The 107,218-nt window shown below is 25.2% G+C and overlaps 15 protein-coding genes across 15 annotated transcripts; 10 read left to right on the plus strand and 5 right to left on the minus strand.

Moving 5' to 3' along the window:
* Positions 1 to 3,442: 3,442 nt before the first annotated feature.
* Positions 3,443 to 3,646, minus strand: OCT59_000160 (uncharacterized protein; the record flags this gene model as incomplete). The annotated part of the gene is made up of 1 exon (XM_066138634.1): positions 3,443 to 3,646. One exon carries the CDS (start codon positions 3,644 to 3,646, stop codon positions 3,443 to 3,445), a length of 204 nt encoding a protein of 67 aa, XP_065988113.1.
* Positions 3,647 to 10,893: 7,247 nt separating this feature from the next.
* OCT59_000161 (uncharacterized protein) lies at positions 10,894 to 11,301 on the minus strand (the record flags this gene model as incomplete). Its single annotated transcript, XM_066138635.1, has 1 exon — positions 10,894 to 11,301. One exon carries the CDS (start codon positions 11,299 to 11,301, stop codon positions 10,894 to 10,896), a length of 408 nt encoding a protein of 135 aa, XP_065988114.1.
* Positions 11,302 to 13,380: 2,079 nt separating this feature from the next.
* On the plus strand, positions 13,381 to 15,044 carry OCT59_000162 (uncharacterized protein; the record flags this gene model as incomplete). Its single annotated transcript, XM_025332014.2, has 1 exon — positions 13,381 to 15,044. The coding sequence occupies exon 1, from the start codon at positions 13,401 to 13,403 to the stop codon at positions 15,042 to 15,044; it is 1,644 nt and encodes a 547-aa protein (XP_025178669.1). The 5' UTR covers positions 13,381 to 13,400.
* Positions 15,045 to 21,106: 6,062 nt separating this feature from the next.
* Positions 21,107 to 22,730, plus strand: OCT59_000163 (uncharacterized protein; the record flags this gene model as incomplete). The annotated part of the gene is made up of 5 exons (XM_066138636.1): positions 21,107 to 21,613; positions 21,687 to 21,867; positions 22,270 to 22,545; positions 22,607 to 22,651; positions 22,717 to 22,730. The coding sequence occupies 5 exons, from the start codon at positions 21,107 to 21,109 to the stop codon at positions 22,728 to 22,730; spliced, it is 1,023 nt and encodes a 340-aa protein (XP_065988115.1).
* Positions 22,731 to 27,042: 4,312 nt separating this feature from the next.
* Positions 27,043 to 27,958, plus strand: OCT59_000164 (uncharacterized protein; the record flags this gene model as incomplete). Its single annotated transcript, XM_025332013.2, has 8 exons — positions 27,043 to 27,115; positions 27,202 to 27,210; positions 27,288 to 27,332; positions 27,399 to 27,449; positions 27,515 to 27,568; positions 27,669 to 27,731; positions 27,802 to 27,864; positions 27,948 to 27,958. 8 exons carry the CDS (start codon positions 27,043 to 27,045, stop codon positions 27,956 to 27,958), a joined length of 369 nt encoding a protein of 122 aa, XP_025178667.2.
* Positions 27,959 to 30,940: 2,982 nt separating this feature from the next.
* On the minus strand, positions 30,941 to 32,544 carry OCT59_000165 (uncharacterized protein; the record flags this gene model as incomplete). The annotated part of the gene is made up of 2 exons (XM_025325941.1): positions 30,941 to 32,454; positions 32,538 to 32,544. 2 exons carry the CDS (start codon positions 32,542 to 32,544, stop codon positions 30,941 to 30,943), a joined length of 1,521 nt encoding a protein of 506 aa, XP_025178666.1.
* A 6,746-nt stretch (positions 32,545 to 39,290) lies between these two features.
* Positions 39,291 to 40,922, minus strand: OCT59_000166 (uncharacterized protein; the record flags this gene model as incomplete). The annotated part of the gene is made up of 1 exon (XM_025332012.2): positions 39,291 to 40,922. The coding sequence occupies one exon, from the start codon at positions 40,920 to 40,922 to the stop codon at positions 39,291 to 39,293; it is 1,632 nt and encodes a 543-aa protein (XP_025178665.1).
* A 3,574-nt stretch (positions 40,923 to 44,496) lies between these two features.
* Positions 44,497 to 45,143, plus strand: OCT59_000167 (uncharacterized protein; the record flags this gene model as incomplete). The annotated part of the gene is made up of 2 exons (XM_025329123.2): positions 44,497 to 44,578; positions 44,680 to 45,143. 2 exons carry the CDS (start codon positions 44,497 to 44,499, stop codon positions 45,141 to 45,143), a joined length of 546 nt encoding a protein of 181 aa, XP_025178664.2.
* A 6,025-nt stretch (positions 45,144 to 51,168) lies between these two features.
* Positions 51,169 to 52,806, minus strand: OCT59_000168 (uncharacterized protein; the record flags this gene model as incomplete). Its single annotated transcript, XM_025317228.2, has 3 exons — positions 51,169 to 51,559; positions 52,067 to 52,186; positions 52,466 to 52,806. 3 exons carry the CDS (start codon positions 52,804 to 52,806, stop codon positions 51,169 to 51,171), a joined length of 852 nt encoding a protein of 283 aa, XP_025178663.2.
* Positions 52,807 to 56,422: 3,616 nt separating this feature from the next.
* On the plus strand, positions 56,423 to 57,972 carry OCT59_000169 (uncharacterized protein; the record flags this gene model as incomplete). Its single annotated transcript, XM_066138638.1, has 2 exons — positions 56,423 to 56,733; positions 56,808 to 57,972. The coding sequence occupies 2 exons, from the start codon at positions 56,423 to 56,425 to the stop codon at positions 57,970 to 57,972; spliced, it is 1,476 nt and encodes a 491-aa protein (XP_065988116.1).
* Positions 57,973 to 75,046: 17,074 nt separating this feature from the next.
* On the plus strand, positions 75,047 to 78,323 carry OCT59_000170 (uncharacterized protein; the record flags this gene model as incomplete). The annotated part of the gene is made up of 8 exons (XM_025308596.2): positions 75,047 to 75,118; positions 75,193 to 75,358; positions 75,551 to 75,687; positions 75,759 to 76,235; positions 76,310 to 76,789; positions 76,858 to 77,017; positions 77,177 to 77,337; positions 77,451 to 78,323. The coding sequence occupies 8 exons, from the start codon at positions 75,047 to 75,049 to the stop codon at positions 78,321 to 78,323; spliced, it is 2,526 nt and encodes an 841-aa protein (XP_025178661.2).
* A 7,725-nt stretch (positions 78,324 to 86,048) lies between these two features.
* Positions 86,049 to 86,786, plus strand: OCT59_000171 (uncharacterized protein; the record flags this gene model as incomplete). Its single annotated transcript, XM_066138639.1, has 3 exons — positions 86,049 to 86,153; positions 86,223 to 86,355; positions 86,782 to 86,786. The coding sequence occupies 3 exons, from the start codon at positions 86,049 to 86,051 to the stop codon at positions 86,784 to 86,786; spliced, it is 243 nt and encodes an 80-aa protein (XP_065988117.1).
* A 408-nt stretch (positions 86,787 to 87,194) lies between these two features.
* On the plus strand, positions 87,195 to 87,816 carry OCT59_000172 (uncharacterized protein; the record flags this gene model as incomplete). The annotated part of the gene is made up of 3 exons (XM_066138640.1): positions 87,195 to 87,600; positions 87,668 to 87,694; positions 87,761 to 87,816. The coding sequence occupies 3 exons, from the start codon at positions 87,195 to 87,197 to the stop codon at positions 87,814 to 87,816; spliced, it is 489 nt and encodes a 162-aa protein (XP_065988118.1).
* A 4,445-nt stretch (positions 87,817 to 92,261) lies between these two features.
* On the plus strand, positions 92,262 to 93,591 carry OCT59_000173 (uncharacterized protein; the record flags this gene model as incomplete). Its single annotated transcript, XM_066138641.1, has 3 exons — positions 92,262 to 92,307; positions 92,584 to 92,994; positions 93,161 to 93,591. 3 exons carry the CDS (start codon positions 92,262 to 92,264, stop codon positions 93,589 to 93,591), a joined length of 888 nt encoding a protein of 295 aa, XP_065988119.1.
* A 5,154-nt stretch (positions 93,592 to 98,745) lies between these two features.
* OCT59_000174 (uncharacterized protein) lies at positions 98,746 to 100,836 on the plus strand (the record flags this gene model as incomplete). Its single annotated transcript, XM_066138642.1, has 1 exon — positions 98,746 to 100,836. The coding sequence occupies one exon, from the start codon at positions 98,746 to 98,748 to the stop codon at positions 100,834 to 100,836; it is 2,091 nt and encodes a 696-aa protein (XP_065988120.1).
* Between the last annotated feature and the right edge of the window lie 6,382 nt (positions 100,837 to 107,218).

Here is a 107,218-nt window from a genome sequence, read left to right on the forward strand (position 1 = left end):
AAATAATAATGAATTATGTGCAAGTGTTATACAGTATATGAAATATTATTATTAAATGTTGCAGTACTGTGAAATTTATGAATTCATAACAAAAACAATTTTGTATAAGTAGTTTATTGTTACATTGTTACAAAAAAATTTTTTTTTTAAAAATATATCTCACTAATTAATATGAAAAAAAAAATTCCCAGAAAATTAATTATAACGATCTATTGTTACAAAAAAGTAATAAATAAGTAATTATATAATTTATGTTAGTCTATTATTGAGCTTAATACAAAAAAATATTATTATTATTAATAATAAGAATCGGGAAAAAGGCAATTGCCGTGGCGCCACAACATCGATCTGATCATTGATCCAAACCTAAATGGTGAACGAATGTATTTGGGAAAAAAAATTTGGTTCGAAAGAAGAAAAGCCAAACCAAAAAAGGAAAAGGGAAAAAATTATCAGATTGGAAAAAAAGTCAACCGGAGAAATCAAAAAAATTTGAAAAAATGAAATGAAAAAAAAAATTTGTGGGGAAGAACAAAGAGAAAAATCGGGATGAAAAAAAAACCGAAAAGGATAAAGAAAAAAAAATTTTGGGGAAAAGAAAAAGGATAAAGAAAGAAATTGGTTTAAAAAAAAAATTTACTGAAAAAAATTCTTGAAAAAAAAGGACAATAATTTTGTCCAAAAAGACCGAAAAAAAATAAAAAAATCGGTTAAAAGAAAACAATAGAAGAATAATTTTTCAGTTTGGGAAAAAAAAATCAAACCTAAATGGGAAAAGAATGAGAAAAAACAAATTTTTCGGAAAACTAAATCGAAAGAAGAAAAGGAAAAAAAATGGACAAACTGAAATTGGATTAGATGATTGGAAATGCCATAAGGATCGAATAGTTTTTAACCATAAATAGATTAGGCGGAAGCATGTCACGATTGTCACAGGTATTTAATTATATGGCCAAGTTACAATTCAAATTATTTATGCGGAGACTAATCCAAACGTCAGACAATTTTTTTTAGTTATATAGATGTTATAACAATTAATATTTTTATTGGTATCAGGTATGTAATAAATTTGTATGTTTCGCAAGAATTAACGTTTTTTTATTTGTAAAAATTTAAATTTTTATATTAATAATACTTTTACAAATTTTAATAAATTATTATTAAGTGTCATTAGTTAATTAATTAAAAAAAAATAATAATAAATTTCGGTTTTTTTTGCTTTATAATAAATAAAAAATGTAATTTTTTATATAATGATATAATTTTTTTATTATTAATATGCTGATTAAAATTTAATAATTAATTTTTTTAAAATTTTTGTATTCATGAGGTCGGGAAATGTCGTGACTCGTGACTTTGAATTTTTGTGAAACGTCAGGTTTTGGGATTCTGATCGTCGGGATTTCGTAGTAAATCATGGTACGATGTGATTTTGATCTTTCACAAACTTTTCCAGCGTAATCATGAAAATTGGCCAGAATTATAACATTTTACTGGCATTAAGAAATTAATTATATGACAAATTATCGGCATTATAGAAAGTTGGTCATACTGTATGTCGGAATAAAAACTAGAAAAATGATCATTTATCGGAGTTTTATCCAAAAAATTTTTTATGGGTGTGTGATTCACACACCGTCCCCAGAATATACAGTATAATAAAAATAACAAAAAGTGTAGAATGTGGTGCAGCGTGATGAATAATATGAATAGCGTGATTTTATTAACGTGATTTTACTACTCAGTAATATTAAATTTATTTTAGTTTAAATTCTGGCGGGTATGATCTTATGTAGATAGTTTCGTAACATACCTGCTGTAAATCTAAAATTGTTTTGGCCAGATGATTTGACAAAATAAAATAAATTAAATCCTGTCAACATAATTGACTGAAATAATCAATTTTTTTTAAAGAATAAGGCATTATGGCCTGCAAATAATTGCACCGTAAAATTTTTAAGTGTACCTGATAAAAAAATACATAACAGCGCACTAAAATAACAAAACTATACCGTAACTAAATACAGAATAACCCGAAATGAAGTTTCTGTTTGAAATTCTATTATAGTATTTTTTTCCAATGATAACCTAATAATAACCGTATTTTAAATTACATACAACTTCAACCGTAGTGTATCGTAGAATCACTATTACGACATTAACTTTTTACCATTTTGCATAGTATTTATAGTATTTCCAAAAGGTGGCAGTAGTACAACCCAAGCATCACTTCGAATAATTATTAAACGATTCCTTTAGAATATATTTATTATTATTATATTATATTCGTTGAATATAACAAGCTTTGTCTACAAATACTAATATATCTAAATCGGAAATCGGAACCTTAAATTGTGATTTTGATCAGCTAACAATTTCCTATTATAATTATACGCGACGCGTAACAGTTGTAGACTCATGATCATACGATCAATATAATTATGAGTCATTTTTTATGGAAAAATTTTTATACTCCATAAATTTATAAAGTATAAAAACTATAAAAACCTTCTGCTTTTTGCTCTTTTCTCTCTCACCTTTTTCCACTCTTGTTGTCTAGGACCACGGCTCTCCGGACGCCTCTTGGACAGAATTTTGATATAGTATATATATATATAAGGTAAACTTACGAAATTCTGATTTTTTTTCTTGTTTTTTTTTTATTTAGCGAAACGTTTACTAACGTTTCGTCTTTCTCTTTTGTAAGTTCTGGGCGTTTCATTTTGTCATCTCTTCCCCTTCCTCTAGTCCATAGTCGATTTTCATAACTTTCCTTTTCATCGTCTGTCTAAGGAAATATTTAAGTAGACTTCTAGGTATTTTGTTGGGACCATATTAACTTTTTTTTTTTTGCAACGCATTTCTTTTAACATATATAATATTTAGAACTACTTAGAGATGCCAACCAAATAAATAAACCTCGTTCTCTCACAATAACTATAACAAAAATTGAACCTAACGCGAAGAAATCCAAAAAAAAAATTAAAATTAGCTCACAACCAACTCTAGCCTATGAAAAAACCGTATCCGGAGAAAGTGTGTGATCAAACCAGACAAATTACCAAATGGTCTACTCGCCCAGTTTTATTTCTCCTCTTTCCCCACGGCCTTCCCTACAAAAAGTAAATTAATAAGTTTGTGAATTCTAAACTAATCAAGAACCCCCTATGTTAAACACTAAGCTAAAAGCAGTTCGACGCAATGGCACGGTTGGCTTGGAAGGGGTCGTTAGTCCAAAATCCAGTCACTCATTTGACCTAGTCATCGCCGTACCCGCATAAAATTTGTTATCAGAAACTTTTTTACGTGAAATCACGTGACTTTGATTGTGAGATGCGACCCATTTATTGCGTCTCTCATCACATTAATTCTAGCCACTGCCACTAGCGCCTCCGGACTGTATGGGCTCTCTGTCTTAGGTTTCTTTTCTCCTACCTCTCTCTCATCGGTCATACGATTCTTGTCTTTGAGTCATTTTATGAAATCGCAACGTGGTGTATTCTTGCGAAATTTCTCCGCTTTTATGACCCATCCTCAAGAAGTTGTTATGTTTCATAGCCCAGTCTTTCATCTGATCCAGGCTTCCTAGACCTTGTTCTTTGCTCAACATGTACGAAGACTCTGTCCTAATTTGTTGCCATTCCATATCATTGGAAGTTATTGTAAAGATCTCTTCCAGTTCCGTCAGCTTTGCTTTACCTCTGCTATACCTTTGGATTTCTCACTGGGCGTTTGGTATCGATCTTTTTGGCTGCACGATAATCCATTATGACCTCTACAACTTCTTCTGGCACAATATTATCTTGTTTTAGAGGCTTTAACTACTCCCAGTTCTGCATCAACTGAATCTGAATCCAAGTCCGAATCCTCTTCTAATCTCCAATTGATAATCATATCTACTATCACAAAGGTGTAGTTTTTTTGTATTTCTTGACCGGCATATTTGCTAACTCCATGTACATTCTATCGGAAGGTGTCAGTGGCATAGAAATGTTTGCCGATTGGTCAGCTGGTGTTTGCGTATAAGCCATTTTCGTCTTCTCCCTCTCTACTTTCTTCGAAGCCCTACCGTTTTTGTATATCAGAACTTCCGCACCTTCTATATTAAATCCGCACTACCTTCTACTCACTAGGACCCCGAAATATATATATAGAGGTCAGAGGACACAAAAATTTTTTACTAATAGCTGTACGCAAGGGTTTTTAATAAGGTCAGTACGCAAATTTGACACTTAACCTCAAATAGTTAGAAAAAATAAGCAAACCAAGCTTATGACTTAATCATCATGTGATTTGCCGTTGTTTATTATAAATTTTAAATGTAAAACACTATCGTATTGTTTCAATTACATCTTTTCGACCAAAATAACTATAATAATACTGTTTTTCGTTTCCCAGTAGCTTCAATACATTTTCTTCAACTAACACACTAGTTGGTCCAATATGATAAATGATATTAGAAGCAAGATGATGAGCTAAAATATTGCACCCTTCGCTAGTTAAATCACTAAATACATGATGGATTGGAATATAAACATGTAAAGAAATATAAGATATATCATCTAAATTTGTTATTGCTTCTTCAGAATAGCAATGATTGCCATAAGCTTCGAAATAAACTGCAATAACTCTCCCTACACACATTTGATTACCATATATAACGAAAACATAATCTCCTTTAATTAACGGAAAATCCTTTGAGATATTCGCAGTTTCAATATTTGGAACTTTTGGAAATAATAAATTTATATTAGTACTTGACTGCAATTAAAAGATACATAACAAGAAATTATACTCACTTTGAATAAGAGATTGCTGTATCTTCTTTTTAGGTAAAGTTTGCTTTTTTTTTAATTTTGCCAATTCTTCAGCATGAAATTGAGCTAAGGTAATAGACATTTTTTTACGGGTTTCCTTCCATCGTTTTTCACGTTGAGTAACAAATCGTTGCTCTGGATTTTCATTTTTAGTAAAGTAAGCAACAAAATGACTAGCTTTATTCGGCTGTATAGTGGCAATGGCACTGGTTTTTGTAGAAACTGTTTTAAATTTTCGTTCAAGTGGCTTTGAAGTATATGCTTCATGTCTTTGCCGTTGTTGTAATAGAATTTCAAAATTTAAGTTATCTTCTATTTCATATTGAAATCCGGAGTTAACTATATTTGAGAAATTGTTTGATTAATAAAGAATAAATAATAAATTTTAAAGTATAATAAAATTATCACTTACTGCTGTCTCCATTATATAAAACAGAGAGATCTTTTTGAATTTGATCAATTATATTTAGTTGTGAAGACTCTTTTTGGAATAAATTTGATAAATCATCATCATTATTATCACATTCTTCTGTTGAAATACGCTTCATTTCATGAGATGCTTCTGTTAATGCTGTGGTTAGGTCAATTTCAGCGTTTTCAACTTGTTCTTTATCGTTTTCATCATGAAGTTTTCTGCATGACATGGAAACTTCTTTTTCATGAATATTGATTAAAACTTGTAAATTTGGTTCAAGAGCGATATCTGCAGGTTGAATCATTCCAAGAAATTCGGCAAGTTCACAAGCTAAGTAGCGTGAATGCTTTATTGTTTGTGAAATTTGTTCATCTGTTGGCCAAAGTCTCAATATTTCTAATGTTGATTCTTCTAAATTACCAGTATTATAGTCAAAATGATAACCTGTAATAAAATTAATAAAAATTTATTGTTAAAAAAAAAAATAAATAAATAAAAAAAAATTTGTAATTAAATAATATTACCTTGACGAACAGTTTTTTCTTGATTAAAAGATAATTTTTTTGATCTTAAAGCTCTGGAATACTGTGATATTTTAGGAAGTATTTGGATTAAATCTGCAAAATCAAAATCTGGATTTAATTGGCGCGCAATACCAAAAAAGTGTTCCACAGGCTCAGATCCATGAAACCAAGGTAAAAATGGTACTTGTTGATAATATTCACGATGAGCCTTAATTAACAAAATAAGTGATTCACAAAGAGAAATGAAAATAGCAAATGTTTGGTTTGCTAAAAAGTTTTGTCATATTGAAATAAATTCAGGATATTTTTGAGAAAGAGTTTCTATATGGATACGCCATAATTGAATGAAAAAATAACCAGTCATAACCATTCTAATTCGTTCAAGTGGTGCAATATTACGGTTTAGATAACTATCAATGATTTCTCCTTTTATAAATAAAAAATAAATGTTAAAATTAAAATTAATTTTTAAAATATTTATATAGTATACAATTAATATTACCAATTACAAAAATATAAATAGCAAATCCTTCCATTCCAATTTTAACTTTATAATCAGCTGTTAAACATTGTCGAAAATTTGAAGAACAAAAGGTTCGATAAGCAGCTGCATCATCTTGACGGTCCAGATTAATAACATCATTCTTATACATAATAGAATCATATTGATTAATAAGTTGTAAAAAATGATCAAATCGGGCTGAAGAGTTGCCAAATGTTAATAATCGTGCTCCTGACATTATGGCATTTCTTGCTGTCTTTTTTGCGTGTTTTGGATCCTGAATCCTTACTACAGGACCAACATTATTAAAAATTGGACAAGAAAAGTTAATATTAAATTGAGGTTCTTTAATTATTAACTTTTCATTTGTTTGAATGTTTAAAATTAACTGTTGTGCTTGAAATTCTGTTATTGCACCATCAGATCCTAAAGAGAGTATACAAAGACCAAGTTGTGGTGCAATTCCTAAAACTAATTGTTTATGTAATTGCGATATTGCATTTGCAGTCTCAGTTCCTTTATTCGGAATTAAAGCAATAACTACAGGAGGAAATGCCGGTAATGGTATCTGTTTTACAATAAAATATATAAATTAGAAAATTAATAATTAATAAATAATTTAAATTAAATTCTTACTTGTAAAATATATGCGCGAACATTCTTAGCCATTCCATTTTCTAGTTTAATTTTATTAATAATTCTTGGAATATCATTATATGTATTAATTTCTGCTTCTTTTTTTGAAAATACTGATCCAATAATACAACCAAGATTAGGAGAATACCGTAATCGTGACTTGAGTTTTGTATTATCGGTCATTGCTGAAACTGGACCATTATAATTTATTGAATCAACTAATCTTTTAAATCTTGCTACATTTTCATAACATAGTTCCGGATTCGTTAAATAATCTTCATTATTTCTTCTTAATTGTCTAATAAATTTAGTTAAAACAATTAGAAATCAAAATTTAAACAATTTATATTTAAAAATATTAAATTAACTAACCGAATTGATTGAAGTGAACGACCTTCTAAATTTTGTCTGAACAATTCTAAGGCCCTTGAACTTATTCCTCCCAAAATAGTTAAAAAATTGGTAAATTCTTCGCTATATTTTAAATTTCTTTTAGATTTGTTATTGATTTTTCGTTCAATTGCATTACCCATAACCTCACAAAGACCAGTAAATACTGGCATATCCTTAAAAGCACCTTTTATAGCTTTATTGGCAAGGATAATCCACGGATTCTCTTGTTGATTTTCCGATTCATTATTAAGTGTATTCCAAATGTCACGAAGGTCACAATTCTGAAGATATCGTTTTAAAGGATTGTCTTCCCAATAATATTTGGGCGTAAATTTGATATTATCAGGTAATGGTAAAGGTTGCACTATTCTATTGCGTAAAATTTTATTATACCGAATAAAAGAACACTCATGGCATATATTTCCCTCTTCAGCAACTCCAGTACAACTTTTTGCACGTATTGCATTACCTTATTTAAAGAAATAAATAGTTATTAATAAAGCAGAAATTAATATTGGAGATCACATATTTAGTGAACTACTTACATGATCGGTCGATTTTCCATATAGATTCTGCAAAAAGTGCACGGTTTAATAACCTTTTTTGTTTAGAATTCAATTTTTTTCTATTGAACTTATATGGAAACAGGTTAGGAAAAAGCTCACGTGCAACAATCTCAATACGACGACTACCACCAAACTGTGCAGGAGTCCGTTTAATGTAACTTGATATTTCTGTAGACCGAAGGCCAATACAAATTAATTTTCTTTTTTTAGCATTTTTGCTACTATTTTTATTATCTAATGTTTCATTAATATTAATAGCTAAATATTCATTTTGATCATCTTGATCATCTTGATTTTGATCATCTTCATTTTCTTCATCAATTCGCACTATATCATCGTCATCCATATTGTCATATATATCAGAATCATATTCCTCTTCCTCCTCAATTTGTTCATTTTGTTTTAACTTCGCTGGTTGAAACCAATTATATAATGTTCTTTGACCTTCATCCGCTTTGCAACCAGAACGACGAACATGACGGTCAAGATAGTCCTCTTCCCACTTTCGATTAAGTTTGATTTCTTTGCCACAAATACACACTACTTTTTTAGGATGTATAATACAAGCAACATATTTATGCTTTAAAAGCCTTTCGTAACTGTATTTCCAACTTGACATCTTTCGAAATAAGTAAAAAAAAAGAGATGTATCTATGATATATCTTGCATAACTATGCAGATCAATTAGTATATTTAAATCTACTTATCACGTGCGTATATATATAAATACGTGTATATCAAATTAGTATCAAAAATACGCAAATCAAACCCCTTACTTATAAAAAATTTATCAAAAATACGCAAACTGATAACATGACTTTGGCTAAAAAATCCATTGATTGTACGCAAATCAAAATCTAACCTCAAAAAAAGTTTATATGGTGACGACGCAACTTTGCACCCCACCTCTATATATATATTTCGGGGTCCTTACTCACTGCCGTCTCCATCATTTGTTGCTCAGTAAAATAACATATCACTTTTCAGTTTTCCGTTATTTTAATGATTTTGATGAAAGCAACATGGCCCATATTAACTTTATTTTCGTTGTTATACTTTAAATGTCTGGAAAGTAGTCTTTTGGGTATTTCAATGGAGCAGCATGATGCTATACGTGGGTGGGAGTATAGCGTGCTTACTTTGTAAGCCTGTGAGTACCAGCTTTTGCTGCAGTCTCATGGTAGGGCTGGTTGGGAATTTGGAGCGGTATAGTACTATGCGAGGGTTGGAGCATAGACGCTTACTTTTAGTAAGCTCGTGGGTACCAGCTTTTGCTGCAGTCCTGCGATAGGACCGAAGGTAAGTGCACTTTTTTGTTATTTTCAGCTTTTTATTTTTTTTTATGATTTTTTTTATTTCTTCATTATTTTTAGCTTTGGGCAAAATTTTTATTGGAGCAGCATGATGCTATACGTGGGTGGGAGTATAGCGTGCTTACTTTGTAAGCCTGTGAGTACCAGCTTTTGCTGCAGTCTCACAGTAGGGCTGGTTGGGAATTTGGAGCGGTATAGTACTATGCGAGGGTTGGAGCATAGACGCTTACTTTTAGTAAGCTCGTGGGTACCAGCTTTTGCTGCAGTCCTGCGATAGGACCGAAGGTAAGTGCACTTTTTTGTTATTTTTCAGTTTTTTTATTTTTTTTTATGATTTTTTTTATTTCTTCATTATTTTTAGCTTTGGGTAAAATTTTTATTGGAGCAGCATGATGCTATGCGTTGGGTGGGAGCATAGTGTGCTTACTTTGTAAGCCTGTGAGTACCAGCTTTTGCTGCAGTCTCACAGTAGGGCTGAATCAAAGGTTAGTGCACTTTTTATTATTTTTCAGTTTTTATTTTTATTTTTTGTTATTTTTTTATTTCTTCATTATTTTTAGCATTGGGTATTTTTATTGGAACAGCATAATGCTATGCGTTGGGTGGGAGCATAGTGTGCTTACTTTGTAAGCCTGTGAGTACCAGCTTTTGCTGCAGTCTCACAGTAGGGCTGCTGGACCAAAGGTAAGTGCACTTTTTGTTATTTTTTAGTTTTTTTTTTATTTTTTTTATGATTTTTTTATTTCTTCATTAATTTTAGCTTTGGGTATTTTTATTGGGGCAGCATGATGCTATGCGTTGGGTGGGAGCATAGTGTGCTTACTTTGTAAGCCTGTGAGTACCAGCTTTTGCTGTAGTCTCATAGTAGGGCTGGTTGGTTGTGGTACAGCATGGTGCTATGCGTAATTTTCATGGGAGGAGCATAGTGCGCTTCTTAGGAAGTCCCTTGTGGCAGGGCCGTAATACTAAAAAGCGCAAGATTTTTAAAGTGTTGGTCGCACCAATTTTTTGCTATGAGATAAAAAGTTATGAATATAAGTGTTAAAGAATTAAAATATATCCGAAAATAAAGATGTTATTAAGAAATTTATTATAAATCTTGATCTTGAAAGCAATAACATCTCAAAAAAAACATAAAAACAAATACTATTTAATTATTATGATAGAAATTACAGAAATTATTTTGATATACTGTACCATTTAAAATAATTTTCTTTATTAAATTATTATTTGCTATTTGTTATATAATATTGAAATATATGTAATATTGGAAATTTGCTTGTGTATATTATATTATTTTTATTTCATCCTACCATTCTTTTACATATTTACATGTTTTTTATCATTATTTTATTGTCAAATTTATGTATCAAAATTTTGATATGCCCACTATTGCTTTAATTTCTTTTTTTCTCTTTCTTTTTTTTTCTTGCAAATATGATTCTAAAAAGTAATTTACTGTAGACATTTGTGAATAAGTATTTTAAATAGTATTAAAATATCTTAGAAATCTTTTGCTTTAATTTCAAAAATTTCAAATAAAAGTATAAAAAAATATTTTTTTTTTCAAAATATCCAGCAAATTTGTATAAAGTTGTATATGGTTCACTAGTAATGGGAACCTGAAGGTTGAAACATTATAAACATATAAACACCTATGTTAACGTGATTCCTTCTTTGTATGTTTTATATTAATTGAAATTCACTTATAAGTTTAATGGCTACTTTTAAACCATCTCGCTGTATAACCTGTAAATTTCATTCATTGATGTGATGCCAGATATCCTCTTTGGGAATTCATGTTTAAAGAATTCATTCGATGAATATGTTTCCAAAAGATGATTTTTAATCTCTTGTGGATTGATAATTTTCACTTTTAAAACAAAGCGAACGAAAGTTGACAAGAAATTTAAGGCATCATCTTTATCGCCTTGGAAACTCATTTGATCTAACCTATACATGCGACAATTTTTATATATTTCAAAAGTGGAATGGGTTTTAAGAGCCTTTGAAAGTTCATTAAGTATATTTATTTCATTGGGGATATATATCGGAGAATCAATATTTAATTTACGTAATTTTAAAATATCTCTTTCTTGTCTAATATTATTAATTAAAGAACTTACTTTACCCATTCTTCAGACATGATGAACGATCCCATTATACCGTATCTTGTTAATCAACTACTTTAATTCGTGATCCTGAGTCAACTGCAAAAAAAATTCATATATGATTTATATCGATCGTTAGTAATTTTTCTGATACCCAATTTTCATTCCTTAAATAATGAACTCATTTAAGCACTAATATATTTTAATACATATTATTTATCCCGAGTTTCAAATAGTTTATTTTTTAAAACAGTTTTTCGCATAACTTTTAATTTTATTTTGACGCCACGCCAGATTCCTAAAGCTGACTCATGGGATCGCGAATTAACGCAAAATTCGCAGAAATTGTTAAAAGCAAATTTATACGTATTAATATGGATAACGATTCTATGGACTTCTTGCAAATTAGATTTAAAATTCTAAGATAAACGTCTTTATGATTGTAAACCAAAGAAGCCAATAATATTAAGAGATTCGCCTCAATGGTTTGCCAATTAAACAAAGAGCAATGAAAGGTACTTAGATCTATTATCATAGATGATATTTTTAATTTTTATTCATTAAAAGTTACTATATATAGTATTTATTTTTAACATTTTATTCATCAATACTTAATTCCAAAAGAAATTTATGATAAATAGTTAAATTAAGATGGTAGTATAATTCGGTACATAGTATGCTCTTATGCAATATTTTAATTTGTAGGATGAAAAAATGAAATTCATTAAACAAAAATATTAATTATCCTCTAAATTAAAGTATTTAAAACTTAGGATTAATTCAAGTGATTTAAATGTATTTAAAAATTCTATTAAAATGTTATTAATTAGTGATATATTAAATGCAAGAAGAATATAAAAAATATTTTATTTGTATAAAGAAATATATTATGAAAAGGGTTTATGTACTTAGCGAATTTAGATCTTTCTCTTGAAAGACGAAGAAGATTAATTTATGATAATAGTCATGATTTTGCAAATAATTTTAGATTTATTTATTAATAAAAATTCACTTTATAATTCTCATATTATATACGACAAACAGGGCGGGCATCTCTATATCATCATGAATTTTGATGATGTCACATTAGAAAAGGTGTCTATTTATTATATTAATGAAAACTTTTATATAAAAATTCTACAGATAACATTATTCCAAAAATCAAATATTATTGAGTTTACTGATATATATGGTGATTTAGAACTATTTATTAAATTTCGTATGCGGCAAAATTTTATTATTATTTTTAATTTTGTAGAAATTTAACGGCATTAAATTTAATAAATTTTGTAGCATAATTTATATATTAATTTGTGGCATTAATTTATTAAATTTTATGGTACAACCTTTTCATTATCAGAGATTTAATAAATTAAATATGAAATTAATAACCTGTATTATTGAACGGATTACTGTATTATTTTTACTACCCCTATAACAAAAGAATGTCCGCTGAAAATGTCCGGAAAATGAAAATGTCCAGAAAATTGCAATATTCCGGACATTTTAAGGACACCAGACCTGAGCCCTCCTAGACATTTCTGGACATTTTCCGGAATTCACAATGTCTCGGCGTCCGGAATATTGCAATTTTCCAGGCATTTTCCGGATACCTGAATATTTTCTGAACATTTTCTGAACATTTTCAACGACAATTTCTAGACATTCTTTTTTTATAGGAATAGATTGTATATAGTATAGGGAATATTTATACAAAGTTTCAAGTTTCGCCTACGCAGCCACGCGTATTCACCTTCGCCCATCAATTTTTTTCCGATGACTTCATATCATCACACAATGATGCAATTTAATTTATTTTGTTATAATAATAATATGTTTAAATATGATTTTATAATGATTTTCATAATATTTTTACTAATATTTTACCAAGTTATTTAAGAAATTCGTCATATGTTATATGTGATCGACAAATGATCTGCAAAGTATGTCTGAGAATAGATAACAAGAGATCGGCGTGCCGGAATTACTTGTGTTTATTATCAAAAAAAGGAACGATTCACATATTATTTTTATTTCTATTTGTAGTACAACATACGTTACGAAAAATTAATAAATTTTGTTCCCAATTGTGAAATGAAAGCCGCTTCTCTTTCTTCGCCAACATGGCATGCTCAAAAATATTTACAGGATATTTGCCCGAATTAACAAATGAAATTATACAAAATTTTAGAAAAGATTTTTCAACATTACATTCGTGTATTTTAGTTAATAGATTTTGGTGTCGTTTAGCGATTCCATTATTATGGGAAGATCCATTTTCAATTCCTTCCCAAAATTATCGTTGTATTGAAATTTATTTACATTTTTTAAATGAAGATAGCAAAGCAAAATTTAATGAATATGAAAATATTAAAATTTTAATACCTACAAATACATTATTTAATTATCCTAGTTTTACTAAATATTTAAGTTTAAATAGTATTTGTTCTTCTGTTGAAAAATGGGTTGCTACTTTAGTGAATGATAATCGTGAGAACCTAGAGAGATTAGTTTATAGGTCATTATTTGAAGTATTACTTGAAAATGAAGGAAACTTACACTCTTTTGAATTTGTAATGTCTAGGAATGGTAGTAGTATTTGTACACATTTTAATAATACTATGGAATTGATTTTACAACATCCAAATTTTATTTGCAATATTAAAAATTTGGCATTACATATTTTTCATGATATTTTCCTTCAAAATACCATAAATATCATTCCCTTTTTAAAATTTTTATATTCTAATTGTAATTCAATCTCATCAATTATTTTTCATTTTCGTATATATAATGTTGATAATTTTTCATTAATTGAAAAATGTTTATCACAATTAATTATTTCTCAACATAATCTCAAAATAATTTCATTTATTGCTTGTAGTACTATTTTATATAAACCATTTTTATCATTAAAAAATTCTAATTGTTCAGATACTTTAAATACAATTATATTTGATAGTATTGACTTTAGAAATGTAATTACAGTTTTACAAGAAGTATTTGATCAATTGAATGTTTTAGAATCAATTCATATTCTTTATTGTTATTCTTTAAATTCTGATTTTGTTCAACAAATTATTAAGGTTAATAAACCTTTTAAATTGAAATCTTTATTTATAGATGAAATATTACACATTGAATCATTACAACTTTTATTACAAAAATGTGGTGATTATTTAGAAAATTTTGAATATGGATATATGATCAAAAAGTATGAAGAATCAAGACGACAATTACTTAAATTAGTTATGAAATATTGTACAAAAATTATATATTTTACTTCAGATAAACCTGATGATATTAATATTTATTTATTAATTGAAAATATTGGACAAACTATCAATTATCTTACTATTCTAATGGATGCTAGCAATAAATATAATTCAATTGTATTACAAAATTTAGGACAAGTTCTTCCTTCTAAATTAGAATATTTATATTTGTCACTTTCATTTAGTAATGATTTTGAAACATTTTTAAAAAATTCTCAAAATACTTTTATTAAGAAATTATTAATTAGAAATATGTTAAAAGATGATAATAAAATTGTTTTATTTTATATTAAGGAATATATTATGAGGAAGAAAAGGGTTAAATATTTGGCTTTTTCAGAATTTGTTCCTGGTTACTCTTACACGGAAAAAGAATTGTTTTTCTTAAAAGATGAGGTAAATGAATTTAAATTATATAATATTATAGTACAAAAGCATCGAGATTTATATATTTCTCAACATGATATTGTTAATATTAATATAGAATATTAATAGAGGATAGCGTGTTATCAAACCTTTGCATGTATATTTTAAAAATTGAGGATATATTATAATTTATTAACGTTACAATGGTAATTTTTTCGATCTATTAAATTTTAATTGGACTATTATTTTTTTTTATTTATATTATAAATAATAAATACTTTAAATGAAAATATTTAATATTTAAAAAATTATAGAAGATATAATTTATTTTTAACTTGATGATAATTTAAATGTTATTCCGGGAAATTTGATAGACGTAAGGCTCATATTTGTCAATTATCAATTATCTATATAACTAAGCGATATTTAGTTTACATCCATATTAAATAATTGAATTGTGTAACATGAAACCCGTGATGTATCTGCGCCGTGTTAGGATATTTTGATTATCAAGGTCATGTGCACGTTCCGATAGCCGTTTTCTTTTTTTTTCCATTGATGGTTAACAGCCTTTTTTTATTTTTTATTTTCTCTTTTTCTAGTTTTTGAGAACTGGATTTACATTCTAGCTTTTAAAAACCGGGATTTTTCTTCTTTTAAAAAAAATTTTTTTTTAATTCTCTTAAGTTCTGTTTTAAAACCTGAATTTCTAAAAATTTTTTCTCTTACTGCCTGTTCTTTTGAGACTGGCTCTTTTTAATAATATTATTTTCTTTCACGGTTTTATAATTTTTTATTTTTTCTTTATTCCTTTTTGTTTTTTTTTGTTCTTTTCCCCTTCAGGTTTGGATCAGTGATCGTATTGACACTGCTAAGCCCTTTTTTCCCATTTTTATTTATAATGATTTTTTTTTCATTATTTTTTTTTTTACCGAAAATTATATTGCCTTTTCACCTTTTAGGTTTGGATCGGTGATCATATTAAAATAATTTGTTTGATTTTATTCAATTGGAATAAGTAAAATATCAGATATCTAGACAAATAAAAAAATCAAATAATTAATATAATTAATACTTATCTTAATATTGATCTTTTTGACACCATTAAGATATTTTACGTCTAGAAAAATCATAAATTTTATTTTCTATATTTATCAAATTTTGCCCGAATTTTTGAGCCGTTTTCTTAATTTTTCATATAAAAAGATCGGCAGAGGCTTGTCCAATTTTGGACGAAAATTTTTTCCGTTAATTTTTATACAGTATACGCGCGGAAAAAAATTTAAGTATGTAATATATATTTTGCGTTAAAAAAAAAATAATATATTAATTATATATATATTGAGTTTATTTGATTTAACATTGCATTACCAGTAATGTGACTAATATTTATTTTTAACCACAGAGAAACCAATAAGTATGTAGTTTTATAAAGTTAACCCAAAGATAAGATTTTCTGGTAATTTTTATCTTTAAGGGGAAAAAATTTTAGTCGATCATCCCATTTTGACCAGATTTTCGCCAAAATTTTCCCATTCCATTTTTAAAAATCACCACATGCACAGTTGCCGTGGATACAAAAAAAATTGCCTTTTTGGTAAAAAAGTCTCCAGTTAATCTTTATATTATTATGTACTTGTACATGTACATGAACATGAACATGAACATGAACATGTACAGTACATGTACATGTACAGAGAAAGTGAACATTCACTATGGAAACTTTTTGCGCTGAGTTTAACTGTGCTGCTCAAAAAGAATGTTAACTTGACAGATCATGAAATAGTATGTTGATCATTTTTTATTAAAATGTGAAAAAAAAAAAAAAATTTGACGTTTTTGTGATTGAAAAATCAAAAAAAAATTAATTTTTTTTAATCAAAACGTCAGACTTGACGTTTTTGTGATTGAAAAATCAAAAATAATTGATTTTTTTAATCAACTTGACGTTTCTGTGATTAAAAAATCAAAAAAAATGATTTTTTTAATCAAAAACGTCAGACTTGACGTTTTTGTGATTAAAAAATAAAAAAAATGATTTTTTTAATCAAAAATGTCAGACTTGACGTTTTTGTGATTAAAAAATAAAAAAAAATGATTTTTTTAATCAAAAACGTCAGACTTGACGTTTTTGTGATTAAAAAATCAAAAAAAAAATGATTTTTTTAATCAAAAACGTCAGACTTGACGTTTTTGTGATTAAAAAATCAAAAAAAATGATTTTTTTAATCAAAAACGTCAGACTTGACGCTTTTGTGATTAAAAAATCAAAAAAAATGATTTTTTTAATCAAAAACGTCAGACTTGACGTTTTTGTGATTAAAAAATCAAAAAAAATGATTTTTTTAATCAAAAACGTCAGACTTGACGTTTTTGTGATTAAAAAATCATTTTTTTTGATTTTTATTAGCTAAGAACGTCAGACTTGACGTTTTTGTTATTAAAAATCAAGAAAATTTGATTTTTATTAGCTAAGAACGTCAGACTTGACGTTTTTGTTATTAAAAATCAAGGAAATTTGATTTTTATTAGCTAAGAATGTCAGACTTGACGTTTTTGTGATTAAAAAATCATTTTTTTTGATTTTTATTAGCTAAGAACGTCAGACTTGACGTTTTTGTTATTAAAAATCAAGAAAATTTGATTTTTATTAGCTAAGAACGTCAGACTTGACGTTTTTGTTATTAAAAAATCATTTTTTTTGATTTTTATTAGCTAAGAACGTCAGACTTGACGTTTTTGTTATTAAAAATCAAGAAAATTTGATTTTTATTAGCTAAGAACGTCAGACTTGACGTTTTTGTTATTAAAAATCAAGGAAAAATGATTTTTATTAGCTAAAAACGTCAGACTTGACGTTTTTGTTATTAAAAATCAAGGAAAAATGATTTTTATTAGCTAAAAACGTCAGACTTGACGTTTTTGTTATTAAAAATCAAGGAAATTTGATTTTTATTAGCTAAGAATGTCAGACTTGACGTTTTTGTGATTAAAAAATCATTTTTTTTGATTTTTATTAGCTAAGAACGTCAGACTTGACGTTTTTGTTATTAAAAATCAAGAAAATTTGATTTTTATTAGCTAAGAACGTCAGACTTGACGTTTTTGTTATTAAAAAATCATTTTTTTTGATTTTTATTAGCTAAGAACGTCAGACTTGACGTTTTTGTTATTAAAAATCAAGAAAATTTGATTTTTATTAGCTAAGAACGTCAGACTTGACGTTTTTGTTATTAAAAATCAAGGAAAAATGATTTTTATTAGCTAAAAACGTCAGACTTGACGTTTTTGTTATTAAAAATCAAGGAAAAATGATTTTTATTAGCTAAAAACGTCAGACTTGACGTTTTTGTTATTAAAAATCAAGGAAATTTGATTTTTATTAGCTAAGAATGTCAGACTTGACGTTTTTGTGATTAAAAAATCATTTTTTTTGATTTTTATTAGCTAAGAACGTCAGACTTGACGTTTTTGTTATTAAAAATCAAGAAAATTTGATTTTTATTAGCTAAGAACGTCAGACTTGACGTTTTTGTTATTAAAAAATCATTTTTTTTGATTTTTATTAGCTAAGAACGTCAGACTTGACGTTTTTGTTATTAAAAATCAAGAAAATTTGATTTTTATTAGCTAAGAATGTCAGACTTGACGTTTTTGTTATTAAAAATCAAGGAAAAATGATTTTTATTAGCTAAAAACGTCAGACTTGACGTTTTTGTTATTAAAAATCAAGGAAAAATGATTTTTATTAGCTAAAAACGTCAGACTTGACGTTTTTGTTATTAAAAATCAAGGAAAAATGATTTTTATTAGCTAAAAACGTCATACTTGACGTTTTTGTTAGCTAAAAATCAAAAAAAAATAGTGTACTTTTGTAAAAGTATACTAATAAATTAATAAAAGATTTTTTTATAAACAATAGATAGTGTTTAGTGAGATTTATAAAAAAATTTAATTTTAATAATAGTTTGGTATAAAAAAATTTTCTAGGATTTTTTTTTTAATAATATAATGGTATAGTACAATAGATAGATATAATAAAATTTTCTGGGATTTATTTTAATAACAATAGGTATGATAACATTTTTGGTGATTTTTTTTTAACATTAAACAATAGATTGGTATCATAGTACAATAGATTTATTTAATAAGATTTTTGTGATTTTTTTAATAACAATAAATTGGTAATAACAATCATTAACTTATTAAGTTAATAATTGTTTTTTAGTAAAATTTTTTCCAGTAATACTAATACTACTAATAGGTAATAGATAACTTAATAAACTTTTATAAAATAGATTAAGATATATAAAAAAAATTTGAGATTTTTTTAAACAATAGATTGGTATAGTACAATGAATAGATATAAAAAAATTTTCTGAATTTTTTTTTTTAATAATAGATTGATATAAATATATTTTCTGAACCTTTTTTTTAACAATAGAGTCATTAGATGAATATAAAAAATTTTTTGATAACAACAGATTGGTATGTTATAACTTATAATGGATAGATATAAAGAATTTTCTAAGATTTTTTATTAATACAATAGATCAGTTTCTGGAATTTTTTATGGCAAATTAATTGGTATAGTACAAAAGATACTAGGTATAAAATTTCTTGGGATTTATTTTAACAACAATAGGTATGATAAAATTTTTGGTGACTTTTTTTTAATAACAATAGATTGGTAATAGACAATTATTACTGCGACTAGTAATTATTGAAAACCAATATGATTTGCCAATTCATTATCAGTTCAGTTTTTAATGTTTTTGCAACATTTTTTATTGTCTATTACCAATCTATTGTTATTAAAAAAAAACACAAAAAATTTTATTAAATCAATCCATTGTACTGTACCATCCATTATACTATGATACCAATCTATTATTGTTATTAAAAAAAAATAATCACCAAAAATTTAGCATACCTATTGTTATTAATATAAATCTCAGAAAATTTTATTATATCTATCTATTGTACTATACCATTAAAAAAATCTTGGAAAATTTTTTTATTAACCTTATTAAATGTAATCTATTGTTTTATTTATATTACTTATCAGTAATATTAGTGTTACTGTGAACTATAAAAAAAATCTTACTAAAAACAATTATTAACTTCAGTTAATAAGTTAATTGTTTATTACCAATATATTGTTATTAAAAAAAATCATAGAAAATTTTTTTATATCAAACTATTATTAAAAAAAAATCTCATTAAATTTTTTTATAAATCTCACTAACACAATCTATTGTTATAAAAAAATCTTTTATTAATTTATTAGTATACTTTCAAAAATAAACTCACTCACTATATCCAAAAGTACACTAGTTATTTAATAAAATAAAATCTGTTCTCCGTTTATTCATATAAAAAATCAAGAGAATTTAATCTTCGATATAAGATTTGAAAAAAATAAACCAATCATTAATAAAACGTTGGTTTATGTCTAAGAAATGTTAAAAACAGTCAGATTAAACAATAATTATTTAAGAATTTAGTAAAAAGAAAATTATTATAAATAAGCTAAATTAATTGCATATGAAAAACATTGTTAATGAGGTTGTATAGTACAACATCAATATATTTAAATATCCGAAATTTAACAAATTTAGCAAAAAGATCGAAAAAGGGAAAATTGCACCCATTTATCTCAAGTTACTTTGAAACAATTCCAATTTCCAAATTCTTCTCTTGACTAAATATTTAACTTCTAGAATGGATCGAATACTATGATAGATTTGAAATAATTTCTGGTTGAAAATGTTTCACATTATACTGTATGATTCCCATATAAATCATATTATAATAACATTTTTAGTTCTTTCGTTATAATTAATAATTTTGATTTTTGAGTTAAATTTTTGATGGTCGCAGAGTTTAAAAATTTATATATCGCGTAAAAGTTTAGCCTAGTAATTTTGCCGATAACTTTTTAACTTACTATACTTAGTTATTTTAACATTTAATCTTACCTATTATGGAGATTTAAATAAAATTGCCAGAATTGAATAAATTTAATTGCCGATCAGGAATGTTCTGTGTATTTTAACTAGTCTTTTTTTAAAATCAATTGCAACATAAAATAACGTTTCTCCTCATTATTTTTGTATTATTTTTTTTATGTAATTTTTACATACGAATTAATAACATATTTTTTATTTAATAAATTGTTTATTAAAATGGATGAAATTAAATTAAGCGATGATGTATTTGAACAAATAAAAGACTTCAGATATTGGTATTTGACTAAAGAACAAGAATCGTTAATTGATAAATTAATAACAGACGAAGAATTAAAGGAACGTTATAAAAAAAATGGTTTATGTAATAAGTGTAAACAACCTAATACTAATTATCCTTATTGTCAGCCATGTAATTCTAAAAGTTTTCAACAAAATTTCAAAAATTGGACAAGTGGAAATCATAGCGTTGATGAATTTATTCAAAAAGCACAGTTAGAAGCTAATGATGTGCATCAAATCTTAGAGTGGATTGAATATGATGAATTTGAAGGTGTTGAATATTTAGCAAAAGGGGGATTTGGAACTACTTTTAAAGCAGTTTGGGAATATGGTCCCATTAATTGGGATTTTGAAAAAAATCAATTGGTAAGAAGTGGTGAAACAGAAGTTGCTTTAAAATGTTTGTATAACTCACAAGACATCACAAAAGATTTTTTAAATGAAGTAAGATATTTTCTTATAATCTTTATTAACTTTTTAATATAAATGTTAAGCTAACTACAATTTTTCTTTTAAGGTTGAATCAAATATTTTAGTATGTGATTCTGATTCTGTAGTTCGTTGTTTTGGTATTACCAAAGATCCAAAAACAAATAATTTTATGATGGTGATGGATTTAAAAGTTGGTAGTTTAAGACAACATTTAAATAAGAATTTCATTTCACTGAGTTGGAGTCAAAAGATGACGAGTTTATTAGGTATTGCAAATGGCCTTCTTGATATTCATAATAAAGGATTAATTCATCATGATTTTCATTCTGGAAATATATTAAGCGATTTTGATGCAACTACTTATATTACTGATTTGGGATTATGTCAACCGGCAAATGTCGAATTCTCTCAAAATAGTAATAAAAAAATATATGGTGTATTACCTTATGTAGCTCCAGAAGTTTTAAAAGGAAAAGAATATACTCAAAAAAGTGATATTTATGGATTTGGAATCATTGCATATGAAATTTGTACAGGTTTCCCTCCTTATTATGATATAGCTCATGATGAATTCTTAGCAATGAAAATTTGTGAGGGGTTAAGACCAAAGTGTAATTACAAAATTCCTCAAATAATTTTTGATATTATTAATCAATGTTGGGATGCAGACCCTTTAAAACGACCTAGTGCAATTGAATTACGAGAGTTAACAAGGGAATTTTTTTATGATACTATTGAAACTTCTGAGATTTTTAAACAAATTAGAGAAGCAGATATAATTAATGAAAAGTTATCTTTTTCATCACCTTTAATATCTACTGGTACTACATTATATATGACACATCCTCAAGCAGTTTACACAAGTAGACTTTTAGATTTTAAAAATCTTCCAGTACCAAAAAATGCTAATTATAATGATGATTTACTTGGAATAGAATATTCAGGTAAGCATAGGTAGTTTTTATAGTAAGATAGTTTTATAATGCTAACAACTAATATCTTTAGATTCCTTAAGAATGGATTTTACTGAACTTGATATTAATTCTAAACGTAATTAATTTTACATGTGATTTTTTGATCTTATATTTTTTTAATTAACCTATTTTTTATTATAGATGAAAGAAATTAAACACACTTAAATGAAAACATTTAGTATCACATTAAAAATCATAATAGATATAATTTATTTTTATTTTATTTTGAACTTTAATGTTTTTTCTGGGACATTTGATGGAAATATAGTATTATATTTATCAATTATTTATTTGAAGATTGATATTGTAATGAAGTTAACAATAATTTTTTTATTAATAAATTTATCACATTATATTATCTAAAATTGATAGTAAATAAATCACTAAGTATTAGTTATTTACTAATCTAGTAGTATATAAATGGGTTATCATCCGAAGGATGATGGCCCATTTATATACTAAACTAGATCAGTAAATAACTTTTTTATCATCCTAGATATACTAATTGGTCCGCCAGTTTATAACTGGCGGAAAAAATCCTAAATACCAATTAGTAGCCAGGTGATAATATTACAGTTATATACTGTAAGTAATGAGTATTATGTCGGTTATCAGTCAGTCAGGCGGTTAGTCAAACCAGTCGGTCAAATAGTCAGTCAGAAGTTTTTGACTGACCAATATCAGTCGCGGTTTATGGCTGGTTATAACTGGTTATAACTAATTTCTGCCATATTCATTTTAATTTTACAAATTTTACAAATTTAAAAATTGTAAATACTGAATCGTTAAAGGCCAGTCGTTATACAAGTCATTTCAACGCATCCATTTAGTTGGCAACGGTCGTAGCTTTACAGTCCCCGAAATGTTTGGCTCAATATTCTTTTTTTTTTTATTTATTTTAGCCACTATGAACTTTACCTTACGGAAATTCGTTAGTAGATTTTTTTCTAGAACGAAAAGTAATATTTATATTTTATATGAGATAAAATGAAAAAAAAAAAATTTTTTTTTCATATGGTCCCGCAAAACAGCTACTTAAAAAGATCTGATAAACATCGGAACGTTACGCAAATACGTAAAAGAGATGTCATTTTATATTATATTAAAAAATTCCCACTTTTTTAAATTCTTGCAAATTTCTATACTAACAATTCTGTTCTTGGCTATCACTATGCTAGCTATTTCCATACCCTTCTACAAGCTTCTACAAGCACGAAATAAACTATACAATATTTCCACCAATTTAAATCACTCCCACTTACATAAATTACATCGATTTCAGCAAAGAATTTCTCATAGGTTAAGTAATTTCACAGCGTAAATTTGGGAGATTAGTGATGGGATAAAAAAATAAGCAATATTTCCAATTCTATACTTTAATCTTTATAATATTCCAGTCCGCCTCATACTGTATCCTTTGTGTTCAAGAAATTTTTTTTTTCGTAAGTACAATTTTGCGCCAAACATTAAAGAATTTGGCACGTGCCATCACGGGAATTTATTTGTGATACTGCGTAGTGGTCAGATTTTCTTGGCGAAACAAGAGTAATATGTCCGTTTCATTTTAGAACATCTATAAAGGCGGGAAATTTGATTAATATTGTGATGACATGTTTCAAGAGGCTAGACGAATAATAAACAAACCTACCTTATTATTACTTTGTGAAAGGTACGAGTTCATTTAATTGTAATATCGATGATGCAAATAATGGTATGTTTGAATTTTATTAGAATTTTTGTTTGATTTTTCGCATGATTCTTGCTTATATTCGCACAAGATTGACTAACCGGAGTGGCGGAGTGGCACTTTTCATATGATTCGTAGCAAAAATAGAAATTAATTTTATCAGCAAATCCTAACAAATTAGTTATATAATTAATATAATTATAAAAATGAAGAGACAAATGAAAATTTAAAAAATATGATAAAAATTTCGTAAAGAAATAAGATTTTAATACTGAATGATTGAATTAATTTGATTTAATAATGTATTAGATGCAATATTATTATGCCTATAATGAGTAATTTGGAAGTTATCTAGATTAAAAATTGGAATAATTTTTTTTTTAAGTTTGTGAATCATCAGGATATTCTTCAGAATTTTATATAAATGGCGGTTATAATTGTCTCACCGTTTAATACTTACTATTAGGAATTACTATTGACTGATATCCCTTTTCGCCCTACTTTCCTTTTTTTTTTGCAATAAAAGTGAATATAAAGTGATAAACAAAAAGTCCTCATAAAATAGATACTGTCATCTATCATATCATTGTATTCAAAAAGGGATATATCTTATCATCTCCGTAATACTTTGATTTTAAATTTATAAACTCATTATACAATAAATTAACTTTGAATAGTATTTTATTGTGCTATATTTATATCGAAATATTATGCGACTAAAATTTAATCATTAAAATTGAATTTTGATTACTATTTTTTGAAACTTTAAATTTCGACTCATTAAACATAATAACTAAAAGTAAAATTTAAGCACAATTAAATATAAGTAATATTAATTTTATTAAAATTATTAATTTAGTTAACTTAAGAGAGAAAAAAAGACAATTGATGATATTAGTTTAAAAAAATTGATCGACATGTGATTTTTTTTACTGGAATTTATTGATATCATATTCAATCATCATCATCAATACGGATCCAATTGAGATAGATTTTGAAAATTTTATTTTATGAATTTATAGTGTGATTGATATATTGAATTCTATGAGGATTTGATTAATAAATTCTTATTTCCAAAGCATCATTTTTTAGAAATACATTTCATTAATTTCGTAGAAAATAATTTTAAAACTTTTTTTTTTGTACAATCTTTAATGTTATTTAGTGCCTCTGTATTTTTACATCATATTTTTACAAGAAATAAATAAATAAATAAAAATGATCTTACAAGTTAAATGAAAAGTTAAGAACCTTTATTTAATTTGCTTATGATCAGATGACAATGTAGCACAATGACAGGTAGATCAGTAGACAATACTAAATTTTGTTGGTCGCACCAGTTTTACCGTCAATGGAAACTTTATTTTTTTTAACAACTATTATTAAAAAAAAAAAAATTTTTTTTTTACAAAAATGTCTAATATTCGAATGAATTTAATAGAAGCAGCACTTACGAGAGCACATTTATTAATTGATTATAATATTTGTGTTGGCTTTCATAAACAATACGAATTTTGTGAACAAAAAATTCTTGATGATGATTCTCTTACAGAAGAAGAAAAAACTGAAGCAATAAGATTAAATAATAAAGGTTATGACCGAGATAAAATTACTTATAATTTAGGGACAAGAAGAATTTGTGAAAATTGTAACCAAAAATGTTTGGCTACATTATATTGTGAATATTGTATTCGAAATTATTTAAAAGCAAACTTCTCAAATTGGACATCTGGAAATAATGATATTGATGATTTAATAAAAAAATGTCAAATGGAGACAAATAACCCAGCAATAGTAATTGAATGGATCCCATATAATAATTTAGAAAATATTAAATATCTGACAAAAGGTGGATTCTCAGAGATTTATACAGCAAAATGGATTGGTGGACAATATGAAGAATGGGATTCTAAAGTGCAACAATTAGTAAGAGTTGGAACTTGTAATGTAATACTTAAAGAATTAAAAAATGTTGAAAATGCAAGTCAAAGTTGGTTTGAAGAGGTTTGTAACTTAAAATATTTAAAGAACTTAAACTTAAAATTTAATAATTAATAATAAATTTTATTATTTTTTTAAAGGCTAAATCACATTTAACTTTAAGTAACAAACGTTCAGAGATTGTTCAATGTTATGGTATAACACAAAATCCATCACATGGAAATTATATTCTTGTAATGAATAAATGTGATATTAATTTAAGAGAATATTTACAACAAAATCATAATCAACTTACATGGAATGAAAGAATTAGAATTGCTTTTGAAATAATTGATGCATTTGATTCTATTCATAAAGAGAATTCAATTCATAGAGATTTGCATTCTGGAAATATATTATATTCCCAGTTTTATGATCTTTGGCGAATTAGTGATCTTGGATTTTGTGGTCCTGCAGACAAACCATCAACTAGTATATATGGAATTCTTCCTTACATAGCACCTGAAGTTATTATTGGAAGAGGATATACTTTTAAATCTGATATTTATAGTATTGCAATGCTTATGTGGGAAATTTCATCTGGACAACCACCATTTATGAATTATGAACATGATTGTAATCTTGCAATTAATATTATTAATGGTATGAGACCAAAAATTATATCAGAAATTCCTTTAAAATATAAAAGTTTAATGGAACAATGTTGGGATGCTAATCCATTAAAAAGACCTGATGCTAATACACTATTGGAGAAGATAAGAGAAATTAAAACATATTATCAAAATAATCCAAATGAATTACCTCAATTAATAGCAAAAGTAGATAAAGAAAAAATTAACATGAATAGTAAATTATTTACAAGTAAAATTTATAATTTTGAAAATCTATCTGAACCAAAAAATGCAACAGAAGGTATAATTTTTTCATATATTATTAATTTAATCTTCTTTTTAATATAAGTATTATTAATAATATCTTCTTTTTATAAATAATAATAGAACAAAAAGGTAATATAAAGATAAAATGTTTTAGTTTAAGTTCCTTTATTAATTAATAAATAAATTGATTTTTTTTTAAAAAATAGCATTTTATATCACTAGATCATATGATTTTGGTATTTCTAGCAATAGTAAGTATTTATTAAAATTATGTTGAATTTTATATAATAAATATTAAATGATCCATTTTATTATAGCTAGTAATCTTAGTAAATCGAGTAATCAATATATATCAATTAGTTCCAATGGTAATTTATTCTTATTAGTGTTTTATAATAAATAAATACTAATTTACTGTATATCTTAATTTTAGATAATGATAGTAAAGAATCACCAAGATTATCCAAAAAATTAAAAATAGAGAACGGTAAAGCCTTAAAATATTTATTTATTATATATCGATTCTAATTTTCTTATAATATTTTCGTTGATGAGTATATTAATAAAATTTGATTTATTGATAATAGTAGACGTTCAAAATGACTATGAGAGAGAATTCATGCAACGACGATCAAATATTGGTACTAATGGTAAGCTATATTTATTAAATTATTTATAAGATAAATTAGGTCATTATTCTAATTTATTTTACTTTTACAGATGAAGTACAAAATAATCCAAGCCTTCATTCAGAACAAAATACTAAATCAGAAATTCTCGATGGTTTGTTTTATTATTTAGTATTTTTAACAATATGATATTAAAATAATAAATTACATTTATTTACTAATCTATCCATTTTATAGATGAATCTTAAATTAATTTACAATTTGACAATATGAATTCAAATTCATTTTTATTATTTATTTTACGTTGAATTATTTAAACACTAAGATTATAGAGTAATAGGAAGATTCTTAGTTTGTAATTTAAATAATTTAGTCATTCTTATTTTTTTTATAGGATTATTCAATTATTAAATAAAGAAATTATTTATTATTATAAATTTATAAGTATTTATTACATCATTATAAAATATCATACACGAGTGATATAATTTTGCAAAAAAATGTGTAAAATTTAAGTGAATAATAAGAAATATTTTAATTGACCGATTATAATCTTTTATTCGATGTTAAATCATATAATCATTTATGGATTACATAATAAATGTATTTATTAAAAATTCTTACTCATTAGCCATTTTCAAAATGGTTTAGTATTATTCATATGAAAGCTGGGAATAATAGGTTTTTTACCCTTTTGGAAAAAAACCCTAGTGTTTCCTGAAATAAATACTAGGTAATCCCCTGGAGCGCGTCACTCATTAAATACTGTATGTAACATGTGATTGACTATTTTAAACTATTTAACTATTTTAAACTATAATTAGAGATTTCTCGGCTATCTATATTAGACCGGGAAATAAATATCCCGGTCACTTGTAAATTCAGCGCAATTATCAAAAATTGGTATGAAGGTAATCATTAGTGACACTTAATGCAACAGGTTAATTTATATAACCACATTTAAATTCAATATTTGATTAAATATATATCCAGTTTCATTCTGTAATCTGGCAACCAATTTCAACCAAAATATTCATTTTGAGTATGTTATTTAAATTTTAATGTTGACAATATGAAAAATATTCAAACGCTGTAAGTATTACATATAAAAGAATTTTATTTAGTATTTCCTTATAAATTAACTAATAAACATACTATACATATTATTCCAACAGTAAAAATTTTCAAGAGAAATTTATTGTTATCATCCGTAAAAAATTCTTTTTTCAGTAGATAAAAAACTTTATACAATATAAAGAGATCAAAAACTTTATTAAGAGTAATAATATGCATAATATTCATTGTATATAGATATCAAGAATTGCATCCCCATTATAACTTATCAGGCTAGAAATAAGACTATTCCCAACTTAGTGTAAGGAGAAGTGGAATTTCCTTTCTGATACAATAAAATAATCTGATTATCTAAGTGATTTCAATAGCAATTTAAACTCCAATCTTCTACTTGTTTGCTTTTAACGAAGTGTTAGTAATATTTCCTAAAATAGCAAAAGGAAAAGAATTAAATCATGAAAACATTATATCAAAATGATAAATATTGACCATATGAATTAAATGAAAGTAAAGGTAAAAGTAGAATTAATTTAAATAATTGGACTAAAGGAATATTAATTAATATTAATATACGGCTCTATAGGACCATCATGTACACGTTGTACCAATATTCTGCACGTCATGCTTAATATAGCGATTATAACGTGCTCAATATTATTAAATGCAAATTTATATAATTATGAAGTTTATAAAATACAGTATATGATTATAGATATTATTAAAAATGCATAAAATAAAAAAGATAATGTTTTAATATTAGCATAACAATCAAATATTCATAAAAATATATTACTCTTTCTTTTGACATTATTTATGTACTAAAAGATTCAATAAAGGTGATTTAGAAAGAGAAGAAGAAATAAACTAATAAAGTATAAAAAAAGTTTAATGATGGTCATTCTGATCCGTATATTAATTGTATGTTATTGTACGGGCGTGCTTAATAATGATCTGATGTGGCACTCCGTGCCACATCATACCATTATCAAGCACGCCCGTACAATAACATACAAATATTAAACAGTTAATTTTTAAGGATGAGATTGCTTATAAATCAACAATCACGTCATTAACTCATTATATTTAGAAAGGGATATATATTGTATTATTTTTCAATATTTAGTCTTCAAATGTGATAATTTGTTTATATATAGTAAAATTTTACGCAAGGATTATTATTATCTTCTGATTATTTTTTAAAGAAAGTGTTTTTTTTATATATTTCATTGCAGAAGAAAAAAAATGGCCTAACCGCCTAAATCATGTTAATTTTCAATTTTTTATATACTCATTATATCACGAAAAAAAAGCAATAAATTTTGTTAGTGTCTGCTATTTTATGTTATTGGATTATTATACAACCATCAAAATCGAATTTTAATTCACTTTTTTTTGATACTTTAAATTCGTCTCATTAAACATCAATAATTTATTACTAAAGTAATAAACCATTAATAAAGAAAAAAATTATTTTTTTTTACACTTCAGAAAATCGACAAATATTGTAATTTTACGTAACACATCTTCAACATTTAATATATATATTTTAATATCATTGGAATTTATCGATACAGTATTTGACTTATATTCTAAAATGTTTTAATGTTGCTTTCTTATTCTCTTTTAGACATTGCAGCTTCTTGAACTTTATGGAACAAAAAAAAACCGGCAATTTAGAAAAGGGTGTCACATGTGTTTTTTTGATTTAACTTTGGAAACATTCTAACTATCTTTCTTTTAGTTTCTTAAATTTATTATATAATAGAAAACATTAATAAAAATTTTAATAATTCGCTTAATTGATGAGAAAAATTGGCGTTTAATTTCATTTACCTCCAATAATATTTTATAATAATTAATTAAAGAACTTCTTGGTATAAGACTATATAGACCAGTTCTTTATCAATGTCAGTATTGCTCAATGTGTATATGATAATTAAAAAGAAAATTTTGAATGTATTCAAATGATGATTTGACAGGAAAATATTAGCAGATTTGATTTAAATGACATTAGACAACTTTTTCAATCCGTAATTTGATCATGCTTTAAGTTACAAAATAGTTTATCACACTGCACAGAATACATTAATTGTATTGTATTAATACGTCTTATATTTTTAAGATACATATTCGAGTTTATTAAATTGTATAACACATTACACATTTAAATCATAAATAATACCATGTATAGAAATACATAAATCATCATATCTTTGAACTATAACATTATGCAATCTAAATTCATTTACTTCATCTTCTAAAGAAAACAATTCTCTAGCCGTATCATCATATGGAAAACATTCTGAAAAAGCTAAATATTTAACCCTTTCCTTCCTCATAATATATTCCTTTATGTAAAACAAAATACTTTCTCCTTCATCTTGCATCACATTATTAATTATTAATTTTCTAATAAAAGTGTTTTGAGAATTTTTTAAAAATATTTCAAAATCACTTGAATTAAATGAAAGTGATAAATGTAAATATTCTAATTTAGAAGGGAGAACTTGTCCTAAATTTTGTAATACATTTGAATCTAAGTCATCATAATAAATATCAATAGTAAGACAATTAATAGTTTGTCCAATATTTTCAATTAATAGATAAATATTAATGTCATCAGGATTTTCAGTAGTAAAACGTTTAATTTTTGTACAATATTTCATAATTAATTCAAGAAATTGTTGTCTTGATCCTTCATACTCTTCACACTCAGATCCAAATTCAAAATTTTCTAAATAATCACCACATTTTTGTAATAGAAGTTGTAATGATTCAATATATAATATATCCTTAATACATAAAGATCTCAATTTAAAAGGTTTGATAACTTTAATGATTTGTTGAACAAAATCGGAATTCAAAGAATCACAATAAAGAATATGAATTGATTCTAAAACATTCAATTGATCAAATACTTCTTGTAAAACTGTAATTACATTTCTAAAATCAATACTATCAAATATAATCGTATTTAAAGTATTTGAACAATTAGAATTTTTTAATGATAAAAATAGGTGATATAAAATATCAATACTAGTTCCAAATGAAACTATTTTGAGATTATGTTGTGAAATAATCATTTGTGATAAATATTTTCTAATTGCTGAAAAATCATTAATACTAGATAAAGAAAAATGAAGTGATGTGATTAAATTGCAATTAGAACATAAAAATTTTAAAAAGGAAATGATATTCGTGACATTTGGAGCATGAAAAATACGTAATGTAAAATTTTTAATATTGTAAGTAAAATGTGGATTTTGTAAAACCAATTCCATAGTATTATCAAAACAAGTAAAATGAATATTCCTAGACATTATAAATCTAAAAGAATGTAAGCTCCCTTCATGTTTAAGGAACACTTCAAATAATGATTTATAAACTAATTTTTCTAGATTCTTATGATTATTATCCACTAAAGTATCAACCCATTTTTCAACAGAAAAGTGAATACCAGTTATAGTTAAGTATTTAATAAAATTAGGATAATTGAATAATGTATTTTTAGGTACTAAATTATTATTAATTCCATATTCATTAAATTTTGCTTTACTATCTTCATTTAAAAAGTGTAAATAAATTTCAATACAACGATAATTTCGGTTAGAAATTGTAAATGGATCTTCCCATAATATTGGAATCGCTAAACGACACCAAAATCTATTAACTAAAATACACGAATGTAATGTTGAAAATGTTGTATAATTTCATTTGTTAATTCGGGTAAATCTCCTGAAAATATTTTTGAACATGCCATGTTTGAGAAAGAAAAAAGTGGCTTTCATCCCACAATGGGAACAAAATTTATTTATTTTTTTTTGTAACCGTATGTTGTACTACTTACTCCATGTAAATCGTTCCTTTGTTCGGATAATCTCTTGTTATCTATTCTCGGTCGTCGATAATATTTTTATTTTTTCATATTATAATATTTTGTAACTGGGTAAATTATAAAATGATTTCTTATTATTAAATTAGTCTATAATTCTTATGATTGATTTTGAAAATAATTATAGAATAATTTAATAATATAAATTAACTTACTAATTTCGGAAATCTGAAATCTTGACGTAAAACATTAAAAAAATCATTTTAATCTGAATTAGATAATTCACAATAAAACAGTAATAAAACGATGGAAATATAGAACAATGCCAAGCTGTATTATATGGTCTTGTTATAAGATGAATCATTGTTTCATAAACCATTGGGTGGTGACTACTCAATCTTACTCATGATTGTATATACAGTATGTCACGTGATCTACACAATCGTCATTCGTCTAAAATATTAGTAAGCACACCATAACATTTTCATAGTACAAAGAAAATATATTCACATTCTTCTCGCATTATATTACTCATTAATATAACCTTTTAATAAAATATTTGTTACATTTTTTGAAATAATTTCAAATCGCTTGAGTTAATTTTAAATATTCAAATATTTTTACTTAATAAATTCCGTTTTTTTTATCTTATAATTTAAACTAGAGTAACTTGGTAATTATTAGTGAGTTATAATCATTATACTGTCAGATTGACTCAAAAATTTTGGGTCGGGTCATCAAACGTTTTTATAATTAAATATAAAAAAAATTGATTTTTTTATTAAAAACGTCAGACTTGACGTTTTTGTAATTAAAAAAACAAAAAAATGACTTTTTTAGTTAAAAAACGTCAGGCTTGACGTTTTTGTAATTAAAAAATCAAAAAAATGACTTTTTTAGTTAAAAAACGTCAGGCTTGACGTTTTTGTAATTAAAAAATCAAAAAAATGACTTTTTCAGTTAAAAAACGTCAGACTTGACGTTTTTGTAATTAAAAAATCAAAAAAAAATGACTTTTTTAGTTAAAAAACGTCAGACATGACATTTTTGTGATTAAAAATAAAAAAAATGATTTTTTTAATTAAAAACGTCAGATTTGACGTTTTTGTAATTAAAAAATCAAAAAATGACTTTTTTAGTTAAAAAACGTCAGACTTGACATTTTTGTAATTAAAAAATCAAAAAAAATGACTTTTTTAGTTAAAAAACGTCAGACTTGACGTTTTTGTAATTAAAAAAATCAAAAAAAATGACTTTTTTAGTTAAAAAACGTCAGACTTGACGTTTTTGTAATTAAAAAAATCAAAAAAAATGACTTTTTTAGTTAAAAAACGTCAGACTTGACGTTTTTGTAATTAAAAAAATCAAAAAAATGACTTTTTTAGTTAAAAAACGTCAGACTTGACGTTTTTGTAATTAAAAAAATCAAAAAAATGACTTTTTTAGTTAAAAAACGTCAGACTTGACGTTTTTGTAATTAAAAAAATCAAAAAAATGACTTTTTTAGTTAAAAAACGTCAGACTTGACGTTTTTGTAATTAAAAAATCAAAAAAATGACTTTTTTAGTTAAAAAATGTCAGACTCGACGTTTTTGTAATTAAAAAATAAAAAAAATGTTTTTTTTAGTTAAAAACGTCAGACATGACATTTTTGTGATTAAAAATAAAAAAAAATGATTTTTTTAGTTAAAAAATGTCAGACTTGACGCTTTTGTAATTAAAAAATCAAAAAAATGACTTTTTTAGTTGAAAAACGTCAGGCTTGACGTTTTTGTAATTAAAAAAATCAAAAAAATGACTTTTTTAGTTGAAAAACGTCAGGCTTGACGTTTTTGTAATTAAAAAATCAAAAAAATGACTTTTTTAGTTGAAAAACGTCAGGCTTGACGTTTTTGTAATTAAAAAATCAAAAAAATGACTTTTTTAGTTAAAAAATGTCAGGCTTGACGTTTTTGTAATTAAAAAATCAAAAAAATGACTTTTTTAGTTAAAAAATGTCAGGCTTGACGTTATTGTAATTAAAAAATCAAAAAAATGACTTTTTCAGTTAAAAAACGTCAGACTTGACGTTTTTGTAATTAAAAAGTCAAAAAAATGACTTTTTCAGTTAAAAAATGTCAGACTTGACATTTTTGTAATTAAAAAATCAAAAAAAAATGACTTTTTTAGTTAAAAAACGTCAGACATGACATTTTTGTGATTAAAAATAAAAAAAATGATTTTTTTTAATTAAAAACGTGAGATTTGACATTTTTGTAATTAAAAAATCAAAAAAATGACTTTTTTAGTTAAAAAACGTCAGACTTGACGTTTTTTAATTAAAAAATCAAAAAAAAAAATGATTTTTTTAGTTAAAAAACGTCAGACTTGACGTTTTTTAATTAAAAAAATCAAAAAAAAAATGATTTTTTTAGTTAAAAACGTCAGACATGACATTTTTGTGATTAAAAATAAAAAAAAATGATTTTTTAATTAAAAACGTCAGATTTGACATTTTTATGATTCAAAAAATTATTTTTTATGTTAGATTTGACAATTTTGTAATTAAAAATCAAAAAAATTGATTTTTTTAGTTAAAAACGTCAGACTTGACGTTTTTGTAATTAAAAAATCAAAAAAAAATGATTTTTTAATTAAAAATGTCAGACTCGACGTTTTTGTAATTAAAAAATCAAAAAAATGATTTTTTTAATTAAAAACGTCAGACTTGACGTTTTTGTGATTAAAAATCAAAAAAAATATTGGTTTTTTTTAATTAAAAATGTCAGACTTGATGTTTTTGTGATTAAAAATCAAAAAAAATATTGATTTTTTAATTAAAAACGTCAGACTTGGCATTTTGTAATTAAAAATCAAAAAAATATTGTTTTTTTTAATTAAAAATGTCAGACTTGACGTTTTTGTAATTAAAAAATCAAAAAAAATGATTTTTTTGATTAAAAATGTCAGACTTGATGTTTTTGTAATTAAAAAATCAAAAAAAATGATTTTTTTGATTAAAAACGTTAGACTTGACATTATTGTAATTAAAAAATCAAAAAAAAATGATTTTTTTGATAAAAACGTCAGACTTGACATTTTTGTTATTAAAAAATCAAAAAAAATGATTTTTTTAATTAAAAAACGTCAGACTTGACATTTTTGTGATTAAAAAATAAAAATCAAAAAAATATTGGTTTTTTTTAATTAAAAACGTCAGACTTGGCGTTTTTGTTATTAAAAAATCAAAAAAAATGATTTTTTTAATTAAAAACGTCAGACTTTGACATTTTTGTGATTAAAAATCAAAAAAATATTGGTTTTTTTAATTAAAAACGTCAGACTTGGCATTTTGTAATTAAAAATCAAAAAAATATTGTTTTTTTTAATTAAAAATGTCAGACTTGACGTTTTTGTAATTAAAAAATCAAAAAAAATGATTTTTTTGATTAAAAATGTCAGACTTGATGTTTTTGTAATTAAAAAATCAAAAAAAATGATTTTTTTGATTAAAAATGTCAGACTTGATGTTTTTGTAATTAAAAAATCAAAAAAAATGATTTTTTTGATTAAAAACGTTAGACTTGACATTATTGTAATTAAAAAATCAAAAAAAAATGTTTTTTTTGATTAAAAACGTCAGACTTGACATTTTTGTTATTAAAAAATCAAAAAAATGATTTTTTCAATTAAAAAACGTCAGACTTGACATTTTTGTGATTAAAAATAAAAATCAAAAAAATATTGGTTTTTTTTAATTAAAAATGTCAGACTTGACGTTTTTGTTATTAAAAAATCAAAAAAAAATGATTTTTTTAATTAAAAACGTCAGACTTTGACATTTTTGTGATTAAAAATCAAAAAAATATTGGTTTTTTTAATTAAAAACGTCAGTCTTGACATTTTTTGTTAAAAAAATCAAAAATGAAGAAAAAACGTTTTTGTGTTATTTTTTTTATAATTTTATATGGAAAAATGCCAAAACGTTTTTTTCTTAATAGTAATGCAAAAAAAAAAGTTTTTGGCATTTTTTTTAATAATATTATATGAAAAAACACTGAAACATTTTTTTTACAATTTTTTTATTTTTTTGCAATATTTTATGAAATTTTAATGATCAACAAAAAAATGAAATTATGTAAATATTGAATGATGCAACAATTTAACAGGGACTTTTAGTGGCACAGGAAGAGTTTTTGCGAAAAGTTGGCATTAGAAGTTTTTTTCATTGTCATTGTCATTGACATTGACATTGACATTGACATTGACATTGACATTGTCACTGACATTGACATTGTCACTGACATTGACATTGTCATTGACATTTACATAAAGTTATATAAGATTAATCTGAGAGTTTTTTACCAAAAAGGAAATTTTTTTATAAAAAGGGAAATGATTTTCAATTTCGAGGCAATTCAGCAGGTGTTTTAATAACAAATTGAGAAATGATTTCCATAGAAAATCTCGTGACAAAATTTATAATAAATTTAAAATAAATGATCAACAAAAATGATCAACAAAATCGTTACTAGTTTTATAAAAAACGCCCAATAATATCTTTTTATTGTTTTAAATATATTACATATTGCATACTACTTACTGAATTATTAGACACGCCACTATAGTACTATACTCATTATATTAATATATTTATAATTATCATGAATTTCTTCTGAAATTATTGGTAATAACGATATAAAATATATGATATTTTTAAAAAATCTATATCAAGAAATAAATTCTATATATTTTTCATTATATGAATAAAATATAATTGAAGATTATATTTATATTATTCACGCACATGTTCAAGAACAGATCCGAATTTGAATATAATTACTAATATTTTTAATTAATTCTTTGTCATCAAATATCAGTCCCATATTTTTAAGGATTTCAATAACAATAGCCCTGTTAATTTCCGGTTGGTCGCATTTTTTGGTCAGATTTAAGTTAATTTTGATTGGGCTGATCAGTTTGTACAATGCAACCATTTTCTGAACTTTTTAGCCCAATTTTTTTGGGGTTTTTTGGTCGAACTCCAAAAAAATAACAAACCAAAATTAGATAATTTCTGTTTACGTGACATTTAAGAAAAAAATATATCAATATAAGGAGTTCGAACTAAATTTCAATCTAAAGCAGTTCAATTTGCGATCGAAAATAAAAAATTTTTATTGAATAATTTTGTACAACAAAATCCGACCGAAAAATGCAATGAACAGGGCTAATATGTTCTATAGAAAGATCTGTAAACAGAGTAATTGTTCATAAAAGACAGAAATAGGAATTCGATAAAAGCTTTGGTATGAAAAACAACATTTATTTCATGATGATGTAAATAATGTATATCTTTCTGCTTCTGAAGTAAATATTTTTTTTTAAAAAAAAAAAGTTAGCAATGCATCTTTATTTAAGTATTTTACAGAACGTAAATACAAAAAAGAAACCAAAATACATAGAGGAAATTAACAATAACCCTATAGCTAACAAATCTAAACTAAATTAAATAAACTACGTGCACCAGACTCCAAAAAAACTAAAACTAATACAATATGTAAAAGAGCGGCAAAAATAAAACAGAAAAAAAAATAAAACTAAATTGAATTCAAGGGAGAATTCCTTCCCTAATGGCCTCTAATGACGTTTAAGACGCCGGTAGAGCAAACGCAGGTGTAAGATACTGATATTACGCCGAAGGTTGATTCCAGAAGACTCGTCAGAGTGGTACAAAAAGTTGCGTAATCCACGTAATCGATGGTGCCATCTCCATATGGTTAGTTCTACGGGTAAAAAACCTTTCCTTTTTGGTTGTCCCAAGCACATGTTAAAGTTGTTTCTGCGCCACGGAATGAAAAAAATTGTCAGGAAGCCAAGTCCAAGTCGGTTCGAGTCTAAGTTCGCAAAAAGCCAAAGCGAAAAATAGGTAGTCAAACCCCGTTCTTACACCGTTTGCCGCAAACTTTTTGTGATATAATGAGCCCCATTAACTTGCTAGGCTCGAAACACCTATCTAGCCGAAGATGAAAGAAAAACTTGAAAAAGCCCACAGACCTTCTTCATATCAACTTTCCACGAAAGTGGTCTCAAACGAAAGCTATATGAATATACAGTTGTCAGTTGGTAATGTTTGTCTGGTACTGTAATAAAATTTTCTTATAGTAAACTTTTGCACTCTTCCACCTTTTTTTGCATCCTAAAAATTATGGACATGATGATCGGTGGAAAGAGCCCCAAATCTTTGTGTGCTTTATAATCCTTCATTATATGACACCGTTCTATATCAATGAACTAACCCTAAAAAAAAATCTTTATTTATAATTTTTTTTGTGATGTGAGAATTCACTGAGAAACATCAATGATCTTACATTGTTTTTCACTTATTTGATATATATAAATTAAATAAATTAATAAGAAATTATTTGATTTTGTTAAATTCTATGAAAAGAAGTGTAAAAAATAATTAATCTTATCAAATAATTAAATATTTTATATTTGCAATCGTTTAATTTAAATAAATTTCCTTTATTATGTATGGTCAAAATATTAAATTCGTAAATAAATTATAAAAAACATTAAACAAATAACCTGATTTGAACTATTGATATTTTAATTAATAATGATAAATTATTTTGCTTTATTTCCAATCTTATATAGTGATGTAGTACACATACAAATTGCGTAAATAGTAGTTATATATAAAAATCGTAAATAAAACTATACATAGAAGTATATAAATCAGAACATTTTTGAACTATAATATTATGTAATTTAAATTCATTTACTTCATCTTCTAAAGAAAACAATTCTCTATCCGTATCATCATTAGGATAATATTCTGAAAAAGCCAAATATTTAACCCTTTCCTTCCTCATAATATATTCCTTTATATAAAATAAAATACCTTCACCTTCATTTTGCATCATATTACTAATTAATAATTTCTTAATAAAAGTATGTTGAGAATTTCTTAAAAATATTTCAAGATCACTTGAATTAAATGAAAGTGATAATCGTAAATAATCTAATTTAGAAGGAAGAACTTGTCCTAAATTTTGTAATACAATTGAGCTATATTCATCATGATAATTATTAATTGTAAGATAATTAATAGTTTTTCCAATATTTTTAATTAATAGATAAATATTATTATCATCAGGCTTGGGTGAAATAAGACGTTTAATTTTTGTACAATATTTTATAACTAGTTTAAGTAATTGTCGTCTTGATTCTTCATATTCTTCGCTTGTATATCCAAATTCGAAATTTTCTAAATAATCACCACATTTTTGTAATAGAAATTGTAATGATTCAATATGCAAGATTTCCTTCATAAATAAAGTTCTCAATTTAAAAGGTTTAGTAACCTTAATAATTTGTTGAACAAATTCAGAATTTAAAGAATTACAATTGACAATATGAATAGATTCTATAACATTCAATTGATCAAATACTTCTTGTAAAGTAATAATTATATTTTTAAAGTCAATATTATCAAATATAATTGTATTTAAAGTATTTGGACAATTAGAATTTCTTAATGATAAAAATGGTTTATATAAAATAACACTACAAGAACTAAATGAAATTATTTTAAGATTAAGTTGTGAAATAATTATTTGTGATAAACAATTTTCAATTAATGAAAAATCATTAATATTAGATAAAGCAAAATAAAAATAAAAATTAAGTGATGTGATTGAATTACAATTAGAATTTAAAAAATTTAAGATAGGAATAATGTTCATAATATTTTGAAATGAAATATTACAGGTTTGAAATTTTAAATTTCTAATCTTGTATATAAACCCTGGATTTTGTAAAATCAATTCCATAGTATCATTAAAATTTCCAATATCTGAAAACATTGCAATTTCAAAAGAATGTAAAATTCCTCCATTTTCAATAAACACCTCAAATAATGATCTATAAACTAATTTTTCTAGATCCTCATGATTATTATCCACTAAAATATCAACCCACTCTTTAATAGAAAAATAAATGCTACTTATATTTAAAAATTTAATAAAACTAGGATAATTGAATAATGTATTTGAAGGTAATAGGTTATTAATAATAATACCATGTTCATTAAATTTTTCTTTACTACTTTCACTTAAATAGGATAAATAAATTTCAACATAACGATAATTTCGGTTAGGATTGAAAAAAGGATTTTCCCATAATAATGGAATCGCTAAACGACACCAAAATCTATTAACTAAAAGACACGAATATAATGTTGAAAAATCTTTTCTAAAATGTTGTATAATTTCATTTGTTAATTCGGGTAAATCTCCTGAAAATATTTTTGAACATGCCATGTTAAGAAAGAAAGAGAAGTGGTTTTCATTTTCAAAATGAAATAATTTTATTAACTTTATTAAACGTACGTTGCACTACTCCATAAAAAGGCAACAATATGAACTAAAAATACTATATGTAAATCGTTCCTTTTTTAGTTAATTTAGTAATTTCGTGTATCAAATCACGTGACTTTGACAAAAATTTTGATTTTTAATGATTCGATAAAACGATCACGTGATCATAGACGTAATAATTTTTTGTTGTGATATAGCACAAATTTTATTATGCATATTGCATCATTGTCTAAATTTTAAAAACAAAAATAAAAATAAAATGCATATAATGATGGAAAATGACTAGTCAGATGTCACTTACATCATGTATTTTATAATTCTGACCAAAATTATACATGATCCTTGGATGTAAGGATTTAAATTATTATTACTTTGCTATTATTTAGGTAATTAAAAATCAAATAATCAATTATAAACAGTGACGTTCCGAGTGTCAATTGCGGACTTTTCTTCCATTCAAACTGTTGTATGCGTTTAACTCAATGGTATGTGTCTGACGTAAGAAAAATAATATCAAAGCTTTATAATTCCGAAAGGTTATCATTAGACATATTAAAAAATTTCATATTTTATTTATCTTCGAGGCTATACATTTTGGTATCGGACTTTTCGCCGAAGTCCATTTCACCGAAACTATTTAGTCGAATCCATTTCGCCGAATGGACATTTCGCCGAAAAATTATTTATTCCATTTGGTTATTTTATTGTAAATACATAAAAGAAATGTTTATTTTTGAATTAGCTGATTTTATTAAATCTATCTCGTTGTTTATAATATATTAATAGTCTTTTTTTTTTACTTACTTTTTCGTGAATAAATAAATGTTTTCAGAAAAATAAGTTATTTATTTATTTCTTAACAATTAATATCAGTTATACTTGAATAATATCCTGGAAAAAAAAATTCTCTAAAAATAATTTAATTTTTATTTTCATTGTGCGATGAACATTTTTTTTATTAAAATGTTAATCGCTACCATTTTTAACGAAATGGAATGGGCGATTCGGTGAAATGGATTCGAAAAATGCACTTTCGGCGAAACGTCCTTTCGGTAAACGTGAAATATCCCTTTGGTGAAATGGTTTCGGTGAGATGGATTTCGGCGAAATGTATCGTAACCATAAATTTTAGTCAAAGTTGAAGTATCGGCGCAAAAAAAAGTACTTTTTTTTTTAAGTTCCAGAAAGAAAATTCATAGTCAAAATTTTTCCCATAATAACAGTATTATTACAAAGATGTATAGTACATTTGAGCGTAAAGTAAACCATACCTTCTATAGTGTTTTGCGAAATTAAATTAAGATCCAAGCTACTCACAAGAAGTCCGTAACCGTACTGTAAAGCTTCTGGAAAATAAGAAGATTAATGTTCTATGAGTGCTCCAAATGTTCCATGCAGCCTTTGAAGCGTTTGTTTGGATTAGTGTTTCTACAATGGTTATTTTTTATCAGATTCTTGTACCCCTTGAAGTGTTCACAAAAAAGGAATTCGTTTCAGGGTTTTGTAATGACTTCAAATAATGACTAAATTATATTATTTAATTCTAATAATGACCATTTCTCACTATTGTAATATTTAAGAATATACTTACATCTTTTCTTTAAATATATACTGTAATTCACTTATTTTTATTTAATTGCAAGTATGGAACACGTACTTCAAAACAATTCTGAAATTATACACAAGGAGAGATCATATGACAAATACTGTATCAATATTGTCAAAAGCAATATTTGTGCTTATAAAAGAAGTATTGTCAGATTATAATTTGTCAGAAATAAATAAATTAAATTTTTTTTTTAAAAATAAATATTATTTTTTTCGGTCTCTTTTTGGTCTCTTTTTTTAAGCTGTTTTTTTTTATATTTGTTTATTTTTTTTTTTGGTCACTCTTTGTGTCGAAATTTTTTTTTTTTCAATTTTTTCAGTTTTTTAAAACTTATATTTTAATAATCTTTTCTTTCTATTTTTCTTAAAACTGAATTTTTAATATTTTTCGCTCCGGTTTTTTTAAAACTGAATTTTATAACTTATGCTAATATTCTTTTTACGTAATTTTTTTTATTTACTATTTTTATTAACTTATATACTGTATGAGTAAATATAGTATTATTTATTTCATCCTTAGAGTTTCGGGAAATTCGGGAAATTCGCAGTCTGGAAATGGCCAATCGGAAAATTGACTTCAGGATAATGACACGATCAGATCAATCGGCGATTTGCCTTTATTCCGATTTTCATTTTTAATTAATTCTTTCTGGATCGGCAATGAAATAATCAAAATAATTTGAACAAATATATCGTGTGTGATTTTTTATCTAGAATAAGTAAACATGCCCGACAAAAAAAAATAAAATTAAGAAAATTTATTTGTTTTACTTTTCTCCTTCATAACTTTAGGATTAATAGTATCCATCCGTTTATTACCTTATTTAAACTCCTTTCCGGCTCTTCTACCTTCGTCTTTTTAGTAGGCGTAATGAGGATATTATCCCAATAAACTGTCATCATACACGCCATTAGAAAGATATGTATGACTGGATTTTTAACTAATAAGGATATCTATGATGACCATCGATCATCTGATTAATAAAATTACGTCACTATAGAATATCGTGAAAATCAATGATATCCACGGAATAAACTATTATTGTTTTATTTTTAATTTTTTTAACCATTATATTTTTGAAATTTTCTATGTTTTGAAAAAAATATTTAAATATACAAATTATTAAAAAAAATAAGAAAAAAAAATATATAAAATTTTGATCCAATTTTACCTGGATTTTCCTATCAAATATGGTGGCTTCTTTTTCCATTGGGTGATATATAAACTGGTATTACAAAAGAAGGAAAACGAAAAACCATTACCTATGTAAGCATGTGTTAGTTGTGCTACCTTAAATTAATTGAGATTACTTTATCAAATTTTTTCAAGTAATATTATATTAGTGGAAATATTTTGTGGAAATATTTTTTAGATTTTCATTATTTTCAAGTTATTTAGGATAAGAAATTCAGTGGAATTCTAATCTAATCAAAATTTTGGTCGAAGTTACTCTATTAGTTTTACATTATCACTACATGTAATATAAGATCGGCATTTTTATCCACAATCAATTTTTTTCGAGGGGTAAAATTAAATTAATTCCCAATATAATTATACACTTTTTTATTAAAGGGGAAGGAAAGGTGCATACTTGATTTACCAATTTTCCTTTCAGATAGTTTATTTTAATTAGTATTACTTCCGATATATTCCTATTAAATAGAACATTGCTTGTGTATGTAGATGCATCTCATAATTCTCATATTCATTCTGCAAATATTTCAGTTCTTTCTAAACAGAGCTCTTTGAAGGATTAACAAATATAATAATACACGTTATTAAATTATATCAAAATGAAATCAAAATATTCCCAAATTTATTTAGTACAAAATTAAAATCTGAATTCTGCTGATATATAAATATAAACATAGTTCCCTCTAATTCCATTATACAAACAATTCATCAATCATGAAATATATCGTGTTTATTATTGTATTTCTTAATACGTTCTCCAATATCTTTGCTTGGAGATTTGATCATGATTGCACAGGTAAGCTATCTAAGAACCATTTTTATTCTGCACAAGATAGCGTGATGTTAATAAATCATCTATTTTTTTTTTACTTTATGCTATTTTATCGTAATAAAAAGATATTAGCATTGTAGACATTAAATTTATACAAAATAATCAGGTCGAAGTAACCGTACATGGTCCACAAAGAGTTTCACATCCTGGTTATTACCCTTGTTGTTTGCAACAGGGGCCAATGATCATTGGTAATTATAAAATTTACACAAATAACCCAAATGACCCGATTGCTACTATTTGGGTAGACCGTCAATGGGTAAATGGTTACTCTGAGGATAATCTCGTAGATTCAAATAATTGCGTATATGGGCCACAACCGGATTGTGACAAAGTTTATCAAGGAGCAATTGATTACACGCATACTTACGATTTTGATGCTTCAAGGTTCCCCCCTCCAGGAGGGAAAGTCACACTGTCAATGGATATATATGCTCATTGTACTTTTGACTCTAATTATCAAGGGAGTACGTCTTGCTATCAGGGATGCTCATTAAATTATATCGCAGATTATAATCCACAAAAATAAATGGATTCTTTTATCTTTGTAATTTGTAATTTGGTAACTCATAATATTATATGCAAATATTATAAAATTCTTTTTCATTATTTTATTTATTTATTAATAATTTTTATTATAATAATATTTTTTTTTTTCAACAAATCTTGCTTATATCAAATGATAATATTAATTGAAAGAAAAACATGGTAATTTTGCTTTTATTAGCTGTTAGTATTTTATTATATTTTCATATTACATTATATGTATCTACGACATAAAAATACGTAAAAAGTACTTATTTAAAGATTCAAGTAAAAAATTTTCAAAATTAATTATCGCATCTTTCTATGTTCTATTAATAAATTAGGTTCGATAAAAAAACATTTTTTTTTTCTTTAACATTAAAAATATGTAATTTTTAGGAAATGTTAATTATCGAATACTGCCCTGTGATAAATTACGTTTGATTTGTGATGGGCAAAATATATGGACCCCATACACGGGTTCTGCTAAAAATCACGACGAACATATCACGTGACAAATATATGTAATTAGTCACATTCTTGTACTGCGTAACATTGGGATCTTACCAGATCCTTTGCACATGATTTGGATAATCTTTTTTGTTCCCTTTCCCTTATTTGCTTACTTTCCCCTTCCCTTCCATTATTCCCCTACTTTTTTCCTTTTCCCTTCTCACTTTCCCTCTTTCCCTTCCCTTATTCCCTCGCTCTTTCTCCTTTCCCTCCTTTCTCTTTCTCTTTCCTTTCCTTTCTCCCCTCCCTGATCGATGTTGCTGCACCTCAACGTTGGTGATCAGGTGACAACAAGTTTTTTAAAGACTTGGCTAAGTCAACAACAAATACTAACGTTTTGTTTACTTTTATTAAATATATTTATATATAACTATAAGTTAAATATAAAGTTTTTATTTAATTTCTCATCTATAATTATTTTTTTGATTATTTGATTTATAATTTTCACAAATGTGTCTTATAACACGTTCCAAAGATTATTAATTAGTAGATTTAAAATTTATCGAGAAAGTCATCAATTTTAATTATATCTGATTTCATAAAAAAAGAAAAATAAATTTGAGACCATGAGAATTTTCTTTTTATTTCTGTAAAGCTTTACGAAATCGGCCAGAGTTTTGGCGTTGCTTATTTATATTTTTGCCGCAGCATTTTTTTATTTTATTTAGATCAACCAAGTTGAACGAGAATTTGTACTGGATTACTTGTTCTTACAAATACTTGTCCAAATTCGTTCATTCGTTATATTTTCCCCGTTATTATGAAGTTAAGCATCTCTGGCTCACATTATGCCCTTTTCACCAGCACTATGTTGTAGGGATTGGAATTAATCGAAAATCGAATCGTATCTAATAGAATCGATTAATTGAATCTAAAAATCGAATCCCAATAAATCAAATTTTTTATATTTTGGCGCAGCAAATATAATCTTGCCGTTTCTATAACCACGCCACAATGAAAAAAAATCTCAGAATTAATAAAAAAAAATTGGACATTGGACAATTAGATAATTGAGAATTTAATCAAACATTATCCAATCAAGTTAATTGTGGCTAATGTTTAATTAATTAAAAAAAAAAATTTTTTTATTAATTGATAAATTTCGAGTTCAGGGGCCTGCCGGCCTGGATCATCTTTTGGCCAGAATTAAATATAATTCTATAATGCGGGCCAAAAATGTCTACTGCATATTTATTTATTTTAATGATAACAACTAGGCTATTTCATATGCATCAGGATGTTGTTAATCTTATATGATAAATATCAATTGTCAAATTTAAAAATTTTAAGTTACTCCTTATATGAAGAAACATAAAATTGATGGATTTACTAAGATATTAATATAACTCAAAAAATCAAACAATAATCTTAATTGAGCTCTCATTTGGAAGATAGGTACCTTTATTGAAAAAAGACAATAATCAGATTAAGTTATGCAGAAACTTTATGAGAATTCTGAGCAAACTATATATTGCAAAGTATAACTAAAGACATTGCAAGAGTTTATTTGATACAATCTGTCAGTAAATATTTTAATTATACATATATTGATTTAATGTTAGGTAATAAAATCCCAATAATTCATGAATGGATATCTATTTATAAACAGTTTGATTAAAATCAAGAACTTAGTTTATCTCTTGCTATTAATTTACATCTGATTCTTCAATTATTTATATGTATTAAAATACCTGTATCTTTTGATGACTTCAAATAATTCACAAAAACATAGTTGATTTGATTGAATGTTCACTTATAAAATACTAGTATTAACTATTAATAACTGACCATGTTACTACAATTACTATAAAAATTTTGTGCAATACCCTCCAATTATTTTCCAGATATTTTGAAAATATTCCAATTACATTATAAATGATGCTTTAAGTCAAAATTTTGAAATTGAATATAAGAAAATTTTCTAGAAATATTCTGAATAAATATGGATATACAATGAATTATTAGTAAAAATTAAGTGAGTCAGATACTGATCATAATTATTAATCATAGTACTGCGACAATTACTATACCAAAAAAAACTAATAATAACAGATTACTGATAATACTATTATGGAAGATATACCTATTAAAAGTTTATTTTGATAAAAAAAAAATAATATTTATTAAAAAATTTATGAAAAGTTAGTTTCTATAAAAAATAATATTTATTAAAAGTTTATTTTTAAAATAATTTATTTGCCAACTTTTCATTTATCTCTTTTATTTTTTTCAACATTCTTACTCTTGTTATGTTAATAAGAAAATATCAAATTAATATAAAATAAGTAAGTATTATAAATTGATATTAATAAATCTTGCTATTACAAATACAAAATTATTTTCTCTAATTTATTCTGGTTTATTGTAGATTATAGCTGATAATAACATGAATAAGAATAACTAATTCCACTGCAAATACAGAACTTGTTCCAAGCGTATCTTCACTATTCCAGCTATTATTAACAAATCAACAAGCAATTTCAACAGTTACTACACAAAATCATTAACCTACTCCTAACATTTCCAAACCATCAAGTTCTGCTACAGCTGGCATTATTAATACATTGGTAAATACACAAATATTCAACTAAATAATATTATAATAACATTAGTAAATATTTAGTATTTATTAGTCTCCAGATGGTTCAATACAAAACCCTATTATTTAACATTTTTAAATATATTAACTTGTTTAAATTACTATCAAGTTTAAAAGTGACTTTCCAACTTTCTCTATTTCTGTCGGAGATTTCACCTTGCAAAAAATTACTGAAGATATTATTGGAAATTGGGGTAATTATGGGCTTGCATTATTTGATATATATATATATCATTTTAATAATAAAATATTTGTAGTTGAAACTGAATGTAAGAAAAAAATCAAAAAAGCACATACACAAGGCATCTATCTCTCTACCTCCAGAATGAAAAAATATTACACCTTTGGAGTTACCAATTTATCATCATGTATTTAATTACAACATGATCTAGTTTATGGAAAACCATTCAAGAATTTAATAATTTAGACCTTTTGCTAGTTATAATATTTATAATACTTTATAATAAAAATATAGGTAATAAAAAGAGGTCAACTAGAACAAGCTTGGAAAGAACAACCAAACCATCTAAGAATCAAAGTACCATTCATAAGATTTACAATACTTGCAAGAATTCTTGAAAATAGGATATTATTCTATTATTCATTAAATTATGATGATATTCTGCTTGTATTTATGAAATTTACTGAATAGTTTCAGAAAATATCATTAATTTTCCATTTGCATTCATAAAATTTACTGAATAATTTCAAGATAATATCTTTGTAAATCATCCGATAATACTCCATTTGCATTTATGAAATTTACAGAGTATAATTCAAGTATTTTCAGGTAAAGTATGCAATTATTATTCTGAAAAATGATCACTTTCTGTGGAAAAATCGATAATAAAAATTGGAAGATTTTTGGAACACAAGAACCAGATAAAAATCAGAATATATTCATAATAATTTTTTTATAGGGAGTTTGATATATTATTAATAGTTAAAGCAATAAATAAAGTTAGGTTTTGGACTTATAATAGGTTTTGGACATAGTTTGGATTTTGGTCAGGATTTCAGTTTTGGAAAGCAGTTTTTGAATACTAAACTGTTCAAAACCCAATACTGAAACTAGGAGGGATTTCAGCTACAAGTATAATTAAAATATCAAATGTCTTGATCATAGGTCTAAAGCAAAACAACCAAATATTAATGATGATAAAACTGTTGTAACTTCTGGCCAAAAGTTTAAAGCAAAGAAGGTAAAGACTCCTTTTCAGCAGTAAAACATCCCACTTGCAGATGTAAGACAATATGAATGGTTTTAATAATGTTTGAACACAATACAATAATAAATGAATACAGGTACTTTGTTTCCATTTAAATTATATTCTCAATGTATTCTAATAGTGTTTATTTATATATTCTCATTTTTTTTTATTTTAAGGTCTCCAGAATTTTTTTTTTAGTAATATTTTTAAATTATTTGTTATAGAAAAGATGTCACTATGATAAAATACAAATTTACTTCAAGTATATAACAGATTACCTTTGAATTTTACATAAAAACATCACAAGTTTATAATGAATTTATCTTAAATACTGTGTGAAGATATTACAAGTTTATTACAAATATTTGTACAAATGGATGCTCATAATTGTATTAAATTTGTTTAATTTGTTTACATTTTTTTTTTACAAAACCTAATGAAAACTTTTTACTTCGACCATATGTCTCATGTTTTGTAAATTGTCACGAGTATTTAATTTTGCATCTTTCTTTAAAACTTTCCTTTAAACTAGAATTTTATTAATATATATCTAGATGAATAATACCCAGGATTTCTCCCACGGCATATATGACGAAATGATAATAAACCCAGTGATATTGACAATGAATCTGAAATGAAAATGTTCAGGAAGAAGAACTCATAGTATCACGATTCACAACATTGTTCTGAAAAGAATATAAAGTATTATGATAAAGAAAATACTTAAAGTATATTTACATGGAGGTGCATAATATTATTATTGTATTAAGGTTAGGATCAAGATATTTTGCTTATGGATTAGATCAGTAAAAGTATTATAAATGAGGAAATTTGAGAAATGAAAATTTTATTTCATATTTATGTATTATTGGAAAAAATTAAGTTTACATATGCTAACATATCGAATTTACATTGTGACAGGTAGGAATATCCCTCGTATCAAATTTTTTCTTTTTAAAGTTGTCTAATCATGCCAATAATAATTTTGTGGCTTAGTGATATATTAATTTATAGTAGTTAATAAACTTCATAAATCAATCTAAAACGAAATTAAATATTTTTAGACTAAAATTTCACCTATTGGATCTCGGTAAATGATAATTTTGTTATCTAAATTTGATACGTTGAAAATATTTATTAAAGATTAATAATCCATCCAGGCACTCAACTCTGTCATATCACAAGAGAATGCCTATCCGATTTATCAGTTTCACAAAACATTTATCACAAGTTTTTCACAATGAAATCGTCAAAAAAAAGATATAATTCATTACCTTGATATTTTATTGAAAATACTTTTAGTCAGGCTGTCAAGGTTTATTTTAACACGTTCTTTATTGTTATTTTATTAAATTTATTGACTTTATTCAAGAATTGTTAATTTATCCAATTGAAATCCGGTGATTATTTACTATTAAATATTTGAAAATATTAGCAGCTTGAATGATGACAAAAATTCAACGTTTAGTTTCCTTTACCATCTAATTATATTTTATATTAATTGGTTAAAAAATGTTCACCATTAGAATATATAGGCCAAATCTTTATCAAACATCCGAATTACTCAAATGGATGTATTTACGAGATTATTACAACAGAAAAAAACTTGGTAGATTTTACGTTAATAAATTGTAATACAATTTTCATTTAAAGAATACATATGCAAGTTCATTAAATTGTGTAAACAGTTATTATTTATTAAAATTTTAAATAATGTCATTTATATCAGAAATACATAAAACAGAACTTTTTTGTACTATAACATTATGTAATTTAAATTCACTTACTTCATCATCTGAAAAAAACAATTCTCTATTCGTATAATCATTAGAACAATATTCTGAAAACGCCAAATATTTAACCCTTTTCTTTTTCATAATATATTCCTTAATGTAAGATAAAATAATTTTATCATCATCTTTTGCCATATTTCTAATTAATAATTTCTTGATAAAAGTATTTTGAAAATTTCTTAAAAATATTTCAAAATCGCTTATATTAAATGAAAGTGTTAAACTTAAATATTCTAATTTAGTAGGAAGAACTTGTCCTAAATTTCGTAATACAATTGAACTTAATAATTCATCACAATCATTCCTAATACCCAAAATAACAGTAATATAAGTAATAGTTTGTCCAATATTTTCAATTAATTGATAAATATTAATATCATCAAATTTATCTGAAAAAAAGTATCTAATTTTTGTACAATATTTCATAATTAACTTAAGTAATTGTCGTCTTTGTTCTTTATATATTTCGCCTATATATCCAAAATCCAAGATTTCAAAATTTTCTAAATAATCACCACATTTTTGTAATAGAAATTGTAATGATTCAATGTGTAATATTTCACCCATAAACAAAGATCTCAATTTAAAAGGCTTAGTAACTTTAATAATTTGTTGAACAAAATCAGAATTTAAAGAATCACAATAAAGAATATGAATAGATTCTAAAACATTCAACTGATCAAATACTTCTTGTAAAATTGTAATTATATTTTTAAAGTTAATACCATTAAATATAATTGTATTTAAAGTATTAGAACAATTAGAATTTTTTAGTGATAAAAATGGATTATATAAATTTTTAGTATGATACCCAAATGAAATTCTTTTGAGATTATGTTGTGAAATAATTATTTGTAATAAACATTTTTCAATTAAAGAACGATTGTTGTCATTAGTTATATGAAAATCGAACACAATTGATGAAATTGAACTACAATTAGAATATAAAAATTTTAATAAAGGAATGATAATCATGGCATTATTTCGAATATTAATTTGGAGTGTTAAATGTTTAATATTGTAAGTAAAAATTGAATTTTGTAAAATTAATTCTATAGTATCATTAAAATATGCAAAATGATTATCTGTAAGCATTATAAATTCAAAAGAATGTAAATTTCCTTCATTCTCAAGGAAAATTTCAAATAATGATCTACAAACTAATTTTTTTAGTTTCTCAGGATTATCATTCATTAAAGTACCAACCCACGTTTCAACGGAAAAACAAATTCTAGTTGTTTTTAAATATTTAATAAGACTAGGATAATTGAATAATAATGTATTTGAGGGTAATAAGTTATTAATAATTCCATATTCATTAAATTTTTCTTTATCATCTTCTTTTAAATAGGATAAATAAATTTCAATATAACTATAATTTTGAGTAGGAATACAAAAAGGGTCTTCCCATAATAATGGAATCGCTAAACGACACCATAACCTATTAACTAAAATACACGAATACAATGTTGAAAAATCTTTTCTAAGATGTTGTATAATTTCATTTGTTAATTCGGGTAAATCTCCTGAAAATATTTTTGAACATGCCATGTTGTTGAAGAAAATTGAAAAGGAGTGACTTTTTTTTAAAAAATGGAATAAATTTATTAATTTTAGTAGCGTTTGTTGTGCTACATAAATGACCAAAAATATTATGTAAATCGTTCCTTTTTTAACTAATTCAAATAAAATTCCCACCCCCAGCCAAATGATCGACATAGTCTCTAAGCTAAGTGGGCGTGCAGATTAGCCCACGAGATCATTGGTCCAATCTGTCCAAACAACTAACCAATATCACATTAGTTTGGCCAGAATTAATCCCAGCAAAATTTAGCCGGAATTATAAAACGGACTTAAATGTCGGTTTTCAAATTTGACCGGGATTATAAAAACGGTTTGTAAACTTGACCAGAATTAATATAATTTCGCCCAATAAAATTTGGGCCGGAATTATAAAAATGGACATTTATGTCCGTTTTTGTAAATTTGGCCAGCGTTATGAATCTAAATATTTTAACCAATCATCCAGTAATCATAGAAAAAAATGTTAGCTTTGTCTCATCAAGACATGTTAGATTGTTTCTATCATCAATAGAAGGGGAGTTATTAGCAATTCAGCATTTAGAAATATTTAAATTATTTTCAAAGAAATGTTAATACCTTATTATTTATTAATCCTAAAGATATAAAACTCCCACCATTTAATACATTTCAATACAATCCAACAAGCTGTGTATTATCTTTTTATAATTTACACTTGATGGATGGTAAGTTAATGCAATTTAACTTTTAGCAATTTGGTATATTTAACCAAAAAAAAAAAAAATTTTTTTCATTGTATTTAGATATCCAATAAAAATCGGACATATATAAAGATATTTATATTGTTTTTATTATTTATTTGATATATGAAAGTATATAAACATCTTGTTTTATAAATATTATATGAAAATTTTGTAAAGAAAATTATATGAAAATTTATCATTGATATGATAATTTACCAATTAATACAATTTATTATTTTAATACATCACATATTTATAGAAGTTTACTTTAACATGATATATATATATTACATTATAAATTTATAAAGAAAATATATAAATAAACTTACAAATTTTCTCCAATAATAATATTTACCAATTATTATAATTTTTTATTTTAATTGCTATAAAGTTTATTAATGTAAGTCAGTATATATTTAATTATTTAAATTATATCTATAAACATATTTTTTATTAGATATAAATTATTTTAAATATTGTTAGAAATTGTAGAAATTGGATCTATAAAATCATAATGGTCGAAAAATGGAGCCGAATTCCAAAGGTCTATCGGTTTTATGAATGTCTAACAAATATCTTCAATAATTCGAGAATGATCAATTTTTAAATGTAACACCAAGCCATCAAGAGAACTACTAATTAATATTCTATTAACTCTGATTGCCAATCATCCAGACCCGGTTTAATCGCAGAAAATTCACTGGGATTCCACAACGATCTGCGCCTGAGCCGGGTCCGGATCACGTCACGGCTAGTTATTTTTCGGCTAACTATTATAACAAAAACATTTATTAAAAACAAGATTTTAGTATACATCTCTCTTAAATAATTTGTAATTTCTGGAGTGCAACGAAATTCTAATTTGGTATAACAAACTTCAGGAGATTGTAACATCCATTTTTAAATATTAATATATATAATTTGATGATTTATCAAAAATAATATGGATAAATTTAAGTAAAACGGATCATTCCCCATTTTCTTTTTAAAAAATTTTATTGCAAGGATAGCACATAAAGATAGCTTAACTTATCCTGCATTAGTAGCTTCAATGACATATTCTAAAAAAATCAAAATATGCATGTAGCTCCAGACGGAATTAACACAAATCGCATGCGTCTCTTTTGATTATTATAAGAAAAATACTGTAGTTCAAACAATGTTAAAATTATATTTATATATAACAAGAAAAAAATTAAGGATAAGGACGTGTTCAAAAGAAAAATCCTACTTTTATTATGGGTTAATTGATGATCTTCAGTTGAAAGTAAAAAAGTTTAATAATATAGGGTTTTTTGTCTGTAATAATGTAGTAAAATAATAATGGTTATTATACACATTGTTTAATACGTAAAAGCGTAAAATTCACGTCATCACCATAGTAAATGTGCTATATATGATTTATAACTTATTAATATTATTGATAACATGCCAATAAGGTTTCAATTCCTATAAAATATAATTATAATAAAATATACTTGGTAAATGGAAACTGTTAAAAAAAGTCCATCGCAAATTGAAGGCCGCAGTAGGCACATGACTACATTCAACCAAACAAATATTAATTGTAAAATCATATTGTTATAATAAACTGTAAAAGAGTAAAGACCGAATAGCAGAATAAAAAAGACTAATTGGAATGGAAACTGTTAAAATTTTTTATCTCTTTAATCATTCAAAGTAATGTATTTTAACTACTAAAAAAGTATACTATTATCAATACAATTTAATAAAGAATTCGCTTTACACGTGATCTATTTATAATAATATGATCTTTTAACCATGAGCGTTAGTAATGTTAGTAATATTAGTTATTTACCACAATCGGAAATATCAACAGATTCTGGTCACGGCTTTACAGTAGTTGTTGCATATAAACTCATTTTTACGAATATTTTAAATAATTTTGTTTGATTTTGTCCTTATAAACATCGAAAACACTTTTTTTCAATTTCCATAATAATTTTGGTAAAAATAAAATAGTAAATAGTGATATATATTCTATCAGTAATCGCTCTCATTACCAATTTAAATAAGTATATTTACAAAAATATCAAGTTTTTCACAGCACTTAGAATAATAACTAGGAGTACATGAAAATTGTATTAAAACAAGATTAAATTGCTTGTTTGGAAACACTTACTGTATATAAAAGAACCTTATTCTACTCATGTCAAATATAGGAATCAAAAGAAGAATCTCACAAATTATCATACTATAATGAGAATAAAGGTTTCTAATAAATCTGACTAAAATATATTAACTGTTGTATTTTTCATGTAATTAAAACACCAAACATTTCCTTAAAATGATAACACAAATTATATATGTAATTATTAGAAACCATATGTTTTATGAATGAGTTTGTGAAATTATTATTATTTATTTTTTTCTTGATAAATTTTTTTTAATATCAATACATTTATCATAAATTTATTTAATTTACTCACTTTAATTTTAAATTTATTTTAATTTACTAAACTGAAAATTTCATAACAACAGATTTATTTAATCGCTCTACCAGTTATTGTTTGACCAAATATTATTTCTTTAATAACAAGTATGGAAAGTACTATAATAAAAACATGAGGAAAAAGAAAGGAACAAAATGAAATAGAGATTTTTATCAAAATTTCAAATATAAAAACAATTACATTTATCTACAGTATATCAGATGATCGGTGAAATTAACTTTGACGTCAGTAGTTATTAACCGGGGCAAATTAACCGGTCCAATTAATTTATCCGATTATTGTGTTACGATCTGCTCATCTGCAATATAAGGTTGAACCATTTTACAAATTAGGATTGGCAATATTCTTTATTTTCCGCTTCATTTTGATAGAATAAAAATATACTATTGTTGTTTTATAATTTTTATAATGAAGTTCATCAGAATTGTTTTTATTCTTGTAATTTTGTTCTTGACAAATATAATAGCAGACAATGAATTTTTACCAAAATTATCTCAAAATTTCCTTGAAATTTTAGACGACGAAGAGTATTATGATATTACAATTGAAGTTGGTAATAACCCTCACGTAAAAATTTTTCGTGCTCATATGGTTATTTTAAATTATCGTTCTCCTTATTTGAAAAGTATTTTATCAACTAATAAAAAGAGCAATTACGGAACTTTAACACATATTAAATTACCGAATATTTTACCTGAAATTTTTCAAATAATTTTAAGGTAAGAAAGAATAAACTAATTGTTATAAAAAGTCATTATTATTTTTTTTTATCAACGTATTGTTTTTATTTTAGATATATTTATAGTGGAAAAATTTCTTTAATAGAATATGATATTTTAGATATTATCAAAATCTTGATTGCCGCTAACGAATTAAATATTCAGGAACTAATTCCCTATTTACAATCATTTTTAATTGAAAACAAGCCGTACTGGATGAAACAAAATTTTAACTTGATATATCAAACAAGCTTTGAAAATGATTCTTTCTTGGATCTTCAAAAGTTTTGCACAGAGATAATATCTAAACAACCAGAAAAAATTCTCCATTCATTTGATTTTACTTCAATTTCAGAAAAAGCTTTGATCTCTCTTATTCAACATATTAAAGTTAAAATATGTGAAGTTCAAATTTGGGAGCATGTACTTAAATGGGGTATTGCAAAAAATCCTGGACTTTCGTCAGATCCTTCAAGTTATTCAAATGATGATTTTAATGTTTTAAAAAAAGCTTTACAACAATTTATTCCTTTAATTAAATTTACTGAATTTACTCCTAAAGAATTCTTGAATAAGGTATTTCCATACAAAAAGATTATTTCTGAAGAGATTTATGAAGATACAATTAAATACTTTTTAGAAAATTCAAATAACAAGTCAGAACCGCAATTAATTAAATGTTCTAAAATTATAGACTCAAAAATCATTACAATTCAATATGCTGAATTAATTTCAAAATGGATTGATAGATTAGAGATTACAGATGAATTAACAAATTCATATGAATTCAAATTAATTTTTCGTGGATCTCGTGATGGATTTACAGCTAAACGATTTCATGAAATTTGTGATAATCAATCTCGTACTATAACGATTATTAAAGTGAAAGACAGCAATGAAATTCTTGGAGGATATAATCCGACTGAATGGAAATCTGATTATAATTACGGGATTACTAAAGATAGTTTTATATTTTCTTTTAAAGATGATGATAATATCGATGATTACATTTTAAGTCGTGTAAAGGATGAAGGTCATGCTATATATAACGATGATATATATGGACCATCATTTGGTTATGAGGACCTTATTATTTTTGGATGGTATTATTGTGAAACTTCTTTTAAAAAAAATGATCTTAGTTATTGTCGAAAGAAATCTTATGAAAAACAGATCAGAGAGACAGAAGATAAATTTTCTATAGAAGAATATGAAGTCTTTCAGATTCATGATGAATAATAGTTCAAATAATTTGTCAGGAAGTTGTGTTTAAATTTTTAAGTTTTGTACGATTGTATAATTCAAAAAATTATTATAACTAGTAGAGGTGGTTGTTGTGATTATGAATACGACCAAGTATGAAAATAAAATATTTCTTTTGATTTATTAAGATCTTTCAGTTAAAATTTAATATTCCAGAATTTACATGGTTTTTATGATTGTTAAAAAGAGAAGATAATTTTCCCAGATGTTATAAGATTCATTTTTGTTATGTTATTCATATTTTTGATGTGAAACACTATCCTATCTCCCTTTCTATATGTTTGACATAAGCATGTAAATGTCGCCTTTTTAAAATGTCCTATTAGGTTCGGCTAACCCATATCTAATTACTACGATCAACAAAAAACTATGACGAATGAAAGTATCCTTAGCAATAACTTTCGTAGTAGTTTGTCCCAAGAATTTTACTTTGACAATTGAATACTAAGCCCCAGCTATCCTTATTAATCATTAGGTAAAATCTAGGAATCAAAAAAAAAAAAATAGGAACATCCTACAGTATTTCATTATTTCATGCTAATGGATTTAATACTTTAAATACATTGATTTTTTCAAAGTAACAGTCCTAACTCCAAATAATATTTGTCATTCGAAAATTATACACAAAACATCTCTGCTACTACTATTATTACTTCAAACTGCATTTATAAATTCATCAAAAGGGAGAAACTACAGTAGATAAAATATAGGATTACATATAAAAAAAAATTTGAACTTTGATTCAAAAGTCACCAATCGGTAACCAATTACCCAATTTTGCTTTAAACTATGAGAAATTGTGCCTTAAAATTTGCGGTAGTAAAAAAAAGAAATAAATAAAATTTTTTATGGATTTCGATAAAAATGTAATCACGTTTTTTTAATTGGCCTAAGGATAATAAACGAACTCAATATAACACACGGTAATTGATTTACTTTTTTGATAGACCTTTGTTGAAAAAGCTAATCATGGTAGATTTTCTTTAAGATATAAATCTACACTGGCGCAAAATGCTACTTTTTTTTTGTCACAATCAGAATTTTCTTTTTATAAATCCAATTTACGAATATATCAATTACCCAGATATAATTAAGATCAAATCATACTTTACTGAATACTTATAATTTGAATCCATACGAATTCTAATATTTTATTTAGGTACAATTTTTCATAATGGTATAACCCAATTTTTATATCATGTCGATTTTCACTTTGCGTCCAATCATTTACATCATTTGTATTAATAAAGATGTTTTGTCAATTAAACTTTCCCATATATGTCAATTTAAAATCATCTTCTCTAATAAAAATTTCTCATGTAAGATTTTATTAAAATTCTTTTTTTTTTTATTTAAATTAAGATGTACGGAAATATCGTATGTGTGATTTTCTAAAATTATTTTACCATACTTTTTCTTCAAGAAAATCTTCAGTATAGAGATAAACTGTACTGTACGAACTGCTAAACTGTACTGTACGAATTTTTTTAAAAAAATTTATCGTACAGTACAGTACAGTACTATATAAAGCGTTATATTGTACTGTACGATAAATTAAAAAAATTCGTACAGTACTGTTTATCACTATACTTATAATTTATATTATATTTGCGTATAACGATAAAATTAAAAAATTTACATATACTGTATAATTAGTACCATACAAAATTTTGTATCAAATTCGTACAGTACATAATAATACCAATTATTTAATTAGCTCAATTTTATTTTGTAATAAATTTAAATTTTAATTCAAAATTGTACAATTCACACACTCCTTATTTAAAAAAAAAAATTTATTTACTACTATACTTTATAACTGATTATTTACATTTACTTTTTAATTTAAAAACAATTTTCTTAAAATTTTTTATTTCTAGGTGAACTTTTTCATAAATTATGATTAATCTAACATTTTTTATATTCAGGAATCGTCTTCTTGAATCTAGAAAAATAAAAAAAGGAGAAGGTAATGATAAAAGTAAGGATGATAAATAACAATGAAAAGGAACCATAGTAAAAGGAAAGCGTTTCAAATAAAATAACAAAGAGAGGCATTAAACAACAGAAACCAGGAACGAAGAATGATAAAAATGGAAGCATCAGAACGAAGAATATAGAAATTAAAAATAAAAAAGAGGAGTTAGAAATGAATAAACAGCAAAAGAGAGATGTCAGGAATGAAAATAAGAAAAAGCAACAGTTAAAGGAGAGTGTCAAAAACGAAAAGGCATTAGGAATGAAAAAACAGCAAAAGAAAGGTATCGGGATCAAAGAACAATAAAAGGAATAAAAGGGAAGCATCAGAAATAAGAACAATAAAAAAAAGCATCAGGAATTAAAAACAATAAAAAGAGAGCGTCAAAACCGAAAACAATAAAAAGGAGGAGTTAAAAATGAATAAACATCAAAAGAGAGGTATTATAAATGAAAAAGATCAAAGAACAGTAAAAGGGAGCATTAGAAACAAAAAATAATAAAAAGGAGGCGTCAGGAATGAAAATGAAAAAACAATAAAAAGAGGGCGTCAAAAGCGAAAAACAATAAAGAAGAGGAGTTAAAATGAATAAACATTAAAAGAGAGGTGTTAGGAATGAAAATAATGGAAAGGAATAAAGCGTCAAGAATGAAAAACAATAAAAAAAATGAAGAATCACCACACATAAAAAAGAAAAAAAATGATTAATAAGTTTCAAAAAAAGAAGTAATAGTAAACAAATAATAATAAAAAAAGACATACAGTACTTCGTTTTCTTAGTAGTTAGACCTGTTTTAAAAGAAGAAACTACAGTATCTTGTAACTATCTAAAGAAAAAACGGTCAACAAAACATAAAGAGTAAAATAAAGAAAAATAGCAAAATAATACCTTAAACTGTATCTAGAACTATCTCGAGAAAAGTTATTACAAGTTGTTCTAATAAAAAGAAAAACATTATGGTAATTACATTTCAAAAAGTAAAGAATAGTAACTGATCACGAAAGAAAATAAAAATAGAAAAAAAAGTATGTAACGAAAGGTAGATGATCTGATAAACAAATAATTAAATGTACGCGTGATAAATCACGTGATTAAAAATTCTGTACTGTACGAAAAAAAAATCGTACAGTCGTAATTCGTACAGTACAGTTTATATGTATACTCGAAAATCTTGTACGAAAATATTTTGATCTATCAAGTAAAATAATTGAATGTGCATTACATCGCATAAATGATTACGTCATTCTTCTCTAGTATATAACTTTATAATAATTTAATGAAAACTTAAATTCATGGTTTTTATTTTAAATATATTTAAGGCCATTTTTCATTTTTCTCTTTTAAAAGTAAAAATTAAATGGTGATCTTAAATACGATTCGATAAATTGCATCTATTGTAGAATGTAGAGTTTATTTAATAAAATAACAACAAAGATAATCGAGGCTTACTTTACTGACAACACGCGAGGCCAGAGTTATGTCGTAATGTGGGCCAGGTGATTAATTGTCAAGTACTGTGTTATCGGTGAAATTTTTGTTGGTCAAACGTCTTTTAATGAAGTGAGCTGCTGCTCAAAATCCCAATGATCAGAATCCCGTTATAACATAAACTTAACGCTCACAAGTCACAATCCTTGACAAATCATAATCTCGAAAGTTCAAAATCCTGACACTTATTATACCGACACTTGATATCTTTTTTTTTTTAATTTTTATATTATTTTTTTAGACGTAATAATTTTGTCACGATTTTAATGTTTTTATTTCAAAAATTATATTTTTATTAATATTTATTAATTTTAATAATTATACTTCGCAAATTTGACACCACTATAACAGATAATGTTTACTGAAATTATGATTAATCTATATCTATATTTATAAAAAAATCCCATAACGTTTAGACTACCCCGCATAAAAAGGTGGATTTAAATTGGATCGTCCACATCATGTGCCTGCGCCCTGTGCTACAGATTCTTATATAGGATTCAAAGTGGCGCATCATTTGCCATTGATTAGCTTAATTGGGCAGCCCTAATCCTAATACAATTTCGAATTAAATGACAGATTTATAGCAACGAAATTAAACTAAACCAATAAAAAATTTGTTAAGGCTATAAAAATTCCTCACATGAGAAATCATCATTGGCTTTTTAGAAATCGTCATTGTTTTTTTTTAAAAAAAAAATATTTTTCAGTTTTTTTGGATTTTCCCACATGACGAAAAAAAGATCCTTTTCTTTTAAAAAAATTTTACATTTAATTTTAATTTCTTCATCACGAATTTGCCGATCATTTATTGACATTGTCACCTAAGAAAAGGTGACTATTTTATATAAATTCTACAGATCAACATTTACCGTTGAATTGTCCAGATAGGTACCTACAAAATAAAAAAAAAGGCGGAACAATCGGAACATCCCTGTTGCTGAAAAGCGACGTGAGACAATATTTCCTTTTTGGAAATTAATGTAACCAAAAATTTTCCTTTAGGAATACTATTCATTTTTGTTTGTGTAACATAACTGACGAGCGGGAGAAAAGCTACACAATTACACAATTCAAAGGATTCTTAACGTGACACCACATGATTGCAATGATTTCAAATAATAGATAAAGATAATACAACAATATATAAAAAAAAATATAATGATATAGTATTTTAGGACAATACTCATACTGAATTTTAAAAAAATATTGTTAACACACAAATATGGTGAAAATATTGTCTGTATGAAATTCTTTTGTATGTTTGTGATGTTTCAGCTCCTAAAAAGTGTAACTAAAAATTTGACGTATTGTAGATCAATTACTAATTGTTTTTTCAAACACGGAGACATGCGTAAATGCACACAATATTAAAATCCAAAAGTATGAAAAAGTATAAATTAGCAAAAAATTTTCCTAAGAAGACAAAAAATTAAAATTCAATCAAAAAAAAAAAGAAAAAGAAAAAAATACTTTGATAGTTTTTTTCGCATAATTCAAACTCTTAAAATCAATTAAATTCTTTAAATTTCCTAACAAAATGAATCAAACTGAAGTTACCATTAAACTATCCATTCCATCTATCGCAACTGCTGAAGCCACTGAAAAACCGGGTGAATCTGGTGGCTGTACAATTATGTAATAAAATAAAATTCTTTACATTTACGAATTTTATCGTCAGATCTGATTGGAAATTAAACATTTATGTATTGTTAAATAATCATTTGTCTATAATTTGTCTATAGTTTACAACTTTTAAATTCTATTTATTCATTGTACTTTATATATATATATTTCGTTAGTTTATTTGTGTTATTATATTATCAAATTACTTAATATTCGAATCACTATTACATATTTTGTCTTGTATTCTGTATTTAGGGACATGTTTTAAAACGATTTCGGTGGTTTAAAACATGTGTTAAAGTTAAAAAATGTTTTAAAACACTTCGATATTATAAATTTTAAATCTTAAATTTAGGTTAAAAAATCAATTTATATATAATAAAACGAAAACTGTTTTAGAACATGTTGTTTTAAATTACGTGCCATACCTATCTGTATTTTATCATTTGTGTATTCTAAAAATTACAAAAATAAAATCACATCTTTAAATTCATTATTTAAAATGTTCTAAATTCTAATAATTTTGGCAAGTTTGAGGTTGCCTTAAAAGTTGTCTAAACCATAACTAATTTTCTAATAGTGTACACAGAAAATTTTCTATGCTGATCACGTAATAAGAAAAAAAATCTTTTTGATGCAAATACACAATATTTATTAGGACCAGTTGATCATCTTTATAAGTAACGAAAAAAATCAAACTTATTTTATGTCAAGCAGGAAAAAAAAAATTCTAATTTCGCTCTGAAATTATGTATCACGTGATTGACGTGACAGATCAGCCACGTTTTTTTAAACTTTAACAAACCTTTTCCTTTCTCACAGTCTCACCCTTTCCCTTCCCCGTCTTTTTCACTTCCTCTTGTTAATTTATTAATCTTATTAGTTAAAAAAAAAAAATAAACTTCAGTTTTTTTGCTTTATATTAAATAAAAACTAAAGGGGAGTTAGGACTATAAAATATAAAATATATGAAATGTGAATTATTTTGAACTTGTTCATTTCTAATAAAATCATGACATTCAGTTTGAATTTATAATAAATATTTTTCAACCATAATTGAGTTAATTATGCAAATTTTTTAGTATCTTAATTTTATCATACCTTCAGAATTGTTATTTTTTGTACAGCAGTGAAAGGAGATGTTTTTTATATGAAAAGTTCTATATAAAATTTACATACAAATTTTATATAATTTTAAGGACCCAACATGGATTTTATGTAAATGTGTAAAATATGTCAATGTAGTTTTTAAGATATAAAACATATTTCATATAGTTTTAAATAAGTATTATTTAATATTATAAATTGTGAATTCAGTTTACTTTAGAAAATGTATTTATACAATATAAATTTTAAATAATATTTTTATATTTAAATAAAAAAATAAATAAGAATGTTTTTATTTAATTATCAAAAAAAAAACGTTGCGAAACGTTTTTTTTTTAATTAAACTATCTAAAAAAACGTTTTCGCAACGTTTTTTAACAAATTAGCAAAAAAAAAAATGGTGTGAAACGTTTCTTTTTATTAAATTTTCTATTAAAAACGTTTTCGCAACGTTTTTTAACAAATTAGCAAAAAAAAAATGGTGTGAAACGTTTCTTTTTATTAAATTTTCTATTAAAAACGTTTTCGCAACATTTTTTAATAAATTATCAAAAAAAAAAAAGTTGCGAAACGTTTTTTTTATTAAATTTTCTATTAAAAAACATTTTCGCAACGCTTTTTTAACAAATTTTCAAAAAAAAAGTTGTGAAACGTTTTTTATTAGATCATTTATCAAAAAAACGTTTCGCAACATTTTTATTTAATTATCAAAAAAAAATATTGTGAAACTGTTTTTTAATTAAAACTATATAAAAAACGTTTTCACAACGGTTTTATTCAAAACATTTTCGTTAAAATACAATAATTTTGTTATCACCACATATTTTTTGTATATTTGATTGAATAAATTACACCTTTACGTTATTTTAAGCGTGATTTTTCAAAATTATATTATATATTAGGCTTGTAACAAATGAAAAAAATGCTAATATTTTAACAAAAATTTTTTAATTTTTTAAAAAATAAACTGTTTGTAGTTCATAGAATATTATGTAGAGCCACAAAATTTAAATACATTACAATAGGAAAACATATCAATAATAATTTATAAATAAAAGAATGTAATGATGCAAAAAGGTTAAAGAAAAAATATTTTTAACTTGTTTTTAAAAAAATTTTTAGGTATGATCATTTTATATGTTGCAGATCAAAGATCATGGTTTTTTTTTGTATTAGATGATCGCTAAGAAAAGTTCGCAACTAGTACTACACGTCTTTTTTTTTATTATTTCTTTACAAACATTTTTTCAATTTGTAAATATTCTATAAAAAACTTTCAAGAATAATAATGTTCTAAATATAAACTAAATATTTATTTATTTATAAATAACTTTACATTCGTATAGATTTATCCCTGATATGAGTACTACCCATTTGAGTACTACCTGCTACACAACTTTCTGTAAAAATTAATTTATTTTTAGCTCCATAAAAGAATTATCAAGAACGTGCTGTTTTCGATAGAGGTCATTTGATAGGATCAGATTGTGCTCCCGTAAAGTGACACAACCTGGATCTAGAACACACTTTTTTTTTTGTATTTAAAAAGGTACAAAAACAAATGATTATCAATCACGTGATATTATACTACCTTACGTAAAATGAAACACTAAACACTAAGGGGAATATTTACAAAGAGACAAATAAGCTATAGATAATAAGAATCATTGCTAAGAATTTATGATAATCAGTAATCGAATAATAATAATGAAAAAAAAAATAAAAATAAAAATAAGCCAATTAACCATTTTTAAAAATTGTTCAAAATTAATCAAACAATCATCACTTTTGCTTTTAATATTATTATTTATCTATTATTTACCCATTTTTTTTTTAATAAGATGATTGTGAAAACTCTTGCTGCTGCCGGAATAAACTCATCTGATGGAAAATTACTTTTCCATTTTTATTGCAAGCTATCCCAAATTTTTATGCTAAGCTGCTCAACCAGACATATTATGATTTTCACTTTTACATCTTTTACATACTAGCTAGCACATCAATTAACAAAAAGATTTATTGAATATATTTGAACATATTATTATAATATATGATAATTGCTTTGATTTCATTTTGTAAGGTTTAATTTAAATATATCATAAATAAATTATTATCGTTATCACACGGAAATGTATCGTGACAATGACTGTAAGCAAAGAATACTTAGTTTCAAATTATGCATGAACGTGTACAAATAAAAAATTTAAAATCAAGAAAATTAATCTGTGCGACGGTCGATTTACTTGTTGGGAATATGGCCGACGTATCCGTAACGCATGAATATTATTACTATAACAGATAATAGATTTATACCAATCTTTAAATAATTTCTAAAAAAGGATATACCCGATATGACCTGGACAATTTTGAAACATAAAGGGAGAATATCAATAACAAAACAATACAATGCATGGGGGAGGAAATAATAATGAAAAATAAATTACATAATAAGAAAACAATGTAAAGTATGTAAAATTCTAATTTTCTACGATGATAATAGATATTTTAAAAGCCTAAAATTTGTTTGTTTGATTTATTATAAATACGCTTTGCTTCGCCTTGTAAAATCCCATCAAAAGAAAAAAGTTCAAAGAACAAAAAAAAATAACTAATCAAATTAATCAAAGAAATCAAATAAATATTAAATTCTCAAAATTCTTTCTCAAGTAAATTAATCAAAAATGAATCCAACAACTATCACCTCTAAACCAATTGTTATTGTTACTTCCGAAATAACCGAAAAACCTGATGGTAATCCTACAAACTCATGCTCTATAATGTAAACGGAAAATTCTTCTATGGGGACGGCACAAACGACTTAACGACTTCGGTTATCACATGAAGATCAATTTTAACCAAAAAATTATACCTAATGACTATTCGTTACGAAATGGCCTGGAGCTATTATTTCTATTAAATTTCTTTATATCAACTTGTATCATATGTATCATAAAAAAAATATCTTGTATAATTTAAAATATTATTTGTAATTTTGAATATTTTTTATATTTGTTTACTTTTTCATTAAAATAAAAATTTTTGATTTTACGTATTATAACTGAAATTATCTAAATGTCCTTCTGTTGCGCTTCATTTTCAAAGATGCTTAATATTGTTTAATATTGTTTATTACACAGCAGCTGCCGTGTGATCAACTCCTTAAAAATGTGACCGTAAATCCAAACTATTTTTAATCACCATTGAGTACCAATTTTGCCGTAGCATGTCAATCCGGCTGATCATTTCAAATTCTCGAACCTAAGAGGATTTTATTAACTTGTCCTGTCTTGTCCTGTCTAGCACTATAATAAGTACTATAATACTTCCGGAAAAAAAAAATTGTGCAGATCATGCCCATATTTTGAAGCAAATTGAAATTCAAAATGTGTATTTGTTTTTTTATTGTAACATTATAATGATGTCAATGTAATGTTTTGCGTATAAAGATATAATTTTTTTTAATAACCTGCTGATTAGAATTTAATAATCATTTTTTATTCATGAGGAAATTAAGTGTCAGGATAAAAAAGTGTCGGGATAATGAATGTCTGGATTTTGAAATTTTAAGATTTCCATTTTTTTTTTGTTCGAAAAAGGACAAATAAGATCGTGATTCTAATGTTAAATGTAAAAAAAGGATGAAAATAAATTAAGTAAATAAGACAATTTTCACAATTGCGCCAAGAACCTCTCCGTAGTTAAGATAAAATCCCCCTACCAACATATGCAATTTTCAATTGAAAAAAATACATAAACATTACTACCATTTTAATTATTGATTTTAAAAAACATTCGACATATTACAAATAATTGATAATTAACGATATGTTGTTTATGGTCGAAAAAATTAATCTATCAATATGCTTTAAAATAAATATTCTATAAAAGACTAGACTAATTATTAATATATTTGTCTTGAAAAATTTAATACGAAACTTATTTGTGAAGTAAATATAAATTCTAGTTAATAATTCATGTTAAATTAAAAATTTGTTTGATAATATATGATTAATCTTATGATTTTGATTACAACATTGGCTATATTACTACGTTGATACTCGGTGGCAAAAGTTTTCCGAAATAATTCATTAGATAATTCGATACCATAAGTATAGGAACATAATTAGAGTATTATGGATTTATGGAGGACCCAGAAATATATATATAGGGGTCAGGTGATGAAAAATTTTTTTTACTATGAGCTGTACGCATTTTTTCAGGGCCGGAATTATGATAATGTCAGTCGGTTTCTATATTAGGAAATAAAATTCTAACCGGCATTATCAAAATTACCTAAAAAAGGAAAGATTTTCATGATTTTTTTTTAGTTCAAAATACGCAAACTCAAACCTGACCCTTTTATATATATTTCTGGGTCCTATTTATGGTATACATAGTAGAATTTACAGTGCTAAAATTACACGTGTAAATCTACGCTGATCAAAGGTGGAAAACTGGAAATCTGAAACCAAGTTATTGATAATTACTAAAAGTTTATAATTTATTTGCATTCATTATCATTTGCGCTGAATTATTTAGTTTATTCTTTTTAATCTTTTTAATTAAAAACTAATCATTTATTAATTAGCTTAAATAAAAAAAAATGGTAATAGAAGAGTATCAAAATTTATCAAATTTTTTGCAAAAAGAATTAAGTATTGAAAATTTTTTGAATTCCGAAAAATCGAATTAGCTTCATAGAGTTCTGGAATTCTAAAAAGTGTGTTTATTGTCAATAAAAACTATTTGCAATTTTTCCATTCTTAAGATCTTCAAAAATATTTTTTTTTTTATTGCCTAATAAAAGTAATAAAAATGATCAATTATAATTAGACTTATGAAAGTGGTGGCGTATTGGTGTATTATAATGATTTGTTGATAAAAAAAAACTTTAACCGAATTATTTTTACTATAATTTGAATAAGCTATTCTTATGGAAGGAATCAATAGGAACACGTTAAGTTATAAAAATGAAAGTTGCAGAAATTTTTAGTCAATTAGTTTTTTATTACATAACAAGCAGGATAATATACGGGGATGAAAATAGGATTAATCTATATTTTATCTTAATCCTCGGATTAATCCAAATTTTATCTCAGAAAATCCAGGGATTAATTTTCAGACTTTTAACGTGGACGGTGCTTCATATTCAAAATTATATAGATTTTTTATTAATAATTTATTATGAAAATAATTAAAATAATCTATTAACCATAATTATTTTTATATATTATTTATTACATTTTAATACTAAGAATAAATATAAATATTGTATTAGTATTAATAAAACTATAACATACAAACAAAGTTAAATAATAAAATGGTCCTCTATTTTTTGTTTTTTTTTTGTGCTGCCCTTAGCCTTTGCGTGAAGGTAGTATGGATTAGCTGATATATCTCGAGAATGAAATGTCAAATCTGGATCTCCATATTCGCAATTCATCCATCCGCCGGTATCCATTACGGTATTACCCGAATTATCTGTAGCCCAAACTTTGAAGATAAAAACACAAATACACCGAAAGTAGCATTGAATGCTTCAATTTGTTCAAGTGCTATAATACAAATTATGGCAACAATGATTAGAGGAATGGAAAGTTTCACGTTGAGAAAAGTGATTAGTTAATTTGCCTGTGCTATTATCAGATTATATATACATTTTTGATATGTAAATATATTATACATTAGATTATCAAAAAGTCTCCCTTTTCATATGATATTTACCATCAATAATAAAGATAAAAGTCTAATATTTACTTCTAAAATCAATCCCCACATCTCTATAAAAATGAACGTGTTAATTTCATTTTATATTTGTGTTCATCTGTAAAAAAGCCTAAAAAAAACACCATTTTGTCTGATTTATGTCGTATTACAAAAAAAAACTGAAAAAGGAAAGTTTGAAAAAAAGAAAAAAAATCTGAAAAAAAAGGTTGAAAAAGGAAAGAATTTGAAAGTGAAAATTCTAAACAACTAGATGATCGATCTAAAAAAAAAAAGACCGGAAAAAAAAATTAATAATAAAAAAAGGGGGGGGAAAATTAAAACAAGAGGACATTTCCATGGAGAGCTTCTTTCCAGAACATCAGGAATTTTTTTTCACGTAAAATCCACATGGTTAAATATTGTGGAATTATAGAATAGTTCCAATATTTTCAAATAACCTGTGACGAAACACATGGTATTTTTGACGTAGATCCATGTAGGATATATTGGAATGTACATATTTTCTGAACTAATCCATATGGAATTACGTGGACCGATCTACCTAAAGATTTCATGATGAAGATCTTGCAAAAAATGACTTATTTACAAATAACTAATTTTTTTTAATGACATGATTTCTCTTTTTTTTATAAAAATATCTGTTCTAGAGTATATTTTTTATTTGTGTGTTAAATTTTCTTCATTTTAAAGGAATGTGAAGATTACATTTTACGACCTATTTATTCTTTAAATAACTTTCGTAAATATTAATTCTCAAGTTTTACATACATATGTTGTGTCCCAAATCTCAATATGCCCCAAATTGACGATAATCATCGATGATTACTATATGTGAAAAGTAATGCCTTGAAAATTCTTAAGGCATTATAAAGATGGGCCGATAATTTAGGCCGATCGTTGATTTGGGGCAATCGTCAACTTGGGGCACAACATTAATTACGTCAACTTGCTTTATTGACATAAATCAAATATAAAAAAAAGATATAGTAATTCGAAATTACACTGCCTAGCAATCATAATAAAAAGGCTTATTTTATTTATTTCATTTCATTTTCATTATTTTGAAATATGTCGTAATTAATAAATTTTGAAAGAGAAGATTACTAGATTATGAATTATTATCAGCATTAGAGTTCCAATCCGTCATCCGACGGATGATCAATCTCTTCTCATTTATTTTTGGAAAGAGACATTTATGTTTCATAATTTATAATTTAGGAACTGCATTCGATGTAAGGTGATCAGACTATGCATTATTTAATTAATTGAACATAAAATAAATGGGGTGAAATCTTAGTCGGATTGAAATTTTCATTTTTCGGATGATATTTTAATCCGTTCCTAATTTCTCCTCACTTTCATTTTTGAAAAAAAAGTTTATTTATTAAATTATATACTGTATTATGCTCTTAGGATATCCTTAAAAAAAAAATGCTCTTTTATATTAATTAAATGAGCGTACAACTGTCAAAATGTGATTATCCGTCGGATGACGGATTGGAACTCTAATCAGCATTTAAAAGAAAGCTTCTAATATAAAAATTATAAAATTTATAATGTAATAAAAATTATAAATTCTTAATTGCTTCTTCACTTTCAACATAATCCAATCCCAAAATTCAAAATTTCTTGTCCAAGATATAAGATTTGCATTAACCAATACAAAAAGGAATTGATTCAAATAAGGATCAGGTAAAAGGATTTTGATTGATTGATAGTGGTCCAGGATTAATTAGATTGAAATCAAAAAATTTGCAATCTATGGACTTATATTATAAAAATCAAGAAAAAGAAAAGTATAATCAATTACAGAGTTATAATAAAATAATTTGTTACCGAAAATTTTTCATGTAATTATTAATAAGGCACTAAACATCATATGTCACATGATGTATAATATATAAAGTAAATTTATTAATCGGCTGATGGCTGATTTTTTAACAGCTAATTTTTGATCGGTTAAATTAAAATTTTATTGCAAATATATTTATTCAAAATAATCTTATTTAATGAAATTTTATTTGCAAATATTAAAATTTAAGTCCCACATTTTCGATTTTAAACAAAAAAATCACTATTTATTTTAATGAAATGATACATATAAGATGCTAATAAAAAAAGAAATAACAATGGAGTAATGGAAAGTAATAGAAGAAGAAAGGGAGTAAAAAAGAGTAATAAGAAGTGATAGGAAACAAAAAGGAGAAATAGGACATGATGGATGATGAAAAAGAGTGATGAGAGACGAAAAGAAGTGATGGGAGATGAAAAGGAGTGATGGAAGATGAAGAGAAGTGATGGGAAACGAAAAGAAATGATGGGAAGTAAACAGGAGAGAAAAAGAAATAATGGAAAATGAAAAGATGTAATAGAAAATAATGGGAGACGAATAACGAGAAGTAATATGAGGTGAAAAATGATGGGAGACAAAAAATAAAAAATGATCATGATAAGAGGTTGGGTAATGATAGGAAACCAAGTAAAAAATAAAACCATAAAGTAAAAAAAAAATGAAGTTAGTAAGAAACGAAATATAAGATAAAACGAAATAAAAAAAATAAATAAAAAATAAAAAGCATACCTTTATTAATTGTAGAACCGAAAGAACTAAAATATCTAAAAAAAATGAAATAAATTAGTGAAAAATGAAATAGTATGAAACAGAAACAAAATAAAAAAAATTAAAAAATGAGTAAGAAACGAGAAAAACAACTGAACCTTAATTACCTTAATTGCAGAACTGGAAGGACTAAAGGACCTAAAAATGATGATATAGAGTTAGTAAGAAACAAAGTGTAAGCAGAAATAAAAATAAAAGGAAAGAAAAATACCTTGAGACTGAAAGAACTGAGGAAACGAACCCTATACTGAAAACGAGATTCGATAAACAAATAAACATGACGCGATCATGTGGCCAATTTGGCCAATCAAAAATAATAAATCCGTCACGTGATCGAAGACTTATATAAGAGAAGTAACGTAATAGATCATGTGACTTTACGTTACTTACTTAGCCAATTTCCGTTACTTACTTTCTATATATTCACTCTCAATAATTGCTTTTTTATTGATTACTGAATTTTGAAATCGACTATTAAGACTGATCAAACTAATCAAATAATCATATTTCTAAATATTAAGTTCTTGCTTTTTTTGTTACACTGCCAAAAAAATTTTGTGTTTATGATTATGATGATTAATTTAATAGGATTTCTTTTGTGTCACAATTTTAGGCACAACCATTTACCGTAACATATAATTAAATTCTACCCACGTGACCGGTGACATTTAAGGGGATGTTAAAAAAATAATTTTGGGAGGTCCCTCAGATAAAATAAATATCAACAGTGAAAAAGCGCGGCGGCGGTGATGAATGTTTTTAGGTCACGTGGGTTATAAATTAATGGGAAAGATGGCACAACCATGGAAGTTATGTGGACAAATTTACACTGCATGGAATTTGGTGTAATTGTTATTACGCCAACTTCTTTTTTCCAACGCGTCGATCACAATATTTTTTTTTAAAAAAAAAAAGTTTCAAACAAAAAAAAAAATTCAAACATGTCATCCCGAAATGATATTAAGTGTAAAAATTGTAATGATTTTTATACAGATATAAAACATAAATGGTGTAAACCATGTCAAATAAATAAAGTTATAAAAAGTGTTACAAATTGGACTAGTGGAAATGAAAAAATTGAACATTTTATTCAAGAAGCACAATTAATGTTTGAAGGATATTATGATGCAATAGTTGAATGGATACCATACAATCAATTTAACGATATCAAAGAAATAAATAAAAGTAAATTTTCTGCAGTATATTCAGCAATATGGAAAGATGGTCCATTGCAACATGATGAACATTATGAAGAGTTGAGGAGAGTATCTAACAAAGAAGTTATCTTAAAATATTTCTATAACTTACAAAATATTGTCAATGATTTATTATATGAGGTATGAAATTTTCAATTTCTTTATAATATTATTTAAGTACTGTTTATTATAACAATCACTTTTTATATTCAACAGGCTAAATTATATTCTATTGAAAGGGTAAATATGATCTTTTTAATATCTTATAATCTCATTCAATCACTCTTTATTTAATACCTTTCTATATTTAACAGATTATACCAAATTATACAAAAAGAGACGGAGATTATCTTAAAATATATGGAATATCTCAAAATCCAGATACAAAATATTATATCTTAGTTTTTAATGATAGTTATTGTCTAAAATGTGGTGAAATTTATACAGAAGATAGGAAATTAAATAATAAATGGTGCAAGCCATGTCAAATGAATAATTTAAAAAATCGGTTTGAAGACTGGACCAGTGGAAACGAAAAAATTAATAAATTTATTCAAAAACTTCAATTAAAAATCAATCATCATAGTGATATTATAATTGAATGGATACCATATTACCAGTTTAGTGATATTAAAAAAATAAGCAAAAGTGATCTTACTGAAGTATATTCAGCAAAGTGGAAAGATGGACCATTTCAATATGATAAGAATTTGGGAGAGTACTTAAGATTACCTTACAAAGAAATTGCTTTGAAGTATTTTTATAATTTACAAAATATCAATGATTTTTTATTTGAGGTATGGAATTTCTGGTTCTTTTATAATTAAATACTTTTATTATAACGATAATAACTTTTCTATATTATATTTTAACAGATTAAATCTTATTCTATAGAAATAGATTCTTATTTTATAGAAATGGATAAGAACTATAACAGTTTTAATATATATGGGATATCTCAAAATCCAAATACAAAAGATTATATCGTAGTCCTTAATAATGGTTATTGTGAAAACTGTAGTAAAGTATATACAAATATAAAGGAAAAATGGTGCAAAACATGCCAATTAAATAATTCCGAAAAAAAATTTTCATTTGGAATCAGTGAAAATGAAAACATTGATAATTTCATCCAAGAAATGCAACTTAAAATTAGTTGTTCAAGTGATATAATAGTTGAATGGATACCATACAACCAATTTGGCATTATTAAAGAAATAAGTAAAGGTGATTCTACTGCGGTATATTCAGCAATCTGGAAAGATGGTCCATTACAACATGATAAACATAACGGAGAGTTGAGAAGAATGCCTAATAAAGAAGTTGCTTTAAAATATTTGTGTAATTCTCAAGATCTTAATAATGAATTTATAAATGTGGTATGAATTTTAATTAATTGTTGTTATCTAATTTAAATATTTTATTTGTTATAATAATTTTTACATCTTAACAGGTTAAATCATATTCTATTGAAGTCGATCCATATAATTATATTCTTAATATACATGGAATATCTCAAAATCTAAATACAAAAGATTATGTTATAGTTCTTGATAATGGTTATTGTGAAAACTGTAGTGAAGTATATACAAATATAAAGGAAAAATGGTGTAAAACATGTCAATTAAATAGTTTTGAAAAAAAATTTTCATATGGAATTAGTGAAAATGAAATCATTGATAATTTCATCCAAGAAATGCAACTTAAAATTAGCCATCCAAGTGATATAATAGTTGAATGGATACCATACAACCAGCAATTCGATTGTATTGAAGAAATAGGCAAAATTGGTTCTACTATATTATATTCAGCAATATGGAAAGATGGTCCATTACAAATTGATGAACATTATGGTATATTAAAAAGGATATCCGATAAAAAAGTTACTCTAAAATATTTACATAATTCATATAATTCATCAAATATTGCTAATAAATTATTAAATGAGGTAAATGTTTTTCTTAAAATTAAGTAATTATTTGTTTTAATAATATAATAATGACATTTCTATATAAATAGTTTGGTCAACAACATTTTATTCGTAGAACAGGTTTAATTCTTAATTTATTTGGTTTAACCCAAAATTCAAATACAAATAATTATATTTTAGTTTTTAATAATAATTATTGTGAAAATTGTAATAATAAATCATATACACATATAAATTATAAGTGGTGTAAACAGTGTCAATTAAATAATTTAAAGAAATCTTTTGTAAATTGGGCCAGTGGAAATGAAAAAATTGATAATTTTATTCAAGAAATGCAATTAAAAATTAATGATGATTATGATATTATAGTTGAATGGATACCATATAACCAGTTTAGTGATATTAAAGAAATAAGTAAGAATGATTCTTTTGCAGTATATTCAGCAGTATGGAAAAGTGGCCCATTAAGATATGATACATTTTATAATAAGTTACAAAGATATTCACTTGTTGATAATAAAGTTTTTTTAAAATATTTTTATAGTTTACAAAATATTACTAATGAGGTATGAACTTAATCTTTTTAATTTTTTTTTAAATTTAATTAATCATTTTTATATTTCATTTTATATTTTCATAGATTGAATCATATTCCAATAATACATTCAATGGTAATCAGAAAATATATGGAGTATCTCAGAATTCAAATACAAAAGATTATCTTATAATATTTCAAGATTATTGTTGTAAAAACTGTGGTGAAATAAATGTGGTGGGTAATTTTGGATGGTGTAAACCATGTCAAATAAATAATTTAAAACAAAATTTTGAAAATTGGACTAGTAAAAATAAGGAAATTGATGAATTAATTCAGAAAATGCAATTAAAAATTGGTAAAGATGATGATATAATTATTGAATGGATATCATACAATCAATTTATTAATATTAAAGAGATAAGTAAAGATGATTTTGCTATGATATATTCAGCAATATGGATGGAAGGTCCACTACAATATGATTGGTATAATGGTAGAGAGCAAAAAAGAATGTTTACTAATAAAAAAGTTGCTTTAAAATATTTATGTAATTCACAAGATATTAATGAAATTTTAAATGAGGTATAAATTTGTCTTTTTTCTAAATTTAATCAAATACTTGATTAAAATTAATTCGTTTAATTTATTAGATTAGAGAGCATTCTATCAGTAATGATGATGAAATTCTTAATATATATGGAATATCTCAATATCCAAGTACAAAAAATTACATTATAGTACTTCAAGATGGTTATTGTAAAGACTGTGGTAGAATATATACAAATGTAAATAAAAAATGGTGTAAACCATGTCAATTAAATAATTTAGAAAAAAATCTTTCATATGGAATTAGTGAAAATGAAAGCATTGATAATTTCATCCAAGAAATGCAACTTAAAATTAGTTGTCCAAGTGATATAATAGTTGAATGGATACCATATAATCAATTTAGCAATATTGAAGAAATAGGTAAAGGCGGTTTTGCTATAGTATATTCAGCAATATGGAAAGATGGTCCGTTAAAAATTGATTATAGATATGACGGAAAGTTGAAAAGAATACCTAATAAGAAAGTTGCTTTGAAGTGTTTAAATAATTCACAAAATATCAATAATAAATTTTTAAATGAGGTATGAATTCATTTTTTTTTTTGAATTTAATAAACATTTTTTCAATGCATAGTATTTATTATATTTTGAATTTGACAAACCTTGTCTTTAATGGATATTATTTATTTTTATAGGTTAAAGAGTATTCTATTAGCAATAATGATAATATTCTTAATTTATATGGAATATCTCAAAATCCTGATACAAAAGATTATATTATGATTTTAAATTATGCAAATAATGGGAATATTAATAATTATAGTTATATTAATATTGAATGGTATTGGTTTGAAAGATTATGGATGTTAAGAGATATTATTGAAGGTCTTAAAAAAATTCATGGAAATAATATGATCCATCGTGATTTTCACACGGGGAATATATTATTATCACTTGATTTTAATAGTTATGGCAAATCTGGAAATCCGTCTAGTGATTTATATATTTCAGATATGGGATTATGTGGAGAAGTTGGTAATGTAGATGAAACAAAGATTTATGGAGTTATGCCTTATGTAGCCCCAGAAGTATTAAAAAGCAAACCTTACACCCAAGCAGCAGATATATACAGTTTTGGTATGATTATGTATTTTGTAGCAACTAAAAAACAACCCTTTGCAAATTGTGCTCATGATAATATATTAGCATTAAATATATGTAATGGAAATAGACCTAAAATCAATGAAAACGAGGTTCCAAAATGTTATGTTGATTTAATGGAAAGGTGTTGGGATTTAAATCCAAATAATAGGCCAAGTGCTATTGAAGTAAGTGAATTGATTGAATTATTTTGTAATTCCAGTTATATGGGTGCTAATAAGGATAAGGAAATTGAAAAGCAATTTAAAGAAGCAGAAGAATATAGAAAAGCAAATTATACATCTATAGGAAATAGTCAATTAACTAGTCACCATCCACAAGCTTATTACACTTCTCGATTACTCAATCCATTTACCAGAGATCTTTCAAATAATGATACTGATTGTTTAGACTGTATGATTGATTGAACTAAAGTTAGTATAATTATTATTATTATTTTATTGTTTCAGTCAAATAGTTTTAAAAAAGTAATTAGTGTATTTTATTGAATGTTGATATATATGATAACAAATGATAATATCTAATATATTTATTATTTATTTTATTATTACATCATTATTTGTAAGAATTCTTGGTCATCCGGTAAATCATTCACACATGAAATTCCATCAGCAAAGTTTTAGAAATGGTAGATTTGCCAATATTAAGTTGTCCACCTATTATTTTACATGAGGATTTTAAAATTCTATTAATTATATTATAGCATGAAATATAAAAGGTGTAACACATTATCGAAACTTATATATTCTAATTACAGTCTCCTTTATTTTATATAAGACGCAACAAATTTAATCCTACTATTAAATATTAACCAATTTTATAATTAGGATTTAAGAAATTATTAATATTTTTTTTTATTGATTGATGCCATTGTATGTTGTTCAACACTAATTATAGAGTATATGTGATTGTTTTTACATAAGTAAAATTAGTTTGTAATTGAACAAATAAAATATAAGATTTGAAAATATCAACTTATGATGGTTATAATTTGCTTATTAATATTATATTTATATTTATTATTAACTACACAGTGAAATTCGATAAGCCGGTTCCACTAAAAATATCCAGTTTATCGGGATATTCGGTATAGCGAAAAAATTTCGATATACTAAAAATCTATTATACTGAATTTTCATGCTAATAAAACTAATATACGCTATAATTTAATTTTTTAATCTTAGTTTTAAGTCATAGAGTTCATGAAAATGAATATAAAAACTTTTAATTGAAGATATAAGTAATACATAACTTCAGCCGGAATTAAGATTTTTGTAATTCTGGCCAAAATTAAGATTTACCACATCACGTAAATTAAATTTATTGGTTAATGATCACGTGATCCGGTTTATCGAATCATTTTTACTATAGCTGGTTAGAAAATTGATCCGTTATAGCAAATATCGAGCTTTTACTAGTAAACTCCGGTATATCAAAGCTATTTTAATATAGTACGTGATTTGGTTCCAGCAAAAAAGTCTGGTTTAGGCCCAAATCCGGTTTATCAAAGATCTGGTTTATCGAATTTCACTGTGTATAACATTTTTTTTAATCTATTACTAGCAGTTGCCCGTTGCTTCGCATCGGGAGTAGTAGTATTACTATATAATATTAAATTTTTAGTCACAATTAGAAGCTCACTTTGATTATTAATTAGATTATGAGAGTAATAAAATATAAATTAATTTAAATAAAATAATATGCAGGTAAATATTGTTATGTATCTATATAATTAAAAACAAATTAACTAAAAAAAATTTGTTGATACAAAAAAAAAAATTTTTACACGAATTTATTAGTCAGAAACAATATCATTGACTAAAAAAAATTCTCATCAAAACATCAAAAAATTTGTAGGACATAGTTCTAATTTGATTATAGTTTTGATCCGATCTAAACTAAAAAAGAATAATAATATTCTTTTGGGTTAAAAAAAAATTAAAAAAATTTTGATAAATTCCGATTAAAAAAAAATCCAATAAAAATATAATAAAAAAAGAATAAGAAAAAATTTTGGTTAAAGTTAACCGAAGGGATAAAAAAATTAATGAAAAAGATTAAAAAGGTAGTTTCAGTCTTTACGGTAAAATACTGGTAAAATCCGAAATAAAAAAAAATTATTATTGTCTATCCAATAGAAATGGTTAGTTGTGGTAACTAAGAGAGTGGTAATAACCGCAATTAATATACTTTTCTTTGTTAGTATTAATTTATTAGAATAAAAAAATCCAGTTAAAATTTTAATTAACCGGAAATGTATCAGTTTAAAGATTTTCTTAATTATGATGATATGATAAATACGAAATAGATCGGGCGCAAGAATATACATTTTCAATGTTACACAATTCAAATTATTTATATGTCTAATCTAAATATGACAATTTTTTTTTAATTAGATAGATTAGCAACAATTATATGTTATAATGTAATTTTAAAATTTTAACATATTTTACAGATTTTACTTTCAATTGAGCAACCACCAACCAGTATAAATTTATCTATAAGTTGTTTTCACTGATGTTCCATTTATTTAACTCTTTTTGATATAACAATTTTTATACTAAGTTTTCACTTGCTTACAATTCTTACAATTAAACAAAATACAGATTTTATACACTGGCCTACAATAAATTACCAGATTTTTTTTTATTTATAGAAATTATATTTAAAACTTAAAATTTTTCACGCATTATAAAAAAATTTTTTGTACTTATTAATTAACAAAAAAATTTTTTTTAAAATAAAATACTGATTATGAAGTTTATTATTATTATTTAAAAATTTAAACTTAATATGATTAGTATTTGGTGTGCCCACCTTTAGCTTTAATTACTGCTTTAATGCGCTTTGGTAAGCTTAAAATTAGGTGATGTAATGTTTCGATACTAATTTTCCTCCATTCCTCTTGTACCACATTAATTAATTCCTGTTTAGATTTAGGTAAAGGCTTCCTTTTACGTACTTGATAGTCCAAATAGTTCCACAAGTTCCCGATCGGATTGAGATTAGGACTTTGCGCCACCCAATCCAAAATTGGAATGTTATGCGTTGTTATCCACCAAACGCTATAAGAAGATGTATGACATGATGCTCCATCTTGTTGAAAAATAGAATCAGGGTAATTACTAACCCATGGTATAAAATGGTTGGACAAAATATTGACATAATCATCTGAATTCATATTTCCTTCCACCACAACTAAAGGTCCAACTCCATGCCAACTGAAACAACCCCAAAACATCACTGATCCTCCTCCAAACTTTACTGTTAGTTGAATACAATTTTGATTGTAAGCCTCTCCAGGGCTTCTCCACACTCTTACACGACTATCTGACTCAAAAAGGGCAAACCTTGACTCATCTGACCATACCACTTTCTTCCATTCTTCTTCCCAGTTTTTTTTATCTTTACAACATCTTAACCTATCACTCCTATGTTTTTTGGTTAAAAGAGGTTTTTTACGAGTTGCATAACTACCAAGACCTTCATTATGAAGATAATTTCTAATTGTATTATAGTATAAAGTTGTGTCAAGGCTTGAGTTTAGTCTGTTTGTTATGTCACCAAGAGGAGAAAACCGGTCAGACCGAACAACACGTTGTAAAGCGCGTGTATCACATTCAGTGAGTATTTTTGGACGACCAGGGTGTTTAGCAGGTGTTGCAGAACCTGTTTTTCTGTATCTCTTTATTGTGTCATATACCGTACTTGTGGGGATACCAAGTTGAACTGAAATTTCTCTCTGCTTGGCACCGCCAAGAAAAGCCCCAACAATACGTTCACGAAGAGTTTCTGAAAGCTCGTGATATAGAAACACTTCGAAGTGTTTATTTTTTTGTTTATATGTGCGATAGGGAGAAATCGGCGATTGTGAAACATGCGCACAAACTCACATGACAAAAATCTGGTAATTTATTGTAGGCCAGTGTATTAACTATTATTTCTTCAAGTCTTCTTAAAATTTTCTAACTGTGAATTAAAAAAATAAAATATGATTAAGTGTAGTAAAATGATAATAACAATACACATTGTATGTATGGTATGATTTTTTCATCATTAATCCGTGGATATGAAAATTTGCAGCTAGAAAAAAAAAAATTTTTTTATTTATTTAGTTAAGAACGTTTATTTATGTTCTTTACATTTTTATTTTTTCGGAAAATGGCTCCTTGGAGGCTTGGACCTTTAAGATGAAATGGATGCAAGGTAAAGCCAAAAAAAATTTATTATTATTTATTCGTTAAAGAACGTTTACTAACGTTTCTTTATATTTTTTTAGTTTTTATTTCGTTGTTTCCCTATAAAAAATTTTATCCATTATTTCTGTAAAACTCCATAAAAATGAGCCTTTCACGGATCCATTCACGGAAAATGTAAATAATTCGATAAATTCCGCGATATAAGGTTATTAATTCCGGAATATGAGCCTTTTACGGAAAAAAAATAGAGTATAAAAAACGGATTGACTTTTTTTACAGGGTTTTATTCGTTAAGAACGTTGACTAACGTTCTTCTTTAAATTTTTTTTAGAAAACAGCTCCATCTATGATAAGTTTATCAATATAATTATTACCGCTTGTCCAATTTTCAAAATTTTGTTAAAAATGCATTAATGCATTTCATTACATATAATGTTATACTTTTCATATATTTCATTCCAAACTACCATACATAATCAAATAATTTATCGTAAGGTATCCATTTCAAATTTTTCTAAATATATATCCATATTCTTTAAAATCTGGTAGATTAATTCATCAATGGTCTCAAAACGTATTGTAAAACGGTCCATGTCTAATAATCTATAATTTAAAAAAATTGTTAGAAATTAAACAAAAAATTTGAATAATAAGAGAGAAAATTTTTTCACCCGTGGCTGTATAAATAGGAGTTGACATTTACTTTGCGTAACAATCGAGTAGTTAGACCCGAATAATACTGGGTAACAAAAGACAAATACTGAGACCAGAAATTACATAATGCCTCCCCTGGAACAATTCAAAAAAGAAAGAAACTACATGCCTTGGTTTGCGGGGTCTTGCATGTAATACAAAAATTACTTTTATTTAAATTTAAAATTAAATTTTTTTTTTTTAGTATAACGAAATACTTTATTATTTATATGATAAAATACATAAAATACATCATGATCAGTTAAAATTAAATTAAATTGATATTGTTTGACGAATCTAGTTAATTTGTAAGAAGTTAGAATTTACTAAAATCGTAGTTTATAGCTACTGTTGAAATTTATGTATTCTAATATAAATTGATCGATCAATCATCGATTTTGAAAAAAATTTCTTTATTAAATTTTGATTTGACATCATTTTTTTTTTGTGATTGGTCAACAGTTTGATTCAATTGAAGCCAACATTTTGTGATAGATTAATTGATTGGGCTCACTAAGGAATACTTGAGATTAAGCTAATGGAAATAAAATATTGATGAATTAATACAACAATCTGATGAAATGTTACCACTTACCAGAGTGGTTTGTAAAATTTATTTAGCTGACTGTGCTGAAAGAAATATTAAATTTGGGATATTGAAAATCAAAAATAAATGAAATTAAAATTACATTAAAGACCTAAATAATTCATGTATTTATTAACAAAGTTACTCTTTATTAGATAAATATCATTGATATTTCAGGTCATTTTCATTGTATATTATAGATAATGATTATATGATAAAAATACATATTGTAAAGGTAGAAATAAAAAAAATTTTTTAATGAATAACTTGATAATTGTATAATTAAATTTATTCTCAAATAAAAGAATTTGAAAAAAATTAGAAAATAAAATTAAAGAAAAACAAAATGAAACTAAAAATCTTTAAACATTACTTATTTTTTTCATTATTAAATACTTGAATTGCAAATTAAATAAATAGGTTAGACATTTGTTTTTAAATATGATAAAATCTAAAACTTTTAGTATTATTTCTTACATAAATTCCTTTTTATTTTCAGTAATTTACCATTATATTATAAAATTTGCAATAAAAAACATTTTCTATTTCTTTAAAGTTGACATCATGCTAATTTTATGTAAAAAAGCTAATGGTAACGAATCGCCTTATAAATATTTTCTCCCTTACTTTTGACCTCCACTTCCTTACCCTTTTTACTTTTGTTCCCAATTTTTATTATATAAACTATTAAATAGTAACTTAGAAACTAACTCCGCCTAAACTATTTAACATGAAAGCTACATTTATCAGTAATTTCTTAGTTAAAGACAAAGTAATACTTTCTACTTGTGTGATGTAACATTATCTTTCTTTAAGTGTACATAATGAACAACAACTCAGGAACCATCAAGATTAGTCTGTAGATCTAAGCTCCTGATTCGTGGGCAGTACTGAAGTACATTGTATTCAGTCGGTAAAAATTGAGTTTTATTTATATATGTGATCTTTCGGTAAAAATTTGTGGTTCCTGGTATCACGTTGACTGACGCTTCTCGTAAACTGTACTGTACAACCTCTTAATGCTATCGTCTCTAGTTCAATTAGTTCAGTAATAATTTACCTAACGGAAAATGAACCATTAATATTGACGATGATAAAGAAAGCATGGGTGTAAAACCAATAGCGCACACCAAATAAAAGAAAAAGAAGAATGATTCATCAAATTTTCACATCATCAGATAAAAGGAGCAAGAAATGAAACCGTTACGTCTTTAAAGGTGTCTTACAGCTCTGATTGTATCGTAAACACTATATAGGAAATTTTTACATCGTAACCATGACTGTCCTCTTTAGTTGAGTTGCTCCCGTTCTTTCTCATAAAGTAGTTATGAACTTAGTAATGAAACGTTTTGAAAATTCTTTGGAATATTGTCCATAAATATTCTTTGGTGCTTTTGTCATACTTTTTTACCAACATCTTGTTGAGTAATTTTAAATTTCATTATTTATTAATTTTACATATTTTTTATAGTGGCTTCCTAGATTAATGACGAAACCACAAATGATCAGCATCATGTAACATAACCAAGAGCATAATTTGTATATATATGTAGAATTAAGAATTTTTGAAAGTTTTATAAAAATTAAATATAATCCGCATAATAAGTCAAATAAAGAATCAAAATTTAGTGTCATTTAATTTTAATAATAATTATTCGTAATAAAAATTGGCAACAAAAAAAAAAACAAAAAAAAATTCTATAAAAAATTTAAATATAATAAGTAATTATATTATTGAGACAGTACAGTATTCTGTATATTATCGCAGTTTTCAGAATTCTGTGTACGTTGTGATGATTGAGTGATTATGATTGCAGGACGATTACAGGACGATTACAGGACAATATTGTCCGATTTTTGTCTGGTAATTGTCCTGTAATCTAATAATTTTTTTATTAGATAATCTATAGGGGGTAGCACAATTTTGAAAAGTGTGATAAAAAAAAATTGAGTAAAAATAAATAAATCTATAATAATTTCTTATATAAAATACGATTAATCTTACATCAATTAATTAGTTACCTAAATTATTTAACATGGTTTTCATTAGTTTCCACAATATCTAAGCCAATAGAAAATGTACTAATTTCTAGACAAATTTCAAAACTAACAAAATAAATAAACTCATAATTATACAATAGCACCTACTATCATCCGCTATTAAATTACCGTATTTTTCCAAAATTAGTCACCCCCCGAAATTAAGCACCCCTACCAACTTTTCGTACTTTGATAACAAGATTTTTATACAAAATACTAGTAAAAAAACTTCCAAAATTAAGCACCTCCCCAAGTTTTTAACCAAAATCCTTGTAAAAAGGGGTGACTAATTTTGGAAAAATACAGTATATTATTTTATACAATGAGACTTACCCTATTTTTTCTGAAACTTTAAAATCCGAATCTTATTTAAATGACCAAAAAACAAGAAACCCTTAGTCATGAGGTCAAAACATTAACACAAAAATTCTAAATTAAGGATCATTATGTAATATCAATTAGGGAAGATTTGCATTTAATGATAAATAAGATTTAACGTAACGTCCAATTTATTTATTTTTTTCTATTCGAATTACTTTTTTTTAAAAAATAATTTTTTTTCAATTGAGTATACTAGCTAAACATATATAAGTGTTATATAAAATATTAATAAAATGGATACTTCAAAACAAAATTCAGATACAACTGAGATTACAACAAGAGATAATTCTAAACCTGTTGTTAAAAATTTATGGAAAGTAGGCGATGGTGAATATCAGGTAAAAATATTATAATATAATAAACAATATAGATATTTATTAAAATTTTTTAATCTTTCATTTTGATAGTTTCACGCTACAATTTTTTCAACTGATTCAACTGCTGAAGATGAAACTATTTTATTTTTTAAAAAAGTAAATATTATGGATTTAGAAAAAAGAAAAAAAGTATACGGAGTATGTGGAGAGTGTAATGAACCAGGTACAGGATCTCGTTGGTGTCAACCTTGTAATGCTAAAAGATTTAAGGAAAATTTTAAAAATTGGACTAGTGGAAATAAAAATATTGATGAATTAATACAACAATCACAACTTAATGCTTTTTATTGCACAAGAAGTCTTGAATGGATACCTTTTGAAAATTTTGAAAATGTTACCTATCTTACTAGAGGTGGTTTTAGTAAAATTTATTCGGCTGGCTGGCCCGAAGGAAATATTGGGCATTGGGATATTGAAAATCAAAAATGGAAACGAACTTCAAGAAAAGTTGCATTGAAATGTTTAAATAATTTATTTAATAATATAAGTAATGATTTTTTAAATGAGGTAATTAAAATAAATATTGCTTACTAATATTTGTATTTTAATACATAATTTATTAACAAAATTTCTCTTTTAATGATTTTAGATTAAATATTATATTTCATGTCATTTTCATGCTACTAATACTGTTGTGTGTTTTGGAATAACTCAAGATCCAGATACTAAAGATTATATGATGGTTTTAGAATATTTTGGGGGAGGAAATTTGAGAAATATTTTAACGAAAGGTTTAGATTATAAAACAAAAATGGAATTTTTATTTTGTATTATAGATGGACTTTCAGGTATTCATGATGCTGGAAATATTCATAAAGATTTTCATTCGGGCAATATATTACATGATAATAAAGATGATTTACTATCAATTAGTGATTTGGGAATGTGTGAACCAGTACTAAATAATAATGAACAAAAAGGAATTCACCTTATATGGCACCCGAAGTTTTACGTGGATATCAATATACATAAGCAGCAGATATTTACTCATTTGGAATAATAATGAATGAACTTATGTCAGAAGAAATTCCTTATAGTGATAATCCTAATGATAATTTTTTGGTTGTCAAAATATGTAAAGGATTTAGACCAAAAATTTCTGAAGTTACACCAAAATTAATTGTAGATTTGATTATTAAATGTTGGGATGCTAAAGCAGCAAATAGACCAACTGCTAAAGAGTTGCGTCAAATATTCTTTAAATATGATTTAGAAATGGAAGATGAAAACAGTGAAATTAGTTATCAAATAAAAGAATGTGAAAAAATTAAAGAGAATAAATTAAAAAACAGAACAAATGAAAATCAATCTAAAAATCACCCACAAGCAATTTATACTAGCAGACTTTTAAATTTTGAAAATCTTCCAGAACCAGTTAATTCAACTGATTATTTATCTTCATTTCAAGGTAAATATACGTTTAAAAAATTAATAAGAAAATATATTTTATTGATTTTTTTATTTTTTTTTAATAGAAACTATTTCATCATCAGCAAATCCAAGTATATATTTGCATTATTAAAGATTATTGTGATTATTATATAATATTATTTTCATTTTATTAATAGTTTTTGAATGTTTGGATTGTGAATTAAATGAATTAGGTAAGACATCTGTTTTTTAAATATATGAAATTATTAGTTTAATTTAATTATTATTATCTTTTTTTTTAAAAAAAAAAGATCTCAATCAAGACGATGATGAATAAATTTTGAGTAAATTTATTTATTGCCCATAGTGATGCATCTCCTCTGGGCAAAATTACGTAATACCAACCAAAATAAAGAGTGACACGGGTGACAAAAGGTAGCGATGACATCGCACGCGTGATGAATAATTTTAAATTAGTATATTGTCAAAAAATTTTAGTAGTTTCTTTTTGTTATATATTATTCCATTTTTTTATAAAATTCTTTTTTATTTTAGTACTTTTATTAATATATTATCTTGGCAAATTTCTTTATAAATTTTTTATTTTTATTATATAATGTAGCGACGTGACTTTATTTGATCAAATTTAAACTATAAAATAAATACATCATCTTGTATACTATTTTATTCTCAAAATAATATAGACAACTAAAAATTTTAGATATTCTTTGACTAAAATTTTTAATTATCAAATTCGTATTGTATATACTTAATAGTAATTGTGCGGCAAATTTGACGGATTGGCATGATTTAATTAATTATTGGCGAAACAGAAAATTATGTGACTCCAAAACTTTAAAACATTCGGTAATCGGTACTTTATACAAAAAAAAAAAATATCTCATTCTTTAATTTCCTATTATTTAATTTTATTTTTATTTTCAGCTAAATCAAGTTTTATAAGATTTTATTACCACCACTTTTCTTCGCATTTTCATGATAGTAACAAAATAATTTATAGTTTTGAGTGTAAAATATATGCAAATTTAAGGTATATACTTTATTTAAAATAAACATTAACAATATATAACAACAAATGTGTGTAATAAATTCTAATAAACAATGAATAAAGAAATAAATCATTAAATAAACGAAAAATATTGCCTTCCGCCAGAGATTTTAAATATTCCATTAGAGACTAAAAAACTAAAACTAAGAATCTCCTTCGTTCTACCTTCTATATATACTACATCTTTGATTCGTGTAAGTTATCCTTGGTATAAGCTATACTTCGTATATTCTTATAAAATTTAAGTTATACTAAATTATACGAGGTATATAACTTACACTTCGGATTGATTATATGATATATGCCAATTTCTTGCCGATATCTGTACATCTTTTCTTATTTTCATAAAAACTATATACACATACTGATTCCATGCAACAATATCTAATAAATCACATCATTTATTTATATTTTATTAAAAAAAAAAAATTTTTATAATGAATAAGTTGTCGAACAATTTTTTTTACCGGACGCAAGTAATAAACTAGATTATAATCAAAATATATAAACTTACTGTTGCTTCACATTATATAAAGCAAAAGGCCAATCCATTGATAGGAAAAAATGTATTTATACTATATTAAGATAACATTTATATATTTCATTAGACCAATGTATTTTTATAATTGTATTGGTTCTGCTTTTTTTGTGTGAAACGACTGAAATGTGTATAAATTATTTATTGATGTTAACAGAAGCAAAAAAATAATATTCTGTCGTTATTTATCAAGAAAAAGTCAGAAAATACAAATTTACTTCTTGTTACATTATTATCATCATTATTTTAAAAGGAAGATTAAATAATTAAAGAAAGTGGTTTTTGCAACCTAACAGTCATGTGCTTATCACCAAATTCGTATCTATCTTGTGATATTTTTTGCTAAGTTTTCAATAATATTTTGATAAAGCTTTGATGAAAACCAGTCTTGTAATAGTAGCGAGCTGGAATAATAATCTTTAAAGATAGCAAATGACGTCAAACATTAATCAGAGCAAATTAATCTGAGACATTTGTGCGATGTATCTGCGAGTATACAATTGTACTTAAGATAGTTTTTTTTTTTGAATTGTTAAAAATCTGTGAAATTAGATGTAAATATCAATTATAAGCTATTATCAGTAAACTGAAGATTGTAAGCAATAATAATTAATAAATTCTATTATCAGTAAACAAGAGGTCATTTTCATGGGGGAGCTTGACATGCTTTTAAAAGATCTTTAAGTGAAAGTATTGTAAAAAAAAAATGACTTCAATAAATATATTGTTGATCTCTCCTTTATAAATAAGCTTCATTAATTTTTAATTCTAGCTTTTTCTTAAATAAAATGAATAAACAAATGATGTTTTCTATTTATAATGAGTAAATTAGGCAGATTTCGGTTTATTATAAGTTAAAATAGTAGTAAAATTTAAGGGAATTGCTAAACGTCGCCGGGCGAGGTTTTTTTTCAATGTCACATGATGTACATGTACAATATAGAGTAAGGATTTTTTTTAGCTAATTTCTGATCGGCTAAACTCAAAATTTTATCACAAAAGATATTTTAAAAAAAAAAAATTTTGCAAACATATTTATTCAAAATAATCTTATCTAATGAAATTTTATTTGCAAATATTAAAATTTAAGTCACATTTACGATTTTAAAGAAAAAACCACAATATTTTTAATGAAGTGATACAATAAAAGAAATAATAGCAAATTACAATGATCAAAGATGCTAATAAAAAAAAATGAATTAACAATGAAGTAATGGAAAGTAATAGAAGGTGAAAGGGAGTAAAAAAGAGTAGTGAGAAGTGATAGGAAACAAAAAGGAGAAATATGGCATGATGGTAGATGGAAGAGGAGTGATGGGAGACGAAAAGGAGTGATGAAAAAATGAAGAGGAGTGATGGGAGACGAAAAGGGGATGACCGGATGAGAAGATGAAGAGGAGTAATGGAAAGATGAAGAGGAGCGATGGGAGATGAAGAGGAGTAAAAATTTATTAAAATTGTAAAATTTAATAAAAAATTTTCCAATAAATTTTCAATCAATTTTTTATAAAAAAAATAAAAAAAAAGATCTCTAATGAAATTCTTTATTAAAAAAATTTCAAGCCAAAATTCTCGATACACTTATTTAAAAAAAACTATTTTCAATAAAATTTTCTATTAGATTTCAAAAAAATAAAAAAATTTTTCAACAAATGATTCTCTAATGAAATTCTCAATCAAAAAAAATATCCCCGATTAAAGAAAAATTCAAAAAAACTCCTCTCCTATTAAAAAAAAAATCTTTATCGAAATTCTCTATCAAAAAAAAAAATCTCCCCTGTTAAAAAAATTTACACTAAACCAAATCAAAAAAAAAAATCTTACTATTAAAAAAAAATTCTATGATGAAATTTCTATCAAAAAAAGAAAAAAAAATTCTCAGCGAAATCTATTAAAGAAAAATTCTTTAATGAAATTCTCTATCAAAAACAATTCCCCTATTAAAAAAAAATTCTCTAATAAATTCTCCGTCAAAAAATACTTTCACCTATTAAAAAAAATTCCCAAAAGAAATTATTTATAAATGAAAACTCCCTCCTGTTAAAAAAAAATTCTTAACGAAATTCTCTATCAAAAAAAAATCAAAAATTTTCTAACGAAATTATCAAAAAAAAAAATCTCTCCTGTTAAAAAAAAATTGTTCCAACAAATTAAGTATAAAAAAAAAATTCTCCAATGAAATTTCTATCAAATAAAAGTTTTTAACGAAATTATCCATCAAAAAAAAAACTCAGAAATGTCCCTATCAATGAAAAAAATTTTTTAACGAAATTTTTTATCAAAAAAAATCTTTTATTAAAAAATTCCCAAAGAAATTCTATCAAACAAAGCCTTTGCCTATATTAAAAATAAAAATCAACCCTGTGCTGACAAAGGAACTAAGTTTTGACATCATCGAGTATAGTCGAATTAAATCAAACACAGTTGGACAAAAACATCAAGCACAAACGGACAAAAATAATGCACGGACGGATAAAAATGTCAAGCATGGTCGGATAAAACCATCAAGCACGTACAGATATCAAGCATAAAAAATAAAAATATCAAGCACGGTGTAACATTTTGTCAATCCATGCTTGATTTTTCACCCACCCAATGCCTCATAGTTTAGGTAAATAGATAAACTGTACTGTACGGTCAGCTGTACGAAAATATTTTAGCCAATCATAACTCATTGTATACTTTTCAAATTTTTTTAATTTTTTTTATTTATCGTACAGTAAAATCTGTTCTCACTTCGTACAGTACAGTTTAGCTAACCGTACAGTACAGTTTTTATGTATACTCATTAAATAACTTATGATCATAAGAATACTAAATATTATAAAATCTAATTTTACGTAAGTCATAACATGTGTTACACTGATGACTGATCCAAAAATACCGTTGTTAAATTACTAAAAATATACATAATCAACGAGTTCTAGACTTCTAGTTATAAACCGGAATTGGCGTATTTAAAGTGGATTGTTTTTGTTTTTTTTGTTTTTTTTATTATTCATTCCCACCTTCAAACATGCCGCCGAAACAAATAAACCAACAAACAAACAACAGGCCTTTTTACAAAAAAAAAAAAACAGACAAAGTAAAAATGTCAAACTTCGGAAAATTCAGAGAGCAATTGAGCATCAAAGTAGGTTTTTTTTTTGAATAAAATAACCCACTTAAACTTTCACTATTATTTATTCGCTATAATCGGGTGTTTCGCTCGTGTTACGCTCGATTTTTTTTTATTTTTTTTTATTTTTTTTATTTCTTTGATTTTTTCTCTCTTATATATTCGGTGGTTCACTCGATTTTTTCTCTTCATAATCGGGTGTTTCGCTCAATTTTTTTCTCTTCTTGCTCGATTTTTTTTTTATACTCTGGTGGTTCACTTGGATAAGTGTTAGTTAACCCTTTTCATTTTAAAGAAAAATTAAGGCAACAAAGCGAACAAGTCATAACAATACCTTCAGTAGAAGAAAATGAAATATCTCCTTCTGACCATAATGTCAATAATGAACGTCACTTACCAAGTCACCAGAACAAAAATCTTACTATACCAGTAGTAACGCCATATCAGCCGATCAATGATCTTCCTACTAGTTATTCACAAGCAAATGTTGGTCGGGTATTTTTATCTCAGAATGTTGACAGTCAATTTACTCAATTTAGATGTTTGAGCGGTCATTTTCATATGAATCAGGAGGCAAACTATCACTTTATGCCGCCGAAACAAATAAACCAACAAACAAACAACAGGCCCTTTTACAAAAAAAAAAAAAACAGACAAAGTAAAAATGTCAAACTTCGGAAAATTCAGAGAGCAATTGAACATCAAAGTAGGTTTTTTTTTTTGAATAAAATAACCCACTTAAACTTTCACTATTATTTATTCGCTGTAATCAGGTGTTTCGCTCGTATTCGTTATTTTCGGGTTATTTCGCTCGATTTTTTTCTTTACTTGCTCGATTTTTTTTTTATACTCTGGTGATTTGCTTGGATAAGTGTTAGTTAACCCTCTTCATTTTAAAGAAAAATTAAGGCAACAAAGTGAACAAGCCGTAACAATACCTTCAGTAGAAGAAAATGAAATATCTCCTTCTGACCACAATGCCAATAATGAACGTCACTTACCAAGTCACCAGAACGAAAATCTTATACCAGTAGTAATGCCATGTCAGCCGATCGATGATCTTCCTAGTTATTCGCAAGAAAATGTTGGTCGGGTAGTTTTATCTCAGAATGTTGACAGTCAATTTACTGAATTTAGATGTTTGAGTGGTTATTTTCATAAGGATCAGGAGGATTTAGATAGGTGTTATAAGAATTTTATTAAGAAATATGGTAATAGCGTTGATAAATTTATGGATATTTATAGTTGTAATAGACTTGAAGCAGAAGATTTTATTTTAAAGTACAGTCAACTCTTCTTATAACGATTTTTTTTTCAATATAACGAAGATATTTTGTGTATAAAATACAATTATTATACAACAATATACCATAATATAACAAAACTTTCCGGGCTATACCAGATTTCCTATCATATTAACGAATATTCATATAACGAAAGGCCTGACGCCCATTTCGTTATATTAAGAGTTGACTGTATACATGATATAATTTTGAAATATAATTTCAAAAACAATAAAAAATAACAATATATATATTATATATGATGCTCTATAATTTCCTAGTCAAATTTAAATGGTAAAACCCATTTTATGTCCTTTACCTGTTACCAATTACCACTCTTATATTATTTTTTTATTTTAATATTAGACTTGCTTAGAATACTTGAAATGAGTAATTTACAGTGTCTTTTACTTTTCAGATTCAGAAGAACTGGGCAGTTTATAAACCCGAAAATAACGAAAAAATAAAAAAAAATAAAAATATTTACGATCATGTATACAGAATATTTCGATCGTAATGCTTAGGAACATTTACGTTCGGGATTTTGATCTAATCATTTTGATCACTTTTTTTAACGTGTCTGGTGTCTAGTGAAGTTTTAATACGCGCCTTCAAAAAGTTTATTATACCTTTATGGTATTAACTATTTGCCATTTTAAAAATAAAAATATTTATTATATTTTTTTTTTTTTAATTAGTAACGCGTTTATTAATTATGGTACTAATTATGTAATTTAGTAATTTAACTAATTTAACTCTCGTTCCCCAATTATTTTTAATCGATCTACCGCCAGTGACATCTCCTAATAAACCATCTCTTGTCACTAATTTAATTAATTTTTCTCTATTTTCATTTAAACTATTTTTATTTGTTTTTTCATTTTTTCTTATTTTTTTTAGCATCGTCCCTATCATCATTATCTTCTTTTCTTCTTTTCCTTTTTCTCTTATCCTTATTATCTATACCTTTTTCATTCTCTATTTCAGCCACTTCATCACATCTACTTATCCAAATTCTCGTTCTATATTTATCGTAACAAAATCTCCAAAATTTTTTAATCAAATTTTTTTTTTTCCTTTTTTTTGAATTTTCTATTATATGCGCCTCTCAAAAGTTCCCATATTCTATTATATCCTATTAAGATATCTGATTGGTGTAACATTATTTCATTTAAAGCTAATATTAATATCTCGAAATAATTCAATTTCATCTATTTTATCTTTTGATATTAATATTTCTTCGTACTCATTTATTGCTTCATATAGAATTTCTTCTAAATTAGCTTCGTTTCTTTCACACTTCATACATGATACCAATCTTCAATTTCATTATTGCATCTTGGACATATCAGATATATCATTTACTATTTCATTCACTTCTCTTTTATATAAAACTCCATAAGTTGGCAATTCTTTTAACAAATTCTTAATTTTATATGAATCTTCATCACTACATTGCCAAAAGGTGAACTTATTTTGATTACTTATGAAATTCAACGTTTCGACCCAATCGAATTCATTTTTAAAATTTAAATAAAACAATTCTGCTATTTAGAATTCATCCTTCCAAATAGCTTGCGTACATTTCTTACGCCATCCTCTTATATCACCTGTTATCAAATCATATTTTCAATACAAATTAAATTCGTTGGCCTTTAACGCTTCTTCTATAACCTCTACTCCATAGGTCTCAAAGTTATCCTTACCCAAAAAAATTTCTTGCTTATTTTTCCTTTGTAATAAGAGATTAGGTTCCTAGTGATTAATTACTATAACAAAATACTTCGTGATAATTGTGTTCATAAATATTACATAATAAAAAATATCATTTATCTTAAAGACTTGCTTTTATCATAATCATACACTGGCCCATAATGCTAACGCCAGCAGTTAGAATACCAACATTTATATTTTTATTTATTAATATTGTAAATGATTATTTATATAACTATGTGCATCAATATATAAATCATGGTATTTTTGAACTATAATATTATGCATATCGGCTGATTGGAAAAATCAAGCCAATTAATATTTAAGCTCAGTTGATGGGTTTATTATATAACTGATGGGTTACTTATTGTCATTTAGCATATAAAATTATGGGAGGCTTTTCTGATCAGCCGATATGGTGATTTATATTCATTTACTTCATCTATTAAAAAAAATAATTCGACAGGTTGTATACCACCATTAGAATCCGATTCTAAAATAGCCAAATATTTAACCCTTTCCTTTTTCATAATATATTTCTTTATAAAAAATAAATACTTGTATCTTCACTTCTCGGGGATGATGTATGCAGGAATACATTATTAATTAATAATTTTTTGATAAAAGTATTTTGTGAATTTTTTAAAAATATTTCTAGATCACTTTTAATAAAAGAAAGAGCTAAACATAAATATTCTAACCTAGAAGGAAGAACCTGTCCTAAATTTCGTAATAAAGTTGAACTTTCTTCATAAAGAGTATGATTTTCGATAAAATCTCCTTTAATGGTAAGATAATTAACTAGAGTAACTTGGTAATTGTTAGTGAGTTATAATCATTATACTGTCAGATTGACTCGAAAATTTTGGGTCGGGTCATCAAACGTTTTTATAATTAACTAGAATATGCGATTTGCCAGGGGACTTCGTCCCCCAAACATAACATTTATAATTAAAAAAATTTTTTGATATAAATAAATTGAATTGTATGTAAATATTACCAAATAATAAAATTTTATTATAATTAAACCTATAAAAAATCATGTTTTTAATAAGGTTTTATACAATTTTTTCTTAAAAATAATGTTTCTAATCTATATAGGGATACGGAAAAATGCACAATTCCATATCACAAAAATGTATCATTTTGCATGATTTGACCATAATTTATGCCGAATTTATATTGATTTGATCACAGAAATTACATAATTTAAGCATAGAATTTACACGATTTGGTTAATGAATTTACTGCTTAAATTACAATTATTAATATTAGTTGCATTTATATGAATTTAATTTTAATAATATTTTACTAAATTATTAAATCAAATATAAAAATAAAAAAAAATCCTTAGTATCATGTGATTATAATTAGCCAATAATATAAATTAATTCTTATTATTTAAAATAATGACGTAAGTTGTAATAAGTGTTTTAAAGTTAATACAGCTACAAAAAAATAAAATTTTATGAAAATTAATATTCAAGTGCTTTTAACCTGCCTGAACAACTTTCAATTAATAAATAAAGTTGATTTCATTTGTCCAAAGTGGAGATATTACGCTCTAAATTAAAGAAAAAGAAAAGAGAGTTAATATCATCAACAAAAATGCAATCTTCTATAAGCACTACACCTACATTCATGAAAATTAATATTCAAGTGGTTTCAACCTGCCTGAACAACTTTCAATTAATAAATGAAGTTGATTTCATTTGTCCAAAGTGGAGATATTACGCTCTAAATTAAAAAAAAATAGAAAAGAGAGTTAATATCATCAAGAAAAATGCAATCTTCTTTAAGCACTACACCTACATTCATGAAAATTAATATTCAAGTGCTTTTAATCTGCCTGAACAACTTTCAATTAATAAATGAAGTTGATTTCATTTGTTCAAAGTGGAGATATTACGCTTTAAATTAAAAAAATAGAAAAGAGAGTTAATATCATTAACAAAAATGCAATCTTCTCTAAGCACTACACCTACATTCATGAAAATTAATATTCAAGTGGTTTCAACCTGCCTGAACAACTTTCAATTAATAAATAAAGTTGATTTCATTTGTCCAAAGTGGAGATATTACGCTCTAAATTAAAAAATAGAAAAGAGAGTTAATATCATCAACAAAAATGCAATTTTCTCTAAGAACTACACCTACATTCATGAAAATTAATATTCAAGTGGTTTCAACCTGCCTGAACAACTTTCAATTAATAAATGAAGTTGATTTCATTTGTCCAAAGTGGAGATATTACGCTCTAAATTAAAAAAAAATAGAAAAAAGAGTTAATATTATCAAGAAAAATGCAATCTTCTTTAAGCACTACACCTACATTCATGAAAATTAATATTCAAGTGGTTTCAACCTGCCTGAACAACTTTCAATTAATAAATGAAGTTGATTTCATTTGTCCAAAGTGGAGATATTATGTTCTAAATTAAAAAATAGAAAAGAGAGTTAATATCATCAACAAAAATGCAATCTTCTCTAAGCACTACACCTACATTCATGAAAATTAATATTCAAGTGGTTTTAACCTGCCTGAACAACTTTTAATTAATAAATAAAGTTAATTTCATTTGTCCAAAGTGAAGATTATAATGTATTTGGAAAAGAAGTTTAATTTAAAAAAATTTTATATAAAAAAAAGAAAATTAAGAACTGAGTTGACAAAAATTTGAAATAACATGAATTTTAAATTAATTCTTTCATTAATTATAAATTCAAGTAGTTTAAAATAAAAATAGTAAGAAAAAATATTTTTTATGAAATATCACATTATTTTCTAAAAGAAAGTCTTATAAATTTAATTTGTAATTATGTAATATCCAAATATTTAATCTTACAAATAGAAAAAAATGTAAAAAAAATTTATGATGTTTTATAAAAAAAGAAAAAATTTTAAATTTTTGAAAAAAAATTTCGTCTAACACTTTTATCACAAGATCTGCATGATCATCTACACGTTTTAATTTTTTTAACGAAAAAAAGAAATATATTTGAATATTTTATTTCTTTGAAAATCAATAACGATCAACAAAATTAAATACAAATATAAAACTTATTGCTTGATGCCGCAAGTTAATATGTAGTAAAAGTGGCACAAAAATGAATATTTTGTAATTTTATTCTAATGATATCAAAGAAGCAATATTGCAATATTGCAATATTGCAATAACAACGTCTATAGCTATATAGCTATAGTATAAGATTCAACTACGAAGTTCACATGGTGCATTCCCAAAAAGATGAAAATCTGCATGAAGATCAGAGGACAAACTACAAATTAAGCGAAAAAGTGAATGAATAAGGAAGGTCATGCAGGATGATCACCACTTCAAAATCATACTATCGCCAAATATAAAAAAAATTGATGTATTCAAGACCATTTTTACTGCGGAATTTTTAAAGGAAAAAGTTCAATTTTAAGAGTAAGTTTATTAAGTTTTAACTTGTTCGAGATGTCAGGGTCGCAACCTAGGGTCCACGCCACTCAGTCAAGTACAAGACAGCAACAAGATAAAGAAGTTAACAAACCAGGACAACAGCAAACTCTTCAAGACTTGATACATAAACCAGTCTTCAATATCAATCCTATTATTCAGGATTGGCAACCTGCAAGTTCTCGTAAAACTAAAAGAAAAGATAAAGAAAAACAAGTTGAACAAAAACAACAGAAAAAACAACCTCGTTTGTCTTTTAGGCAACATAAATCTACTGAAAAAACTACTGATGATATGGATATTAGTCAAGATACTTTTGCTTCTTCATCTGAAAGCGGTGGCGCAGCAAAATCCAATACAGATAATCAAGTAACACCAGAAAATCTAGATGCACCAATTGATGGTGAAAAAAATGATGAAATGATCGTCGACAATGGAAAAATTGATAATCAAACAGATGATCAATCTTTTAATAAGGATAATCAGAAAAATGGTGATACTAATGACATAATTAGTGATAATCATTCAGAAATTTTTAATAAGGCTAAACCTATTTTAGTTAAAATCAAAAAAGATTCTATTCCAGGAAATAATATTATTCAAAAAAAGTTTAATTTGAGAAAACAACTAGCTGGAATTAATGTTACCCTGGCCGGGGGAGTTATCTTAAATAAGAAAGAACCCGAATTTATCATTTTACCAATCATGAAAAATGATTATGATAAAATTATTAATCTAGAAATTGATATTATTGATGATGAACAGTCACATGAAAATGGTGAAGATGCAGAGTCGAGTACTAATAGTAAGGTTAAGGAAATAATAAAATTTACACCATATCAAAAAACTAAAAAAGTTTTTACTGAAGAAGAAATTAAAGATAGAAATTGTAGAACGATTAAAGTTATAAATATTCCAATTGAAATTCCTAATTATCAAATTAGAGCTGTATTTAACAAATATGGTGAAATAGAAGAAAATGGCTTTTATACCAGAATTAGAAATTTATATATTCAAGCTTTCATTACATATAAAAAAGAAGAAAGTCTACAAAAATTTTACAAAGGCATATGGTCAGAATGGATTGGAAAACATCAAGTACTTATTGTGCCAAAAATTTTGTCAGAAGATGAAATAGAAAAAAGATCAATGTATACAGTTAAATTAACTGGATTACCATGGAATTCAACTGCTTATGATATACATGAAGCTTTAGAAGTTAACAATCCTAAGTATATTTTTATACCACGTAATCCAAATAATAATAAACCATTGAATTATGCAATAGTTTATTATGAAAATGATGAAGATATAGGTATTGCAGCAGAAAGAAATATTATTTTTTGTAATAGAACGCTTCATTGGGGAACTCCAGGTGAAAAATCATGCCATAGATGTGGTTCCTTTAATCATTTAATTAGTAAGTGTGATATTGAACCATCTGCTAAACCACGTGTAATGAATAGAAAGCAAAAGCTTAAGGAGTTTCGTCAAGAAAATAACAAGAAGTTTAAAAAAGGCAGTTATGCAAATGTAACAAAACAAATTTCATTTGAAAAACGTCAGCAAAGTAATAATTCAAATAATTATTCTAAATATAATAATGGAAATATCAATAGATATTGGAATAAAAATATTTCACGTGATAGAAATAATAACGTTAATGAAAAGTCACTTGATCAAGGAATTTTCACGCAAATTAAACAACTTAATGAGAATTTGAATAAATTAGCTAATGATTTCAAAAAAATCCAACAAGAAAACTATCGTATTAAATCTGAATTTTATAAATATAAAGAAAACAAGTCTACAACAAGTTCAGGAAAAAATATTAAAGTCAATCAAGATAGAAGTACAATCGCCTTACAAAATGAGAATAACAAAAGATCAAGAGTTGATAATGAACAACTTGAAGCCTCAGGATCTTCAGATATAGAAAATAGTTTAAACAAACAAAATAATGAAATTAATAGATTCGGTGATGCTTTATCAACTATGAGTAAAAATATCTCAAAAATTATGGAATATTTTACTTCTGACAATAATAATGACGTTAATAATTTTCAAGGGGATAAAATTATTGACAATAATGAATCCCATGAGGATTAAATACCCCTTTAAATATTATTTTTAATGATGAACAATAAAAAAACACATTCTTTTAAGAAAAAACATTATAATAATCCTTCCCCTGTTAATCAAAAATCACGTTCAAATTTAAATAATCAACAAATTTATCGTCTGAAAACACGTCAACGACTCAATTTATCAGATATAATTAAAATAGCTTCATTGAATATTAAAGGTATAACTGATGTTAAAAAACAATTCTTAATTGATATATTAGGTGAATATAATATAACTATTTTGGGTCTATCAGAAACTAATATATCAAACAAAATGGCAAAACATTCTTTTAATTTTTATAGAAATAATTATATTACTTATTTTGCAAATGAGGAAACTAATTATAGGGGAAATGGTGTAGGTCTTATTATTAAGAAAAATTATGCACGGCATATAGTCAATTATGATAGCTTCAAAGGAAGAATTATATATGTTGATTTTATTTTTAGTGGAAATAAAAAAATGAGAATCATTAATTATTATGGAAAATCTGGACGAGTTACTTTAGACAATTTTAATCAAGAAGTTAAAATTTATTTTGATAAAATCAAAGAATTGGTTAGAGAAAGTAAAGCACAAAATGCAGAAATTATTCTTCTTGGTGATTTTAATCTTCATTATGAAAAATATCTGGATGATAAAAATAATAATCGTAAAATGAAAAAAGAATATAAACTTTTTGAATGGATTGAAGATGAACAAAATTTTTATGATCCTTTCTATATCATGTTCGATAATTTATCACAACATTCCTTAAATACTTTCTATCCTTTTAATACAAATCAAAATCCTTCTAGAATAGATTACATTTGGGTAACAGAAAATTTATTTTCAGAAACACAAGAATGCAAAATTGTTAATACAACAACAATTAATACTGATCATAGAATGTTAGTGTATTCAATATGGTCAGAAGATTTGATTGGAAATATTGCTAATATCAAACGGAAGGAAGGATTTAAAGAAGTTTATAAGTATGATAAAATGGATGGAGAGCAATGGGAATTATTTCAGAATGATCTTAATAAATACATTTCAAATTCAGAAATTTTAAATTTAATTTTAACGATAAAAATAATATTAATCATATATGGGATAAGATCAAAAAAGGTCTTGTTCAAGCTAGTAAAAATTGTATTCCAATAGAAAAAATCAAATTAACTAAAAGTCAAGTCAACCCAATGAAAATATCTAATGCATATAAAGTAATGAAATTTTTAATAAATTTCAGACGTTCAATTAAAGATTCAAGAAAAAGAAATCATGTGATCAGAAATTGGATTACATATAGAAAAAAATTATTGGAAATTGGAAGAGAAAAAAGTGATTATTGTTGGAATAAAATTCCTAAGGATGATAAAAGTGTCAAGGAAATTTTTGAAGAAATAAAAAATTTATATCAAATTTATTTAATCCTATATAATCACGATCTTTTACAATTCAAAGAAGAAAAAAATTAAACTAGCAATTGACCAACGCTGTGAAGATTTATTAGAAAATCAAAAACATATGATTAATAGTGTAATGGAACGTGAAATTAAATCCATTGTATTAGACAGAGTTCTAATTAAAGAAAATAATGAAGATAAATTAATCACTGATGAAGAAAAAATAAAAGATATTGTAAATGATCATTTTCAAAATATTGCAGGATCAACAAACCAACCTAAGATTTTATCAGAATATTGGGCAAAATTTTATTTTCCTCAAGATGAAATTAATGATAAAATTTATAAAGATTTGATGGTAGAGCCTACAAATGATGAATTGAATGAAGCTTTAAATAAATTATCAAATAATAAAGCTTCTGGACCTACAGGTATTAGTAATGAAATGTTGAAACACGCATCTCCAGAATTTAAAGAAATTATTAGAAAATTAATTATTTTAATTTTTAATAATCAAGAGATACCATTAGAATGGAAATATGCTAATGTTTATCCTATACCGAAACCAAAGCCATGGGGTTGTCAACTAGTTAATACACGCCCAATAACTTTGTTGGAAACGGCTAGGAAATTAATGGTATCAATAATGAATGCAAGATTATCAACAATTCTTCAGAAAAACAAAATTCTTAAAGGTTTACAATTTGCTGGATTGCCTTTCAGTTCAACTTTTGAACCATTAAGGATTATTAATGAAATAATTCAAGATGCTAATGAGAATGATAAGGAACTGTGGATTTTATCATTAGACATGTCAAAAGCATATGATCGTGTTAATATTTTTATGTTAGAAAAAGCTATGCAACGTCTTAAAATACCAAGTTCTTTTATTAATTTAACAAAAGAGTTATTTTTAGGACGGAAAAATAGTGTATTTACAGCAGGAGGATTAAGTAATCCATATGATGTAATGGTTGGAATCGATCAAGGGGAAATAATCTCACCACTTTTGTGGTGTATATATTATGATCCACTTCTTACTGCCATACAGCAAGAACACTTTGGATATCGTGTAAAAGCAAAAAAGAAAATCAATTTATATGAAAATATAGAGGTAGAAGTAAAACAAAACATTACCAGCATGGCATATATGGATGATACTAATATGTTAGCTGGCAATAAAGAAGAATTAGAAAAAATATTAAAAACGGCTGATGACTTCTATACTCTTAACGATATTCAAATAAATAAAGAAAAATCTGAATTGTTACTTAAGAAAAAGAATTTTAATTTTAATGAAAAAATAGAGTTAGAATTTGGCAATCAGAAAATCAAAATCAAACCTAAAGGAAAAACAGAAAGTCTTAGAATCTTGGGTGTTTGGTTCAATATATATAATGATAACAATTTTATCAAACAACAAGCCTTTGATGAAGTTAAAAATTTAAGTAATAACCTGCTGAAGAACAAATGCATAACAGATAAAATTAGTTCCTATATTTTTAATGCTGTAATATTACTACGTATCGAATATAGGACACAAATGATAATACTATCAGAAAAAGATTGTGAAAAAATCATGGTTCCTTATAGAAAAAATTTTAAAAATAAATTAAAGTTAGCTTCAACTGCACCAAATATAATTATGGAATTGAATTTATTATATAATATTCGTTCAATTTTTGATAATCAATTGCAAGCTAAGGTTAATAATTTTATAATTCAAATTAATGATCAAGGAATTCTAGGAAAAATAATGGAGATTCGTTTAGTAGATATTCAAAATAAACTACTTTTACCTTTCAATCCTTTAATTAATTTTCCTTTTTCTAATAAAGATTTAATCTTTATGGGTCAACATTTGCGAAATAATTTTATTATTAATAATTTATTATTAATGAAAAGTTATAATTTTAGTATAGAATTTAATAAACACAATATTGGGAAAAATAGTACTGTATTAGGAAGGGGTCGTCATATTATGGAAATTGTTGGAACTGAAAGTTTTTTGAAAAATATAAAAATTTTACGTATGAATAATTTATACTTTTTGGACCAATTTTTATCTCCTGATAACAAAACTCTTCTGACATGGTGGAATATAAAAAATAAGATATTTGCTCTTAGTAATAATAGAAATAGTAATGTAGTTAATACGCCAAATATATATAAAAAAATTCAGTCTTTAGTTACAACTAATGGAAAAAATTATAATGTTAAAGAGGAATATATAGATAATAATGTAGTCACAAATTTGGGTGGTTATGAATTTTTACCAATTAATATTCATATTAATAATATTATAACATCTTTTAATATGTTTCATTTTGAAAATATTTATGGAAAAATAATTGAAGAAAAGCCCTTTACATATATTTTTGAACATTTTAAAAGAATATCAGACACAAGTGAAATTAATTTGTTTATTAAAGTATGTAATGGTTGTGAATATAATATTGGTCAAATAGAGGGTAAATGTATAATAGAATCAATGAAAACTGAAATATATGAAGTGAGATATAAAAGACTTATTAAATGGAAGGGATATAAGGCATATCTTCTAAAGGAAGCACAACATAATTATATGGAAAATATTATAAGATATGATCAATTTTTTAAACGAAACCCTTTATATTACTCTTCATATGATAATTATCAATTACGTTTTGATGAAAATAGTTTAGATATTATTGAAAAATATATAGATTTATCATTAGATAAACAGAAATTATTTGATTCAAGAAAAATTTTATATGATTCAAACATTAAAGATTTTGTTTGCTATACAGATGGTTCAATTAAAGATATTACCAAAGAATATGTATCAGCTACTTTTGGAACAACTTTTTATAATTTGTCCTTGCAAAAAATTTTGGAATTAATATCATCTTATAATAATTGGATTTCATCAACACGTGCAGAAATTTTTGCTTTATTAATTACTTTGCTAATAGCACCTTCTAATAGTAATTTAACAGTTTATACAGATAGTGCTAGCGTTATTAGTAAATTTGAAAAATTTAAATTTTATAATTTTACTTTAGTTACTAGACAAATTTTTAAAATTAGTAATAACAACATTCTTTGGAAAATAATTATGGATATTATTAAAGAAAATAATTTATCTGTTAATATATTTAAAGTTAATGCTCATACAAATGATTCTTTAAATAATTATGTCGACAATATTGTTTCTTTGGCACATAATGATCAAAATTTAGGAATTAATTTAAATTATAATAATTTTTATGATCTTCCTTGGATTCCCAAATGGAATGGCATAGTTATAGAAAAATCTTTAAGAAAGTTAATTACATTAACAACCAATACGAAAAATTTGGAAAGGTTTTTAAATTTAAATAGAAATGATAAGTATAGAAAATGTGAAATAGATTGGTCAATTTTTTTTAATAATTTTTTGGGAGAAAAACAAAAATTATACACTGATTTCAAAGAATCAAAAATTAGAAGACGCAAAATTCAGTTGATGATTGAAGAACTTCCTTGCATTGAACAAATTAAAAGAACTTTATTTTCATTATATAAAGAAAGGTTTTGTCCTATGTGTGAAGAGGATGAAGAAGATTTCAATCATATCTGGTTTTGTGAAGAAAGACGAGAGGATATGGATGATTTAATTTCAGGAGTACAAAATTGGCTTCTTTTAGAAATTAATAAAATTTTAGATCCTATTAATCATATTACTCTTGAACATATTAAAAATCTCAATGATATTTGGAAACTTGAAGTATCAGAGGATCAAATAACTTTCATAGATTTAATTAAAGGTTTCTTTCCTTGTTCGTTAATTAATTTTTTTAAACAATTATTATCTACGAAATCAAAAGTTGAAATTTTGTCATATAATTTTAGGAATGAAATTTTGGATAAATCTATGATTTTTTGGAAAGTGAGGTGTAATAAACTTAATGAAATTGATAGAGGTTTGGGAATTGATAAAAATGTTAAAAAACAACATTTTGGTAAAGAGCAGTTTATTGACAAAACGCGTAAATCAAAAAATAAGAAATACTTTAATCTACAAAGTCTTCAAAGTCATATTTATTTTGGGGGTAATACAATAGATTACTATAATATTGTTGATTACGGTAGTGTTTCGTAGTATTATTTTTATTATCTTTGATGTTGTAGTAGTAATTAAAGGAGTTGTGGTGAGTTTTTATATAACATTACCGAAGTCCATACGAATAGTAGTAGTTATGCGGATAGTTTAGTGAACCTATTTGGGTGAGCAGGATGGTAGATAGTTCTTTTGAACATAAAATCTTAAGTCCCTAATAATATTATAGTATTAGTTCGATCGTGTTCTTTACTAAATGTTATATAATGTAGATCTTTTCCTTTTTTGTAATTTTTCTTATTTCTAAATAAAGTCGACTTCGTTAAAAAAAAAAAAAAAATATAAAAAAAATTGATTTTTTTTTATTAAAAACGTCAGACTTGACGTTTTTATGATTAAAAAATCATTTTTACGTTAGATTTGATTAAAAATCAAAAAAATTGATTTTTTTGGTTAAAAACGTAAGACTTGGCGTTTTTGTAATTAATAATCAAAAAAAAATGATTTTATTAATTAAAAACGTTAGACTTGACGTTTTTGTAATTAAAAAATCAAAAACTGAATTTTTTTAGTTAAAAAACGTCAGACTTGACGTTTCTGTGGTTAAAAATTAGAGTTCTGAACAGGTTGTCCAAATTCAGGTAACCTGATAGGTTGACCTGAATTTATCAGGTCAGGTTTAGCAATTTCGATTTGGCATCAGTTCAGGTTGTAACATCAGTAAAATTTGAATGACCTGTTGACCTGAAACTAACAATACTATTATTTTATAATAATATATTAAAAAAAACATTGGGAAAATGATTTTTCTATAAGATTATATTAGAAAAAAACATTTCGCAACTTTTTTTTTGATATTTTATTGAAAAATGTTGCGAAAACATTTTTTCTATAA

Source organism: Rhizophagus irregularis, chromosome 1 (genome assembly GCF_026210795.1).
Source record: "Rhizophagus irregularis chromosome 1, complete sequence".
Lineage (NCBI taxonomy): Eukaryota > Fungi > Glomeromycota > Glomeromycetes > Glomerales > Glomeraceae > Rhizophagus > Rhizophagus irregularis.